Genomic DNA, 144179 nt, shown 5'->3' with positions numbered 1-144179 from the left:
AGTGTTAGTGTTAGTGTTAGTGTGTGTGTGTGTGTGTTAGTGTTAGTCTGTGTGTTAGTGTTAGTGTGTGTGTTTTTGTGTGTGTAATCTGTTTTCTATATGTTTCGGTTACTCCTATCAAATGAAGCGACAAAACCATTTCCTAATTCATAAAAAATCTCAACTGGAAGCAGATTCCATGTACGATTCCGACAAAATAACAAGAATGTGTTTATGAATCACTATCAAATAGTAATGACACCAGGTGTTCGCGGAAAGGAAAGTGTATCAAACTGTGAAAGCAGGAGCCTTTTCACAACACATTTGTCTTAGGAAAGCCAGCATGCCCAGCGAACAATATAATATTTTGGGTGAAACATGACAAATGATTTCTTTCCGCTTTTTTGTGTGGCCCATGTTTTTCAAAATAATGCCTATCCCTCCCTTTCACCCTCGACATACACACCTTAGCAAATATCAAATAAGTAACTAAATCCATGCTGAGAGATGTAACTTTCTGGTCAGTTTCGTATGACTTTAACGCCTTGAAAAAATATTCTTATATAAACTGATCCTTTGAACTCATGACATGCGGGAGTGGATTTTGAAATATCACTTTGATTTATAACATGTAATTGAAACGTCTATTGGGTGGTCAGTTTCATGTTCCCTTCTGATGATCCAGCATCACGATGAAACGAGGCCACTTTCAAAGGTTGCGTGACATAAATGATGGCTTTAATTTCTAATTGTCAGTTTTCGTTTCATGTCAAGCACCATTCCTTCCACAACAACGCCAGATGTCCACACGTTAAATTCTTTAGAGATACGTAAAGTCGATTTTTTTTCATGGCAGATCTTAAAACGACCTGAGTTTCTTGGACAAGAGTTGTTTGATCTGAAGATACATGAGGAGGCTTTGACACTTCAAAGTTTTTTAGAACTATTGCTTTTGAGGTTTTGCTTTAGTAAATGTCATCCCGAGATTTGGAATATAGTGTCAGGTGAGCAGACTTTATTGGAAAGGTTGCGTGACTTTTAATCCGCAAATTCAATGTCTAAATTGATGCGACAGCATACCGACCTAGCCCTGTGAACATCCGGGTTAAAATGTGTCTTCAGCAACCCATGCTTGTCGTAAGAGGCGACTAAGGGGATCGAATGGTCAGATTCGCTGACTTGGTTAATGCATGTCATCGTATCGTGTTTGCGTAGATCGATGCTCATGATATCAAGCACGGTATGTCCAGATTCGAATATTTACAAACCGCTGGAATATTGGTGAGTGTGGCATTAAACAACAAACAAACAAACGTACCAAATGACCTTTTCACTCTCATAATAAACACATGGTTAAGCAGGGATATGACACGAGTTAATCTATAGTGATGCTACTGCGTGCAATCTGTTTCTGTAATTATGTTTAATATTTCATCAAAGCTCAGCTGCATGTACAGAGAATTATATTCCGCGCGATTGCAAGAGCCCTCAATGGAATCTAGGTATATTGAGAACAAATATATCATAGGGTTATTTCTATGTACGTAGAATCTACATGTTTTCTATATCATGAAATTAATTCTTTAGCTGCGAAACGAAACCATCCAATTGGCTCCGATTCAACGTGCGATGTAAGACAACTTTACTTTAATCAAAAACATTGATTATCACTATTCTCTGCCTCACACTGTCATCACTCATGTTTTCAAGTATTTGATGAATTTGACAGTAGATATTCTATTTCCACCATCCGATGTCACTGACAAAACAATGGTACACATTTCTTGAAAGTTCAGTTAGGATGTCTCTAAATAGTAGTAATATTGATCAGTATTCCTTGTGTGATATCCACAAAAACACATCTACTTTGCTTATTGGTAATACTTTGAGATGGATCAAAGAGTAATACATTGTCATATGCTGAGTTGTTTTCGAGAGCCTCTGGCTGTGACATAACCAGAGACGTTGAAAGATGGTACGTTAAACCCCATTTCACCTCAACACTTCTTCACAAAACTTAGGTTAAGCATATTTTTCAGAGGGTGTGTTTCCAGACCCATAACACATATTATACCACGGCAAGATCAAAGGAAGCCAGTGTTAAAACAGTCCGTAGATAGTTCATGACTTCTCAGTGATTAAAAAGATGGGATTTATTGGTTTGTGAGATTGTCGAATGACTTGGAGTGACAATCATTGTTGCAAAAAATATTTTGATCATTTTTCTATGTTTAAAAAAAAGTAATCGCGTTTAGTTCTGTCCTAGGTTCCAGGCAAAACGTAATTTCCACTAAATTAAAGAACTGCGATGGTAAAGTATGCGTGTTCTGCAAAATAACATGTATTTTATGTTCCCCTCATTCTATATTTTATTAAAGCACTTTAGCTGAAATACTGAATGATGGCCTGTTTTTCCTGGGAGGGAGGGGGCCATCGGGTTTTACAACAAAAGCACTGGACCAAAGATGGTGAAAAGTGACCTGCTTGTTTCAAAGAAGAGGATCGAACCTGATTAAACCATTTATGACCATGAGTCATCTATCTTCGCTGGAAATGTAAATGTTTCCGGTGATATATAAAGTTTTATTTTCAAGAACGAACCATAAATCGTTAGAAAGCTAGATCTATGTGTGCACGGTCACTTGGTCATATTCATCTAAAAGAAAGTTTCTAGAAAACATCGGAAAGTAGCCATCTCGTTAAAAGTTCAAAACATGAAAGCATTGAATGAGTAGTATCTAGTTGTCATATGATTATTACAATTTTAAAGGTTTTGCTCATCTGCTCCAAGGTATAGCCCTTACTGAAATGTTGCTTGATCAGGGTTACAACATTCAAGATTTGCGTAACGCTTTCAAGAGGTTTTATGGCAGACAGACATGTAGAGGACAAATTTGATGTATCGGTGACAATTATGATGTCCAGTGCAATTCCGTATTTTGACTTGTACCATAAGTTCCCGTATCAGGTAAACAATTGACTCTATCAATGTGTGACGGTTGCCACCGGTGGGGCAGGATACGTTAACCTTTTCGGAAACGACTGGCATCATCATCATACATACATGCTTATGATTTAGTCCGAAACATACAATGGACTCTGGCGTTTTGTAAAGTTTTATTATGATTTTAGGAAATGTTTTTTGTAACTTGTATTTACATTATGCTGAACCTGTGGTAAAAGGGGCCCTTATCATACCGTGTTCTTTATACAGGAAACGATCAGCCAAAGCAGCACTTACTTCAAACGTATCTCATGAACAAGAAATGCGGTCAGCATGTTGTCATGGGATGCCAAAGGAACCGCGATGAACTTCACCTGACCATCATTCTTATATTTCTCATTATCTTGATATTACCAGCCTGCTGGTGGTGTTGACATGGCTGCACCATTGTCTGAGACTCTGACATCGAAACCTTGACAGCTCTTGGGACACACGTGAAAGGTCGAGGTCATGATGGCGTCATTGGAACCTGAAGGCTTGACGTGTCTGGTTTCAAAGGGTTTTGTCGCTTTTTTTAAGACGCTCGTTTGTCATATTATTTTATTTCAAGAGTAAATACTAACCGTAAGACATCCTCGGTTATCCAGGCTATTACACTACTGGGCAAAATAAAGTACACACTCATGCCTGATGATGGCTAAAATGAAGCAAACAGAATATGATGTATTTGATTCGGGTATCATAGCTGTATTTTGGCTCTTAAATTGCAGTGTTTCGGGGACTGTTTTCTGCCCAACGTTTGTAATTTGTTCTCGAATCAAATTTTCAGTTAAATACTTTCTTTTGCCCGGCAGTGGATCCATTCTATTATGACGAATACTCTAGACCCATTTGCCAGCAAAGCTTTGATTTGAAATTGACGTCACCACCTCTTTTCACTGACCTGGTAGAGAATTTCCCTAGGTCATGCATATATAGAATGTCACACAAAAACATTTGACGTATCGGTGACAAATATGATGTCCAATGCATTTCCATATTTTGACTTGTATCATATGTTCCCGCGTCGGGTAAACAATTGACTCCTTCAATGTGTGACGGTTGCCGCCGGTGGGGCAGGATACGTTCACCTATTCGCGACAGACTGGCATCATCATAAATACATGCTTATGATTTAATCTGAAACGTACAATGGACTCTGTCATTTTGTAAAGTTTTATTATGATTTTAGGAAATGGTTAGAATATCACACAAAGGGAATCAGTATACATGATGTCATTTCCTTATTCTTTCACGTGTAATGTATAACTGAATCACGGCTACGTGTATTTAGTGCTGAATTACTTCTTACTTTTGTTCAAAATTACAAAAAGTAGTACAATGCATATAATAGAATTTCATAACTCATTTGTAACACTGACACATTGTTACTCAAGCATTCCTCTGTTGCAAGCTTTATTCATGATCATATGTATGGGTTCGTCCTATCATGAGTCATATGAAAAAGGTATTAAACATAAAAGTCAAAGTCAGAGAATACTCAGTCTTGATTATCTGTCGAAACAGATTCCATTTGGTGCAAAAGGCAAACTGGTTTTGAAAATTACCCGAATGGATCTCTGCAAATCAGTGATGACACCAGGTGTTCTCGCAAAGGGTAATCATGTCCTGCTCTGTCGGTACCGCCCGCCACCTACACAGTTTGCATAAAACAAGCAAATGTTCATTTGTTGCTTAACGCAACACAGCAGGAACAAAGGTTCCTGTGACATTGAATAAGATAAGATAAGATAAGAAAAGTTATGTTTTTTATCAAATCTGAAACAATTTCGTTTTGCAACAAGTAAACGACTCCTGTAAGTGTTCAAATGGTTTAATTTGCCATACTGCCTTCAGAAAATGCGTGATTTCATAAAAAAAACCCATAAACATGCCAATATGTCAATTTACAAATCAATAGCGTGTGTGTCCACCACTGGTTGCGATGCAAGCAACACATCTTCGACTCATGGAATGGCTAGGCGTCGCACAAAGTCCTGTGGGATATCTGCTGGAGCATGTTTTGATGTTCCTTGAGTGTTTGTGGAACACGTGGTTGCCAATTCATCTCATCCCACATGTGCTCGATTGGTGAGAGATCAGGGGAGCGAGCCGGTCAGGGGATGACATTCACGTTGCTTTGTTGAAAAGAATCCTGAACAAGTGGAGGAATACGAGGCCGGGCGTTATCATGTTGAAAGGTGATGCCTGGGTCATTACGACGCAAAAACGGTTAAACAACATGGTCGTTGATCTCGTCGCGGTCGCGCGGTCCATCGAGATTTCCCTCAACCACTGTCAAACGGGTCCTCTGTCTTTCTGTAATCCCACCCCATACCATAACGCTGCCGCCATAACCGATCTTCTTCCATGACACAAAGATTGACGTTACGTTCACCTCGACGTCGGTACACTCGAATCCGTCCATCGCTGTGGCTGAGGTGAAAACGAGACTCGTCAGTGAATAGAACTTGTCCCCACTGCATGGCCGTCCAGCATTAGACGCTGTCTTCACCACTTTAGACGTGCTTGACGGTGGTTTCCTGTCAAAATGGGACGTCTGGCAGGTATTCTGGCGACAATCCCTGCACATCTGAGGCGACGACATACGGTTTGTAAAGATATTCGTCGAAGGCCAGGTATGCTTCTTGCAGTCACTGTTGCTGGTTGGAATCGATTTCGTAGGTGTGTTGCTCGAATCCAGTTGTCTTGTTGATTATAGGTTACGCGTGGCCTGCCACTCCGAGGATGGTCTCTGACTGCATTCGTCTGTTGCCAACTTTGCCATAAACACCAAATGGTGTTTCTGTGGACGTTAAATTGTCTTGCAAAATCACGTTGACTCGATCCTGCTTCAAGAAATACCAATGGCTCGCAGACGCTCATTAAACAATGCATATGGAATCCCGTTAAATCACGTGTTTTTATACCCATTCTTAGGTAGTGAAATGCATGGGGCTTGCATAAAAGTCAACTTTTGCATGGAATGCATGCGTTTCTGTAGCAGTTGCGTTTTTGTGACTTGATTCCATACATGTACTACAATACTGAAAACCGAACTTTACGTGTTTGAAAAGTACACTAAAATATTGGTGTCACAGGAACATTTGTTGTTGAGTATATCATTTTACAATAAAGGGAGTAGGGAGATAACGATTCACCGAACATTCGGTGCATTGCAGTACACCACAATACAAATAACGTCTTGGAAAGTTATCAAACTCAGAACAATTTATTCACTCAGAGCATATAATCCGTCATTCCTAATAGGTCGGATAACAAAATAGTCAGTGTGTTGACTACAGCTGCAGAAATTAAAGCATTGTAGTTTTAAGAAGTTGAATTGCATGTAACCGTCATGTGTCAGTTAATTAGGTCGATGATTAAACATAAAATGTGCTTCTCCGCGTGGCCAACATAGCATACAAAATGCATGAAATCATTGTTTCATAGATTTGAAGCAATCCAACGCACTGATTGAGATTTTCTGTGATATTGTACGCGTCTCTACCTTAATTTAAAGGTATCGATAATCAACATCCTCTGCCTCGTAATATGAACTGAAATTGATTTTCTCACAAGTCAGTTTATGCTTCATCCTGTTCATCCTTGATCATAGAAATGAAAATATATCTATGTCCACCATCCTAACTTGAATTCGGAGAGACAACGTGAAAATGGACTGCAAGGGTGTCCGTTATTGATCGATAACCCTGGTTTAAAACCTAAATATTGATATTTACCCATATTAATTGGGGCCAAGACGTTTACTTAAGCCCCAGGTATATCGATAATTAGTTATCGTTCAACAACCATCAAATACCCAACTCCCTTCCTATGATTTACCCACCTGAACAAGAAATAAAAGAGGCCCATGAAGTGGCTCATCTTTGTCAAACAGTTCTCCACAAGACTGTATGATCATGACAAGAGTGACGTATGGGGCTTGTATTGGGATTAGATATGTGTCCAGATGCAGCTGCAAAGCCAGATATTCTGTTAATTCAAACTGTGAATCTAAACATTAAAAAAACTAAAACTAAAACAGCTTGATATGTATTTTTTCTTGTAATACATGCTAGTGCGTCTGAATTGTTATAACGTTTACACAATCTCTGGTCTTGACCCACAATGTTCCCAGAATATTCTAATATCTCTGGTTATATCATAGTCACATGACCCTTGAAAAACAGCTCATTATTACAGGTGGACGTCTTCTGTTGAAATTAGACAAGTAAATACAATTCAACAAACCGTGCAAAGCAACAGACGAAAGATTTATCATTACTTAGGAACAAATACATTTCTACTGGTATCTTTTATGTATGGTTTTGAAATATGCACAGTACAGTATTCATGATCATACACAATAAAGAGTTCAGGGATCTAAGAACTTTTTTCTAGCAAACACCACCACACACCATGGATTTTACAGTTTAATGTCACTATGTATGTGCAATAATCTTGAACGCGACGTTTGGCAGGCTCAGATAAGATACTTGAAATCGAGTGAGTATGCATGCTCTCAGTCTTGCATTAAGTGTAAACACAGCGGCATCGTAAAGGTTGGGAGCATCACTAATAAACGAATTTTCAATCTTGTCGCAGCATTGATCATCACAGCTTCTACTGTTATACATTCCTTAGATACCGAATCATATTCTTAATTGTTTACCAGAGTATTGGTATTGGTTAAAATATGTTCATGAACAGTGTTTCTTTCTCCTGGCCAATCGAAATCTTAAAGTCGACTCGTGCTTAAGCACCATACGTTCGGATCCTTTATCTGTTTGTAATGTACTATGTGGAAAAAGAAACATGTTTCCATGTTACAAACTACAGAGGTAAAATCTATTCCCTTAGAAAAAGAGAAACATTTCCTAAATATATCAGCGTTTTGTTATAAATTCTTTGTGAAATGACATCCAGACGAAATGTCATCGATATCTGTATCAGACTGCTTAAATGACAAATTGACCAAACAAGCATGAACCAGACATCCATAAAACTAACAACTGTGTTTGAAAACAAATGATTTGTCAATAAACAGACGTTTTTGTTCACTGACAATCCTCATCACCATTCCTACTGAATCGTCTCCAAATGAGGCGACATAGCGTTAAAGAGTACCAAGAAGTGGCGGTATGTTCATGGCAGACATCGTTCATGTTATCTAGGAGTGGTACAATACAAAGATGGGAAATGGCTGAGGGGTCACTCATTGCTCTGGAACAACATCCATGTAATCACTTGGAGCCCAATCCTAAAAATCATTTATCCTGTCTGTGCAAGCTTTATCAACTAACACGAGGCCATGTTTATCTTCAAGAGAGTGTTTTCCAACAGGGTCCATCTGTAAACCCCTACTCTGGCCCTCCTCCTTCTCCCTCCTCCTTCACGCATTGATCTCCAGCGTCAGGACACATGCCTCACTAGGATCACTCTAGCCACTCAACAGAACCTTCTTTGGAGGACATTTACCTTCCGCATCATAGACCATCAGATATTGATCCAGAATCTGCTTAGATAACGTTGTGTTTTGGGTGAACGATAACAATCAAGATCTATAGAAACTATGTCGATGAACTGAATTTAAGTTGGCACGTAGTTGCGGAATTGAGATGTGAAGACCAACAGAAGAACTTCACTATCATCGAAGTATTTGATCCAGAGTATCTCAGGGGCTGTTTCGGAAGTGTACAAAAGCATATGTTTAACATCCGTCTGAATATATTTCTGAACAATTTGCTGTGAAGTGATGTGTACCTTGGAAACCTATGGTTGTTGGTTCGAATCCCAGATTAGTCCTGATTATGTTCCTGTGTTTATCGCCATCATGCCCGTTCTCGTGGTTTCACTAAAGTCGTAAGACCTGCATCACTTCAGGCCTTCCTCCGAAATCAAGTTGAAACGCCGTGATGTGACTGAATTCTTGTTGAAAGTGGCACTTAACACACTCACTCACTACAAAGCAAAGTTAGGGGAAGATCGGGCGAGGGAGTGAGTATGGTCTGTTTATAGTCTTATCTGAATCAAACAAACCAGTGATTAAAACCATGAGAAACCATCACGCCATCGGGACGTTTTGACACGCAGTCAGCCAGTAAAATGCATCCAATCAGTTTTAGTCGTTGGATATTCCTAAGGTAATGGGGACCTTTTCTTCACCGAAAACCTCAAATATAGAATTGTTTACATTATATGATGAACAAATTAAACTAAAATCAACTCAACTATGATGTCACAATTATAATATTTTGCGAGGGCGGTTCAATATTTATTTTTACAAATTGCCTTAGTGAAAATTTAAGTCATTTTGCACAGCAGATACATATGTACATGAGTGGACTACAGTAACTGTTAGAAATTCAGTCTTACGTTGTGTGAATATTGTTGGTTGAATAATTCCAGGCTATTCTAAATGTCAATATGCATGAGCTAGACTTCCATATGGTTTGGCAATCAGAGGAATAAAAAATCGTTTTTTGCATACAGTGTAACAGATAAAATAAAAACAACACAAAATGGAAAAGCGTTCTGGGGAAGGTAAACGAAATATGACATACTGAAAGGAGCATATTTGATCTGTTCTTCTTCATACAACTTCTCCCTGTGGGGATTCCGGGTTTAGGATAAGTCCCCAGCAACCTATGCTGGCCGCAATAGATCGGGTGGACAGGCTCGGTGACTTGATTGATAGTGGGTCATCGTCTGCTCACAATATCAATCATAGGGTTTGGTAGTCATGGCTCGATCATATTGCTGGAATTCTGATGAGGAAGGCGTTAAACAAAAAAGAAAAGAAAAACAACACAAATGAAGTACATGTCATCAACTACAATCATGCGTCAACTTAAAACTTGTCGCACGAGGCAACAACGGAAACATCGACTTACATGACAGAAGCCGTCTCGGAATTAGGGTCCGAATAGATCCCCAGTACAGATGCTTGTCTAGAGCTGACTTAATTAGGATCGGGTGGCCAGGATCTTTGTCTTGGCTGAGTTTCCTGTCATCATCCCCTTAATAATACCAGTTTCAATGTGTGATCGTGATCACTCGCAGATAGTGTGACCTTTGCCAGACGGCCTTGGTGGTTGTTCATGCTGTCAATCATTGGTTTGCCTGACACACACTCGGGCATTTCCAGGCAGCTGTGATGTAGCTGGACTACTGCTGACTTCGGCGTTGATCAACATTCAGTCTCTCTTTCAAGGTTTTTCCTGGACTTCAGTAGGAAGTCCTTTTTTTATTAAACACCTGGTATCATCACTGTAAATATGCACTTTTTCGTTTTTGAAGATACCTGTGAAGTCGTTGCTTGTCATTTCTTGCCACGCGAATGACACATAACGTTCCAGTATGAATATAATGTAATTTATAAAGCGCCTGAATAGCAGCTCAGCGGCGCAACAAATTATTATCACCACGGTTAACGGATCAGCGTACACTCGAATTTCATTCTCAGCTCCCTGGGTGGGGATTATACAACCCACAAAACCTGTAAGGCTTTGGAAGGTTAACATGCACATTACTATCTCATACTACCCTTAATGATGCCTGATGTGATTGTCTAATGATTGGGCAATTCCTTTGGGGGTGTTCTAAAAACATTTTTATACCTATGGCCGACATGAAGCGATGACGCCAAGAATCGTAAACGTCAAATCGTTAAGGATATTACTAAAATTTAATGTCACTGCACGTTTGAAATTGAGGGAAATATGTTAATGCACACGTTTTCCTTTAAATTATTTACAAAATAATTGTCCATTATTGTTATAGGTTTAACAGTTAGATACTATTACTTTGGCAAAACTGCGTTATTAGTGGTTCATATTGGGAAAGGGAGGACACTCTAATTTCAAACGGGAGCTATCTCCGTTTTTTCGTATTTGCGAGAAATGGCGCCACCCATGCTGTACGTTGTTGGTCCAGCTATTAAATGCACAGCCTATCCCTAAGGTAAAACGTGTTCTTAATTAAATGTTTGAATGCATTATATATTTATGTTTCAATCCGTACATAATCTAAGATTGTTTTAGTGATGATAACCATTTTCTAAAATGTGGGCTGACATTTTCCCCGTCATCTCTGGTGATCGAAACAAGTGGGCCCACATTTGTATATCTCCTAGCTTTATTAGATTTTTTCGTTAGTTCTGATAATCAATTCCTAAATGTGGGCAGACGTTCTTCCATCATATTGATTGCAACAGGAGGGACCACATTATTAATCTCGAAATTCTTCTTAAAGATTGATAATCATTTCTCACATGTGGGACCAAAATTGTTCCCGTCATATATGGTGATCGAAACAAGTGGGTAGACGTTCTTCCGTCATTGTGATTGCAACAAGAGGGACCTCATTTATAAATCGCTAAGTTTCATTAGCTTGGCTTACTTATAACCATTTTCTAAAATGTGGGCTGACATTGTTCCCGTCTTATAGTGATCGAAACAGGTGGGCCCACATTTGTAAATCGCTGGGCTTCATTGGGATGACTTAATCATTTAGGCTACTGGGCTCACATTTGTCATTACTTTGCATGAATATGTGGTAGCCTAGTGGTTAAAGCGTTCGCTCGTCACGCCGAAAACCCGGGTTCGATTCCCGACATGGGCACAATGTGTGAAGCCCATTTCTGGTGTCCCCAGCCGTGATTTTGCTGGAATATTGCCAAAAGCGACGTAAAACCATACTCACTCACTCACTCACTCATTTTGTAATATTGATGGGAAATATCTTTATAAATTATTTAGTGTGACGTTAATTCCACGAAAGGCACACAAAGTCTTTGAAGTTTGAATAACGTCATCATAGCTGACCACACTAGTTTTGAAAAAATAGTTACAAAGCAAGAAAATTAGATCTACTTCAAATTAAACTTACGGAGGCAATACCACTCATTCTACTTTTTCCAGTATAAAAGATCAATCCAATCATAGGTTTTGGTGGCGATATAAGCCTGAAAATATGTCTACACTAGAATTGATCTCGGACATGAAACAAGCCTCAAACCTGTCCGAGAACGTGTTCCATAAAAGAAATAACTCATGAAAAATAATGACCCCACAACCTAGTTTGGCGATGTTCGTAGAAGTGAGTTCTGCTGTATTGTCATCGCTTTTGTACATTCTAATCCAATTATAAGTCATAATACTTATTTCAAATAGACAAATAGCAGCTTGTAATGCGTGTTTGTTTACGTAGTACATATTCTCAACAACAAGTGCGTTTAGTTTCGAATGTGGGCGCACCTCGAACTTTCGATTACACAAACGGAGTTAGCTCCCTCCTCGAACCACCGATAATGTGGTTTCGCCATTACTCTTACTGTTATTCGCTACAGTGCAGGAAGCACGATTTCACTAATATGCCGTTGTAATAGATTGTGAATATGGCGCGATAGTGATCAACACAGTAAAATTCACTTCTGTTTTCTCTTGAAGAGTTAGATTATATTTTAATTCATTTCGTAATAAACATCTAGTAAGAGTTACACTACACATCATCAACAACTCGTTATCGCTCATTGGGGACAGCCCCAAAATTTCCATACAAATGCCAATACAACTGTGTATCTCGAATTGTGTAAGTTAAATCACGCCTCAAGTGGAAATGCATATGCTTCTTGTCATAACACGCGTCGCCAATGAATCACTGGGGCATAACGTCATTTGATTTTCGATTCGCGGATCCATCTGGTACCCGTGAACTGTCCCGCACTCGTGTGTATCCAATTTAGTGCCAAGACAATCTGCCACTCCCCAGAAATATAGCGGTTATATAAGACACATGGTACTGATGGTCGATTGGCGCCAAATAAATGTCATTACTTACAAAAGAAAAACACTTCACGTTTACCGTTAGGTGCAATTTCCCAGCCGTCTCGCGGCGTGGCCAGTTTCAAGTTGATTAACGCTCAACAAGTGTAGTTGTTTCACAGAATATCGATACCATAACGCCGTTTTGATTGTTGACATGTCTTTGATATTCGGAACAGTGTGTGTGTGTTAGTGTTAGTGTTAGTGTTAGTGTTAGTGTGTGTGTGTGTGTGTGTGTGTTAGTGTTAGTGTTAGTCTGTGTGTTAGTGTTAGTGTGTGTGTTTTTGTGTGTGTAATCTGTTTTCTATATGTTTCGGTTACTCCTATCAAATATATTTAATGGCAGTACAACATTATACATGTACAACTAAAAGATTTGTGTAAAGAACTGTTCATTCAACAATGTCTCTCTCTCACTCTCTCTCTCTCTCTCTCTCTCTCTCTCTCTCTCTCTCTTTCTCTCTCTCATCTATAGTGTTTTATGTTTTATGCATATATATTGAATTTGAAATTGTGAATATTTTGTAAATACCAGGGAGAGGGCATTCTAAGTTGGAAAAACTTGTCCCCCAATCCCGTTCACTCCTTGTGAATAAATATGTTTAAATCAAATCAATCCTATCAAATGAAGCGACAAAACCATTTCCTAAATCATAAAAAATCTCAACTGGAAGCAGAATCCATGTACGATTCCGACAAAATAACAAGAATGTGTTTATGAATCACTATCAAGTAGTAATGACACCAGGTGTTCGCGGAAAGGAAAGTGTATCAAACTGTGAAAGCAGGAGCCTTTTCACAATACATTTGTGTTAGGAAAGCCAGCATGCCCAGCGAACAATATAATATTTTGGGTGAAACATGACAAATGATTTCTTTCCCCTTTTTTGTGTGGCCCATGTTTTTCAAAATAATGCCTATCCCTCCCTTCACCCTCGACATACACACCTTAGCAAATATCAAATAAGTAACTAAATCCATGCTGAGAGATGTAACTTTCTGGTCAGTTTCGTATGACTTTAACGCCTTGAAAAAATATTCTTATATAAACTGATCCTTTGAACTCATGACATGCGGGAGTGGATTTTGAAATATCACTTTGATTTATAACATGTAATTGGAACGTCTATTGGGTGGTCAGTTTCATGTTCCCTTCTGATGATCCAGCATCACGATGAAACGAAGCCACTTTCAAAGGTTGCGTGACATAAATGATGGCTTTAATTTCTAATTGTCAGTTTTCGTTTCATGTCAAGCACCATTCCTTCCACAACAACGCCAGATGTCCACACGTTAAATTCTTTAGAGATACGTAAAGTCGATTTTTTTTTCATGGCAGATCTTAAAACGACCTGAGTTTCTTGGACAAGAGTTGTTTGATCTGAAGATAGATGAGGAGGCTTTGACACTTCAAAGTTTTTTGGAACTATTGCTTTTGAGGTTTTACTTCAGTAAATGTCATCCCGAGATTTGGAATATAGTGTCAGGTGAGCAGACTTTATTGGAAAGGTTGCGTGACTTTTAATCCGCACATTCAATGCCTAAATTGATGCGACAGCATACCGACCTAGCCCTGTGAACATCCGGGTTAAAATGTGTCTTCAGCAACCCATGCTTGTCGTAAGAGGCGACTAACGGGATCGATTGGTCAGATTCGCTGACTTGGTTAATGCATGTCATCGTATCCTGTTGCGTAGATCGATGCTCATGATATCAAAGCACGGTATGTCCAGATTCGAATATTTACAAACCGCTGGAATATTGGTGAATGTGGCATTAAACAACAAACAAACAAACGGACCAAATGACCTTTTCACTCTCAAAATAAAGCAGGGATATGACACGAGTTAATCTATAGTGATGCTACTGCGTGCAATCTGTTTCTGTAATTACGTTTAATATTTTATCAAAGCTCAGCTGCATGTACAGAGAATTATATTCCGCGCGATTGCAAGAGCCCTCAATGGAATCTAGGTATGTTGAGAACAAATATAGCATAGGTATATATCTATGTACGTAGAATCTACATGTTTTCTATATCATGAAATTAATTCTTTAGCTGCGAAACGAAACCATCCAATTGGCTCCGATTCAACGTGCAATGTAAGACAACTTTACTGTAATCAAAAACATTGATTATCACTATTCTCTGCCTCACACTGTCATCACTCATGTTTTCAAGTATTTGATGAATTTGACAGTAGATATTCTATTTCCACCATCCGATGTCACTGACAAAACAATGGTACACATTTCTTGAAAGTTCAGTTAGGATGTCTCTAAATAGTAGTAATATTGATCAGTATTCCTTGTGTGATATCCACAAAAACACATCTACTTTGCTTATTGGTAATACTTTGAGATGGATCAAAGAGTAATACATTGGCATATGCTGAGTTGTTTTCGAGAGCTTCTGGCTGTGACATAACCAGAGACGTTGAAAGATGGTACGTTAATCCCCATTTCACCTCAACACTTCTTCTCAAAACTTAGGTTAACCATATTTTTCAGAGGGTGTGTTGCCAGACACATTACACATATTATACAACGACAAGATCAAAGGACGCCAGTGTTAAAACAGTCCGTAGATAGTTCATGACTTCTCAGTGATTAAAAAAATGGGATTTATTGGTTTGTGAGATTGTCGAATGACTCAGAGTGACAATCATTGTTGCAAAAAATATTTTGATAATTTTTCTATGTAAAAAAACTAATCGCGTTTAGTTCTGTCCTAGGTCACAGGCAAAACGTAAATTCCACTAAATTAAAGAACTGCGATGGTAAAGTATGCGTGTTCTGCAAAATAACATTTATTTTATGTTCCCCTCATTCTATATTTTACTTAAGCACTTTAGCTGAAATACTGAATGATTGCCTGTTTTTCCTGGGAGGGAGTCGGCCATCGGGTTTTACAACAAAAGCACTGGACCAAAGATGGTGAAAAGTGACCTGCTTGTTTCAAAGAAGAGGATCGAATCCGATTAAACCATTTATGACCATTAGTCATCTATCTTCGTTGGAAATGTAAATGTTTCCCGTGATATATAAAGTTTTATTTTCAAGAACGAACCATAAACCGTTAGAAAGCTGGATCTATGTGTGCACGGTAATAACTGTAGTCGAAGAATCGTGATACCTGCTTAACTTTAGATTTACTTAGAATCTGTTGAACCAAATAGGGTGCATCTCAGCTCGGCTCTTTGTCCCTCCCCCACCAAATTTACCTTTTGGACCAACACTTGGTCATATTCATCTAAAACAAAGTTTCTAGAGAACCTCGGAAAGTAGCCATCTCGTTAAAAGTCCAAAAAATGAAAGCATTGAATGAGTAGTATCTAGTTGTCATATGATTATTACAATTTTAAAGGTTTTGCTCATCTGCTCCAAGGTATAGATAGCCCTTACTGAAATGTTGCTTGATCAGGGTTACAACATTCAAGACTTGCGTAACGCTTTCAAGAGGTTTTATGGCAGACAGACATGTAGAGGACAAATTTGATGTATCGGAGACAATTATGATGTCCAATGCAATTCCGTATTTTGACTTGTACCATATGTTCCCGTGTCAGGTAAACAATTGACTCCTTCAATGTGTGACGGTTGCTACCGGTGGGGCAGGGTACGTTCATCTTATCGCAGACGACTGGCATCATCATCATACATACATGCTTATGATCTAGTCCGAAACGTACAGTGGACTCTGGCGTTTTGTAAAGTTTTATTATGATTTTAGGAAATGGTTTTTGTAACTTGTATTTACATTATGCTAACCCTGTGGTAAAAAGGGCCCTTATCATACCTTATTTATTATACAGGAAACGATCAGCCAAAGCAGCACTTACTTCAAACGTATTTCATAAACAAACCTATTTCATGCAGTCAGCATGTTGTCATGGGGTGCTAAAGGAACCGTGATGGACTTCACCTGACCATCATTCGTATATTTCTCATTATCTTGATATTACCAGCCTGCTCGGGGTGTTGACATGGCTGCCGTGACAGCTCTTGGGACACACGTGAAAGGTCGAAGTCATGATGACGTCATTGGAGCCTGAAGGCTTGACGTGTCTGGTTTGAAAGGGTTTTGTCGCTTTTTTTTAAGACGCTCGTTTGTCATATTATTTTATTTCAAGAGTAAATACTAACCTAACACATCCTCGGTTATCCAGGCTATTACACTACTGGGCAAAATAAAGTACACACTCATGCTTGATGATGGCTAAAAAGAAGCAAGCAGAATATGATGTATTTGATTCGGGTATCATAGTTGTATTTTGGCTCTTAAATTGCAGTGTTTCGGCTACTGTTTTCTGCCCAACGTCTTTAATTTGTTCTCCAATCAAATTTTCAGTTAAATACTTTCTTTTGCCCGGCAGTGGATCCATTCTATTATGACGAATACTCTAGACCCATTTGCCAGCAAAGCTTCGATTTGGAATTGACGTCACCACCTCTTTTCACTGACCTGGTAGAGAATTTCCCTAGGTCATGCATATAAAGAATGTCACACAAAAACATTTGACGTATCGGTGACAAATATGATGTGCAATGCATTTCCGTATTTTGACTTGTATCATATGTTCCCGTGTCGGGTAAACAATTGACTCCTTCAATGTGTGACGGTTGCCACCGGTGGGGCAGGATACGTTCACCTATTCGCGACAGACTGGCATCATCATAAATACATGCTTATGATTTAGTCTGAAACGTACAATGGACTCTGTCATTTTGTAAAGTTTTATTATGATTTTAGGAAATGGTTAGAATATCACACAAAGGAAATGAGTATACATGATGTCATTTCCTTATTCTTTCACGTGTAATGTATAACTGAATCACGGCTACGTGTATTTAGTGCTGAATTACTTCTTACTTCTGTTCAAAATTACAAAAAGTAGTACAATGCATATAATAGAATTTCATAACTTATTTGTAACACTGACACATTGTTACTCAAGCATTCCTCTGTTGCAAGCTTTATTCATGATCATATGTATGGGTTCGTCCTATCATGAGTCATATGAAAAAGGTATTAAACATAAAAGTCAGAGAATACTCATTCTCTATTATGTGTCGAAACAGATACCATTTGGTGCAAAAGGCAAACTGGTTTTGAAAATTACCCGAATGGATCTCTGCAAATCAGTGATGACACCAGGTGTTCTCGCAAAGGGTAATCATGTCCTGCTCTTTCGGTACCGCCCGCCACCTACACAGTTTGCATAAAACAAGCAAATGTTCATTTGTTGCTTAACGCAACACAGCAGGAACAAAGGTTCCTGTGACATTGAATAAGATAAGATAAGATAAGAAAAGTTATGTTTTTTATCAAATCTGAAACAATTTCGGTTTGCAACAAGTAAACGACTCCTGTAAGTGTTCAAATGGTTTAATTTGCCATACTGCCTTCAGAAAATGCGTGATTTCATAAAAAAAAACATGAACATGCCAAGATGTCAATTTACAAATCAATAGCGTGTGTGTCCACCACTGGTTGCGATGCAAGCAACACATCTTCGACTCATGGAATGGCTAGGCGTCGCACAAAGTCCTGTGGGATATCTGTCCATATCTGCTGGAGCATGTTTTGATGTTCCTGGAGTGTTTGTGGAACACGTGGTTGCCAATTCATTACATCCCACATGTGCTCGATTGGTGAGAGATCAGGGGAGCGAGCCGGTCAGGGGATGACATTCACGTTGCTTTGTTGAAAAGAATCCTGAACAAGTGGATGAATACGAGGCCGGGCGTTATCATGTTGAAAGGTAATGCCTGGGTCATTACGACGCAAAAACGGTTAAACAACAGGGTCGTTGATCTCGTCGCGGTCGCGCGGTCCATCGAGATTTCCCTCAACCACTGTCAAACGGGTCCTCTGTCTTTCTGTAATCCCACCCCATACCATAACGCTGCCGCCCCCGAACCGATCTTCTTCCATGACACAAAGATTGACGTTACGTTCACCTCGACGTCGGTACACTCGAATCCGTCCATCGCTGTGGCTGAGGTGAAAACGAGACTCGTCAGTGAATAGAACTTGTCCCCACTGCATGGCCGTCCAGCATTAGACGCTGTCTGCACCACTTTAGACGTGCTTGACGGTGGTTTCCTGTCAAAATGGGACGTCTGGCGGGTATTCTGGCGACAATCCCTGCACATCTGAGGCGACGACATACGGTTTGTAAAGATATTCGTCGAAGGCCAGGGATGCTTCTTGCAGTCACTGTTGCTGGTTGGAATCGATTTCGTAGGTGTGTTGTTCGAATCCAGTTGTCTTGTTGATTATAGGTTACGCGTGGCCTGCCACTCCGAGGATGGTCTCTGACTGCATTCGTCTGTTGCCAACTTTGCCATAAACACCAAATGGTGTTTCTGTGGACGTTAAATTGTCTTGCAAAATCACGTTGACTCGATCCTGCTTCAAGAAATACCAATGGCTCGCAGACGCTCATTAAACAATGCATATGGAATCCCGTTAAGCACGTGTTTTTATACCCATTCTTGGGTAGTGAAATGCATGGGGCTTGCATAAAAGTCAACTTTTACATGGAATGCATGCGTTTCTGTAGCAGTTGCGTTTTTGTGACTTGATTCCATACATGTACTACAATACTGAAAACCGAACTTTACGTGTTTGAAAAGTACACTAAAATATTGGTGTCACAGGAACTTTTGTTGTTGAGTATATCATTTTACAATAAAGGGAGTAGGGAGATAACGATTCACCGAACATTCGGTGCATTGCAGTACACCACAATACAAATAACGTCTTGGAAAGTTATCAAACTCAGAACAATTTATTCACTCAGAGCATATAATCCGTCATTCCTAATAGGTCGGATAACAAAATAGTCAGTGTGTTGACTGCAGCTGCAGAAATTAAAGCATTGTAGTTTTAAGAAGTTGAATTGCATGTAACCGTCATGTGTCAGTTAATTAGGTCGATGATTAAACATAAAATGTGCTTCTCCGCGTGGCCAACATAGCATACAAAATGCATGAAATCATTGTTTCATAGATTTGAAGCAATCCAACGCACTGGTTGAGATTTTCTGTGATATTGTACGCGTCTTTACCTTAATTTAAAGGTATCGATAATCAACATCCTCTGCCTCGTAATATGAACTGAAATTGATTTTGTCACAAGTCAGTTTATGCTTCATCCTGTTCATCCTTGATCATAGAAATGAAAATATATCTATGTCCACCATCCTAACTTGAATTCGGAGAGGCAACGTGAAAATTGACTGCAAGGGTGTCCGTTATTGATCGATAACCCTGGTTTAAAACCTAAATATTGATATTTACCCATATTAATTGGGGTCAAGACGTTTATTTAAGCCCCAGGTATATCGATAATTAGTTATCGTTCAACAACCATCAAATACCCAACTCCCTTCCTATGATTTACCCACCTGAACAAGTAATAAAAGAGACCCATGAAGTGGCTCATCTTTGTCAAACAGTTCTCCACAAGACTGTATGATCATGACAAGAGTGACGTATGGGGCTTGTATTGGGATTAGATATGTGTCCAGATGCAGCTGCAAAGCCAGATATTCTGTTAATTCAAACTGTGAATCTAAACATTAAAAAAACTAAAACTAAAACAGCTTGATATGTATTTTTTCATGCCAGACATTTTATTTTATTGTTTTTACAGTCTGAAGCAGAATTGTTTTCCAGAATATGTTCTGAGACAATGTACGCCCCTCCCTTCACCCCAGATATAAAGCGGTCGGTCTCTAATATTGACCAGTACAGTAATAATAAAAATATTATAATCTTATGGTCTTATAATCTTATTCCTGACTAAAAAGTTTGTCAAAAACTGAGAATCAATGGCACTGACAATGTCAAAATATCTTGTAATACATGCTAGTGCGTCTGAATTGTTATAACGTTTACACAATCTCTGGTCTTGACCCACAATGTTCCCAGAATATTCTAATATCTCTGGTTATATCATAGTCACGTGACCCTTGAAAAACAGCTCATTATTACAGGTGGACGTCTTCTGTTGAAATTAGACAAGTAAATACAATTCAACTAAACCGTGCAAAGCAACAGACGAAAGATTTATCATTACTTAGGAACAAATACATTTTTACTGGTATCTTTTATGTATGGTTTTGAAATATGCACAGTACAGTATTCATGATCATACACAATAAAGAGTTCAGGGATCTAAGAACTTTTTTCTAGCAAACACCACCACACACCATGGATTTTACAGTTTAATGTCACTATGTATGTGCAATAATCTTGAACGCGACGTTTGGCAGGGCTCAGATAAGAAACTTGTAATCGAGAGAGTATGCATGCTCTCAGTCTTGCATTAAGTGTAAACACTGCGGCATCGTAAAGGTTGGTTGCATCAGTAATAAACGAATTTTCAATCTTGTCGCAGCATTGATCATCACAGCTTCTACTGTTATACATTCCTTAGATACCGAATCATATTCTTAATTGTTTACCAGAGTATTGGTATTGGTTAAAATATGTTCATGAACAGTGTTTCTATCTCCTGGCCAATAGAAATCTTAAAGTCGACTCGTGCTTAAGCACCATACGTTCGGATCCTTTATCTGTTTGTAATGTACTATGTGGAAAAAGAAACATGTTTCCATGTTACAAACTACAGACGTGAAATCTATTCCCTTAGAAAAAGAGAAACATTTCCTAAATATATCAGCGTTTTGTTATAAATTCTATGTGAAATGACATCTAGACGAAATGTCATCGATATCTGTATCAGACTGCTTAAGTGACAAATTGACCAAACAAGCATGAACCAGACATCCATAAAACTAACAACTGTGTTTGAAAACAAATGATTTGTCAATAAACAGACGTTTTTGTTCACTGACAATCCTCATCACTATTCCTACTGAGTCGTCTCCAAATGAGGCGACATAGCGTTAAAGAGTACCAAGAAGTGGCGGTATGTTAATGGCGGACATCGTTCATGTTATCTAGGAGTGGTACAATACAAAGATGGGAAATGGCTGAGGGGTCACTCATTGCTCTGGAACAACATCCATGTAATCACTTGGAGCCCAATCCTAAAAATAATTTATCCTGTCTGTGAAAGCTTTATCAACTAACACGAGGCCACGTTTATCTTCAAGCGAGTGTTTTCCAACAGGGTCCATCTGAAAGCCCCTACTCTGGCCCTCCTCCTTCTCCCTCCCCCTTCACGCATTGATCTCCAGCGTCAGGACACATGCCCCACCGGGATCACTCTAGCTACTCAACAGAACATTCTTTGGAGGACATTTACCTTCCGCATCATAGACCATCAGATATTGATCCAGAATCTGCTTAGATAACGTTGTGTTTTGGGTGAACGATAACAAACAAGATCTATAGAAACTATGTCGATGAACTGAATTTAAGTTGTGGTATTGGCACGTAGTTGAGGAATTGAGATGTGAAGCAAACTCAGACCAACAGATGAACTTCACTATCATCGAAGTATTTGATTGAGAGTATCTCAGGGGCTGTTTCGGAAGTGTACAAAAGCATATGTTTAACATCCGTCTGAATATATTTCTGAACAATTTGCTGTGAAGTGATGTGTCCCTTGGAAACATTTGGTTGTTGGTTCGAATCCCAGATTAGTCCTGATTATGTTCCTGTGTTTATCGCCATCATGCCCGTTCTCGTGGTTTCACTAAAGTCGTAAGACCTGCATCACTTCAGGCCTTCCTCCGAAATCAAGTTGAAACGCTGTGATGTGACTGGACTCTTGTTGAAAGTGGCACTTAACACACTCACTCACTACAAAGCAAAGTTGGGGGTAGATCGGGCGAGGGAGTGAGTATGGTCTGTTGATAGTCTTATCTGAATCAAACAAACCAGTGACTGAAACCATGAGAAACCATCACGCCATCGGGACGTTTTGACACGCAGTCAGCCAGTAAAATGCATCCAATCAGTTTTAGTCGTTGGATATTCCTGAGGTGATGGGGACCTTTTCTTCACCGAAAACCTCAAATATAGAATTGTTTACATTATATGATGAACAAATTAAACTAAAATCGACTCAACTATGATGTCACAATTATAATATTTGCGAAGGAGACCGAGTTGTTCAAGTGTCAATTAATGAGAATGTGAATGGGACTTTTAGGGGTGTTGAAATTAACAAAAACATGTTTGTAATTCGTTATCATTATAAAGTGAATGAACTCATTTTCAGTCAGTTTGCGAAAATGATTGAAAAATATTTATTTTTCATTTATAAATTGCCTTTGTGAAAATCTAAGACATTTTGCACAGAATTCTGCAGCAGATACATAAGTACATGAGGGGACTACAGTAACTGTTAGAAATTCAATCTTACGTTGTGTGAATATTGTTGGTTGAATAATTCTAGGCTATTCTAAATGTCAATATGCATGAGATAGACTTCCATATGGTTTGGCAATCAGAGGAATAAAAAATCGTGTTTTGCATTCAGTGTAACAGATAAAATAAAAACAACAACACAAAATGGAAAAGCGTTCTGTGGAAGGTAAACGGAATATGACATACTGAAAGGAGCATATTTGATCTGTTCTTCTTCATACAACTTCTCCTTGTGGGGAATCCGGGTTAAGGATAGGTCCCCAGCAACCTATTCTGGCCGCAATAGATCGGGTGGACATGATCGGTGACTTGATTGATAGTGGGTCATCGTCCCAAGACGACATGGGTCGTTGCTCACAATGTCAATAATAGGGTTTGGTAGTCATGGCTCGATCATATAGCTGGAATTCTGATGAGGACGGCGTTAAACAAAAAAGAAAAGAAAAAAGACAAGACAAATGAAGTACATGTCATCAACTACAATCATGCGTCAACTTAAAACTTGTCGCACGAGGCAACAACGGAAACATGGACTTACATGACAGAAGCCGTCTCGGAATTAGGGTCCGAATAGATCCCCAGTACAGAAGCTTGTCTAGAGCTGACTTAATTAGGATCGGGTGGCCACGATCTTTGTCTTGGCTGAGTTTCCTGTCATCATCCCCTTAATAATACCAGTTTCAATGTGTGATCGTTATCACTCGCAGATAGTGTGACCTTTGCCAGACGGCCTTGATGGTTGTTCATGCTGTCAATCATTGGTTTGCCTGACACACACTGGGGCCTTTCCAGGCAGCTGTGATGTAGCTGGACTACTGCTGACTTCGGCGTTGATCAACATTCAGTCTCTCTTTCAAGGTTTTTCCTGGACTTCAGTAGGAAGTCCTTTTTTTATCAAACACCTGGTATCATCACTGTAAATATGCACTTTTTCGTTTTTGAAGATACCTGTGAAGTCGTTGCTTGTCATTTCTTGCCACGCGAATGACACATAACGTTCCAGTATGAATATAATGTAATTTATAAAGCGCCTGAATAGCAGCTCAGCGGCGCTACAAATTATTATCACCACGGTTAACGGATCAGCGTACACTCGAATTTCATTCTCAGCTCCCTTGGGATTATACAACCCACAAAACCTGTAAGGCTTTGGAAGGTTAACATGCACATTACTATCTCATACTACCCTTAATGATGCCTGATGTGATTGTCTAATGATTGGGCAATTCCTTTGGGGGTGTTCTAAAAACATTTTTATACCTATGGCCGTCATGAAGCGATGACGCCAACATTCGTAAACGTCAAATCGTTAAGGATATTACTAAAATTTAATGTCACTGCACGTTTGAAATTGAGGGAAATATGTTAATGCGCACGTTTTCCTTTAAATTATTTGCAAAATAATTGTCCATTATTGTTATAGGTTTAACAGTTAGATACTATTACTTTGGCAAAACTGCGTTATTAGTGGTTCATATTGGAAAAGGGAGGACACTCTAATTTCAAACGGGAGCTATCTCGGTTTTTTCGTATTTGCGAGAAATGGCGCCACCCACGCTGTACGTTGTTGGTCCAGCTATTAAATGCACAGCCTATCCCTAAGGTAAAACGTATTCTTAATTGAATGTTTGAATGCATTATATATTTATGTTTCAATCCGTACATAATCTAAGATTGTTTTAGTGCTGATAACCATTTTCTAAAATGTGGGCTGACATTTTCCCCGTCATCTCTGGTGATCGAAACAAGTGGGCCCACATTTGAATATCGCCTAGCTTTATTAGATTGTTTCATTAGTTCTGATAATTAATTCCTAAATGTGGCCAGACGTTCTTCCATCATATTGATTGCAACAGGAGGGACCACATTATTAATCTCGAAATTCTTCTTAAAGATTGATAATCATTTCTCACATGTGGGACCAAAATTGTTCCCGTCATATATGGTGATCGAAACAAGGGGGTAGACGTTCTTCCGTCATTGTGATTGCAACAAGAGGGACCTCATATATAAATCGCTGAGTTTCATTAGCTTGGCTTACTTATAACCATTTTCTAAAATGTGGGCTCACATTGTTCCCGTCTTATAGTGATCGAAACAGGTGGGCCCACATTTGTAAATCGCTGGGCTTCATTTGGATGACTTAATCATTTAGGCTACTGGGTTCACATTTGTCATTACTTTGCATGAATATGTGGTAGCCTAGTGGTTAAAGCGTTCGCTCGTCACGCCGAAAACCCGGGTTCGATTCCCCACATGGGTACAATGTGTGAAGCCCATTTCTGGTGTCCCCAGCCGTGATTTTACTGGAATATTGCTAAAAGCGACGTAAAACCATACTCACTCACTCACTCACTCATTTTGTAATATTAATGGGAAATATCTTTATAAATTATTTAGTGTGACGTTAATTCCACGAAAGGCACACAAAGTCTTTGATGTTTGAATAACGTCATCATAGCTGACCACACTAGTTTTGAAAAAATAGTTACAAAGCAAGAAAATTAGATCTACTTCAAATTAAACTTACGGAGGCAATACCACTCATTCTACTTTTTCCAGTATAAAACATCAATCCAATCATAGGTTTTGGTGGCGATATAAGCCTGAAAATATGTCTACACTAGAATTGATCTCGGACATGAAACAAGCCTCAAACCTGTCCGAGAACGTGTTCCATAAAAGAAATAACTCATGAATAATAATGACCCCACAACCTAGTTTGGCGATGTTCGTAGAAGTGAGTTCTGCTGTATTGTCATCGCATTTGTACATTCTAATCCAATTATAAGTCATAATACTTATTTTAAATAGACAAAATAGCAGCTTGTAATGCGTGTTTCTTTACGTAGTACATATTCTCAACAACAAGTGCGTTTAGTTTCGAATGTGGGCCCACCTCGAACTTTCGATTACACAAACGGAGTTAGCTCCCTCCTCGAACCACCGATAATGCGGTTTCGCCATTACTCTTACTGTTATTCGCTCCTATGCAGGAAGCGTGATTTCACTAATATGCCGTTGTAATAGATTGTGAATATGCCGCGATAGTGATCAACACAATAAAATTCACTTCTGTTTTCTCTTGAAGAGTTAGATTATATTTTAATTCTTTTCGTAATAAACATCTAGTAAGAGTTACACTACACATCATCAAGAACTCGTTATGGCTCATTGGGGAGAGCCCCAAAATTTCCATACAAATGCCAATACAACTGTGTATCGTGTAATCGTGTAAGTTAAATCACGCCTCAAGTGGAAATGCATATGCTTCTTGTCATAACACGCGTCGCCAATGAATCACTGGGGCATAACGTCATTTGATTTTCGATTCGCGGATCCATCTGGTACCCGTGAACTGTCACGCACTCCTGTGTATCCAATTTAGTGCCAAGACAATCTGCCACTCCCCAGAAATATAGCGGTTATATAAGACACATGGTACTGCTGGTCGATTGGCGCCAAATAAATGTCATTACTTACAAAAGAAAAACACTTCACGTTTACCGTTAGGTGCAATTTCCCAGCCGTCTCGCGGCGTGGCCAGTTTCAAGTTGATTAACGCTCAACAAGTGTAGTCGTTTCACAGAATATCGATACCATAACGCCGTTTTGATTGTTGACATGTCTTTGATATTCGGAACAGTGTGTTAGTGTTAGTGTTAGTGTGTGTGTGTGTGTGTGTGTGTGTGTGTGTGTGTGTGTGTGTGTGTGTGTGTGTGTGTGTGTGTGTGTGTGTTAGTGTTAGTGTTAGTCTGTGTGTTAGTGTTAGTGTGTGTGTTTTTGTGTGTGTAATCTGTTTTCTATATGTTTCGGTTACTCCTATCAAATATATTTAATGGCAGTACAACATTATAGATGTACAACTAAAAGATTTGTGTAAAGAACTGTTCATTCAACAATGTCTCTCTCTCTCTCTCTCTCTCTCTCTCTCTCTCTCTCTCTCTCTCTCTCATCTATAGTGTTTTATGTTTTATGCATATATATTGAATTTGAAATTGTGAATATTTTGTAAATACCAGGGAGAGGGCATTCTAAGTTGGAAGAACTTGTCCCCCAATCCCGTTCACTCCTTGTGAATAAATATGTTTAAATCAAATCAATCCTATCAAATGAAGCGACAAAACCATTTCCTAAATCATAAAAAATCTCAACTGGAAGCAGAATCCATGTACGATTCCGACAAAATAACAAGAATGTGTTTATGAATCACTATCAAGTAGTAATGACACCAGGTGTTCACGGAAAGGAAAGTGTATCAAACTGTGAAAGCAGGAGCCTTTTCACAATACATTTGTGTTAGGAAAGCCAGCATGCCCAGCGAACAATATAATATTTTGGGTGAAACATGACAAATGATTTCTTTCCCCTTTTTTGTGTGGCCCATGTTTTTCAAAATAATGCCTATCCCTCCCTTCACCCTCGACATACACACCTTAGCAAATATCAAATAAGTAACTAAATCCATGCTGAGAGATGTAACTTTCTGGTCAGTTTCGTATGACTTTAACGCCTTGAAAAAATATTCTTATATAAACTGATCCTTTGAACTCATGACATGCGGGAGTGGATTTTGAAATATCACTTTGATTTATAACATGTAATTGAAACGTCTATTGGGTGGTCAGTTTCATGTTCCCTTCTGATGATCCAGCATCACGATGAAACGAAGCCACTTTCAAAGGTTGCGTGACATAAATGATGGCTTTAATTTCTAATTGTCAGTTTTCGTTTCATGTCAAGCACCATTCCTTCCACAACAACGCCAGATGTCCACACGTTAAATTCTTTAGAGATACATAAAGTCGATTTTTTTTCATGGCAGATCTTAAAACGACCTGAGTTTCTTGGACAAGAGTTGTTTGATCTGAAGATAGATGAGGAGGCTTTGACACTTCAAAGTTTTTTGGAACTATTGCTTTTGAGGTTTTACTTTAGTAAATGTCATCCCGAGATTTGGAATATAGTGTCAGGTGAGCAGACTTTATTGGAAAGGTTGCGTGACTTTTAATCCGCACATTCAATGCCTAAATTGATGCGACAGCATACCGACCTAGCCCTGTGAACATCCGGGTTAAAATGTGTCTTCAGCAACCCATGCTTGTCGTAAGAGGCGACTAACGGGATCGAATGGTCAGATTCGCTGACTTGGTTAATGCATGTCATCGTATCCTGTTGCGTAGATCGATGCTCATGATATCAAGCACGGTATGTCCAGATTCGAATATTTACAAACCGCTGGAATATTGGTGAATGTGGCATTAAACAACAAACAAACAAACGGACCAAATGACCTTTTCACTCTCAAAATAAAGCAGGGATATGACACGAGTTAATCTATAGTGATGCTACTGCGTGCAATCTGTTTCTGTAATTACGTTTAATATTTCATCAAAGCTCAGCTGCATGTACAGAGAATTATATTCCGCGCGATTGCAAGAGCCCTCAATGGAATCTAGGTATGTTGAGAACAAATATAGCATAGGTATATATCTATGTACGTAGAATCTACATGTTTTCTATATCATGAAATTAATTCTTTAGCTGCGAAACGAAACCATCCAATTGGCTCCGATTCAACGTGCGATGTAAGACAACTTTACTTTAATCAAAAACATTGATTATCACTATTCTCTGCCTCACACTGTCATCACTCATGTTTTCAAGTATTTGATGAATTTGACAGTAGATATTCTATTTCCACCATCCGATGTCACTGACAAAACAATGGTACACATTTCTTGAAAGTTCAGTTAGGATGTCTCTAAATAGTAGTAATATTGATCAGTATACCTTGTGTGATATCCACAAAAAGACATCTACTTTGCTTATTGGTAATACTTTGAGATGGATCAAAGAGTAATACATTGTCATATGCTGAGTTGTTTTCGAGAGCTTCTGGCTGTGACATAACCAGAGACGTTGAAAGATGGTACGTTAATCCCCATTTCACCTCAACATTTCTTCACAAAACTTAGGTTAAGCATATTTTTCAGAGGGTGTGTTGCCAGACACATTACACATATTATACAACGACAAGATCAAAGGACGCCAGTGTTAAAACAGTCCGTAGATAGTTCATGACTTCTCAGTGATTAAAAAAATGGGATTTATTGGTTTGTGAGATTGTCGAATGACTCAGAGTGACAATCATTGTTGCAAAAAATATTTTGATCATTTTTCTATGTAAAAAAACTAATCGCGTTTAGTTCTGTCCTAGGTCACAGGCAAAACGTAAATTCCACTAAATTAAAGAACTGCGATGGTAAAGTATGCGTGTTCTGCAAAATAACATTTATTTTATGTTCCCCTCATTCTATATTTTACTTAAGCACTTTAGCTGAAATACTGAATGATTGCCTGTTTTTCCTGGGAGGGAGTCGGCCATCGGGTTTTACAACAAAAGCACTGGACCAAAGATGGTGAAAAGTGACCTGCTTGTTTCAAAGAAGAGGATCGAATCCGATTAAACCATTTATGACCATTAGTCATCTATCTTCGTTGGAAATGGAAATGTTTCCCGTGATATATAAAGTTTTATTTTCAAGATCGAACCATAAACCGTTAGAAAGCTGGATCTATGTGTGCACGGTAATAACTGTAGTCGAAGAATCGTGATAGCTGCTTAACTTTAGATTTACTTAGAATCTGTTGAACCAAATAGGGTGAATCTCAGCTCGGCTCTTTGTCCCTCCCCCACCAAATTTACCTTTTGGACCAACACTTGGTCATATTCATCTAAAACAAAGTTTCTAGAAAACATTGGAAAGTAGCCATCTCATTAAAAGTTCAAAACATGAAAGCATTGAATGAGTAGTATCTAGTTGTCATATGATTATTACAATTTTAAAGGTTTTGCTCATTTGCTGCAAGGCATAGCCCCTACTAAAATGTTGCTTGATCAGGGTTACAACATTCAAGACTTGCGTTACGCTTTCAAGAGATTTTATGGCAGACAGACATGTAGAGGACAAATTTGATGTATCGGAGACAAATATGATATCCAATGCATTTCCGTATTTTGACTTGTATAATATGTTCCCGGGTCAGATAAACAAATGACTCCTTCAATGTGTGACAGTTGCCACCGGTGGGGCAGAGTACGTTCATCTTATCGCAAACGACTGGCATCATCATCATACATACATGCTTATGATCTAGTCCGAAACGTACAGTGGACTCTGGCGTTTTGTAAAGTTTTATTATGATTTTAGGAAATGTTTTTTGTAACTTGTATTTACATTATGCTGAACCTGTGGTAAAAGGGGCCCTTATCATACCGTGTTCTTTATACAGGAAACGATCAGCCAAAGCAGCACTTACTTCAAACGTATCTCATGAACAAGAAATGCGGTCAGCATGTTGTCATGGGATGCCAAAGGAACCGCGATGAACTTCACCTGACCATCATTCTTATATTTCTCATTATCTTGATATTACCAGCCTGCTGGTGGTGTTGACATGGCTGCGCCATTGTCTGAGACTCTGACATCGAAACCTTGACAGCTCTTGGGACACACGTAAAAGGTCGAGGTCATGATGGCGTCATTGGAACCTGAAGGCTTGACGTGTCTGGTTTCAAAGTGTTTGGTCACTTTTTTTAAAGACGCTCGTTTGTCATATTATTTTATTTCAAGAGTAAATACTAACCGTAAGACATCCTCGGTTATCCAGGCTATTACACTACTGGGCAAAATAAAGTACACACTCATGCCTGATGATGGCTAAAATGAAGCAAACAGAATATGATGTATTTGATTCGGGTATCATAGTTGTATTTTGGCTCTTGAATTGCAGTGTTTCGGGGACTGTTTTCTGCCCAACGTTTGTAATTTGTTCTCGAATCCAATTTTCAGTTAAATACTTTCTTTTGCCCGGCAGTGGATCCATTCTATTATGACGAATACTCTGGACCCATTTGCCAGCAAAGCTTCGATTTGAAATTGACGTCACCACCTCTTTTCACTGACCTGGTAGAGAATTTCCCTAGGTCATGCATATAAAGAATGTCACACAAAAACATTTGACGTATCGGTGACAAATATGATGTGCAATGCATTTCCGTATTTTGACTTGTATCATATGTTCCCGTGTCGGGTAAACAATTGACTCCTTCAGTGTGTGACGGTTGCCGCCGGTGGGGCAGGATACGTTCACCTATTCGCGACAGACTGGCATCATCATAAATACATGCTTATGATTTAGTCTGAAACGTACAATGGACTCTGTCATTTTGTAAAGTTTTATTATGATTTTAGGAAATGGTTAGAATATCACACAAAGGGAATCAGTATACATGATGTCATTTCCTTATTCTTTCACGTGTAATGTATAACTGAATCACGGCTACGAGTATTTAGTGCTGAATTACTTCTTACTTCTGTTCAAAATTACAAAAAGTAGTACAATGCATATAATAGAATTTCATAACTCATTTGTAACACTGACACATTGTTACTCAAGCATTCCTCTGTTGCAAGCTTTATTCATGATCATATGTATGGGTTCGTCCTATCATGAGTCATATGAAAAAGGTATTAAACATAAAAGTCAGAGAATACTCATTCTCTATTATGTGTCGAAACAGATACCATTTGGTGCAAAAGGCAAACTGGTTTTGAAAATTACCCGAATGGATCTCTGCAAATCAGTGATGACACCAGGTGTTCTCGCAAAGGGTAATCATGTCCTGCTCTTTCGGTACCGCCCGCCACCTACACAGTTTGCATAAAACAAGCAAATGTTCATTTGTTGCTTAACGCAACACAGCAGGAACAAAGGTTCCTGTGACATTGAATAAGATAAGATAAGATAAGAAAAGTTATGTATTTTATCAAATCTGAAACAATTTCGATTTGCAACAAGTAAACGACTCCTGTAAGTGTTCAAATGGTTTAATTTGCCATACTGCCTTCAGAAAATGCGTGATTTCTTAAAAAAAACATGAACATGCCAAGATGTCAATTTACAAATCAATAGCGTGTGTGTCCACCACTGGTTGCGATGCAAGCAACACATCTTCGACTCATGGAATGGGCTAGGCGTCGCACAAAGTCCTGTGGGATATCTGTCCATATCTGCTGGAGCATGTTTTTGATGTTCCTGGAGTGTTTGTGGAACACGTGGTTGCCAATTCATCTCATCCCACATGTGCTCGATTGGTGAGAGATCAGGGGAGCGAGCCGGCCAGGGGATGACATTCACGTTGCTTTGTTGAAAAGAATCCTGAACAAGTGGAGGAATACGAGGCCGGCGTTATCATGTTGAACGGTAATGCCTGGGTCATGACGACGCAAAAACGGTTAAACAACAGGGTCGTTGATCTCGTCGCGGTCGCGCGGTCCATCGAGATTTCCCTCAACCACTGTCAAACGGGTCCTCTGTCTTTCTGTAATCCCACCCCATACCATAACGCTGCCGCCCCCGAACCGATCTTCTTCCATGACACAATGATTGACGTTACGTTCACCTCGACGTCGGTACACTCGAATCCGTCCATCGCTGTGGCTGAGGTGAAAACGAGACTCGTCAGTGAATAGAACTTGTCCCCAGTGCATGGCCGTCCAGCATTAGACGCTGTCTGCACCACTTTAGACGTGCTTGACGGTGGTTTCCTGTCAAAATGGGACGTCTGGCGGGTCTTCTGGCGACAATCCCTGCACATCTGAGGCGACGACATACGGTTTGTAAAGATATTCGTCGAAGGCCAGGGATGCTTCTTGCTGTTGCTGGTTGGAATCGATTTCGTAGGTGTGTTGTTCGAATCCAGTTGTCTTGTTGATTATTGGTTACGCGTGGCCTGCCACTGCGAGGATAGTCTCTGACTGCATTCGTCTGTTGCCAACTTTGCCATAAACACCAAATGGTGTTTCTGTGGACGTTAAATTGTCTTGCAAAATCACGTTGACTCGATCCTGCTTCAAGCATGCCAATGGCTCGCAGACGCTCATTAAACAATGCATATGGAATCCCGTTAAGCACGTGTTTTTATACCCATTCTTGGGTAGTGAAATGCATGGGGCTTGCATAAAAGTCAACTTTTACATGGAATGCATGCGTTTCTGTAGCAGTTGCGTTTTTGTGACTTGATTCCATACATGTACTACAATACTGAAAACCGAACTTTACGTGTTTGAAAAGTACACTAAAATATTGGTGTCACAGGAACTTTTGTTGTTGAGTATATGATTTTACAATAAAGGGAGTAGGGAGATAACGATTCACCGAACATTCGGTGCATTGCAGTACACCACAATACAAATAACGTCTTGGAAAGTTATCAAACTCAGAACAATTTATTCACTCAGAGCATATAATCCGTCATTCCTAATAGGTTGGATAACAAAATAGTCAGTGTGTTGACTGCAGCTGCAGAAATTAAAGCATTGTAGTTTTAAGAAGTTGAATTGCATGTAACCGTCATGTGTCAGTTAATTAGGTCGATGATTAAACATAAAATGTGCTTCTCCGCGTGGCCAACATAGCATACAAAATGCATGAAATCATTGTTTCATAGATTTGAAGCAATCCAACGCACTGGTTGAGATTTTCTGTGATATTGTACGCGTCTTTACCTTAATTTAAAAGTATCGATAATCAACATCCTCTGCCTCGTAATATGAACTGAAATTGATTTTGTCACAAGTCAGTTTATGCTTCATCCTGTTCATCCTTGATCATAGAAATGAAAATATATCTATGTCCACCATCCTAACTTGAATTCGGAGAGACAACGTGAAAATGGACTGCAAGGGTGTCCGTTATTGATCGATAACCCTGGTTTAAAACCTAAATATTGATATTTACCCATATTAATTGGGGCCAAGACGTTTATTTAAGCCCCAGGTATATCGATAATTAGTTATCGTTCAACAACCATCAAATACCCAACTCCCTTCCTATGATTTACCCACCTGAACAAGTAATAAAAGAGACCCATGAAGTGGCTCATCTTTGTCAAACAGTTCTCCACAAGACTGTATGATCATGACAAGAGTGACATATGGGGCTTGTATTGGGATTAGATATGTGTCCAGATGCAGCTGCAAAGCCAGATATTCTGTTAATTCAAACTGTGAATCTAAACATTAAAAAAACTAAAACTAAAACAGCTTGCAATGTATTTTTTCATGCCAGACATTTTATTTTATTGTTTCTACAGTCTGAAGCAGAATTGTTTTCCAGAATATTTTCTGAGACAATGTACGCCCCTCCCTTCACCCCAGATATAAAGCGGTCGGTCTCTAATATTGACCAGTACAGTAATAATAAAAATATTATAATCTTATGGTCTTATAATGTTATTCCTGTCTAAAAATATGTCAGAAACTGAGAATCAATAGCACTGACAATGTCAAAATATCTTGTAATACATGCTAGTGCGTCTGAATCGTTATAACGTTTACACAATCTCTGGTCTTGACCCACAATGTTCCCAGAATATTCTAATATCTCTGGTTATATCATAGTCACATGACACTTGAAAAACAGCTCATTATTACAGGTGGACGTCTTCTGTTGAAATTAGACAAGTAAATACAATTCAACTAAACCGTGCAAAGCAGCAGACGAAAGATTTATCATTACTTAACAAGAAATACATTTTTACTGGTATCTTTTATGTATGATTTTGAAATATGCACAGTAAAGTATTCATGATCATACACAGTAAAGGGTTCAGGGATCTAAGAACTTTTTTCAAGCAAACACCACCACACACCATGGATTTAACAGTTTAATGTCACTATGTATGTGCAATAATCTTGAACGCGACGTTTGGCAAGGCTCAGATCAGATACTTGAAATCGAGAGAGTATGCATGCTCTCAGTCTTGCATTAAGTGTAAACACTGCGGCATCGTTAAGGTTGGGTGCATCAGTAATAAACCAATTTTCAATCTTGTTACAGCATTGATCATCACATTGATCTACTGTTATACATTCTTTAGATACCGAATCATATTCTCAATTGTTTACCAGAGTTTAGTACCGGTTAAAATATGTTCATGAACAGTGTTTCTTTCTCCTCGCGAATCGAAATCTTACAGTTTCCATTTCAACACTGATTAATGAGTCCACTCGTGCTTAAGAACCGTACGTTCGGATCCCTTATCTGTTGGTAATGTACTATGTGGAAAAGGAAACTTTAATATTGTTTCCATGTTACAAACTAAAGACGTAAAATCTATTCTCTTTGAAAAAGAGAAACATGTCCTAAATATGTCAGTGTTTTGTTATAAAATGACACCATCTAGACTAAATGACATCGATATCTGTATCAGACTGCTTAAATGACAAATTGACCAAACAAGCAAGAACCAGACATCCATAAAACTAACAAGTGTGGTTGAAAACAAATGATTTGTCAATAAACAGACTGACAATCCTCATCACCATTCCTACTGAATCGTCTCCAAATGAGGCGACATAGCGTTAAAGAGTACCAAGAAGTGGCGGTATGTTCATGGCGGACATCGTTCATGTTATCTAGGAGTGGTACAATACAAAGATGGGAAATGGCCGAGGGGTCAATCATTGCCCTGAAACAACATCCATGTAATCACTTGGAGCCCAATCCTAAAAATCATTTATCTTGTCTGTTAAAGCTTTATCAACTAACACTGGGCCATGTTTATCTTCAAGCCAGTGTTTTCCAACAGGATCCATCTGAAAGCCCCTACTCTGGCCCTCCTCCTTCTCCCTCCTCCTTCACGCATTGATCTCCAGCGTCAGGACACATGCCTCACTGGGATCACTCTAGCCACTCAACAGAACCTTCTTTGGAGGACATTTACCTTCCGCATCATAGACCATCAGATATTGATCCAGAATCTGGTTAGATAACATTGTTTGAGGTGAACGATAACAATCAAGATCTATAGAAAATATGTCGATGAACCGAATTTAAGTTGTGGTATTGGCACGTTGTTGGGGAATTGGGGTGTGAATCAATCTCAAACCAACAGAAGAACTTCCCTATCATCGAAGTATTGGATCCAGAGAATCTCAGGGGCAGTCTTGGGAGTGAAGTGTAGATATAGTTTAACATTTCGTCTGAATATATTTCTGAACAATTTGCTGTGAAGTGTTGTATCCCTTGGAAACCTATGGTTGTGGGTTCGAATCCCAGATTAGTCCTGATTATGTTCCCGTGTTTATCCCCACCATGCCCGTGCTCGTAGGTTCCACCAAAGTCGTAAGACCTGCATCACTTCAGACTTTCCTCCGAAATCAAGATAAATGATGTAACTAGAATCTTGTTGAAAAGTAGCAATAAACAAAACTCACTCACTTACTACAAAGCGAAGGTGGAAGAAGGATTGGAACGTCAAAGTAACCGGGACCCCTTTCGGGTGAGTGAGTGAGTGAGTGAGTGAGTGAGTGAGAGTGTGAGTGAGTGTGGCCCATTGATAGTCTTATCTGAATCAAACAAACCAGAGACTGAAATCATGAGCAGCGATCCACCCATCCAGATGTGGTGACATGTCGTCAGTCAGTTCAATCAACCAAGCCCAACCATTTAATCAGCTTTCCCCGAAGGTGTTGGGGACCTATTTCGCCGAAAACCACAGTGGGTTCCAGATCATAGAAAGTATTACATTATATCATAAACAAATTATACTAATTTCGAATCAGCTATGATTTCACAATTATGATACGTGGCGAAGGAGCCAAGTTGTTTAAGTGTCATCACGTCCCCCTGAAAACCAGGTTCGATTCTCTCCATGGGTACAGATACTTAATCAGAGTCGTATCCTTGAACATACGCCACCAGCAGATACTGACATAGGTATTTACTCATGTGGATGTGTTGTTTTGGTCATATTTCCACATTTTCACAAGTTTTCTCATGTATAACCCTACCACTCACTTCCCATCGTCTCATATAAGGCGCAGAAATTCGCTGTGCATAGTTGCATCCCTTGGGCACGTCAGAAACCCGTGGTCGTGGGTTCGAATCCCGATTCGCTCCAATTACGTTTCTGGGTTTGTCAGCACCAGACCCGTGCTTGAGGGTTTTGTCAAAGTGCTAAACGCCTAAGAACTGTATCACTTCGGGCTTTCCTCCTACATTAAGCAGACACGCCGTGATATAACTGGAATACTGTTAAAATCGGCGTTAAACCCAACCCTCCTAGCCTAGGTTGTAAGTGTTCGCTCGTCATGCCAAATACTTGGGTTTGATTCCCCAAATGAATACAGTGTTTGAAGCCTTTTCTGTGTGGTACGCTATATCTAATTTTCCTCGGTTAGCTAAATGGTCGAGCTCTGTCTGTTCTGTCCGACATACCAGTACTCGGCGACATGGTATTCGAGCAAATATTTAAACTGGTTATGGTATTAGTTTTTAACTCGCTTAAAGCAGAAGAGTTATGGCGTCACACTACTCGTATCATTGATACGAAGACAGTGAGAGAGTGGGTTGGGTTCGTGCAGTTCGTAGACGTTGACAACTTTGGTTAAACTCCCGAGCATGGGACTGAACGTGGGATTCGAACCCTTGATCATAGGTTTCTGGTATGCCTAAGGGACACAACTCTGCTTCGCCAATTGGGGCGGCTTTGACGCTGGGTGTTCCGTAGCCTCCAACATGATACTGTTTTGTCACCGTCTACGATCATAGGCTTCTGGTACGCCTAAGGAACACAACTCTGCTTAACCAAATGGGGCGGCTAAGTCGCTGGGTGACCCGTAACATCCAACGTGATACTGCTTTGTCACCGAATCAGTTATTTTTTATGAAAAATGATATGTGCATTTGTAAAATTAATAATACAAATCAACATAAAACGTCCTCTGGTATAACCTCGTTTGGTATGACACATGATTAGAGTCTCTCACTAGATAATGTTTTCCTCACATGATTAATACATGCGTGAGTTCAGCATGTTAAATGTCAACACGTCCAATTTTATACCATGGTCTAGTGGTAGAGCGTCCGCCCGGAGCCCCGGCCGCTTCATACCAAGAGACGTTAAAAGATGGTACTTGCAATTGTTGTTACCCTGTCTGGCGCTCGGCATTAAGGGGCTAAAACAAGGACTGGTCGGCTCGGAGTCAGTATACTGTGTCTGAGTGGGGTATTCATGTTAAACTGCGGCATGGTATCTCAGTAAGCTAGCACTATAAATCGGCATCAGTCCGGACTAGTACAAGCAGCCTCACAAACACATACACGTACATGCACGTCGCTATATATATGCAATAATCTTGGACGCGACGTTAAACCCAATTTCACCTCACCTCACCTCATACCATTAGACAGTTGATTGTTTCTATTACCGTGGATCGGGGGCACGGGTGGCCTAGTCGTCTAAGACGCCGCGTTTCGCTGTGCAGAGTTGCGTCCCTTGGACACGCCAGTAACCTATGATTGTGCGTTCGAATCCCGTTTCGCCCCGATTATTATTTCACCTAAGTGGTAAATGTCAGAGACCTGCATCACTTCGGGCTTTCCTCCCACATTAAGCTGAGACGCCGTGATATAACTGTAATACTGTTAAAAGCGGCGTTAAACCCAACTCACTCACTATTACCGTGGATCAAATAACATTCATTGACGCAGTCGGAAACAAGACGTAATATCTTCTGCAAATTGTGTGGCGGGTGCGACACCCTGCTATAGGGTTGAACATATACTGAACCAAATTGAAAACTTCACAATCCTAAAATTTTAACATTTTGACCAGTTATCATTGTGGGCCATTATTGTGTATTTAAACAGTATATGGCCACTTATTGTCTTCAGATAACACCCGTTTTTGTGCAGGTGAATCGATCAAAATCATGTGCACAGCACTATAGTGGCAAAAGTAGTTTTTCACGTGCAACTGGTCATGTGGCCATAATACCGCACGTGTTTTCAGCCATACTTGTTAGCAGTCATTAACAAAAAAAGAAAAACACAAGAAAACAAAACGGCCATTTGTCATGCCACGCCTTCCAAATGTGCAACGTGAACGTGCCCTCGGCATGTTGCAGACGGGAACGTCCGTAGCTGAAGTCGCAAGGACGATGGGTTGTAGTCGACGGACTGCTTATGATTTACAGACGCGTCTACAGCAAACGGGTACCACCGCTGATCGCCCTCGTCCAGGTCGACCATGTGTGACGTCACATGCAGAGGATCGTCAGATTGTCTTACGTCACCTCCGTAACCGATTTTTGAAGGCTACGTCAACCAGAAATGAACTGTTTAGGGGTAGACTTAGTGCGCAAACTGTTCGAAACCGTCTGAGAACTGCTCACCTTCAAGCACGACGGCCATAGTGCGGGCCGATTCTGACTCAATTTTTATTCTGACTCAATTACACAGACGTCAACGTCAATTGTGGGCACAGCGACACTTATGATGGACTCAAGTCGTCTTCAGTGATGAATCCCGATTTAATCTTCGATTTGCCGATGGCATGGCGAGGGTGTGGAGGCGCCGTCATAAACGTTATAATATTACGCCCAGTGTTGTGTACAGGAAGTTGAGAGATTTCGAGGCGGAAGTGTCATGGTGTGGGGTGCTTTCTGTTGGCAATGCACATTCTAGGCTTCTTGTCATCCGTGGCAACCTCAACGCTGCTGCTTACTGCGACCAGGTACTGGCACCAGAACATCTGCCTTTTATGGCAGCACATGGACCCGGTATTTCCTTCAGAATGTAGGAGTCAATGTCATGGACTGGCCGTCAAGGTCTCCCGACCTCAATCCCATCGAACACGTCTGGGATGCTCTTGGCAGAAGTCTGTGCACTCTCCAGAACCAACCACAGAATTTGCAAGATCTTGGTACCATTTTGCAGCAACAATGGCGTCGTCTTCCCAATCATGTGTTCACAAGCATCTCAAGGTCCATGCGGAGGTGTTACGTGGCAGTTGTCAACGCACATAGTGGCCATACACGCTACTGAACTTGTGTGCCATCAGATTCTCGTGCTTGATTTAAACTGTTGATGTTATTACCGAATACCGTAGGTGCTTGGAACAAATTATGGTTACCACCGTTAATTAAAATCCTTCTTTGGACATTAAGGATTAAAAATTACCTTCTCTAAAACATTTGTCCGTTTGTATATCATATATGGGATTACTTATAAAAATGTGAAGTTTTTAATTTGACTCAGTATACTTTTCGGTGAACCATCGATACAATTTCACAACTATTTTGTCTTTTGTGCCAGCAATATTCCAACTAAATGACGTCGGTCTGTAGGTAATCGAATCTGGACCAGACAATCCTATGATTGACATCAGGAGCATCGACCTACACACATGAGATATGATGGCATGCTTCAACCACGTCAACGAGGTTGACCACCTGATCCCGTTAGTCGCCTCTTACAAACGGTACGTCGCGCACGTGGCTTCGGGTTAACGATGTTCATCATTATAACTGAAGCACTGTTCAATCCAAATTCACTAGCTTGTTATTGATTGTAATCTAGCTTTATCTTCCCTCCAGCTATAAACAGCACATATGGAGTTTATACTTCGGTAGAAGAGACGAAAACAAAATATATTATTTGGCTCTAACTAACGGTTCTGTCGCCGACAACAATGCGAAGCGTAGCCGATCGTGTTTTCGTGATTGTCAATCTTTATCATTCTTCAATGAGCCAAATATCACATATTGCACGGTGCACGTGCAGCATCGTGAGAGAATGGTTTGAAGGTTTCTTTCCGTCATAATTCAGTCTGTACTGCACATAATCTTATGAAGATCTCACAGCCAATAGCTGATTTCCCATGATGTACGACCAACTCCTTATATAACGAACTCTAAGCTGTCTTTCAACTACTGACTTCAAATCTACTATTTGATAGTGATTCATAAACACATGCTCGTGCCATAGTCGGAATCGTACAATCGACTCTGCTTTATCTAAAGATTTCTATTGAAAATGGAAAGGGTTTTGTCGTTTATTTGATTAATTATATCTGCTCGTTCAACTGCTAAAGCTCCGTCAAACGACGTAAAGTTGGCCAAAAATAACTTATGCTTTAGCTCCAACTGCAATGGATCGAGTGGGCATTTCTGGATGGAGCCAGATTAGAATGATTATTGGTTTACTTAATAATGCTGTCTGTGACATTAAACAACATTCACTTATACCACAGTTTGAATATAAGATGTCGCCATGTACCGCGACTATGTTATATCCGATTTCGATTTTCGAAAATGACTTTTACACAAATTAAAGGGAAAAACAATTATAACAGTCTGGAAACCCATTTCTCGAGAAACTCCGCGTTGTGGACGGTCTCGGTCAAAGGTATTATCCACATGCTATTTTCATGGGTAGATGCTAAGATGTAAGGACAATTAAAAACCGTTTTTCGAACAAATTTTAAACCATGTTTACAAACGAACACATTTTAAACCATGGGCCAGCTAATGACCCTCTACTTGAATGTCGATTCCTTTGCATCATGACACATACCTCAGCTGATTTTTTCCTTAACTTAACTCTTTTTTATCCGTTATCTCAACATTTGCCCACGGGCCAGCAATTCATCCTTTGCTCACACCATACTCAAAATTTACAAATTTTCAGTTTCAACAAAATCAGTAAACGCGCTATCGTGTCACTGGATTGTCTGGTCCATCACTTGATTATCTGCTCAAGACTCGACTGTTAACAGGCCACCCTCGTGTGGTAGGATAACTTCTGTGCGCCACAAGCAAGAAACACTTATAATGCAAATCGTGTGTTTGGTGGTTTCTCTCGGCAGGACAGGGTATGCTTACCCTTTTCGCGAACACCTGGTGTCATAGCCGATTTTCAGTGATCCATATTATTGTCGCCACTGTTAGCCTTTTACGCCCAAAGAAATTTGTTTTTACAGATAATGGAGTCTGATTATTCTCTGACGTTGATTTGTTATGATAAATTACAAATGTTATGAATATAAAAAGGAGAGAAAACATTTCAACAATCATAAGAACTCATAAAACAACTTATCGGGTGGTCACGACTTCTCATTATCTGCACGGAATCTATTGTCCAGTTCTGGAAGCGTATATACAAGTCCTCTGTGAACGTTAACAGCTGGTATCTAATTAATTATTCTCAGTAAACCAACACGCCGTACTTACACACCAAAACTAAGCACATCAAACCGAAGTGTGATCAGGGAAGCCTTTCCTGCTGAAATAGAGACTAACAGATCGGCGTGGTTCTATTGGTAGCGAGATGCTTAAGCAATCGATAGCACCTGGTCCAAAGGCACACGCCAGCAATAGTGAGAACATTGGCACTAACAGTCACCACTAGTCGGCCAGCATCAGGCCAAGACCATATCCCCTGGGTAGTTGCTGTCATCGACCCCACCCAGCCTCGCGGAACCTTGTCAGTGTGTCGTGGACCGTCATCGGATGAGCATCCTACTGACCACAGAGTTCTTACTTCATGTAGTAATGTACTAGGCTCTACGGACATTGATTTTACTGTTGGGGACTTTGCAAACAAGTTCATACAAAGCAAGTTGAAGTTTGTATCCATAAATACAGTAATAGGAACTGCCTGGGGTAATCTTCGTTTGTGTAAGTTCTCAGGAAAGCGCCAGTGACTTCGAAAGCAACACAGTAAGTATATTCTATTTTAATTTTATTTGTAAATTTACCAATTTTCTAAAATTCATTTGTGTCGAATCATAGGGCGAACATACGAATATTTGTTTATGTGACACAATCAGTGTGCGTCAATGATATTCAGTATCCAATGTCGGTGGTGTTAAATTCTTCCTTTTTAACTTCAGTTGGGACGGTGGGGATAGGGATCAAGTTATTAAATTGAGTGTGGAGTGTGATGTTTGGGGCCAGAGGACCCATGCCCCCCAACCCCCTACCTCCATGTGCCACACACAAACACACCCATTCCGGACCCGCCGCCTCTGTCAATAATGCATCTTGTTGACCGGAACGCAGTTGTCATCTGTACATAAGTGCTCCCTCAAATCAATTCCAGATAAATATTTGACATGACAGAACTAACAGCAATGTGCCTGCCATACATAAAGCGTGATGGCTGAAACAGTCCGAAACGATTTCAAACATACAAAGATATTGTCATGACAAACATAGCTATCTGCTTCTTTGTCCAGCGTGGATTGCATCTGGAGATTGATAGTCGTTTAAAGGCACGTCATCTCGTTCATCAGAATACACGCAACAGATCACCCATGTCATATACCCTATCAGTACTCCACGTGATCTAATGGCTACGAAATGAAGTGTCCTTTGTTTCTTGCTGCAGTGACTATCAGATCAATCGTTCATTGATTTTTCTTGTAATGCAGAAAGGCACCATGAAAGCTATTTTAAGTGCTTCACAACTGTGCAATTACCTATCTTGATTTGACCACATTAAACCCACCGTGTGTCTAATGACGTGTAGGAAGCATGATAACCACATATTGGTTAAAAGGACTCTTCCCGGTAGTCTCCTACCATTGTGAATAGTTGATTACATGTAGTTTAAAGACTTTTTTCAGTTTGAATTGAAATGTACGACGTGCCCTGTGGAAACGATATCGTTACATTGTTATCTATAGGAATATGAGTTTGTTTCAGAGGTAATTTATGTATCTTACATTGTACCGTCATCGTAATGGGAAATGCATAATGCAAGTTATATGCATGTGAGTATCATTCAACGTAGGTGACTAATTCTGTGTCTAATGTTTGCGTTATTAGATTCCAGGGGATATGAATACATTCGATCGATACAATCGGTCCCAAGTGTGTGTGTGTGTGTGTAAATATACACACACATTGACATGCAAGCACCTTGAAAATAATATATTCCAATTGATCTAAACCTCAAAGTTGTCAATAGATCAATTGGAATATATCATTATATCAAATTGACATGCAAGCACCTTGAAAATAATATATTCCAATTGATCTATTGACAACTTTGAGGTTTTCCCAATGTCTTTTAATTTTACACTAACTATATATATATATATATATACACACACATTGACATGCAAGCACCTATATTATTTTCAAGGTGCCTGCATGTCAATGTATATATATATATATATATATATATATGTATATATATATATATATATATATATATATATATATATATATATATATAGTTAGTGTAAAATTAAAAGACATTGGGAAAACCTCAAAGTTGTCAATAGATCAATTGGAATATATTATTTTCAAGGTGCTTGCATGTCAATTTGGCAAATCATGAATATCCTTTTTGGTGAATTTCTTTATCAGTGATATTAATCGTTTATTAAGGTTATGTGGATTGAAGATGAAGCATGTATTCATTATTTTCATATCATCGGTGCTTTTTCGATATGACCTACGGTTCGCCACGATTATGTTTCTTGGGTTGTCAGCACCACACCCGTGCTCGTGGGTTTCAGCTAGGTCTGAGAACTGCATCACTTCGGGCTTTCCTTCCACATTAAACTGACACTCCTTGATACAACTGGAATACTGTTCGAAGCGGCGTTAAACCCAACTCACTCATCTGTCATCGGCGTATTTGTGCATGTGTTATAAAGCAATCTCATTGAAATCAGACCTAAGTTCTCGCTGCCGCTAAGCAAACATCTGAAGACATCCCATTACTGGTCACGTCAGAACGACCCTTCGCGAACTTTGACCGACCACTGAAACTACTAACAAGAAGTCGACATCAACCAATTAGAAAGCACCTTTCACGAGTTTTACGGCACTCGTTTCAACCTGGCAACTTCCAGTTCAGACTATGCTTGAAAAATATGTTGACAGAGTTCTCGATTAATTTGTTTTTAAAAAACTGAACAAACGAACATTCCGGAATGTCTAATATATGGTTGCGATTGTATGGCAGTGCTTCCCACGTACTGTCCAACGCCTCCTCCGTTCAAATGTTTATCCCACGGAAACGAGAGAAAGACGATAATTTTGACGGAATCAGTCGTACGGGCCGTAAATGTCGTTGGAGTACCCCGTGTTAACGTTTTCGAGGTTGCATGATTAGAAAACACATTCCGACTGTCACTTTCATGATCTGGTAAGCGACGCTTTGAATGGTCGGATGAAAGGTCGTTCTAACGTGACCCTTAATGGGATGTCCTCAGATCTTTGTATAGCGATAGCGAGAACTAAGATCTGATTTTAATGAGATTGGTTATAAAGTTTCTCGCGAATATGATCAAACTGGGAGTGTTAGGTTTAGCATTGTATAAATATTGAGCTTTTGAACTTGATAAAAACAGTGAATCGCAGTCGGATAATATTCGTGAATATTCGTAGAAAAACATGGCGTAATCGTTTCATGTTCAGACAGGATCTGCCAATGTAAGACAATTACGACATCAAACAGATTTGTTGTTATCTCAATTTGATAGTTAGTCATAATCACATGTTCATAATACAGTCGGAATCGTACAATCGATGTCTTGTGGTTTTGTCGCTTTTATGTCTATTGTTACCTTAACATTAACATTTACGTATGACAGTAGTCTGGCTGTTGTCACGCTACATAAAAACAGCTCCCTTCTGTATAGGACTGATCTGTTTACAGTGGTCAGGGTCTCAAGGCTAGCGGCGATCCATTATTACTTCAGTTGCCAATCGGTTTGTGAGTAGCCCAAAGGAGATTGACTGCGACTCGAAATTCCACAGGTTATTATGCTTGAGCAGTTTGGGGAATTACCGAGATGTATACACATGGTGTTATTTTGTTGATATCCTGATGTTGATGCGCTGCGATTCGCTGTGCAGAGTTGTGTCCTTTGGGCAAGCCAGAAACCTATGATTGTGGGTTCGAATCCCGGTTCGCCCCGATTATGTTTCTAGGTTTGTCAGCACCATACCCGTGTTCGTGGGTTTCACCGAAGTGGTAAACGTCTGACCTGCATCACTTCGGGCTTTCCTCCCACATTAAGCTGACACGCTGCGATATAACTGGAATACTGTTAAAAGCGGCGTTAAACCCAACTCAGTCATTATAGCCCGATTACAAATATAATTAGTCTTTTGAGTGCATGACCTATTGATAACCGCAGTCAGAAAATTACATATAATGTGTTCTTTAGAGCAAGTGGTACTATTTACCCTCAAAACTCATTCCGTATCATTCACCGAAGTGGTAAACGTCTGAGACCTGCATCACTTCGGGCTTTCCTGACACGCCGCGATATAACTATAATACTGTTAAAATCGGCGTTAAACCCAACTCACTCACTCACTCATTCCGTATCAAGCTACCATCAATGATAGATAGATAGATATTCTTTATTTCCTCCAGATATTGAAGATACATATCATATATGATATTATGTATAATTACAGAGCTGTACAGTAGTACAATTGAACAATATTATTAGAAATGATAACTACAAAATGCATGACAATCAAGCATTCTTATAACTGTTTTGTAACAGATACAGCCATTTCCTACAGTATCTTGACACAATAACCATAAGGTCACCCCATAGACTTTGAGATAAAGAGCTAACACACTCAGGAATACCGCCAAGTAGTACAGACAGGATTATATCATCGTCCTCACTACATAGTCTTGCAAATGTAGGGACAGCTATCACATCACAAATGATTTCAAATAGTTCATTTCTGTCATTCATATTCAATGTACAAAACAAAAAGACATGCTTAATAATATCATGAGCTACAATTCTACATCGACATTCCCTAGATTCTATATTTAGGCATCCCAGCCGTACAAGATGAGACAGGTTTGGGAACTGTTCAGGACGTTCAAGTGCAAGTAGCCAGAGTCTGTGTATCATTACGTAGCGAAACATATCTATTTAAGTTAAGTCTAGATAGCAGCTTAGAGCATACAGCTTCCTGGTCTGCAAAAATAATCCTTTCCTTAACAATATCAGACCATGCCTTTTTACATGGGAAGCTACATTTAATTAGATAATCTTCTATTTCTGCATTAAGATTGTTTTTTTTGACAAGTCGAAGCATGTTATATACAGGTGACAAAGCACATCGTTTTCTGAAGTTATCCAACGCTATTTCGTATCTAAACTGCCCAAGGCGAGTAATGAATACTTTTAAAACATAGCTGTAACTGGATCGGCATAGTTTTCCAAGTAGTAACCCAACTCACTCACTCACATCATCCTCTTCCTCGTCGCCGTCGTTGTTATCGTCATCGTCATGATAATGATCATCATCACCATCATTTTGTACATGATAATCACAATCGCCTTCGTGGTGTAATGGAACGCCTGGCCACTTCTTACCAAAAAGACGTTGAAAGATGGTACTTGTTGTTACCCTGCCTGGCGCTCGACATTACAATTCAGGGGATAAAACAAGGACTCGACACCGCGGAGTCAATATACTGTGTGGTATTCATGTTACACACACACACACACACACACACACACACACACACACACACACACACACACACACACACACACACACACACACACACGTGCAAACACTAATCTTGACCACGACGTTAAGCCCCATTTCACCTCCCCTATGTAAGTGAAATAATCTTGAAAGCAACGTTAAACACCATTTCACAGCCACATTCAAATCCGTGTTTATCGAATTCAAATATTTTTCAACAGCAACATGTCCACTAACCATTTTATTGCCAGTCAGTCATAATATACACAATCACCTTTTTCTTCTCTCTCAACACGGGGACACGTATACAATGTGTCAGGATACAACCGACGAGGTTCGAATCCTAGATTGTGATCCTTGTTCAGTGAGCACGATACCCGATATTCCACCACCGAAATACTACAGTTGGCGTTCCAGGACCTGCTTATCTTTTACGCGAACACCTGGTGTCATCAATAATTCCCGGTATTCCATTCATGTATGTTCGCCTAAAATTATGACCTGTGGAATCTGTTGGGTTGGTGAGTGAGTGAGTGAGTGAGTTTGGTTTAACGCCGTTTTTAACAGTATTCCAGCCATATCACGGCGTGTCAGCTGAATGTGGGAGGAAAGCCCGAAGTGATGCAGGTCTCAGACGTTTACCACTTCGGTGAAACCCACGAGCACGGGTATGGTGCTGACAAACCTAGAAACATAATCGGGGCGAACCGGAATTCGATCCCACAATCATAGGTTTCTGGCGTGCCTAAGGGACGCAACTCTGCACAGCGAATCGCGGCACCTTAGACGACTGGGCCACCCGTCCCCCACCCGTAGGGTTGTGTTATATGTGCACATAAACTCCCTGAAGTAGATTCAGCATCAGATGAGATATGGTTATCAGTCGTAATACGTTAGGTGATACGAAATATGTGATAAGATGATACGAAATATGCCATTACATCAAACTGTGCAATAAAACCTTCAAAACCTTGGAATAAAAGCGACAAAAACCCTTTCCATAGTGAACGCAGAATCGATTGTACTTTGTTATAAGCATGCGTTTATGAATCACTATGAAATAGCGATGATACCAGGTTTTCGCGTAAAGGTGAGCGTATCCTGCCCCACTGGTTGAACCCGTCACAAACACATGCAAAGACAAGTCAATTGGACTTCTAAAAAAGAAAACAAAATTGAATAAATTGTGATTGCATCGGACATGCGTCAACCAATTTCTAATCTAAGTCTCACAATAAACTTGCAAAGCGCACCCAAATGAACTACTGAAACAGGTGGTATTACCCAAAGCCAAACTTTGATCGAAGGTAACAGTATCAATATGCCAAGCGGACGTATTGCCAGAGTCGGTTTGTGTACGTTTCGCCAGCTATTGATTCTGTTTCGCGCCAAGGCCAGGTCATGAATGAGTCTGAGAGTTCCCTTCATCACGAACCTTGATGTATCGTAAATTCGTGACACTGTGCACAGAAACAGGCCCAAAGGGCATATTTACCAGACGATGGAAAATCAGAATCTTGACGCCTTAGCATATGCAAGCGACGCGCCGTAACTCGTGATGAAATGAAGGTTTCAATGACCGATTTATTCGCACCACAACTCTATATATAACTGAAGCTCATTTTTCATGGGAGAAAGACAGACATTTCCCATTTCCCACTGTTTTCTTTACCTATTTCCGCTGACTTTACTATTATCATTTTATGAAATGCCTCAATATAAAACGAGTAATATAGATGTAAAAAGTGATCTGAACCATTCCTCGAGTTTATCCGTGTTTTGTATGAGACACTGTGTCTGAGACGTCGATGAGAAACCAACATGCGTGGCATCCTCTTCTCGCAGCTGCTGATGCAAGTGTTGCGAAAAAAATAAATACCAATAATTTTTATAGACGCCTCAGTTCCATAAACAAACGTGGCGAGAATATTCACGACAAATCAATTTGCAAAGAATTTTTACTTGTTTTTCTCGTCATTTTATCTGAAAAAGGAAAGTTTGATTATTGAGGATTCTATATGATGTGCAACATGTTCGCATGCATAGCTTTTGAGAATTCCTTTTTACATCGTACTTGTTGTAATGATTTATTTAATTTTTATTTGAACGAAAGTTTAATTAAAACTAAATTGTAGTTTTTTTGTAAATGTTTTGGCAAACCTAGAACAGAACATATTGAATGCAAAGATCAATTCAAATGATACACTTTATATTATAACAATAGCTTGCACTAATTGATTGGTCACATCAAGAGTCATTGAAATCTTGATGTAGAATTATGTTAACTATTGTTCCAAAACATAATTCAGAACAAAGCCGGGGTCATAATCAGACAAATAAGAAATATCCCACCTGACAATTGTACCATCTTGATCGGTTATGCGTACCAGTTGTGGAGGCACGCAGACTCAAAGATGTTCATTTTACGTCAGCTCTCTTGAACCTACCAAAAAATCCATCTAATTCCATGGACATAAAACAGGCCAGTTTCTGTTTTGAAATAATAAATTGAATAAAACCCGGAAGAAAGTTTTACACGTTGTATTTAAGATGTCATCAGGACAATGGTTCGATCACAAATGACTCGTGCAACTGGTTAGGCTGAAAAAACTACAACTAAAAAACAACAACAAAAAAACAAACCAAAAAACAAACTGGTTAGGTTGTTATGGACGTCAAGTCTCAGACTCATTCATATTCATGTAACATTTATATAGAACTTAAAATTGAACCATGTTCAAGTTAAATTTTCACAAACAAGTACAACTTACGTAGGCGTGTATTCGATTGGATAGTTCAAAGGGGTTTTGATGCCTTTGGAACCAGTTTCTCCTTACATAAAACTCCAGACGAAAGCTTTGAACGATGTCACGCCATATTAGGTCATCTACGGTAACGACATCTGTATCCTCAACTTCAGCCTGGGAACCCCGACATCAGATAGGACCGACGCTGTGAAGTGCGCAGACAAAATTGATCCTGATATGGAAAAAAAGGAAGCTCCATTTAATGAAATCTCGAAATGCTTCCGGGAAGGTATAGGGCCCGATGACCCTAAGCTTGCCCTACGAGCCGCTTCGCAGGATCGGATGGTCAGGTACGGTGCCATCGTGACCCAGAGGCGTTGTTTTTTGCTCATTCTTTCAGTCACTGGTTTGTCTTTTCGAGACTCGAATACTAAGAGGTAGCCTTGATGAAATATTACTGACCTCCGCTATAAACGTGAACGTCAACACCACATACAATAAAGGACATTTACTCAAGATTTAGCCCAGAGATAAACATCTCCGACAATTCTTGTGTTTTTATAAGGTAGTTTAGAGTTCCATATAATGACAAAATCGTTGGTTGTTAAACTTCTTCACAATTATTTGTAGAAGGAAGTTCATGGAGTGCAGAAAAAGGAACGTTAGAAACGTCAAGTTCAGAACACGCAATCATAGATCTTTACCACCGTGAAAAATTGTATTCGTGAATGAAAAAATTATATTAAGTGCATTGTTTGTGACAGTAGACGATTAACAACGAAGCCTGTTTCTTTTGGAGCATCACAAAGAGGGGTTTATTTGATCTGAGATCAAAATTTCCATGATATATTTGTCAAGTACATAACATCCATGTTCATAATTTTGGCTTGTAATGATATTACATTTAGAGTACACGGCAGTCCCATTAGCTTGCATATTGAATTGGACATACATGGGTAGCGTCACGCCAGATCTAGACACGCAGTCTCATTTATGGTACTTGATGTGATGGACGAACTGTATGTTCTGAAACCAATATGGTACTGGGACTGTGAGACAGACTCTGTGTGTGTGTGTGTGTGTGTGTGTGTGTGTGTGTGTGTGTGTGTGTGTGTGTGTGTGTGTGTGTGTGTTTGTAAGTGGGTGGGTGGGATTGTTGGACATAACATACAGTTAATTCATCTTGAGTTGGGATGGGGGGGGGGGGGGGGGGGGGCACGGGCTTGTTTATTGATTGTAATCTAGCTCTATCTTTTCTCCAGCTATAAACAGCATATATGGAGTTTATACTTCGGTAGAAGGAGACGAAAACAATAATATATTATTGGGCTCTAACTAACGGTTCTGTCGCTGCTGACAGGGGGCACGGGTGGCCCAGTCGTTGAAGGCGCCGCGATTCGCTGTGCAGAGTTGCGTCCTTTGGGCACGCCAGAAACCTATGATTGTGGGCTCGAATCCCAGTTTGCCCAAATTATGTTTCTAGGTTTGTTAGCACCATAGCCGTACTCGTGGGTTTCACCGAAGTGGTAAACGTCTCAGACCTAGATCACTTCGGGCTTTCCTCTCACATTATGCTGAAACGCCTTGATATAACTGTAATACTGTTAAAAGCGGCGTTAAACCAAACTCACTCACTCATCTTGAGTTGGATGGTACTTGGAGGTGGATAAGCATGTTTACAACGATTCTCTTAAGGTAACAACTGCCGCACATGAATAAATTATTGGTATTCCCATTCAGGCCTTTTCGTCACCAGGAAGATCCTCAGGGGGAATTAAATGAGGTTTTGGTGCACACAAAGAGAGACCTGGTAGATTGTGTCATTAAACCGGACAGCGTTGGTCTTTGACTGTGGCGTGAACACGCTCATTGATTACCTGTATTGGGAAATGAATGTGCATTCTCATTGTTATTGATGAACACATAACATTTTTTGATAGAATTAAAAAAGTGACATAAGTAATACAGCTTTATGTGAGCAGTAGCTCTATTGGAATGATATGAAACTACTATTTTTAATGTACGCACACGTGCTCCCCCTCATTAAACCAGATAAAACCAGTTATAGTTTGCAGATGTGTTGAAGTTTAACGTTCCACCAAATCGATTGAGGCTGTAGAGAGAAGCGTGTTCCTCGCTATTTACGAACAGCTTCTGATAATGCCATGACTCGGGGCGGTCGGGTAGCCTAGTGGTTAAAGCGTTGGCTCGTCACGCCGAAGACCCGGGTTCGATTCCCAACATTGGTACAATGTGTGAAGCCCATTTCTGGTGTCCCCCGCCGTGATATTGCTGGAATATTGCTAAAAGCGGCGTAAAACCATACTCACTCACTCACTCATGACATGACTCGTGTATGAATGTCGTCCAAAACACCGCAGTCAGATTAATGTTTGCGTACTAGTCAGATAGACTAACATATAGTCTCTGAAATGAACATATCGTACAGAAAAAACAGTTGTTCAGTTATCTTAATAAAAATATAATAAAAAGGGAGCCCAGTGATTCTCTTCATTTCCTGATACTGCAGTAATTTAGACTTGCCAAACATTATAGACTTGCATGGGCTGTAGTTGATATATTTGTATCAGGGTCTGTAAGACAGACTAACTATTCAGATTGTAAACGTGTATTTCGTGAACGTTATTATTCTGGCTTCCTTCTGGCGAGCCGTCCGAACATATGTAGCTGTATTTACGTCGTTTTCGCAACCATATGTAGGCTTACTCGACTTTACCCATGCAATGTGTATATATGACAAGACGGTTAATAAGATATCGAGCATAATTGATAAGAGATACTAATAATTGTGTATACGTGTTATTCCTTTACTGCAAAAGGAAATTGAAATTGAATTGCCTCTTTTCCGTATTAATATTCAAATTCAATATTTGTATCAGCAATACTGTCGAGTAAGCGTTATTTTACGAAATATGTCTGTTACATTTGAGTTTCTGAAGTCATAGTTTTTTATGATCCATCACATGTTTGCACTAGTTCTTGATATACCCTTGTGTTTGGGTGTTTCAGTTGTTTACGTTACTGCTCTTGATATTGTCATTTTTCCTACTCGTCACGATATGGCTGAATACGGCCGATGTGACGTTAAATAAAAAACTCACTCACTCACTCACTCATTTTTCCTGACGTAAACGTGAATACACTGTCGTGCGGGATGCAATAATTTCGTCACACTACCGAATGACTATATAGCACACAATAAGCATTTGGATCCCTGTGCGGCCGCCACACTAGCCATAGAATAAACACCATCGGTTCGGAATGTGATAAGTAATCTGTTTACAATTACATAACATTTTCGACAACCTTATAACATTACCAGATCACTGAATAAGGTTTGAGGTAAGTGTCATGTTCAATTGAGAAAGAGGAATCCTGGGTCAATGTACTCAGGTTACATGCCAATTAGAGGGTGAAATTACCTTCAAATTATTAATAAACATAATTTATTCCAAACAATATCAGAAACCATTATCTGTATATATTATCTGGCAATATATACCAAGGACCCCCTTTGCAAAGATAAATTTTGAAATCGGCAAAGCCCTTCAAGATACCTGTTTAAATATGATTTATAAACAATTATAGTTTTTAATTTATAGTTTACTGTAAATCTCCTTTGACGTGTTATACGGACAGACTATTAAAAATGAACAGTCGTGTGTAGGAGTATTCTAACTGCACATTTTCAGTCAATGACTCGCCGATGTGAAAGGATCTATCCGAGAATCAGATTCAAAATGCCAAACTTACGGTTTAAATATATATATATATATATATATATATATATATATATATATATATATATATATATATATATATATATATATATATATATAAAATAATAAAGTCCACGTTAGTCCATCATCTTCTTTATATCAGTTTCATACACTTTATTCCCATTTTGCTACAAGTCGCGTATTGATAACGACAAAGGGTAATGCGAGTAGCGCTGCAACCTTCCATAAACTATATCTCAATGTATTGTAACCTCGTCTATGTTGAGGAATGTCGTATGTATACAGTGAGATCATAGCCCAATTCATGCGTGAAGATAACACACCAAACATCTTTGTTCGGTTTAAGATTTGAATATACATGTACCTATAGAGCTGAACATATCTAGCATGTATTTAATACCATATATATGTTGATTACCCCTTTCGCGAACGACCGCCTCAGTGGTCTAGTGGTAGAGCGTCCGAGGGGGTCCGGGGTTCGATCCCCGGCCGCGTCATACCAAAAGACGTTAAAAGATGGTACTTGTTGCTACCCTGTCTGGCGCTTGGCATTAAGGGGCTAAAACAAGGACTGGTCGGCTCGGAGTCAGTATACTGTGTCTGAGTGGGATATTCATGTTAAACTGAGGCATGGTGAGCTAGCACTATAAATCGGCATCAGTCCGGACTAGTACAAGCAGCCACACAAACACACACATGTACATGCACGTCGCTATATGAGTGCATAACTTGGACGCGACGTTACACCTCAGTTCACCTCACCTCACCTTCCGCGAACACCTGGTGTCATCACTGGGTTTCGATGTCCGTTCTTATGGTTTTAGCCGCTGCGTTGCTTGTTCTCCCAATAGATTCTGTGACGGCGAATGATCAAGACAAGTTTCTGGCGTGGACATTTTATATGTACAGTGCATTGAGGTATTTTCCTTAATGCCTTTTTAGTAAAATGAATTTGGCGCTATAGTCAATAAGCTGGGCTGCGGCAATTGAACGCCGAGTAATCACGTTCTTGGTTCACTTGTCATTAAGTCTGAATCAATTTAATTAAAAATGCCTATCTCCGAAAACGTTAATTACTATTGACACAAGCGGACATCATTAAGATGGAAAACTTCTCAAAGACCGACGACGGGGATCCATTTGACTGAGAATTTTGTGCCAGACCCGAGGTCTCCTGCTAAAAACGGTTTGGTTGAGTACATGGTTGATTCAGTAAATACAATCTTATCCCAAATGAACTGCATAGATTAATCGATTATACATCGATGATAACAATATCTGAAATGGTACTTGAGCCATACATTATTACCTCATTAACTCGATGTCTTTGGGACATAAAAAATATCTCGATTTATCCGCGGTTCGAGACAAACGGAGTATCAAAGCTAGACCAAGTCATCGATAATGTTTCTATTGCGACATTGCGCTACATTCACGGCGATCAGTATCAATGAAGTTCGAGGTGAAAAAGGTTACACGAAAATAAATACCAGTGACAATACAGGGCGGTGGTATAGCCTTGTTGATAAAGCTCTCGCTCGTCAAGGCCCGGGTTCGATTCCAACATGGGTACACTGTGTGAAGTCATTAGTGTCCCCTGTCGTAATATGACTGGAATATTGCTAAATACGGCGTAAAATAATACTCACTCCAAATGCATAACGAACTGTATGTAGGGATTTAGGAGGTAGAATTGGTACCCCCTATCATGTGTCGGAAAAGGCAACACATGAAGTGGTCATGCTCGGTGACGTGGTTAGTTGCGTGTCATCTCAGCTCCATGGGAAGTGTCATGGATCATGCTTTCAGTCACTGGTTGCCTGGTTACGATTTTGTTTGTTTTTGTTGTTTAACGTTGCACTCGCTGTATGGGGGCGGTCTGTAAATAATCGAGTCTGTTTTGACTGACATCACGAACATCGATCCAGCAATTGGGATACGATGACATGCATCAACCAAGACAGCGAGCCTAACAACCCGATCCCGTTAGTCGCCCGGGTAGAAGACGTATTCTGTACCAGATCTTCGAGGGTCGCCTGTGTACGAGTAGATCGGCAATCGTGGTTTTGAGTGAGTGAGTGAGTGAGTAAGTATGGTTTTAGGCCGCTTTTAGCAATATTCCAGCAATATCACGGCGGGGGACACCAGAAATGGGCATCACGCATTGTACCCATGTCGGGAATCGAGCCCGGGTCTTCGGCGTGACAAGCTTTAACCACTGTTATTGAGGGAATAATACTGCTCCCGTGTAAATCAAAGTCACGAATTCTCCCCCCCACCCCCCCACCCCCCGGAATACACGCAAAACCCACATCTTTTCGCATGCGGTAATGCTAACTATCTCGTCAATAACAACACAAATTTGACACTTTATCAGTTTACTGTTAAAAATAAGAGAAAATATAAGTACACAAACAGGAATATTGTGATTTATTTTTTCCATGACTTATTTGTTGTTAACGTTGTACTCATCAATATTTCATCTTTATGACGACCGCCTGTAAATAATCGTGTCTAATCCAAACACTCCAGTGACTGAGATAGTGAGCAACGATCCACACCTCACACCGTCGGGGCACATTGACACGCCATCAACCACGATACAGAGTCTAACCTCAAGATCCGTCGTCTATTACGACCAGCATTAACTGCAGGGGACCAATTCTATCCCATGGGGCGAACCCAAATCACCGACTTAGCCACTATTTCAACTTTTGACAAATTACAGAAAATAACCGGATTTACGGAACTTGACATAGAGTAAGCTTTATCGACAACAAAAATAGTTTTTCTTGTGATAAAAAATAGAGTGCATCTCTTGTCACGAGGATTTCCCGACAATATGAGTGGTTAAAAATACCAGCTTGACATTCACAGAACGCAAGATATTAACTGTCGTGTTTTGACCTTTTTTAAAAACAAGAAGAAGAGCAATTTTCATTGATGTCCTTGTGTAGAAAACCGATGTATGCCAAATATAATTGAATAGTAATCTGTTCTTCGACAAGCAGTCAGCGTTCTTATAATGTTGGCATGCCCAGAGGATAGGTAAGTGAGCGAGTAGGGATTTATGTCCGTTTTTATATTTTTACAGCTTCATCACTGCCATATTGCAACTGTATTAAACCTATTTCACAGTGTAACAAGCTATGTGTTTCCATATTTCACATGACAATCATATTATTGGTATTTTACATCATTACGACATTCATATTATACCCACAAAATTGCCCACATCCATATTTCATTTTAATACCTTTGTCATTCCGTATATATGCGTGAATATTTCAGTTATACCACATTGTAATTTAACGATACAATCAGTAACTCGTCGACACAGATAATTAAAACCCCAATTAAGAAATATTCCTTTCTGTGACTTGGAAAGGAACAAAATAGAAAAATGTCCCACAAATTTCAAGTGATTGCAGCGGGTATATGAGAATGAGAATCAATACAACTGCTATTTTACCTCATCGCGACATTCATATTTTACCCACAAAATTATCCACATCCATATTTTATTTTAATACCTTTGTCATTCCCCATATGCGTGTATACTTCAGTTTTACCACATTGTAAGTTAACGATACAATCAGTAACTCGTCGACACAGATAATTAAAACTCCAATTAAGAAATATTCCTTTCTGTGACTTGGAAAGGAACAAAAAAGAAAAAAAAGTCCCACAGATTTCAAGTGATTGCAGAGGGTATATGAGAATGAGAATCAATACTGCTCAAATTAACAAACTGAACGTCTGCAGTTGACTTATCTATAGTTTGTCACAATAATATAGGCACGCTATCCAGCTTTGTTTGGCGGTCTACGACAAAAGATCGAATCTGAGTCAAGCGAACCAGTGGTTGACATTATGATGTTAAATAAAAGCGTCAAAACCCTTTTGATATTCATACGATACCCATTATAGATACCGACTATATTATAGGAATGTGTTTATTAAACACTATTAAACAGGAGTTTACCACAAACACATGCAAAGGCAAGTCAATTGTTCACCCGAACAAACATGTGGACAAACGGTACGAGTCAAAATAGAGATTTGCAGCAGACATCATTTTTGTCACTGACAGGTCAAATTTGGAAATGTCCTCCACATGGCTCCCATAGAAGCTTTTCCTGGGGCCTTGAACGTTGTTACCTTGATCCAATAAATTTTGAGCAAGAGTTTGACGCTCATTGAAATCTTTTTGAAAACTATTGGAAAGTTGAAAGTCTTGTGAAAAGTTCTTCGCCACTCTGATTCTTTATGCATAGATCTATACATGAAACAGATGAAGCGGTTTCACGTATGCACAATATCATGTTCATCACACAATCAAATCAGCGAACCTGAACTCCAGATCCTGTTCAGTCTTCTCGTACAAGCAATAGAGTTCTTGTCACCTGAACTATCCCGATCCACTATCCCGATAATCTAACTGTCAGTAACGTCTGTAAATAACATGGTGTATTCGTTCGTAATATCGAAATGAAGATTTTTATAAATGAAATTAAGGGTGTGGTGAAATGGGATTTAATGTCGCGTTCGCGATGACGTCACTTCAATAGAGTCGTGCAAGCAGGTGGGTGTGTAGCTGCTTGTACTAGAGGAGCGTCGGGTAGCCTAGTGGTTAAAGCGTTCGCTCGTCACGCCGAAGACCCGGGTTCGATTCCAGACATGGGTACAATGTGTGAAGCCCATTTCTGGTGCCCCCGTCGTGCTATTCCTGGAATATAAGCGGCGTAAAACTATACTTGTTCAGTTTCATGGTGCTAGTCCTCTGAGATACCATGCCACAGTTTAACATGGATACCCCCTCTCAGACGCATTACACTGACTCCAAGGCGGCCAGTCCTTGTTCATCCCCTTAATGCCGACCGCCAGGCAGGGTAAGTACAAGTAACATCATTTGCTCTTTCGAACCAACGACCTTCTCTCCGGACAGACCTTGTATCCTCTGCAGGCGGTAATGCCATTAATAATATGGGAGTATTTTGTCCTTGCGACGTCACGGCTGTCAGTTCAGCACTCGATTCATCTCAGCCCAACGGTCGCATCTGTCAGCTTTAGTAGGAAACCACATTTGACTAATATCAGTTCGATTCACATACAAGTAACTATCACATAACAAAACACACCGTAAACCATCCTGGCACTGTGGGAAATATTACGAGTTTTTCTTGGGGCGTTTTTTCGCCGAATGAAGTTTTATTATCAATTATATCAAGTTGGTTCTATTCAACATATTGGACGTCATGTCAGAGGTTCTGCATGCGGCGTGATCGGGCTGTCACAGTCAATATTTTGTTATGATGCTGTATAAGCACTCCCCTGTTGGCTGATGGCGGATGACATGACTGGTAAGATAAAAGAAGTTTAAGATGATCATCTCACGAGGATTTTGCTGATGATACGAATGTTGTGAAAAGGTGGCTTGTTGTCTCATACTATATTGTCTGTCCCTTAATGAAAGTGGGGCGGTCGGGTAGCCTAGTGGTTAACGCGTTCGCTCGTCACGCCGAAGACCCGGGTTCGATTCCCGACAAGGGTACAATGTGTGAAGCCCATTTCTGGTGTCCCCCGCCGTGATAATGCTGGAATATTGCTAAAAGCGGGGTAAAACCTCACTCACTCACTTAATGAAAGTTGTATTAGTTGCAGGTGTTACCGGCAAGGCAAGACATGCATACCCTTTTCGCGAACACCTGGTGTCATCACTGATATTTAGTGATCCATTTACAGTATTTCCAGTATTTATTGTGGAATCTGTTTCGATAAACATTCTAACTGATCATTGCGTGACGTTGACATATGCTTTTATCTTTTACCATAATGTGGGTCTTTGACCAAAAAAATACTTTGAAATCCTGCATGCGATTCATGAAGGACACAATGCAGAACTGTTATAGAACATTACTGTATAGTGAGTGAGTTGAAATTTAACGTCGCATCGGCATTATTTCAGCCATATAGCGACGAGAAAAATGTATAGAAGGTAATGGTATATAATATTATGTTATGCGTAGTGGCGTTTGATTTCTGAAAGGTAACAATTTCGAATATCTTCAACGAATTTGAAAAGCTGAAACTAATATTATGATTCATTTATCCCAAGACATCTATTCCATTGAGGGCAAGAGAAGATAATTATTCCGAACATTTATTTAAGAGCATATTATGAACTTAAATGTTTAATTACTGTGCTTGTTTCAACATACAAGCAAGGTATCAATGCCTGTCATTCCTCTGCATCGTGAGTCCACCCTTTAGATCTTATATTTTACGTTGTTATACCTCTTAATAATTGATTAGGAGTTTTCTTGTAGCAAATTATAATGATAACATACATAATAACGTTGTATAATTTGTAAGTCTTCTTTAACTACCCTATTAATTTGAGCATGAGCTTTGAACATCGCTTACAATATTCATGACCTGAACGGAGTGGCTATTTACGACTTTTATGTGTGTGAGACAGTGACGATCTAAGGCAGTTTATTCCTAATTCGCAAGGGTACTTTCCGATTGATTGGTAATCGTCATATAGGATACGGTATTGTGAGAATTAATGTGACAGCTTAGCTATTAAGGAGGTTACATTAAACCCGTTGGTTAATCTACAAACGCATTCTCAGGCTGACGTTCCTCAGTCTCTTCGTGAATTGTTAATACAGTATTAGTTTTTGAAAACGATTTAGTACATTTAGATCGAAAGGCAGACTTGCTTGTGGAACGTGCCTGTTGTGTCTTGATTTAATTTGTACAGGGAAAAGTGCTAAACTGGGTTTGGAATTTATTTCATAATATTTTTATCATGGCATGTGAGTACAAAATGCATCAAAACCCAACGTTTACCAGTCAGCGTTTACCAGTTCACTGAAACCAAGAACGTATGGTGCTGATAAACCAAGGAAAGGAACAAATCCTGGGTTCAAACCCACTGTCAGCGGATCATAGCAGGGAAGGTACGCAACTCTTCCTCATCATTACGATAAAACGGGTTCGATGTATCCATGCCTGGTGTCCCATTGAGATTCAGCTCTCTTCCATCCTCCTTTAAGGTATAATGTTGGTCTGCACAGTTTATATTGTACTGAGGCTGCGAAACTATTAAGTTGCACCACGCCGCGATATGACTGGAATAATGTTAAAAGCGGCGTTAAACCCAACTCACTCACCATTATGTTGAACCATACTTTTTCGTACTTAAGGTAACAAAAATGGAATATGACCTTTAAGATACAAAACATTAATTCTGAAAGAAGAAGTCTAACAATTATAGATATATCTCTGATTTTGCCTCTGTGACATATTTTATACACGCAATCGTAACGCTTATAGTATGCTTAATATCAGTTAACGCTTTTGAAATATATCTAATCCATGCTTCTGTTTAGGTATATATATGTACTTTCACCTGAACATGTTATTACAGAGCCGGGTTAGAAGTGGTCTTCAGCAACCCATGCTTGCCGTGAGAGGCGACTAACGGGATTGGGTGGTCAGGCTCCCTGACTTGGTTTATGCATGTGAATATATCCCTATTGCGTGGATCGAAGCTCATGATATCAATCTCTTAATTGTCTTTTCCTGACTCGCTTATTTACAAGCTGCCGTCATTAACAGGAATATTGCTGAGTGGGACGTTAAACAACAAACAAACAAACATACGTATAATTACAATGATCATAATAAGAACGTTGTTGGATGTTCCCCCAGGGACGTAGGATATTGGTCCAAACATATTTTTGAAATTTTGTTAATATCATTTCATATTTCTCCTTATATTATTGATAAATGCAGCTTTGACTTAATGTTTTAGCTTTGCTGAACGAGGAGATGAAAGACATTGTCCTCTTTTGCAGCTAAATATGTTATTATTTTATTCAAAGTCATCGCAAATTCCTAATCACAAACGAACATAAAAATGATAAAAGCAACAGATTAACTATGAACAAATAATTACTTAGATGTGGCCTGTTTTATAGACCCCGAGTATTCTATTATATCTATCATGTACCTATTGACCCCACCTTAACGCTCAATAACATTAATTATAATGATTGTTATATCATTAAGGATCCAATTAACGTGGGTCCCGTTTCAAATATATGCAAACTGCTTCAGCAATGGTCTCTTTATGGCACAAGTTGCTTTATTGTACCTCAAACAGAAGTCTGGACAAACAAGACGAAAGTGTTACTGACAGTTTGGTCAGAATTAGACGAAAGTGGTGAGAATACATTCACCTTTCACTAACAGCACTCAGAAACTGAAGTGGGATCTTATCGGTTTTACTCGTTCATTAAGGTCATAATCTTAAGTGTAATCTGTTAGGAGTTATGACTGGCAAAATGGACGTTAAAGATGAAGAGGTCCAATCGCTAGGATGGAACCCGTCGCCTGGTGCCAATAATGGCAGCAGCGAGAAATCACATTACATTACCGCACTGCAAAATTGTGTAAGCGCTGGCAATTCAATTATTCATGTTGAGTGGGAAAATCGATTGTTGTGATACACTGATTGTAATCTACAGTGATTGAGGTTGATATGGAGGGTTATTTCCCGGCGGGAGCCATTTGGAAGGAGAGAATATGGGAGGGGGTGACGTTCCCCACTCGTCCCAGTGCCAGCCTACACATATACTAACTAAAGGAAAAGAATTGATAGATATCAACTTCTTTGTTATGAGGAACACAACGTTTCTGAGTATACATGTATGCTTACTCCTTCATCCAGTGAATTAGATAACAAAGGTGGAAACTTAACAAGGGGGAGCCAATAGACACAACGACAACGCCAGAGAATGATCAATCTCGAATATGTATGTCACGTTATGGAATACTGAACTTGGTCAACTACTCAATGTCTCGGTAGTGGACAGCTAGTTTACTATAGGACTTGGCTGATTGCAGGTCATTGTCCTCGGATGGCGTTTATCGTCGCTCATGTTTTCATATCCTTGTGGATCCTGGGTTAGAAATATTTCGGATTCGAACCCATGGTCATAGGATCCTGCTACGTCTGAGGTACGCAACTCTGCGAAACGCATTGAAAGGCGACGTGGCCATCATCCCCCTGTCCTAAAATACCTGTCATGGACACAATGATGGAACGACTTAACCAGTCAATTTCGAGTATCCAGTGTATTATGTCTTCAATGAATGTATAACACACTAGACCTTTGATGATGACTAGACTACAGCTGTCGAAACAATGCATAATTGTTAACTACCAAAACATAAATATTCAGATGATTTGTCATGGATGAATAATTATTCGGTGAGTTAAAATCTGAAGTCACATCGGCATTATTTAAGCCATGATATAAAAACAAAAATTCAGCAGTACTCACTTGCTACCATTAGGACTCTAATGCATGATGTTCTTAAGGGCGTCTTCGAGTAATGATTCTGCGCAATACTCACCGTCATGTGGCATTTAACGACATATCTAATCAACACATCTCTGGTCAATTTATCGATTATATGAAGCAGTTCAACTTGCAATCATAGACCACTTGGCACGTTGTCAAAGAAACGTTCTTATGTATAAAAAACCCAAAGTGAATCAGTTCCCATTTTGGTATTTTGATATAAGATATTACCGTTATCCACCTGTTGTGTGTAATGGTATCCTTGTGTAGATTCGTATCCCGAGGCACTCACACTGGTTTCGGGGATTTGCATTTGCGAAACTCTCGAGCTGGTTTGTTAGTTAAAACCAAGCGGCTAGGGCGCGCCATGATCCTAAGCTCGTTGGTTCGAGTCGAACCCTAGATTAGCGACGATAATTGTCATTGGTTCGTCATCATGCCTGTGTCCATGGGTTTCTAAGACCTGAATAACTGTAATCTTTCATCCCAAAAACCAAACTCGCTCACACGATCACTTACTCTCTCGCCCAAAATCACCTTAAGCTCACTCACTCACGCACGCAAATGTCTGAAGGCCCTCACTCGGGCATCGAGCTTATACATAACCGATTCTCCTTTGTATCCATACATGTATGCATCACCTGTAACGAAAAAAACCACAGTATAAAGATAAAAAAATCTGACCGAGATTTAACACAATTTATTGTTCTTCGCAATATCCAGGAAGTGTCCAGTCTAGACCCCCAAGGGTATCCATGTTGGTTTTAATGACCTCCTAGTTTTTCAGGTAAAGTGGGGCTGACTGAAGTATGCGAAAGTAATGACAGCATTGTACCCCAGTATGTAATTGTTTCCTGCTGTATATCGTAATTGGATCTAAAGTAAAAGACTATCCTTTTACGACATGAATGTAAGTGTGTTATATTGCCGCGGAAAAGTAGGCATCAAATGAACCAAAGAAAACAAAGTGGAAGCAATGATAATTTATGGCTGATATCGGTTTTTGTTTGAGAACAAAGCATGTACAGTGGGGGTTAAATTCAAGATGAGAAGCACAATAGATGATTAGGATGGAAAAAGGAATCTCTTTGTTACCTTTCAATAGATATCAAGGCTTAATATGGGAGGGAAGCCAGAACTGTGTCAGAACACGGGGATTGTAATTAACAGTGACAAGATACATTTTCCATAATCATAAGAAATATCTGCGAGAAGCAGAGTCCATTTCACGATGCTGACACATTTGGAAATGTCCTCCACATGCCTACCATAAAACCTTTTGAAAGCTTTGCTGAGGCCTTGAATGTTGTAACTTTGATTAAACTATATTTGAGCAAGAGTTGTGTAACGCTCTTTGAAATTTTCGTAGACATTTTCTGATGCCTGTCTACGGGAAATCTGAGGACATTTCCGTATAAGGCAGCGTCAGGTGGACTATCTACTCAGCCAATCAGTGTTGAGGCTTCTAAGGTCTCGATACGAGTGAGCAATGCATTCAGACAAGAATATCTGATTTCTGTAATTGATTGGCAAAGAAAATATTATTGTAGAGCTGATCAGAGAATTGTACACGTGGATACAAATCCTGAGCGAATTACCGAAATAACATATGGACGCAGACTATGGTGGCCACGGGATCTTGGGTATTTATCAATATAAAATGGAGATATAATATACTGGATAACGAGGACAATGCCGTATCTGTATCTATTAAGCACTGTAACCATCCACTTTATAACGCCAAATTGAACAAAGAATGCCAGGACAGGATGGATGCCATCAGATTGCATGTGATGTATCTGGTAATAATCAAGCAATACATCACGGCGTGAGAGTATCATATTATCATACCTCGGTGTTATCTTATAGTTGTTGCACCAGACATTATATTGACATTCGAAACAAGCTGCTGACGTTCGAAACACTTTTCTTTCAAATATGTTTCTTTATTGGTTAAAATGATCTCATCATGGCAGCTAATGTTTGCACCTGCATCGCTAGAGAATGGATGGCAAAACGTTTATGGCCATATATTAAACTATATGCCAAGGGCAGGCGAAGAAAAGTCTAAATCAATAATATTTGATCAGTTTCTTTGATACCGACATTGTCATGAAGACTACCGGGCAAAAGAATGTGTACACCCATGTGTGATGATGGATAGGAATGAAAGAAACAAGAAATGATAGATGTTGGTGATGTGTTTGATTCAGGTATTCCAGACCTCACGTGTCCAGTGTTTTGGCGACTGTTTTCAGCCTACTAATATTTTGGATAACGATGGTGTCACACAGCTACGTGTAAACGTTTACAAAATGTAAATACAGATTTACAAAATTTTTAAGCATAAAGAACATAAAGTTAGAAGGTAAATCATCAAAGTAGAGCCTTATCGTGTAGCACAGTTGGAGCACTAACGTCACATAATGAGGGTAACAGCTTGACCTATCCGTCCTTTGTGACGTTGTCCTGCATTTGTAATTAAGGATGGCTGATTGGTGTGTGTGTTGTTTAACGCTGCACTCAGCAATATTCCAGCTATATGACGGCGGTCTGTAAATAATCGAGTCTGGACCAGACAGTCCAGTGATTGATATTATGAGCATCAATCCACGCAATTGGGATTGGTGACATGCATGAACTCAGTCAGCGAGCCTGACCACCCGATCCCTTTAGTCGCCTCTTACGACAAGCATGATGGCTGATTGACGCACCAAACGACATGCCACCTGTCATACATGTTGAGTCTCAGCTTCATTATTGGTAGATAAGGAACAATTTCAGTCTTGTAAAGTCAATTTATTCATGTTCATTCTAATGAAATTTTATACTATTAAATGCATAATATGTCCAATCAGAATGTGGTACGGAAAGAAAAAGAGACACAGCGGTGGGTATCGACACACGGGACACGGGACTCACGGTCACTACTACTACTACTACTACTTCTACTACTACTACTACTACTACTACTACTACCACCACCACCACCATTACTACTACTACTACTACTACTTCTACTACTACTACTACTACTACTACTACTTCTATCACTACTTCTACTACTACTACTACTACTACTACTACTACTACTACTACTTCTATCACTACTACTACTACTACCACTACTACTATGTCCCCTCGCCGTTAAATATTTGGAATCCTGCTAAAATCGGCGTTAAATCAAACTCACTCACTCACTCACTACTACTACTATTTCTACTACTACTACTACTACTACTTCTATTGCTACTACTACGTCTACTACTACTACTACTAATACTACTTCTACTGCTACTACTACTTCTATTACTACTACTACTACTACTTCTACTGCTACTTCTACTTCTACTACTACTACTTCTACTGCTATTACAACTACTACTACTACTACTACTTCTACTACTACTACTATTTGCTGACATTTGAATAAAGTATTAATATCGCCCTCTGCATGTTCATGTTCCCAGGCAGCAAAAGCCGATATATCAACCATTTCGTGCAGTCTCAGTCCCATAGTAATTTATGATATATTCCTCTTGCTGTGTTTGTTTATACGATGCTATGCATCGAAAGTCGGGATTCCAGATTAAAGGGGTTATCTGGACATCTTTTGCGATTCTGCATTAACGTCATAATCAATTTTGAGTTGTGTCCTCATCCAAAGAAATGGCTTATTTCTGGGATTGTTATTCATTAACAATTATGGTAGGTTGTGTGATGTCGTCAAAACGAGTCTGTCCAATGTGATCAGGATCTGGCTGTGACAGATATGTGCAGTCAACGCCTATCACATACACGGGAATTAACTGGAACTAAGGAACTAAGCTTCGTCGTTCAAGCTTCGGTTGTATTTAGCAAAGTTAATTTCGGACACACAATCTATCAACTCCTGGCAACAGATACATAACGTTTCAAATTGTCTTGATTCATGAAATGATACGCCACATGAGGGGACAACAGAAGAGTTTTTCTCAGATCTTTAATTATATTTGATACAACAAGGAAGAGTATCAATAACTTTGTTTACGTGAAACAGTAAGTATACAGCAATCAATGTTCTATCCGCTTACTGGGGAGTTCACATTAACTTGTAACAATTTAGAACGTCAACGCCAGAGAACAAGAAAGGTTTTGATGCGATTATCAACACGGCGGCAAAGTCTTTGTCAAACTGTATTTAAAGTATAATAATACCTCCAAAATATTTAATCAGCTGGGCATGTTCAAACCAGAATGAACAATATTGGTTTCAATTCATTTTCTGTTTTCTAGCAGATCCAGCCTTTGGTGTTTACATTTCCCAACTGTTAAGATACAATCAAGCATGTTCTTTCAGTCAAGATTTCAATTAGCGTCATACGACTCTTGCTCAGAAGTTGTTTGATCAAGGTTACAACATTCAAGGCCTCAGTAAAGCCTTTAAACAGCTTTACGGTAGACATGTGGAAGACGCAACAGTGACAAAAATGATGTCCGATGCAATTCCCTATGTTGACTTGTACCATATGTTCCTGTGCTTTTTCAGGTGAACAATTGACTTGCCTTTGCCTGTGTTTGTGGCGGGTGCCACCACGGGTGCAGGATACGTTCATCTTTTCGCGAACACCTGGTGTCATCACTTGTTTATAGTGATTCATAAACACATGCTCATGATGTAGTCGGAATCGTAAAAGCGACTCTGCTTTATGCAGATATATCTATTGGATATGGAAAGTGTTTTGTCGCTTTATTTATTCATATTTCAAACCATGTTTTTTACCATTATGCGATTACCTACCTTACATACTGATAAACAATGTTAGGAACTTATTTACCAAATGTAAAAACACAATGAGTTATAAAATGGCATGACATGTTTCCATTGCAAAAGTAAGTGCCAGTCGGTAAGGCGGTATGAACACTCCATGGAATGGCCGTGTCATTTGATAGCGCATCATTTTGATAAGCGACGTATTTAGTAAATTAGTAAATTAGTATTTAGTAAATTCATTAGAATGCCTATCATACATTCTCGTTCGTAAAGAGACCAGTCGTCGTTCTTATGAGGGCACACTTGATGGTCAGGAGTGTCCTGATCATGAAGGCCTGTAGTTTGTATTATAAGCCACCGAAGACGTCCTTTTCTTTGTGCGAGAACCCTGTGATTTAAATAAAAATATAATTAATAGTAATGATTTCCAGGATGATATTTCACTCTGATACTCTTTTCAAACCATTGTTGTCTGATAAAACGTCGAGGATGACGACTTTGCTAGAGCTTCACATGCTGAAGTGGGCGCTTCTCTTTCACACAAAAGTGTTTCTTTCATGTTTTGACAATAAATCAGAATTCCTTTTTGGATATGAGTCTGCAAAACGAAATACAAAATACATCAACTGGAAGGTCGTATCATCTTCTGACATCAGTAATGTGTGTTATTGTATACTCATTACCGCTGAAGAATAACGTGTTTAGCTGTCCTATTGTGAAATATTTTAAGTATTACAACGATACATCAATCTCAGATTATTTTTAGTTTAAAACAAAAGCCCCACGACGAGTGGTGGTCAGGTGTATTAAAAACACTGTCATTCATTCTTCAGATATTGGATGCCAAACAAACTGCATCGAATTAGAAAATATTAATTATTTTCACTTTAGGTATTGGGGTTTTAATGCCTTATACATTGGTGCAAGTTATTAATTATTACATAATTGACACCTTAGCAAAGCAGATCAGGGAACGGTGTAGTTGATATGCCTTTGCGTCCTGTATACATGACATTATTTTCATGACGACTGTCTACATTTTGCCCAATTGTATCCTTCTGTTCTGAAGTGCTGCTCCCGACCAGAAACCGCTTTAATCCAAACAATAAATATACCGAATTGATAAAATAAAGGATAGCATGACGAGTGATTAGGAACGGTATTTTATTCAATGATAATACAACTTCTTGGCGGAGATTTCCGGCATGCTTTGTCACCCTTGCAATCACCTCGCAAGTCTGAGAAGAATAGGGAAGTGTTATTCTGTAACGTAGTCAGCATGGCCATACATGACATGACAGTAACAGACATTGGCATGCAATAGGCATGTTTATGTCGGGGACTCGGTGCGACAGATTGGTAATGATCTAAACAAATCAATTAGTCGGATACTGAAGGTTATGGAATTTGTTTAGGCAACCTGGAGATGTGGAAATGGAACATGGTCGTGGTAGTTACATAGAAAGAGAGGTCATCAAGACTGTCATGAGACTTATGCCATAACGTAGAGAATGAGATCATTTGTAAGAATATATTTTTTGGACCATGAAGTCTTGAATATCAGATCTTTTTTTCCCATAAGGTACCAGAGTATGTTTTGCAATTTACATGCAGAAAATGCCAAAATAGGTGTAAAGACATTAATCGTCCGGAAGGTTTCTATATTTTGACCCAAAATTATTGAGAATAACAACATTGTACATTCGAGATTTATTAAGTCCTTGACCAAGAAATCAGTTTGCTCAACAAACACTGCTTACCTAAAGCCATAAAACAGCAAATTGTTCAATATTTAGTCAGTCCACCTCATGTTTCAATCTGGCGAGGCTTACTGCCTATCTAGGAAATAATGAGTCACTCTGTCCAAATATCTCACCACCTCTGGTTTCATATCCCTTATTGTTTACATTGTTTTGACTGATATTGTCTTTCATGGAGATGGTTCAGGTTCAAAGAATGCTTCGCTCTATGTTACGGATCATTGTTTTGCTGTAATTCCCACCCGTCACCATACAAATGTTGGAAAGAGATGTCCCTGTAGAATATTAGTGTACACTGCACTTGTCATGTTACCTTCAAATATACATAATGATGTGGCACCCAACGCAGACACCCTACCCCACACATGAAATTTAGGACTGTACTTTGGACGCTGGTTAACTGGATTTTTCGGTACCTTTAGTCTACATTTTTATGCCGTTTGGATATAGCCACACTGAACTCATATGAGAATACATAGCTACGCGCTAAATCTCAACGAATAAGGATGAAAAGTTTATTTCACCATAAGACATTGTTCTATCATGACGGCATTTCTGGTTATTCGAACATATGCTTGATGACGTCGTAAAATGGACGACGTTATTTTTGAGAGAGAAGTGTCTTGTGAGTTGTTCCCCATAGATGTAGCTGGACAGAGCCGATGAACGCAATGGCCGAATGATCGCACTCAAAAGTTAGGGAGATATAACAATCGGTATTGGGAGAAAAGGTACAGAAAATCGACGTCAAAATTGTGAAAATATGCGGGAAAGACCAAATTGAACCCCCGTGTTCATAAATTGGACCTGTCCGACATTGCCGCGGTCGGATTCTATTCAGAGAGCCATCATTATTTAAAAAGGTTAAATCAATTGCATGCATTGTATTGTCTCTTTAGAAACATAAGTGTTCCGCTACTAATCATTTCGTGGCTAATACGTTCTATGCCCATGTGTCCGTTTTTAGACTTCGACTTCTGTCACCAACAGTTTTTGGCCTACCTCTCCTTTTTTGTGCTCAATTTCATCTCCACTTTAAACACTTTTAACGGTTGATAGTGGAATGTCTGTTCCCTCTGCAATGACCTGTCCTTATCTGATTTCTTAATGGTACAGTTCCGAAATAATCTTTCTTTTTTTCTATGGCTGCCATATCCAGTGTGGTTTTGTTTGCCGTCTGCTGGCTTGTTTACCAAGGGGGACAACTCTGGTGATACTTTACAAATATGACACGCGGAGTTATCTCCCTTTACGCAAAGTCAATTTAAGTTCTACATGCACCTTTGATATGGAAAATATTGATGGCCAGAAATCTTAATAACTTTATACCTGAGTTTACTATGCATCCACAACCAGGTCTATCATCATGACGCATCATTTGTTTCAGACAAGGCTTGGCCATTCCGCTCTGCGACATGGGAACTTGTAATATAAGACGGTGCGACTCACTCCTGGAGTAAATAAGTTGCCAGTTATCTTCACATACATGGTTGGGAGTACCTGAATACCTAAGTACCTGCGTACTCAATAACAGCCAAGATAAATGGTAAGTGCAATCTTATGGAAAATTGTAAAGATAATGTATCAATCAGTTTTTTCTGATGGTACCTGTTTAAGCGTACCGTAATATATACAGAACCACAGTGGTGTTGTTTGCCGTAAATTATTATATAAATGCCATGCATTTCTTTTATTTACTTCAGTTCTTTTTGTTCTTTTAATTAGAAATATATCTAATATGTACGTGACTTTATGCTTCCACATGTTTACTTTTTTACTGCAGCAATAGTTCATTATTAACGGGTGAGGTGAAATTGAGTTTAACGTCACGTTCGAGATTATTTACTTATAGCGACGTTAATGGACTTGTTTGAGTGGCTGCTTGTAATAGCCCGGACTTTTGCCGGTTACATACGGCTAGCCCACTGAGATACCATGCCGCAGTTTAACATGGATTACCATCTCATATCCAATATACTGACTCCAGGCCGACCAGTCCTTGTTTATGACCTTAAGCCTAGCTCCTGGTAGGGTAACGACAATGGGATCGAACCACCGCTTTCCGGGCAGACGCTCTATCCACTAGACCACGGAAGCTGTCTATGGTTATAGAAGCTATGAACCATGTGTATAAATGTGTTTGTGCTAAACATGGAAGTTGACAATTAAAGGGAAGTGAAGTCCATAAAAGTATGGATAACCAATAGGGTTTATTTCAAACTTTACATTGACTTTGTAACGTATGTGGCGACTAACGGGATCGAGTGGTCAGGCTCGCTGACGTGGCTGATGCATGTCATCGTATCCCAGTTGCGTAGATCGATGCTCATGATGTCAATCACTGGATTGTCTGGTCCAGAGTCGATTATTTACAGACCGCCGTCATGTAGCTAGAATATTGCTGAGTGTGGCGTTAAAAAACCCCAAAAAACAACGACCTTTAGTCAGAGGCCTTCTTATTCCATCGTCTCTATGAATTTCATGGACAGAAAACAAAGCCTTAACAATGGGATATTTTGTCAAGGGGGTAATGTGTGAAAGATTCGATAATAAAATGATTCAATATGCTCATGAAGACGTCTCGGTGAAAAGCTTTTCCTCTGGGTCATCATGGCCTTCTAGTAAGCGTGGCGCTGTCGTTTAATTTCTAGAGTGCTGTCCCAGAATCATTTCATCGTGGGTTAGAATCTGATTCACCGAATTGTTTCTTGGCTTCTTGGTCAGCATCATACAAGTGCTCGTGCGTTTCATCTGCTAACAACTGCATCACTTCGGATTTTCCGGATACCAATTCATAATTGTTTTAGGACCGCCTTCTCGATCTTCATTTATTTTGTGGCCCTGTTAACCCGAAAACCTCACATTCAGGGCAGTTAATGACGGGAAAGTTTACATATACGCAAAGTGACATTTTTCTGCAGCCACGGTTCGTTAATCCGTATACTTGTTATCCAGAACGACCTTAGTGGAAACACTTCTGTCCGAATTAACCAGGCTTCACAGTAAACAGTAAATTGGGCGAGGTGGTCCTGATGCTGGCCTTTGGGTAGTGTTCATGAAAAAAGAGAGGTACAATGGACCTCCGATAGTCTGGACCCCTTTAATCCGAAAACCCAGCTTTACGGACGTTTTCTGTTTGGTGCCCTCGGATGATTATGTCCCCGTGGTGTCTGTGTTTGAAGTGAGTGAGTGAGTGAGTATGGTTTTACGCAGCTTTTAGCAATATTCCAGCAATATCAAAGCGGGGGACACCAGAAATGCGCTTCGCACATTGTACCCATGTCGGGAATTGAACCCGGGTCTTCGGCGTGACGAGCGAACGCTTTAACCACTAGGCTACCCGACCGCCCAATGTGTTTGAAGACCCTGGTGACATTGTAACTATCTAACCTTAAGTTTAGTCAATTCTTTCCACAAACATAAGCTGTTCTTGGTACATGGTCTGTGCAGGAGTCCCTACCTGGAATTCCCCTAAGACAAAACGTCGAAGGGATCTACTATTTGATAGATTCGGTGGTCAGAAATTATTGGAAACAAAATTCAGAGAAATGATATGGTATGTTTTGAAGCAGTGACCGAAACATTTCTCTTGCTGACAAAAACGCGAGACCTGCAACCCCACACATTATCAAATAAATATCACCACTGTACCATAAGATTTGTATTTTGATTTCATCATGTCCGATGCAACTCACTTTTTTGACTTGTGTCATATGTTACTGTGTTTTTTAAGGGGAACCCAACTGACTTGCCTTTGCATGTGTTTATGATGGTGATTCATCAGTACCCGCTTATGATGCAGTCTGAATCTTACAGTGAACTAAAATATGTTTTGGTTGTTAGCATAATGGGGAGGGTTTTGCCGCTTTTATCATTTAGAAAATTCACAATGTATTTGCCTCTGAAATGGAAAGTAAGCGGATAAAGGTGTATTTAGGCAAACCAGCTCTCTGATGTTCATTTAGGGTTGTAAACATCAGATTGTGGACTAACATCGTGGTACGTGCGTGGTACGATGGCGTGTTGGTAATAACTGCCAAAGCAGATGTGTGTAGCGATGACAATAGATTTCAAAATTATTTGTTGAATACTCACGATTCCTATAAACTAGCGGGCCAAAGAAACGCCAACAAATAAATAATGGTCGTCTGTTTTCAACAAATTTGCCAAACAGCACGAAACCAGTTTGGAACACATAGCTGGAATGCAACCTACCTATTCCTTGTGAACACGTGCACGTGCTTTACGTGATATGCGAGAAAAGTGATTTTAATCACTAAAAAATGCAAAATGTGCACAAAGTTGCCCGTATGGTGCAAAACATGAGCAGGATTGTACTCACTCATCACATGAAACCGTTTAAAACAACGAACACGCCTCGACTAATATAAGCGCAGAGAAGAGGGAGAGAGCCATGGGTATGTTGCAAATAGGAGCGACGCAGGAGTACGTTGCCAATATAATGGACTGCTTCAAGTGCACCATCGCTAGACTTGTCACACGTCACAGGCAACCAGACAGTACTGCAGACAGGCCGAGGGGTGGATGACCCAAGGTCACGATACCACAGGAAGACCGGTATTTACGGGTGCTTCAGTAAACGTCCAGATGCATAGCCGTGACGTCATCATCCACAAATAGCCTTGGACATCCAGTCAGCAGAGGGGCCGTTGCTAAACGACTCCGCCTGTATGGTCTCCTTGCCTTTCAAGGGCATGACGTTAACGTTTCTACACCGTCGTCACAGGCTGAGAAGGGACAGGACCGTACAGCAGTGGCAGCAGAGAAATTGGCGACGACCAGCTCTTCAAGACTGATGGACGGGCGCGAATCTACCTACCACGTGGTGAACGGACGGCACGTTGTCTCGCTCAAGAAGTCGAGCCTTATGGAGGTGGTAGTGTCATGGTCTAGGATGGCATCTGCGTGGACCAGAAGACAGATCTAGTAATCATCGTCGGAAATCTCACTGCACGTCGTTACGTTGATGAGGTTTTGCGGCCTGTGGTACTGCCTTTCCTGCAACGACACCCAAGGACGAGGGATGCCTTGGCAATTGCCCTGCAGGAAGAGTGGTGTGGGATCCCTAATCAAGATGTCAGGAGACTCGTGTACTCAGTTCGACGTCGTGTTAGGGCCATGCGTGTGGCACGGAACTTTAAAAGAGATCAACGTCGGTTGTGCGTGTGTGATCGAATACACCCAGCATGATAAAGGTGTGTCTGCAGAACTCTAAGTACATCGTTTTTGACCTTTTTCAAATACGGTTTTGGTATAATTGGTTTTTTTATGATAAAAAATCAACCGTTACTAAATTTTGCGTTTGTTTTGTTTTAGACCAGAAAATGGTTTGGTGGCGGTTTCTTTTGCCCGTTAGTTTATTAGGATTGTTACGGTGGAAATTGTTCCATCAAATCCTTCATTATTTCTGGACATTTTTCGAAATGGGAACGTCTTCCCCAAATTTCAATTTTCTTCACTCACATATAATATTGAGCTCGCTTTTCCAACATCTCGACTTAATTGTTTCTGCAGGAATGTTTGACATCAAATAATCACCTTATCGAAAAATTATATTTCGTTTGTCACATTACTTTCACAGCGAAGAAATATGTACGAAATGAGGTATCCAAAATAATTAAAAACAAATACGAGAACCAATTGATATTTTTATGAACGACATAGTCTTACTGATGTGTCCAGTGTATTGCATCGTTGGAAAAGTTTTTAGAAAACTTTTAGCAAGTTTAGATATATGAATTTTCGAACCTTGAACTTGAAAAAAAAACCCGAGGAAGCTGAACCGGCGAGCACAGTCTTGTACATCTGGATGTACAAATACAGTTTATCTTCTGAGTGAGAACATTTTATAATGTTAATGATAATAATAATAATAATAATAATAATAAGTGCGTTTGTATTGCGCCAGATTCAATTCACCGAGTGGATGCGGGGCAGAGTTGCAGAGTTGCGTCCCTTGGGCACGCCAGAAACCTATGATTGTGGGTTCGAATCCCGGTTCGCCCCGATTATGTTTCTAGGTTTGTCAGCACCATACCCGTGCTCGTGGGTTTCACCGAAGTGGTAAACGTCTAAGACCTGCATCACTTGGGGCTTTCCTCCCACATTAAGCTGACACGCCGTGATATAACTGGAATACTGTTAAAAGCGGCGTTAAACCCAACTCACCTCACCTCACCTCACCGAGTGGATGCTCATAGCGCTACACTATTATTACCCCGGTCAATGGATCAGTGAGCACTCGATTTTCATTCTCAGCACCCTAGGGAGTATACAACCCAAGCTGCCTGTGAGGCGCTAGAAGGTTTACAACCACATTACCATCTCAACCTACCGGGTACCCACTCACTGCTGGATGAACAGAGGCACATTTCAAACAAAGTCACTTGCTTAAGGAGATACCACATATGGTTCATGTGCTTCAGTGTGGGGCAGGACCAAAGCCCTAGAAACTCTCAAACAAGTTATACAAATTAACATGATAACACAGATCTCAAACAAATGATATAAGTTAACACAGACCATGAATATAGACAGAGCAATTGCGTGATGAACAGAGCATCCCTCAAACAAGTGATATAAGTTAACACAGACCATGAATATAGAAAGAGCAGGTGCTTAATGAACAGAACATTTCAAACATTTATACAAAGTAACACGTTAACACAGTCCGTGGAGATATAGAGGACAGGGCTGTGATGAAAGTACCATTTCAAACAATTTATACATATTAAGACGATAACACAGACCGCGGAGATTGACAGAGCAGATGCGCGATGAACAGAACATCTCAAGGTCCACACTATTCTTCTGACCGCCTCCAGCCCAAACCACTATGACATAAAACACGATTCATGGCTTTTATCGACTTTTTTCATTCGTTTTCTACGGAATAACAAAGTTGTTCACACAATGAGTTTTTTGTCTCATTATGAACACACATTACGTACAGAAGGGGATTGCTTGTATTGGAGTTTGGCAGTAAATGCGGAAATTGTCGCTTGGGATGACAAACTGTTAACCTGAAGTTCTGCTCACGGCTTCAACGTGGAAGACGGAATTTACATTGATGAAGAAAAAATGGCAAAATGGCTTTAAGTGTTATGAGGCAAAATGGGAAAACGGGACATAAAGCACATCTCCAATATCCTGATGCAGCACTGCCATGTGCCCCATCTTCTTAGGTTGGGGAAAATGATTTATGGCAGGAATACTGCTGTGCGGCGCCAGGCAACAAACATATATTTTTTTATGCAAATTGTGTAGTGGTGGGTGCTACCGGTAAGGCAGGACATGCTTACCCTTTTCGCGAACGCCTAGTGTCATCACTGATCTGGAATGATCGATTCACATAATTTTTACCACTATTTTGGTTTTTACTCCTAATGGAATCTGTTTCAGCGGATAATCGAGACTGGTTAGACTCTGGCGTTGAAGTTAATAATAATAATAATAATAATAATAATAATAATAATAATAATAATAAAAAATAAATAAAATAAAATAATAATGATAATAATAATAATAGGTAATTTACATTGCGGATATTTCCACACCACACAGGGACATGCACAAAGCGCTATTATTACCCCGGTCACTGGATCAGTGTGCACTCAACAATCCTTCTCAGCTCCCTGGGGAGTATACAACCCAAGCTGCCTGTAAGTTATCCTGTTCACTGCTGGGAGAACAGAAGCACATTTCGAGCAAAGTCATTGCCAAAGGAGACACCACATGTGGTGCATGTGCTTCAGTGTAGGGCAGGACCGAAGCCCTAGAAACTCTCAGGAGCCAATCTGCCCAAACGCGGTCTACCATCCAACTTCACCTGATTTGTGGCCCGTGCGCTGTGCACAGGACCACGTGCCACCACGTAGGATAGGTAAAGAGAATGTCATGTCAAGAAAAAGGACCCTTTTTTTAAAAGATACACGGCATAAGACACATGGGTTCCAAAGGTAGCGAATTGGTTATGATTTATTTTCAATTTCAATTTTATTTCACCTTCCAATGAGTGAATGAGTTTGGCTCAAAAGCCACTTTGAACTTTGTACTTTAGTTCCATCACCGCTTGGTAGCTTGATGCGCTTTGTCACTCTGGATAAACTCACGGGCGTGGTGCTGACAAATCTAGAATTATAATCAGGGCGGATTCGAACCCACGACCATCGGTTTCTGGTACACCTAAGGGATGCTACTCTGCATAGCGAATTGTGGCGCCTTAAGCGACTGGACCACTGGTGTCGCAACTTGGGCAGAAGTACCCCATGTTTGTAGAACTACTGAATATGGAAAGGGTTTTGTCGCATTTATCTACTTTAAGAATTTGAGATATTGAGATGGGAGTGAGCGAGTAAATGAGCGAGTGAGTTGTGTTTTACGACGCTTTTAACGGTGGTCAGTCATATCACGCCGTATTATTATGATGTATGAACTCAATGAATTTGATATTTGATATTTTTTCAAACATTAATGTCTCGCGCAATTGTCTTCTGTCGGCTTTACCCACATTCGTGACCACTCGTATTATTTCGGGCAAGCCAAATAGCCCCTCTCGATGCAATGTTATCAACTTATTTCCGTCTTCGCGCAAAGGGATACAGCAACAAAAAGTCCCAAATCGGCATCCTCTTTGTAGTGAGTGAGTGAGTGGGTGAGTGAGTATGGTTTTACGCCGCTTTTATCAATATTCTAGCAACACCACAAATGGACTTCACACATTGTACCCATGTCGGGAATCGAACCCGGGTCTTCGGTTTGACCCTTTAACCATTAGGCTACCCGACCGCCTCATTCTCTTTGTAAGACTATTTAGTTCATGTGGCTGTATTCTCACAATTTAGTGATAACCAAAGTTTGGAAGACCTAAAGTAACACATGAACTTGGAATTCCCTTTGTACAAAATTCACCAGTAATAGCTGATTAAGCAGCGCTTGAAATGAGCACGTATGCAATGAATAAACGTATGCCGTAAATCAGCGCCTAGTTTTTTCACGTGAACAATTGACTTGCCTGTGCATGTATGTGTGACGGGTGCTGGCTACGCTCGCCTTTTCTCGAACCGTTGGTATCATCATTGTTTGATGGTGACTCATGATCATAAACACGTGCTTATGATATCATAGGAAACAGAAATTTCTTTTGATTATGGAAATAGTTTTGTCACTTCTATTTTTTTTAATAAACACCAGGTCAAATAAACAACGAAAGAAAGATATCCCACGTTTAACACGTACCTGAGGCAGCATTGATTAAACGCCTCGTCATTCGTCAGACTCGATGCAATTTCGAGGAGCATCTGAAATAACTTGTTGAAAACGCATCTATGAAAAAATGAACATCTGGCTCGAATAAACGAACGCATGTCTGGAATAAACACCAGCTCTAAGGACCTTCCGAAATAATATACATATATACCGTACTTATTAAATATTAAGGTATATGTAATGCTTGCATTTGATCCTTTGTGAGAACAGTGAGTGAGTGAGTTGGGTTTAACGCCGCTTTTAACAGTATTCCAGTCATATCACGGCGTGTCAGCTTAATATGAGAGGAAAGCCGAAGTGATGCAGGTCTCAGACGTTTACCACTTCGGTGAAACCCACGAGCACGGGTATGGTGCTGACAAACCTAGAAACATAATCGGGGCTAACCGGGATTCGAACCCACAATCATAGGTTTCTGGCGTGCCCAAGGGACGCAACTCTGCACAGCGAATCGCGGCGCCTTAGACGACTGGGCCACCCGTGCCCCCTTTGTGAGAACAGTTAGCTATAGACAATGCACAGGTACGTTCCATGTATGACTTAATGCATAGATGTTATTGATAAAGTTTCACAATTTAAACCGCCCTTGGCTGATTAAGTCATTAAACTTTTTTTGAAAACTGACTGACTTGAAGATGAAAGTGCATAACACGTCTGTGCCTGTTCAAAGCAGTTGTTCCTATGATTTTACTATATTGTCCTCAGAAACGTCCATGAATTAGTCATCTGTATTTTCGGAAAACATGTTCACTGTTGTCTTTTGAAATATTACGCAATTATCTAAAAAAGAGATTCACAAATATGAGTAATTTTGCTGCAATGTTGAAACATGGATTAGCTATCAAGTGTCCCAAATTGTTTGAATGCCATGGTTTCCCTCGGGAGTTTTCTCTGTAGTAATGGTCAACATGTAGTGTTAACATATTAGTGTCAGATTAAGCTCTGACGGATAACGTGAACAAAGATGGTTAAACACAATCTCCACACATTTGGTGAAGGATATTAAATATAAATAGATTACAAACAGTCCATGTTTTACACAAACAGCACGGTTTAAATTTACATTAACTAACTTTATGGCTGTTGTTCTTAAAAACATATTATTTTCATATCAGTTTAATTCGAGATTGTAATTTATTTTCGATACTAATTACTATTCCAGGAAGGTTAAGGTCATAAATTAGATACTTCCAAAGGGTTGTTTGGTAAATCCATCATATATTCACCGGCTTTATTTACAATGTATCTACCTTCTTAGTGCAGTGGACCCGCGAAGATACGGGGAAGAATAGGTCTTCAACAACCCATACTTGCCGTAAAAGGCGACTATGCTTGAAGCTATCAACCATGTTTACATGTATAAATGTGTATGTGCTGAGCAAGGCAGTTGACAGTAAACGGGAAGTGAAGTCAATAAAAGTATGGATAACCAATAGGGTTTCATTTCAGATTTTACATCGACTTTATAACGAATAACTAACGGGGTCGGGTGGTCAGGCTCACTGACTTGGTTGATGCATGTCATCGCTCCCAATTGCGCGGATCGATGCTCATGATATCAATCACTGGATTGTCTGGTCCAGACTCGTCAAGGACACCTGGTTCACTGATATACTTTCGTACCTTTGTTTACAATATTGTTTATTTATTTATTTTGTTGTAGGCAGCAAAATTTACATACAATTGCAAGGAAATCTCGTTCATTTGCTAACATAGACAAATACGCGTGAAATCATCACCGAACAGAAATAACATGATTTTGTCAATCCTTTCTTTCACGAACACTCTTCCTGACCTTAGGCCACTAGAAACACGACCATTAAAACTAAATGACAATTGAACATAGATACCTACCAATGTATTTGATAATAATAACACAAAAAAAGATGCGCTTTTGATAATGGTATCATTAAACGTGATAATTATCATTATGGAAATAGTTGTGTCGCTGTCTTCAGAAGAACCATCTTGTTTTCAGTGCCATGGTACAAATACGACGTTGTGAATGGCTTTGTTTGAAGTTTCAAGCACGCCGATAGTCCTTTGGCGTTGTTAATAATAATAATAATAATAATATAGTTTATTACATTGTCATGTGTTACAAAGCAATACAACATTTAGCACATACTTAAATTACAAACACCCCTCAGAGGGCCGAAATGACACCTTAAGATATTAATCCCGTGTAGGCGACGCATTCCCAAACGGATCACAAATACTGCATTGAAGCAAGAGTCGAGAGCTTGCGTGTTACTGTGGATTATGCAAATCAACCATATCATTGGTTCAGAGCGATTTGACGACTTTTCCCTGAAGTGTCAAGATCAAGAATGACCCCTTACCCACGTACTTGGAGGAATTCCATGGTCAATGCAGTTTCAGGTGTGCTGTGGCGTGAGATCTTGGTTACGAAACCATCCTGTCATTGGTAGACATGTGTGTTGATTTTTCTTCTGACCGATCTTAACATTCATATTTCATGATCCGTTACTATTTTGGGAGAGTATATATGCATGCACATCAGCATCAATTAATTACCTACGCCAAGCACGTCAGTACCAATTTACAATAATAGATATCTATCCAATGCAATAACAAGGGATAAATCTAATTTGTGTAGTGGGAACTTCAGTTTGTATCAACACAGCTTTCTTTTGATTTGGATTCAGTAATTAATCCCCATGTTTGACGGAAGATAATTGCATGTCTGGTAGAACTAGGAATCAACCATTTCCGGACAGAAGGCCAGAAAATTGGCCCATTCCGTGAACAACCTACTTTGCTGAGTGCATTGTTGATTAAAGGTCATCAATGCGGCATAATTATTGGAAACTCGCAATTTACACATTGTTTCATCTTTAACCATTTGGACATTTCTAACTGGTTCAGTGCCATCAGTGGTAGCGGACATAACCTATGCGTGAAGCGCATTAATTCACAATTCAACGGACACACCTAACTCCACGGACAGAAAGAATCATGTTTGTAAAATGTATTTATTTGCAAGTAATCATAAAATTAAAAGAAAAATAAATCGTCAACGCCAGAGAATATTCCATAGGGATTAAAAGGCAATATAACGATGAAATGTTTGTAAATAGATAACTGAAATTCATTGATGACACCAGGTGTTCGCGAATAGGGTGAGCATGCCATGGCTTACCAGTAGCACCGGAAACTCCACGCTTGCCTTTAAGGAATTATATGTTGGTGAGGTTTGATTTTCACTGCACAGCTCCAAATGTCGTTTTTCCGGAGTCCTTTAACGCTATACTGAAAGTTAATCTGTTTCAAATATGACGTGATGCAATCGAGTATCAAGGACGGAAAAATCAAATCGTCAAAGATGCGACGTGATATGCCATACAAGAAGTGAATTAATTCCCAGTTTGCAACAGATTGCGTATTACTCTCTGGAAATGTGAATTGGAAAATTTCGGCAACCGTTCTTCAGTTCACTTCTACTGATGTAGCCACCTGGGCTAACAGAAACTAAAGTTAAATACTTATGCTGGGCGATAGTAGGTTTCTCCACTATAATAAAGTCTGAATTGGCGCGGTGGTTAATAAGTGCGCCTACAGCAATTGAACGCTCAATACCCTCCCTCTCATTTCAAACTGAACGTTAATTTAAAGTAAATACGTTTTGAAAATACCCATCATAGCTAAGTTTGAAAACTCCGAATACAGACCAATGGACTCCTTAATGTTCACACAAAATCCAGTATGAAATCCTGCTTAATTAAACAAAATCAATATCTATGTATGTATTTGTAACTAAAAGCGCCACAACCCTTTCCATATTCATAAGAAATCTCGATTGTGTCCAGCGCTCCGAAATTCGATGTGCAGAGTTGCGTCCCTTATGCTTGCCAGTATCCTATGACCACACTTAAAAAGACTCGACTATTCTTATGATATGAATATATGAGGTACTAAAGATGCTGAGAAGGCGGGCGGTGCACTTGTGCCCAGTCTGTTTGTCTTTATGGACAAGAAAATATGTTTAATATAAAGATGCTGACAGGGTACTTCTCGCAAGGAACAAAATAGTACGCTCGGTCAATTAGAAAGAAACACGATTACTACAACACAAAGCGACATTACAAGTGAGATGAGTATCAACACAATACGCTTGTGCTACAACATATGTTTCTGGGAACGTTTACAGTTGTTGTAACTTCGCGTATGCACTCTAGTACAGTACAGGACAAAAACATCTCCACCAAAAGACTTCACAGAACGATTCCGACTCTTCAATAAGCATGTTTTTTTATCACTATCAATTATTTATGATACCCGGTGTTCGCGAGAAGGTGAGGGTACCTTATCTATCGGCTGCACCCGTCAAAACACTTGCAAAGGCGAGTCAAATGTTCATCCTAAAAACACGAGGACATGTGGTTTAAGTCAAAATAGGAAATTTATGTATCGGACATTAAGTTTGTCACTGATGCGTCAAATTTAGAAATGTCTTCTCCGTGTCTACTATAAAACGCTTTGAAAGCGTTGCTAAGCACCTTAATGTTGTAACCTTGATAAAACAACTTTTGACGCTCTTTGAAATTTTAGTAGAAAGAGCATGCTCGATTATACCTCAAAAGTTGTGAACTGTAAACACCAAAGAATGGACCTCCTGGAATATAGCTCGACATAAAGGAACAGTTAAAAGTCTTGTGGAGCTTTTTGTCACTCTGAATTTATGCATAGATCTAAACTTGAGGTGAGGTGAAATGGTATTTGACGTCGCGTTCAAGATTATTGCACTTATATAGCGACTGCATGTACGTGTGTTTGTGTAGCTGCTTGTACTAGTCCGGACTGATGCCGATTCATAGTGCTAGCTCACTGAGATACCATGCCGCAGTTTAACATGAATACCCCACTCAGACACAATATACTGACTCCCAGCCGACCAGTCCTTGTTTTAGCCCCTTAATGCCGAGCGTCAGACAGGGTAACAACAAGTACCATTTTTTAACGTGGTAGATCTAAATATGAAGCAAATTAGGCAGTTCTACTGTTATCTTTTATTTCTAGTTCAGGTGGGTAGATCAGTGTAAGGGAATTGGCTATTTGACCGTTATTAACGATATCAGATCATCGACTTGTGAAGTTTAAGTTAAAAATGTCCTCCACATGTCTAACATAAAACGATATGAGTGAGTGAGTGAGTCAGTGAGTTGGGTTTTACGTCGCTTTTAACAGTATTCCAGTTATATCGCGGCGTGTCAGCTTAATGTGGGAGGAAAGCCCCAAGTGATGCAGGTCTCAGACGTTTACCACTTCGGTGAAACCCACGAGCACGGGTATGGTGCTGACAAACCTAGAAACATAATCGGGGCGAACCGGGATTCGAACCCACAATCATAGGTTTCTGGCGTGCCCAAGGGACGCAACTCTGCACAGCGAATCGCGGCGCCTTAGACGACTGGGCCACCCGTGCCCCCCTAAAACGATATGAAGGCTTTACTGAGGCCTTGAATGTCGTGATCAAGAGTCGTATAACGCTGTTTGAAATCTTCGTATTTTGATACATAATTACCTTGAGGGATGATATTTCAATGTATCATTTACCGAAATGATAACAAAGCACTCGTTTGGATTTTTTGGGGGATTGAGGGTTTCATCTGACCCTCACAGAAGCATGTTGTAATAAGGAGTTGATTGTGACAGCGGATGTTGCCACGGGGCGAATGTGTCTTTGAATAGAGTCTGGATAATTGTCAGTGGGGAAAGAGATGCTATGTAATTGCTGGGAAGGATGCGGTGAACTTGAACGATGTTTGAACTGGTGTAATCATGGCCTGGTACTTGTGTGTCATTGGAGGAATATCACTCTGCCAGAGAGTGGCGTGTACTAAAGCCAGGGAATTGTGTCATATATCAGAGCCTTGTTTATATAATAGGTGGGGGTAGAGGTAGGGGTGAGGCGGGTGGTGTGTGTGTGTGTGTGTGTGTGTGTGTGTGTGTGTGTGTGTGTGTGTGTGTGTGTGTGTGTGTGTGTGTGTGTGTGTGTGTGTGTGTGTTGAGGAGTGTTGATAACTTGCATCACTGCTTCTTAACTTTTACCTGTGCACGGAGCTGGACAGGTACATATTTTTCAAAACACATTTTGTCGGACATTCATTAGTGTGGAAGCTTCAGTGGCTGAGTGGGTGAGATTGCTGACTTTGCGTGCTGGTGATTAGGTCCCTCACTCCGGGAGTATGGTCTCGTATCATCTTCCCAAGCCAAGGGAGTTGACTGACTGTAAAGCCGAACGTGGCTTGTATTTATGGAGTTATATTTTGGCTGGACTCACGAGTCTATGCATAGTCCAATCAGAATCACGTAACGAAATCGACATCCGCTACAACTGCCATGTAGATTTCGGTCGATTGCAGGATTTGCAAAGCATGTGCACCGTCAACTCGGCGTCAACAGACATTTCCCAAATCGTCTTCGGGCAAAGGGATACAGAAATAAATAGTCCCAAATCGGCATTCTCTTTGTAGTGAGTGAGTGAGTGAGTGAGTGAGTGAGTGAGTATGGTTTTACGCGGTTTTTAGCAATATTTCGGGGGACACCATAAAGGGCTTCACTCAATGTACCCAGGTGGGGAATCGAACTCGGGTCTTCGGCGTGGCGAGCGAATGTTTTGATCACAAGGCTACCTCACCGCCCTAGTCCAAAGAAGAAAGGGTACAGTCAATTCCAAGTGTACAATAATGAAATATGGGTTGAAGTTCAATCTAATCAGGTTAACCGACTGACCATTTGTGAAAAATAATGGGTTGTTTAAACCATACAGTTTTAAGCGTGTGTAAGAGTATTGTTGACAGGCCTGCCATATTCCTGAATAATGAATAATGAAATAAGTAACATATTCTTGTACGGATCTAGACAGTCATGTGAATTACATCTTTGTGAGAGGTTAAGATGTCGACCATGTTGGAGGACATTTGTTTTGAAAAAACCCCGCAACACTCTATATACGTTGCTATATCAAATTAATATTCACGAATAACTCAGTTTTAAGCAATTAACTGTGATGACATCCAATAAGCACCCCTAGTTACGGGCATGCGTTACAAACCGGGTGAGGTGAGGTGAGGTGAGGTGAGGTGAGGTGAGGTGAAGGGGGTTTAACATCGCGTCCAAGATTATTGCATCAATATTGCGACGTGCATGCACGTGTGTGTATATGTGGCTGCTTGTACTCGTCCGTACTAATGCCAAGTCAACGCGAAAGAATAACCGGTCTCTATATCATCATTTGAAACAGATTTCCTTGGGCGTAAAAGGCAAACTAGAGGTGAATGGATCACTGAAAATCAGTGATGACAGCATATGTTCGCGAAAAGGATACGCCTGTCCTACCCTATTGTTATCACCCGCCATTCACACAATTTGCATAAACAATCCAGTGTTTGTTTGTTGCATGGCGTCTCGCAACGGTACTCCTGACATGCGACAACGGCCTGTTAAGAAATCAAATAAAGTAGTTACTGATAAATTTCCACGCTTAAAGTGGATTCGAAATAAATGTACCCTTCAGTTGTCAACGAACCCAAGATTTAGAGTGGGGCTTTGTAACGTAAGCCTTTAATTATGTTGCATAATCAGAGGTTTGTGATTTGAATGCACAAACAAATGCATCCACAATTTCCTTTGAGTTTGGTGAAATAACATGAGATGTTTCTTTCTTCCAGTACGGCCAGATTCATTGTGTGGTTCGAGAATTGCTGCAGGAGAAATTTAGCACAGAAATATGGCAGAAAGTTCTGTAAGTACAAAGTGTTATGCACTTTATTTGCACTTTTTGATCTACCATCTGGCAGAGTAAAGCATATAGTTCATACCCTGGACTCAAAAATAGTTGCTTGATGATTTGTTGTGTGTTATGGTTGTGTTGATTTGCGGAAGCATTCTGTGCCTTCAGACAGGTAAAATATATACTCTCCAGGCAGATGAGAATGCACATTTAATGCAGCCGAATCCCTTGATCCGTTAAAACATATCATGTACATTAAGTACCCTTTCTGTGTTGAGTGCATGATAGTGATGATGAGGATTATGATGACAATAATGGTGATGAATATGTCAGAAGTATCATCATTATCATCATGATCAGTATCACCTTGTGAAGCATGTCAAGACAAGGCATTCACAGTTTTCTAAAACGAGCCAAGGATGAGATGACAAGGTGTTGAATATGCAGAGGGCGTCATGGAAAATTATAAATACAAAATCCTTTGGAATAGGCCCGTACGAAGCCTCAGACATATTCAGGCCAACAAACCTGATCTTGTCCTTTTTGATAAATCCAATGAAATCATTTATATCATTGAATTTTCTGTCCCTTTTGACATTAATATGATTGACAAGATTCAGGAAAAACATGGCAAATATGCAGACCTCGCTTTTGAAATGTCACGCTTGCATCCCAAGTACCAAGTTGTCCGACTCCCCATTGTTCACGGTGCCTTAGGTTTGGTACCTCCCAATCTGTTGACTGACATCGGGAGAGCTACCAGGAATACAGCCCTTCTGCCAATCTGGGTAATGCAGAAGGCTGCAGTTTTGGGGAGTCTTCACATTCTCCGAAAAGTTCTGGGTAGGTTTGACTAGGCAGCGCTTCCTGGGAGAAGTCCCATTCGCTGTCTGGGCTGCTTGTAGAGGAGGCAAGGGCCCTGAGCTGATGATAGGCCTAACCAGCCTCACTGTGCCAGGATCACCCAAACCCTCTTTCCTGCATTATATATTTTAATCTGTAAATTATAATAATAATAATAATAATAATAATAATGGCACCATCATTTATTGCTGCATAATAACAACTCAACATAAGTGTGAACAATGTATGTTGAATGAATGATGACTGATGGTGGTATTTTCGAGTATTCCATTATTTACAAATAAATTGTATCATGTATCAATATCACTTAAAATCAGTTCTCAGCAGCTGGATTCGCAAACTGCCGCGGTAGTGCACGAGAAGATGTATCTGTCTTGCTCATCTAAGAAAAGTTAATCAAAAGGTTTGTAACAGCGTAATGTATAAATGACAAGCTATAGACTAGCGATTAACGTCAACACTGTTACGTTAACACGACACAAAGTATATATCATTTGACATATTTCTTTAAGATGTATTGAATATGGATGCTTCAGAAGGCTACGCCGTCACAGAGGCTAGCCATGCGGCCAATAATCCATTAGCTTTCACCGTCTTATCTCGTATTAATCACTCACTATCAGACGAACACGCTTTTGATATTGACCGAGACGCAAGAATTACACATGATGGTACGCCAGAACCAGCCCTTAAAAGAAACCACTTGACTCCGGAAGCACTAATAGATTATTCTTCGTTTATCTTCCTCTTGTTCTGTGTATATCTATAAATCTTGCACAAATCATGTTACATGGAATAAAGAAGCGATGGAGCGTTCTTGTAAACCTCATTAGGTCAGCGAAGGAAAAAGCATGTTGTTACAGGCGTGAAATTGTCTACTTTCTTTGAATACGATATAACGGTAATTTGCTGCCCCAATATTGACTACTTATGGCACAAGGGCCATTCGTGTTGGCACTTTGGGTGTTTGGAACCACACTGTCCATTTGTTTGTGTCATTGACTCTTCACGACATTTCAATTGAGCCGTAATATGGCAGCATAGTGTCAATTTCTGTGATGGCCGTTGTTCCTGATTATCCACTCTCTCAATGAAGTCAATACCGCGGTACTGATGTATACCTGGTGCATCGATTCAGTCACCTTGGACAGGGGTCATGAAGGAGCCACACAACAAGGGGAAGCAAACACTCATTAGCTTCCTTGTTACTTCCGTTATCCCGCACGTCCTTGTTTCTTGTAAACATTTCTACATATGACCATATGTTTCCCCCGATGGTCGCAAGTACTGATTCATATCGTATGATGCAAGCAAGCTGGGGAATCAATTAAAGGGGTAGTCGAACTACTACTTCCCTGGAACACTTAAGCAAATGCGTCTGGAAACACTGTTAAAACTGGCCCGTTTACATGGAAATATGCCATTTGAATTATGTATTCTGTATAAGAGCATCTCACTTTATACATAAAACCAAAAGCGTGTCGTTTTTCACGGAAATATTAGTAAGCCTGTTTCGAGGCGCATGGATGTAGAGTCATTATGGTTCCATTGTTTCATTTTCTATACACTCAGTAGTTTCGCTGTTTTACCTGCATTTCCTGAGGGGCCTATTTTCAAACGTCATTGTTTCAAAAATAGAATTTAAAAAGTCACTTCAAGCTCAGGTTCCATACGTTCAAACCAAAATGAATGATAAAAGTAGTCGAAATACCACTTCTTTGCAAAGACCCAGGTACAGGATTACTTCGATTTGAACAGATGGGACCTGAGCCTTAAACTGCGTTCTTTATTCTGCCTTGAAACAATGGCTTTTCAAAATTGGCCCTTGATTAAATTCTCGAGCACCTGAAACAAAGAATACATTAGACATTTGTAAAAAATCACCATGCAATCACGACAAAACATGAATGGCATCCTTTGGACTAGCGCTAAACCCAAAAGTACATATCTTGAGTAACGGCTGTGCATACATACTCATCGAAAAAGCTATCCACAACTAACTCATATTTCCATGTAAACGGGCCAGTTTTAACAGTGTTTCCAGACGCATTTGCTTAAGTGTTCCATGGAAGTAGTAGTTTGACTACACGTTTTACTGATTCCTCCGCTTGTTTGCATCATACGATATGAACCCCACACTTCTTAGCCACTTTTATGAACTCTATTGTTTGTGGCTGCACATGGTCCTGTGACCGCCTCCGTGGTCTAGTGGTAGAGCGTCCGCCCGCAGGTCCTGATATTGATCACTTGCCTCGTCATACCAAACAAGTTGAAAGATGGTACTTGTTGTTACCCTGTCTGCCCTTGGCATTAAGGGGCTAAAACAAGGACCGGTCGGCTCGGAGTCAGTATGCTGTGTGGAGTATCATGTTAAACTGAGGCATGGTATATCAATGTGCTAGCACTATAAAATCGGCATTAGCCCGAGCTAGTGCAAGCAGCCATACACACACGTGCATGCAAGTCACTATATAGGTGCAATGATCTTAGACGCGACGTTGATCTTAGACGCGACGTTAAACACATTTTCACCTCACCTTACATGGTCCTGTGCACAGTGATTTAGTGATCAAATGTTTACTTCCGCAGTTTCCGAGGGTCGTGTTGAAGGAACAACATAAATATACACCACAGAATAGCCTATCTCGATTACCCGCTGAAACAGAATCAATTTGACGCAAAGCAAAACAGTGGTGAAGACCACATGAATGGACCACCGAACACCAGTGACAAGGCGCCAACACAGAATGTGGCAACATCTATTCTGAACGGCAAGTGTTGTATCACATGAGTGAATAAGATTATAAATCAACCCATATTTGTTCCAGGGAGGAGTCGGGTCTTGATGAACACGATCATTTCCTAGTCTTCTATCGCTACGAAGACAAGCTCACCTTCCAACTCATTGGGGCAGTGTCTACGGTTTTAGGTGAGACTCCAGTAGAAGGCTTGACCCACATAATGCGCCATTAGCGTAACATCACGACCACGGCAAGACCTCTTGCATAAATGAACAGGGTCATCAAGGAACCGATTTGTCCGTTATAACTGTTATATCTTATTACATAGACATCATTAAATTATGACCAACATGCTTCGTGAGGTTCCATGAACACAAATCAATGTGATAAATAAAACATTTATGTGAATATTTAGTAGTTTCTGGATGATCCATATACACAATCCAATGAAATGGATGATTAAATATTCATGTTACAAATCTTACAGCTTCGCAATTTTACATAAACACAAACGAATGTGATGAATTTTTAATATATGTTAATAATCAGTAGCTTCTTGATGAGATGGATGATGAAATATTCACGTTATATAATCAGCGTGATGAATAATCAAATACATGTAGGTTATACATCTAGCAGCTTCGCGATGAGACACCTACAGAGGCAGTTATTTGAGTGAGTGAGTTGGGTTAAAACGGTGAAAACGGTTGGGTGAAAGTATTTCAGTTATTTCACGGTGTGTCAGCTTAATGTGGTTTGTTTGTTGTGTAACGCCGCAGTCATCATTATTCCAGCTATATGACCGCTGTCTGGGCCGGACAATCAGTGATTAACATCATGAGCGCCAACCTACACAATTGAGATATGATGACATGCATCAACCAAGACAGCGAGACTGATGGGTTGCTGAGGATCAATTCTTACGCGGATCTTTATGGGTAGCTTAATGTAGTAGGAACTTTCAAAATGCAGGTCTTAGACGCTTACCATTTTTGTGAACCTCCAAGCACCACTCTGATGCTGAGCGATCTAAAACTTGGGCTAATCTGGGATTCGAACCCACCATCAAAGGTTTTTGGCACGACTAGGGGAAACAATTCTGCGGCTTAAGCGGAAGGGCCAGCCATGTACCCAGACAGTAGCTTGAATTTCATCAACCCGATATGTGTTTAAGACAATGTACCCGGTACGTGGTCTTGACAAGGTATCCCACAATGGCCGTATATCCTTATTCCGCTCATCTCGAGTAATGTATAACTCGATATATCGTTGATGATACCTCGGGTTTCGAGTGACCCACGTCCATCGATTGTTTCTGTCTGTCATTTGGACCTCGATATGTTTACATGTTCATCAGTATTTTGTCATACAAATCGTGTTTATAAACGCCCCAAAATTGTTCTAAAGTTGCTAATGATATCTTTAAGTAGCATTTTGTAACTGTAGCAATGAAGACAGGAATGATTCATGGATTTCAACTTTCAATCCAGTCCAATTACCAGTACCGCTGTTAAGAATGAGTGTTTGTTTTTTACACAGCTTTTGCAATATTCCAGCAACATCATGACAAAGGACCTTGACCACGAGCTGAACCACAAGACTACCCACCGCCCCTTTATCTAGAATCTCAGTGATATAGGTACCTGCAATTGAAACGAAATGTAAACACAGAAAAAATGAAGTATACGCAAAGCCACAAAAATCCCCACAAACCATAAAAAAATATAGAAAAGTATGTACGTTAAGAAGAGATGTTAAATATGTACCAATTAATGACAAAACTAACAATCGGTGAAGTGTTACCAAAGAGTGTCTTTACTCTTGTCACGATATGATGCACGTAATTTCTAAACTTTACACGCTAATCCCGAAAAAGACAAATGGTGCATCTCGATTCAGAATCCGTGACGTCACATGAGCATCGGGACACACAACATACCAGTATGTTCGTTTGTGCATCGATCCAATCTAATATCTCTTGCATATGAGTAAGTCTTCAGATATCAACCAACATGTATAGTATTCGCTTTTATTTTGGCGGAGAGTATAATTGCAGTTCCATGTCAATTGTTGCTAATGGGAGTTCTGTCTTCTAAAGCGCCACGATTCGCTGTGCAGAGCTGCGTTCCGTTGGCACGCCAGAAACCTATGATTGTGGGTTCGAATTCCGATTCGCCCGATTGTTTCAAGGTTTGTCAGCACCATATCTGTGCTCGTGGGTTTCACCGAAGTGGTAAACGTCTGAGACCTGCATCAGACACTGATACACCATGATATAACTGGGACACTGTTCAAAGCGGCGTTAAACTCAACTCACTCAGTCATTGTTGATAATGCGTTCTAATACGTTTTCAATGAGCCACCCTTCTGATTCTATCATCATTTTCCCCTTCACATCTTCCCGTTCAAACAAAGCACTCATTGTCATTGTTTTGTACACAATTACACCACCATACCATTGACCCCATACATCAACCACGATCCCTGTCACACAGACATCGCGGAGAAATGCATAAGGATCGATTTACACAAGACTCTCTCCCAAAAGAAAGGACAGGACTGTGACATGACTTATAATAGGGAATAGGGAAAGATGTCAGTGTCCGATATATACATAGTCATTATCTTGGTGGGGGTCTTCGCCCCGTGGGTTGATTGGGATGGGATATAGAGACCCGTGTATGACTGATGCATCTTTGTAGTGCTCTGGTGGAGTAGGGCTTGTACACTTGATCCAATGTCGCTCTGACCCTTGGGGGAAGCATGCTCCTGAATAATAATGAACGTGATTGATAAAGACAATATAGACGCCATCAACCACATTCCGTCTCTGTTGATTAAACGGCGACTTATATATACGTTGCCTGCTTCAGTAAATATTCATAATCCGGCTTGTGTATTCATAAGATAAGCTGGCTTGTTAATTTTCTTGGGTTAAATGGAGCAAATGTTTGATATATATCAGTATGCATTGATTGACGTAGTAAGAGTATATGTGCACAGTCGTGGATAATGGAATGATGATATTAGTATTTGCACTGCCATCAAAAACTGGCCAAAGTCGACTGTTAGTCCTGATTGCTGTAGATGTAGTTAGGGTACAACCTTGTGCCAATATGGTACCATTGGCCCTAAGCCCTTCTTTCTGGACTCGAGTTAGAACATGTCGCCGTATATCAACCAGTCAGCTGTGTCAATGTACTTTTCCAACCAGTTCAACATCCATCTCGAATAGACCGCATCCGTGGTCTAGTGGTAGAGCGAAGGTCCGGGGTTCGATCCCCGGCCGCGTCATACCAAAAGATGTTAAAAGATGGTACTAACTGTTACCCTGTCTGAAGCTCGGCATTTAGGGGCTAAAACAAGGACTGGTCGGCTCTGAGTCAGTATACTGTGTCTGAGTGGGGCATTCATGTTAAACTGCGGCATGGTATCTCAGTGAGCTAGCACTATAAATCGGCATCAGTCCGTACTAGTACAAGCAGCCACACACACGTACATGCACGTCGCTATATAAGTGCAATAATCTTGGAAGCGACGTTAAACCCAATTTCACCCCATCTCACCCCCATCTCGAATATGTGGTCAAGCTTTTACACAATATTAAACTATGCTTGATCAGTCGTATCATCAATATGATTTCATCTGTGATCAAACGTGTGTTCGAACTAATGCCCTGAAAAACAGCGTTACCATTATAATAGCTAAAATGGATGGAATTTGTTATCAAATAAAAAGAAACAACAGTATCGGTTTTGAAACATTTACTGCAATCAACACGAATGTCCCTGACCCACTTTTACAAATATGGATACGTCATAGAAAAAAACAGATGACGTCACTATTGAAAATGACGTCACCTATTCCTATCCTATGACGTTCATTTCTGATAACATGCGGGCGGTTTAATGATCATTCTATCCATTTTAGCTATAAGACATAATATAAAACTATGCTTGATCAGTCTCATCATCAATATGATTTCATGTATGATCAAACGTGTGTTCGAACTTGTGCCTCATATGTAGAGACGTCAATAAAACAAACACTGAAATAAATATGAACACATACAAGAGTAGATGACCCTACTGATGAAAGGGGACACTTTAAGGAATTAACTGTTATATCTATTTTCTGAATATCTGTTCATTTCTTTTATTCTTGTTAAAAGGAAAAAGATACGTTTGTAATTGTTTTTACTTCAAAGCTGATTTTCCAGTCTTGAATAAGATGCATCAGCCTTGTTTTCTGTAAAAGATCGGCTTTGGAAAACAAACAAGTGATCACTATTATTAACATTATCAACATTATTATCAGCCCCCTGTATTCACATACATTCTCTTACGTACTCTGGACACGTTGCAAGCTGCAATCCTTGCACTGTAGTGCATATAGTAGTAGTAGTAGTAGTAGTGGTGGTGGTGGTTGTGGTGGTGGTAGTAGTAGTAGTAGTAGTAGTGGTGGTGGTGGTGGTGGTGGTAGTCAGTAGTAGTAGTAGTGGTGGTGGTGGTAGTAGTAGTAGTGGTGGTGGTGGTGGTGGTGGTCAGTAGTAGTAGTAGTAGTAGTGGTGGTGGTGGTGGTAGTAGTAGTAGTAGTTGTAGTGGTAGAAGTAGTAGTAGTAGTAGTTGTAGTGGTGGTGGTGGTGGTAGTAGTATAATGGCTTTGCGCAGAAACTTGGACCTGGAGAAATTCATCCCAACATGACTTCCTCTGTCTCTCAGATCTGTCTTTGGAAGCGGTATTGGAGGTGTTTGGCGATTACTTCGTCATCTACTGCCTTCGTCATGGCTACGACAAGATGCTAAAGACACTGGGAGGGGACATGAAAAGCTTCATCCAGAACCTTGACTCACTCCATTCCCTACTGGCTCTCAGCTACAAGAACATAGAAGCACCATCCTTTAGGTGAGTAAGTCTTTGGCTGCTGCACTTCGGGGTTTAAAATATAACATATATCAGCAGTAGCTGGTTGGCAGATATCGACATGTGAAACGTCATCATAAATCATCTTTGCCACGTACTTGCTCAATATGTACTGCAGTTACTTAAATAAACTTCATAGAGATTCTTTAACCGTTGGTAAGTATCTAATACATCATTCTTCAAAGCTCGATAACCATGTAATACAGCGTTCATTAAATGTTGGCAAGTATCTATATCTAACGAATTGACCATCAGAATTGGCGAAGAGTATATTTCATTCATACGGAGAAGTATGTTTGACCAAAGGTCTCCACGTTGAGGCTTAAAAGGTCAAGTTACTAATATTGTGCTAAAAATACATGCATCCATTGATAAAAAAAATAATGTCATTTGAAAATATTCCATTCAATTCCCACGCTCAAATAATTAACACACAAGTGACAACAATGAGTATATGTATCTTAAATACCAACTTTAAACATATTTTGCTATATAGTTCATATCATTGTACGCATTTGTATGTGTCAAACCCATTCCTAAATGTTTTTAAAGAGGGGCTATTGGCTTAAAATGTGACATAACCTCAGTTTAATTACAGTAATCATAAACAGATGCACATCATACATTCAAACGAGGTGACAAAGAGGTGTTTCAAATTCGTGAATCTTATATTTGCTATTTGCATGTGACTAGGTATTTTCTGTTGATGAAAAGTGACAATATTGGCCACTGTGCTGTCACCAGGTATGACACCAAGTATAACCTGGAGTTAAAATTAGAGGATGAAGTTTCTTCCCTTGTCAGTGTTAAGAGGAGGACAGCAATTATCCAGAGGGGAAGAGGAAGCTTCGAAGATCATCCAAGATTTCGAAGACCTTCAGTTGCCACCACGAAGGAAAACGTTGATGAAAAATTGATTGACTATGGATGATCGAAGACACACCACATGTCTCATAGCCAATATAAAAGGCATCTCTCATGAACATGAGAGATTTGAGAAATGAACTCGGCATGACGAATGTTTCAGCACGCTGTGTCCCATGCCTTCTGAGTTCTGATGCTCCGGTTTATCAAACCAGCTGGGTTTGTTGAACAATGTGTGGCAATGAACTCATTAAACACCCTCCGTATTCACTAGGTTTGGCTCCCCTGAAATGTTCACCTGTTCCCAAAACTGGAAGAAAGAACTGTCTGACAGGCAAATGATGATGACGTCATGGTCATTTTTGTTGTGTTGGGAGGACCAAAGGGAACACCAGTGGGGTCTAGACACTCCAGCATCGTTGACAAAAGTGTTTGGACCTCGGAAGGGGTTAATAATAAGAAAACCAATCAACTCAATCCATCAAAGTAGGCTAACAATCTGTCAGTCATTCCTTATAGTAAGAACACTTGTGTACTTAGATATCCCTTGTGTATTCAATGCGCTACACATTTTCATATCATTGATTTCAGATGTGAATCTCACCCTGATGGCTCTCTCATGTTGCATTATTATACAATACGACCTGGACTCTACCCCATTGTTATAGGTAAGTGGTTCATATGTAGGATTTAATAAATATCTGATCCATTGTAGGATTGCTTCCTTTTAATCCGCCAGTTTTTACTTTGGTCTAGCATTGTGTGCAACCACTGATGGCTGAAGTGTTATTGTAAATCCTGCACGAAACAGAAGTCCCCATAGTCCCCAATAACGTGGTCTAACTGTGTTTGTTGGTGGTCTATAGTTGGATTTTAATAGTAATAACTAAAGGTGTTGACATAGTATGTGTTATAACTTCGAATTTGTTATATATTCAATATATGATATTTACTCACTCACTCTAAACCAAGTTCCACTGATATGCTTAATCGTATTGATTACTTTAATAGGATTTACAGCATCCAAGATACAGATTTAAGTAAATGACACACGTGTGTTCGTCGTTGTAAAATTCCATTATTCCGGATAGATTCCAGTGCACAGTGTACATTTCGTTCATCTTAAGCAGATAAAAATAACCCGAAACAACAATAATTCTCCAATTTGGAATGCCACAATGCCAGATCAGAGAAATATGCCTGTTGGCAAAAAATGCAAGTATGGAAAACCCCCACAAAAAATAATTTGTCCAGAGCAAAGAACCCATGTCAGCATTTGCAAATGTTAGTGTGCAGATTGAGAACCCTTGTTGGTTATGTACACAGATGCGCTCTAACATGGAGATAATTATCATGCTCACCTATCTCATCTCGCTGGAACTTGGCTCAGCATTTACTTGAAGGATACTGATTAGCAAGATCGGAATACCTCCGTGTCTTTGTTCAGCTACGTCCCTCGGGACATCTTGAAAGTTCATCTCGAAAATGTCAGTAGTTTGCCACACAGTGACGGGTTACCATCGTAACAACAGGCAGTACAACCATTCAACGGCTCTTTGATTTCCAACCGATTGCCTTCTTTAGGTTTCATTGCAACGAGTGATCAAGCTTATCAATCTGACTATCTTTGTATAAACACATATCGACCCTCAAATAATGACCCTGTATTGTCTTTAGAATCGAGCAATAAAGACAAAGCTCAGCGATGCCGTCGTAAATAAGGATAAAGTAAATATAAACTCAACAAACACCGACGAAGCTGCATCTGTTAAACCTAATCATGCTTATTTCTGGTATGGATGAGCCCCACGGCCAGTTTTATATGATCTTGGTTGAAGTTATGTATTTAGTAGTGATGAATCTGCACTAAATTGATCGGATGGTTAGGCTTGGACGATAAATAGAGATTAGTACACGAACATGTGTGTCATACTGATTTTACAAAACGAGTGTCAGAATTCTTCTATTCCCCGAGCAAAAGCGAGGTCAGTGCATGGGTGAGTGAGTGAGTTGGGTTTAACGCCGCTTTTAACAGTATTTCAGTTACATAGCGGCGTGTCAGCTTAATTTGGGAGGAAAGCCCGAAGTGATGCAGGTCTCAGACGTTTACCACTTCGGTGAAACCCACGAGCACGGGTATGGTGCTGAGACCTAGAAACATAATCGGGGCGAACCGGGATTCGAACCCACAATCATAGGTTTCTGGCGTGCCCAAGGGACGCAACTCTGCACAGCGAATCGCGGCGCCTTAGACGACTGGGCCAGCCGTGCCCCCAGGTCAGTGCATGGATTCTAACACGAGCTTCGTAAAATCAGTATGACACAGTTACGAGTGTAATTATAATAATTTCTTTAGTACTCATTATTTCATACTCCGTTTGAGCTCCCCTTTAGAAAAAATGATCACGATCGGCGTGTTTGAAAGCAACAATAGTTGAATGACATCTCCAGCTATGACGTCGTTTCTAGTGTGACGTCATTCCTTACGTCACAATAAGATTCGAATGACGTCGACAATGCCGTCCGGTTGACGAAAACAATACACTGGTAAGCGTGAGTGAGTGAGTTGGGTCTAAGTTGAGTGAGTTTACCAGTATTCCAGTTATATCACGGCGTGTCAGCTTAATGTGGGAGGAAAGACCGAAGTGATGCAGGTCTCAGACGTTTAACACTTCGGTGAAAGCCACGAGCGAGGGTATGGTGTTGACAAACCCAGAAACATAATTGGGGCGAACCGGAATTCGAACCCACAAACATAGGTTTCTGGCCTGCCCAAGGGGTGCAACTCTGCACAACGAATTACGGCGCCTTAGACGACTGGGCCACCCGTGTCACCGGTACGCGTGAAAGGATATGTTCATGTGTGTTTATAAAATCAGTTATTTCTAACCGAATCTGTAATAACTTGTCTTATAACCTACGAGGGCAAACATATCGGGATTCATAAAATTCGCATGTGCCCTAGGGTCATATCACGTCACGAGTGAATTGTTTCCGTCATCCGGACGGCAATTTCGACCTCATTCGAATCTTATTGTGACGCGAGGTCGGAATGACGTCATACTAGAAACGCCGTCATAGCTGAAGATTGTTGACGTCATTCGACAAAGTGTGGTTCCGCTGCTGTTGCGACTTGTTGTCCTTCTTGGTTGACACTAAATTTCGTCTCTGTATGTACATCTTCTTCAGGTATTAAATAGAAAATTATATTCGTGTTCATGGCGTACTATGTTTACGACACTCGTGCCTACATTCTCGTGTCGTAAACATAGTATGACACGAACACACATATAACATCTTCTTTTACCTAAACAGACGGCGTGGATTATGGATCTGAATAATAAACCATAGGCTTGTCTGGTCCAGATTCGGTTATTTACAAGCCACAGTCATTTAGCTTGAAAGTAAACAGTGTTAAATGAACAATGAAAAAAGCTACGTGGTGAACACATATGACGCAAAGCATGATCGGAAGCCGTAGAGACAACGTCGCTACCTTCAACTTGTCACCATACGCTGGAAACCCCCCAAGTTACCAGCACGAGAGCAGGGAGTTAGGTTGTTAATGTACATTTCAGAATCTGTATGGCTGCTATTTGTTTTTATTCAGCGGGGGCTGTTTCATTACAGCGGCCAGTCTGTCTATATAGTGGAATCTTGGAATCTGTTGAAACAAGGTCACTGTGGGACCGAACATTTCGTCAGGTTGAAAAGGAGGTTCGGATTAGCGAGGTTATAGCAGGAGATGCAGAAATATGAATAATGATAGGATTCATTGACATGTCAATTGCAGTACATTCCGGACGTACTTGGGCCCAGTATGGACAGCAATCCGGATTAGTCAGAGTCCGGTTTCAACAGATTCCTTAGTATTACTATAAACTGTGACAGATGTCGAGTACAATACGTTGAGAATGACACCCTTTACAATGTCCTTACAATTCTCTCTACAATAGCAAAACAGTAAAATTTAACCGTGAACTTATGAGAGGGTACGGCAACCGGAGCTCTACGGTACGACAGTGCTGTCTCCGGTCCCCGTGGTTGTTAGACTGCTTTCAATCACCCAAGGCTTAAAGCATACACACTGGTGACCATACTCAAATTTCCTCCAATTACTCGAGTTGGAACAATTTCATTTATTTAGAAGGTCGTACACTGGTGTCTGTTTCAACGGTGCCGGTTGTCCACACGTAAGTATCGAGGTCCTTTGCCTCCATTGTGACTTAACTGTAAGTAGGAATATTCAACGGATTTGACGTGACAAATTATCTGTTGTTAAAGCTGGGTTGTGCGACATGGTTGACATACGCGTAGAGGTGTGTGATCTGTGTGTGTAGAATATTAAATTTCCTTTCAGAGGGTGAAAAAGAATTTGCAAATAAAATATTGGTTTCAAAAGCAGACAGTGATAAATGTTATCCGAAATTTTGTTACGCGTAAAATAACCCTGGAATCGTACACCGATAAAAGTAATGTGCGATGAAAGTTGTTTTATTAGACAGCTTTATGGAAGCTGCAATAGCGGTTAACATGGGAAAAAAGTAGACAAAACGAGAGGAGTAATTTTTTAGAATCCCTTCTGCAAATGTGTGCATATATATTCAACAAACATGGAAAACGTTTTGTTGATGTCAATATATAACTAAAAGTTTTAGTTATAAGATAAAATGAAAGGAATTTACCTATAATAACCTATAGTTATAATATGAAATTTCAATATTGATACATTTTGTAGTTACATTTGGATTTCATCTTCTAAAGGTATAAAATATGGTATCCGTCACGTAATTGGTCAATTTCTTGTGTAAATAATGTTCTAAGAGGAGATTATCACTTTGACATTGTTTTATCCTATCTCTAGGTAAGATATGATATTGAACATAAATACATATCCATACTGTAATTCACTGCGTAAAATATATCAAAATATAGGCAAAGTATATATCATAATTGCAAATGTTAACAGCAGGATAGAATGACCGTTTGTACTTTTCCCCTCAAGGCCTTCGCCTCAAAGAAAAGGGGGCACGGATGGCCCAGTCGTCTAAGATGTCGCGATTCGCTGTGCAGAGCTGCGTCCCTTGGGCACACCAGAAACCTATGATTGTGGGTTCGAATCAAGGTTCGCCCCAATTATGTTTCTAGGTTTGTCAGCACCATACCCGTGCTCGTGGGTTTCACCGAAGTGTTAAACGTCTGAGACCTGCATCACTTTGGGCTTTCCTCTCACATTAAGCTGACACGCCGTGATATAACTGGAATACAGTTAAAACCCAACTCACTCACTCACTCATTCAAAGAAAATACCAAATAAGTAAGTGAGTTTAGTAATCGCCGCCTTTAGCAATATTCCATCAATATCACAGCGGGACCAAACATGTGCCGATGACTGATTCTTATGATCAGTGACAGCCATACGTGGGATATTCAGGGGCATGGCTGATTCAGCGATCCTGTTTACACAAATGTGTCGTGTAGGTAAATACGTATACCGTCGACGTTGTGCGTGATTTTGCGTCAGTTATGGCGTCAATGTCCATTTCTATTGAATATACCAAATTCTGTTGAATTTACCATTTTAACTAACTACGATAACATTCACATCATATTCTCATTTATGTTAGGTAATGTATGATACGTATAGATGAATGGATCTATCAAATTAAGAGAAAATGCCATATAGTGTAAAATCTAAGCCCGTACAGTTTCAGAGCACAGAGTTTGTTTTCACGCCTAATATATTTCTCTTAATTTGCTCCAGACGTCTCATAACTGGGACACGTGAAACGTGATTTTGTCAACACAAGGCAATAAGGCGGAACGTTCACTACGGTGGTCGTGTTTGCCGATTTTCTAACACATGCTAAACGAGTCTAGGATTATTGGTGAGTGAGTGAGTTTGATTTTACGCCGCTTTTAGCAATATTCCAGCAATATCACGGCGGGGGACACCAGAAATGGGCTTCACACATTGTATCCATGTCGGGAATCGAACCCGGGTCTTTGGCGTGACGAGCGAACGCTTTAACCACTAGGCTACCCGACCGCCCAGGATTATTGGTGACGTAACTGAATGAGTAATAGTGCTTTGATAAATCACAGAGAGCTAATTAGCTAGTTTTGTCAATTTAATCATTGAAGTAATTATCTAATAATTAAATTTCGGACCATACGTGAAATGACGATGGTAATGTTGTAAAATGAAGAAGTAGAGACATTTACAATGTAACTAATTTTCAGTAAGATTGCTTTGCCTAAACTGACACCGGGTGATGTAGAAAAGAACATTTCTCACAGAATACAATCTGTGAAGTTCATTTGCTTGCGTGATGTACTTTGAATTTACTCAACTTCAAACTTTGGGTTGAAGAGCATTGACATATATGTCCCTGTGGCATCCAGAGGTTAACACTGAGCAATACACTAACTGGAATTTTCCCGTCACTGTTAGTGTTACACAAACATGCACGGACAAAATCTTTCAGGAAATGTCAATTTTGTTGAGAATTTCAGATTACGTGATCAGGCGTGATTTGCGGCTTTTGCCCCTACATTAATGTTGTTGAAAAACGTCAATTTCAAGCACCGATTTCGATGAGGTCAATTCAGGGACGAGATGCTGGTTGTGGGACTGCGTGGCCTTGGAGCATCTAAAAGATGTCTGCTGGTGTAATCGAGTTTGTGTTCACTGCGCAACTCGAACTAACGTGTATCGGGGTAGGTCCCCTTCACGACATGTTTCAAATAAATCTATCTCCAAAACAAAGAGATTTAGGCGAGAATCATAGATCATAGCATATCGTCATGAATGGGGCCGTTTATATAATCAAACGTTAGTTATTCCATTTTACGACAAGTCGGGTATTGCGTACGGCAGAAGTCAAAGAGAGTTCTTTGAACAATGGGGTCATTCATTTGTTTACTCCTTTCGTGACGCCATAACTCTGTATGACGCCATCAATGGAATGCCATTGCAAGGTAGATATTGTGGGAAATAAGTCAACACGCACGTTTTTGAATATTTGCCAAAAGATAAGTGTGCCATATAGAAATGATTGTTTTCTTATATAGATAAACCTTTCATGTATAAGTAGTTATATTATTTACAAATTTAATATACTTTTATGCAAAACTGTTAAGACGGTGAGTGAATTCTCTGTACCGGCATCTGTTGTAAAACTTCTTTTCGGCGCGGTAGTTAATACGTGCGTCCAGCTCAACAAAAGGATCACGAACTTCCACTTTTTCCAATTGGATAGTTACCATCTACTTTTTTTTAGGAATACATGTATAGGGGCGGTCGGGTAGCCTAGAGGTTAAAGCGTTCGCTCGTCACGCCGAAGACCCAGGCTCTGTTCCCGACATTGGTACAATGTCTGAAGCCTATTTCTGGTGTCCCCGACGTGATATTGCTGGAATATAGCTAAAAGCGGTGTAAAACCATACTCACCAGACCAGCGGACACCTTAAAGCGAGGAACATCAGAATTTGGTTGGTTGGTTGGTTTGTTGTTTAACGCTGCACTCAGCAATATTCCAGCTATAGGAGGGTGGTCTGTAAATAATCGAGTCTGGACCAGACAATCCAGTGATTGACATCATGAGCATCGATCCACGCAATTGGGATCGATGACATGCTTCAACCAAGTCAGCGAGCCTGACCACCCGATCCCGTTAGTCGCATCTTATATTTACGACAAATGTAGTCGTTTTTTACGTCAAGCATGGGTTGCTGAAGACCTATTCTACCTCGGATCTTCACGGGTCTCAGAAGTAGGCTAGAATGGCGGAATGAGGAAACCCATGTAGGACATGAGTAAGATATGAGTGAGTGAGTGAGTGAATGAGTTTGGTTTAACGCCGCTTTGAATAGTTTTATGGTTGTATTATCACATCGAGTCAGCTTCTGTGGTAGAAAAGTTCACCACTTGGACGTAGCTTATCACTTTGGTGAAACCCACAAACAAAGATATGATGTGACAACCTCGAAACATAATCAGGGTGAAACAGGATACGAGCCCTTTATCATATGTTTCTAGCAGGTAAGGGACGCAACTCTGCACAGCTAATTGCGGCGCCTTGCACAACTTGTCAATCGTGCCGCCAGCTGCTTGGGCGTTTGTTGTACAAATGGTTTTCCGCGGCGGGGTGAATGTTCCTTGTTTTGAGGGGAGCCAGTGCAAAGATAGATAAAATCGGTACAAATTATGTCGTGAAGCAATGATTTGTATGGAAAGAGGGGTGATGTATTGAATAGAAGTGCTTTGTAGAAGGAGCGGCCGTGGAGTTATCTATTTCATTGAATGAATGAGGTATCGTATTTTGCATTAGTGAAGATCTTTGCCGCCTCTGCTATGTAGGACGCGTGGTGATTACGCCAGCTTTACGTATAAGAGGGTTTCGGAATGGCCACGTACAATCGAAAGTTCCTATTGTGTTTCAGCAAAATGTATTGATCCCAGTCACGAAGTCTTTGCGCTAATTAACAGTTCCATGTGTTATCAGGGAATTTACATTATACATTACATGGAGCCATATTGCCCACAGTAACACGTGTTCTCGAATTACCATTTCCCGAGTTAAAAGTACTCATCCATTATGTTTAGTAACGCTCATTGTGAAAATGGATCGACGCGTAACACGTTTCACTGCATCAGCTGTAGGAACCCTTGTGTTCGTGCTGCGATGTCAGAATCATATTTAATGTAGCAAGAATGTCCCATAAAGTCCAAGCAGCTAAAGACCAACCTCGACTTTCAGATTTGCGGTTGTTTTTGAGTATTTGATGCCCTGAAAATTCAGTTGGAATCGGCGATGTGTGTCACAGGTTTCAAATGTCAAAATGTCAGCATATCGAAAACTCAATTACACCTGAAATCAAATGCTTTCGACATTCTAAAAATATTTGTTATTTTTATCCCACGGCATATAATGCGGGGGAATATAGCGATCATCCAGTCTGTCTGTCCGTCCGTCCGTCTGTCCGTCCGTAATCATTTCCTTTTCCGGGGCAGAACTCGAAAACAATTCAGTGTATTTGATCGAAACTTGGCATATCTATCAGTCACATACTGAAGTTGTGCCTTTTGCTATTTAGGAATTTTAGAAATTATTATTTTTTACGTTTCCATGGTAACACGTTGGATTTAAGTTTTCATATAAGGTGGGTTCATTTATGGATTATAACAAATAATCTGTTAAATATTTCCTTGCCAAACATTGCATGTACACACTGAACTGGTGCCATTTGATATTAACCCCCTGGATGCCAGAGGGACATATATGTCCTTCCTCTACAGCCCTCACTTTGAAGTCGAATAAAATTCAAAATACATCACCCACACAAATACACTTCACAGTTTTGAATAAGGTGGGAAATTCCCTGTTCTGTGTTATCATCCACAGCCATTTTAGGCCAAGCAAAATTATTGAAAATGACCTCTGAAAATTAGGTACATCGTAAATGTCGCCATTTTTTACACATTACAAAATCACCACTCACGGCGTTATTTACAGCATGTTTTGAAATCTAAATTTAGGATATTTACTCGGAGAAATGAATTTCAAAAATAGTATATCAGTGATCACGGGTATCTGTCTTTTATGAAATCACCAATGATCATTCCAAAACGTCTCCGATAACCCGAGAATCGTTTCGAATCTTTTGGAAAAGACGCAAACACGAACGCCGAAGTGAACTTTCCGCCATATTGGCTAGTGTTTACAAAATCACGTTTCAGGTACACGGGTTATGAGGCGCCTGTAACATCGCGTATATTTCAAACTTTGCTGCCATACACACATCCTTGAATTCCTCATACATTTTAGAATCAAATGACCAATGGTCTTTGTCACCAATACAAAGTGGCTGGATGAAATCAAGCAAAATATGTTAGGTGTGAAAACGAACGCTGTGCTCGAAAAACTGCACTTGTTTGAAATGTAAACAAAGCAAAATACAGATTTTACACAGTGTAGCATTTTCTCCTATTTTGAGCTATCCATTCGTCTAATCTTTCAAGACATTGGCTCAACATTTCCAGAATATGCACTGGAAGAGACAAGTAGGAAAAATTAGGGTATTCAAAATAGATACATTGCAATGATTTGATATTTTCAACAGAAATTGTCAAAGTTACCGTCCTGTGTGACGCCATGACTGACGCAAAATCACGCACAACGACAACGGTATTTATCGGAATTTCTGCCCATTTCGGTTCTTTTCAATGAAGATTATAACAAAAAATAACAGTACATAGATTGTCAGAATGTTTCTGACTACTTACATGTCACATTTATGTATATACGTTCCCTGAATCAACGAAAGTCCCCTCGTAAAATCCCGTGTACTGTTGACAGTGAACACGCCATTTTGTAAAAGTCGGTCACAGGTAGTGATGTCATACGTCAACATTGTTGTACTTTTTTGGTAATTTCTTTGAGGTGAAGGTCCTTGAATGAGAGTGCACACGATCATTGTATCATGTTGTTTACAGTTTCAGTTATGATGTAGATTTTGCATATGTTTTATACATTTTTTCACACAATTAATCTCCCTTTGGATATTTGTCAATGTTCAAAATGATATCATACGCAAATATAAGCCACAACATGTATGAACGAACCTTTGGTAATCTCCTGTTTGTTTGAACATTGTTTACATAACAATTGATAGGTTTTTAGTGTCGAATACGATATTTCTTTCCTTTGGACAAGTGTTACAAGATGAAGCGTAAAGGTAACTGCAGCATGTACGTATTTCTTGGGATGTGTAATAGTCAATATCATAAGTTCATATAACCAATGTCTTTGAAAAGCTGTTTCATTTTATTTTATAACTAAAACTGAATAGATCTATGTTACTTTAACGAAATGGATAATATTTTTCGTAAAAAGACATGCACACATTTCTGAAAGAATTGTCTTGGTCTTGGAATTGTTTTTTTTGGTTTTTTTTGTCGTTTGATACACAGAGCCAGGTGCGTGTTAGCCACAAACAATTTACGAATTATTCCTCTTGTTTTGCATTATATAATCAATGGGTTCATTCTTTTTTCAATATTGTGATCACAGGATATTAAACTGTTCACTTTATTTCTCAAGGAATTGTAAAATGTATAAAATTAAACCCATGCCAAGTACCCTAGCTGTTGGTTCAACCGTATACGATTATCCTGATAATTCTATACCAATAGAGCTTTCTGTCGATGGTACACGCGTACAAACCTAATGCAACTACTGAAAACATCAACATAACTTCTACAATGATGCCAGCAATACCTTTTTGCATTTGGGTTAACCGCTTATGGATACGATGTGTTGTAAAGTTCGATTTCGATCTGTTTTTCCTTTCATTGAAACTGTGATAATGGCGCTGTGATTGGTTTGCTGAAATAGTATTTTCCATGTGTCTAATGTACATGGTACATGCTGTGATTGTAGGAGATAATTGATAACCAATTGTGTATGCATATATATCATCAAATACACATTACTAATCTCTTCAGAAAATGGAATATATTATAGCTCGTTTTCAAACATTCTGCCATGGATATTAGATCAAAAATTAATATTAGATTTACAAATTATTTATGTACACTGTACTCTCGATTAACGTATGATAATCAATTGCAAGTCTTCAACTCTTATTTGATATGTCATCGGAAATGTCAGCAATGATTAAAATTTATTTTATTTCGTTACAATCTGCAATTTTATTCAAATAGGCTAATAGACGGTCGGTGATTTCCCGCCGCTGTGAATTTGTCGTCTGGACAGGTGCGCGTGATTTGACCTCGCGTGTTGTGACGTGGATGACGTCACATGAAACAGCTGATCTAATGTTGTGGTAGTATAATGGATACACGTGGTTTCATTTTCCAAATAACAATATTCTCTTTGACTGAACTAGACAGCATATCTAGAACATCACGATTGGAAAATGTCTACGGCGACCGAGTGAATGAGACCGCATATCATTTGACGAACAGTGTTCGAATATTTGGTGCAGTTTTCTAATTTTGGTATGTTGACATGTGCTTTTCATATCTGTTTGAATGCTTGATATTCCAAAAATATAATGTGCATTTAGTTGAGTACAGTGAGAAAGCTGTCAAAATGGATCCAATATTAAACAACCTAGATTTTTAACATTTTAGCTTCATCTATTGGAATCTCGAATGGTTAAATTTATAACATAAACAGTAAAAGTAATTAGATCTACTCACAATATTTAGATAATCAATTTCTGAAAGACAAAAAGTTTTCAGTGTAAATGTGATTTCGTTTTGATGTTTTATATAGTTATATTTATGTCTTTTTTTTCACTTTGCATTATCTAAATTACCAAATACTTCGACCGGTGACATAGTAGTAATTAGATTCCACTTTGTTTTGTATCCTAAGTATGAAATAGATAAAAAAAATTACATAAATATTTGTCTAAGAGCAAAATCAATGCATTCTTGTGGGGTTTTTTTTCACCATTTTAATTTGTATAAAATTCCCTCCAAGCTGTAATTTAGCTAGGCCAAAATTAATAATAAACCATTTTTATTAAAGATTTTGCTGGTTAAATTTTCGAAGTTCAATACCAAGAATATATTTTTCCTTTTATGACAAATAATTCCATTACTTTCATTGACCTACGATCGATCATTATCTATTTCAAACTTTTCCTTTAGTAGAATGGGATGGAATGGGAAACTAGTGGAAATAAACTATCACGTATGTCCTTAAATGTACATGTACATATATACCTGGCTAGGTGTAAATACACTTCTAAAGTCGTATTTATAAATCAAATGAATAAATGAAAGAAAAAGTGGTATTTCATGGACTGGCCATACAAGTATATTTTGAACAAAGGTCAAAGTTAGGCAGCCAAGTGCGAAATACGAGCTGATACGAGGATGTATGTTTTCTGGTGGCCATAGTGAAACAATGACATATGGCGCCTGAGTTGCGAGTGATCGAAAATAGTTTTGTTGAATAGATTTGCTGCCCATGAAAACGTTTCAACAATTTTGATTGAATCTACATGTACTTACTCTTGGGTTGTGTAACGTTAGTATAATCTTGTTAATTATTAAGAAATAATAATGATGCCCGATATTGAGCGATGTCAATTTGAGTATTGTTAGGGCTGTTTAGCGATCTTTCACATTTTGTCCTTTGAAAATGTACGATGTCAGTTACCCCGAAGTTGTTTTTATAACTAATATAAGAGCACGGTCACTGAAACATACATGGACGTAACCGGGATTTCTTCAAGATATACATTCCAAACTGTCATTCGTTTTGGGACATAATCTTTGAAACAGTCTGCGTATGATCATTAATTACGACCACTTCCGTCAATTTTGTTTTTACGTCAAAAACACGCACAATTTCATCGGGATTTATTATCGGTAAATATAACTCACGGAAAATTCTCAGTGAATGTGTACTTCAACATAAATATCATATGTCTATCACTGTTAGGACATGTACTTGCCAAAGATATGAATTATTGGTCATTTAGATTTCAAACAAGGGCGCTTACTTGACTTTGCTTGCCATATTCGGGTGCGTCCATATTACGATTATGTGGAAAATTAGGAAACTTATAATACCAGCACTTTTATCGATGGCTGGGCAGTGCATAGATCTTTTGGATTTGGTGACTTTAGATACTGTTGGAAAGACAATCAACTCGAGTTGCATGTTATACAATTTGGTAACACTGTGTGAAGAAATAAAGACGTTGCAACACTTTTAATACAATGTATACGTTTTTGTAACCGCGACGTCAGCACAGTGCGGCACTGAGCGGTTTGCAGGCTGACTGACGTCCAGGCACCATGAGGGTTAAGTGTGTAATTCTGACAGGAGATGAAGAGAAATAATAACAATATCAGGAGTTTTAGAAATGTTTATTTTAGAATTTCCATTGCAGCTATTTTGACATGGGCTAACAGAAATGTTACCTGGTTTGGGACCATAACGTGTTAAAATGAGCAATGTGTGATATAGATGACTTCGTTGACTATACGCTTGTTTAGTTATTGTTTCTTGTAATTTGTCATTTGTTTGCATAAAAAATCCCACAGAAACACACATGGTTTACTTTCCATTTCATATGGATGCAACCATGGTGGATCTTTTGTTGGTAAACAATGTATGCTTCTTAAAGAACACTCAACTCTTGACTCTTAACACTGCAAACACGAAAACGTCGTTTTTTTCCGTATATGGTCATTGGACGGAAAAACGACTAAAAATTCATTAAAATTGATTAATTGGTCAGCGTCTAGAAAGTGTCCAGAAAAGGGTCGAGTTTTTCAAGCGTAAAATGGACGGAAAAACGATGCTTTTTGCTCCGCCTTGTACAACTGTTAACGGCCAATCAGATGGCGCTGGTCCCCCGACGCACGTGATGTCCAAGGCTTCCTTTCGGAAGCTTTAGGTTTCGTATTTCTGGCATGCCTTGCTCTAGTATCTCTCGCGCGCAGTGCAGCGAGATTTGCTGATAAGTTAGTTTTAGGATATGTTACATGTTAATGGAATTCAGACACGCGCCAAGAAGTCAAACCAAACAATGTTACTAAGTTTATTGTGGTAACGGCTATGTACAGTTACCCCTATCGGATAATGGGTTGTGTTTCATTTGGTTATAACAATGACTAATTTTTTAATGTGAAGTTTACAAGATATACGACTTGGACGCGAGGTCGGTCACATGACGTTCTTCACGTGACTGTATTCTTGAAAAGCCGTAAACACTGACTGCTTCCACATTCCTGGGGAAAACCCTTGGAATTCCCTGGTACGAATTCATACAGAAGCGTGGTTGCAAGCCCATTTAAGGATACCCTCGCTACAACCCATCCCAGAGAGAAAAAAAACACGAAAAAAAATCCAAACTGTCGCAGTGACAATTTACAGAAATCTATGAATTTACCTTAGTATCTATTTGACACATCTTCACAATCACCTTTCAATGATCGGCCAATTGATCAGTGATGACAAAGGCTTGAAATAGCCACAGGTTAATTAACAACTTCGAAAATATCTCCCGTCACGTTTATCGTGTCGGCCATTTTGACGTATTGTACTTGATGTAAATGTATTACGACGCTGTCATTGTAATTGACTTACTGAGGTAATTCTGTAAAAGATCTTCTCATCTTATGAGGATATTGTTTGGAATATATTTCTTGTAAGCATACTAAAACATATGTTCCTCGCTTTGGGGGGAACTATTTTATTCCGGGGTGGCCCATTAAATCTAGTAGTAAGTCAAGGCACCATGCGTGATCTGTTATTTTATGTGTTTAAATTACGATTTGGGGCGTTAATAAAATACACTGACGCAAGTATATTCTATTCAAATCAATTGGATAATTGAATATGCTTTCTTTTACATATTACATAACATCACTGCACAAAATATGAACAGTTGCAGTAACACACTACGGTAATCGAATTAAACATTATTTTCAACTGTACAGTATTTCAGTATTTCAGTTATATCATGGTGTATCAGAATGCTGTGGGATAAAAATCCGAAATGGTTCAGGTCATCCAATGGGTGTTCGGGAAAAGGTGAGCGTATCCTGCCACACAAGTGGCACCCGTCACAAACACATGCAAGGACAAGTCAATTGTTCACCTGAACAAAGCACGGAAACACACAATGATGCCCGTCCTCAGTTTTACCGAGCATGTAAATTATTTTGTCCGTCAAAAACATGGACGAGTATAAACAATATGTTCATTCACGTAATACATGTCATACATTTGACAAAATGTATTGACTCGGAGCATTATTGTTAATCACAGAGTATGCAGTTGAACTCATCACCCATCCCATTATTGATAACCCCTTCTTGAAGATCTATGAAATCAGAAGCTGCAACACTCTATCTTTTAACTGGCATGTCAGACTTCTATTTCATTACTCAGTTTTATTTGCACGGATTACTATGGAAGGGACATTGTCTCGTTGTCGCATTGTCGCATTGACGCCTTTACAACAACAAGCAAAACCTGTCAAAATTAACAAAAGCGCGACAATTGGCCATTTGTCGCATTGTCGCGTGTTCGCATTGTCGCTCTTTGATAATCCTTTTCTTTATTTTACAAAAGGGCGACGATGCCGTAACGCGACATTTTCAAGGTCAAAATATGTCTCGTTGTCGCATTGTCGCCCCATCACAAATGTGTATAAAAGGCGTAAAGTTCAGTTATTGTTACAGTTAGGAAGTTCAACCTGATAAATGTACGTCTTGAAATGAAAACACAAGTCCGTCCGCGAGTCCATAACGTTTTATTATGAGCTCTTCTCTAAAAGTGCTTAGTGTTCAACTCCCAGTTCCAAACACGTAGTACCTCCTCAATAACCCACTTACCTCCAGTGCAGTGGTCTTCCGGAAGATCTTACTCTTGACCGTATTAGACAACTGACGAGTGCACGCCTGACCTGTGACCTCGTTGCAACCCTCATGAGGTGTTTGCCGAAGGGAGAGGTGTAGGAAATGTGTGCTCCAGCCCAGCGCAGAGCTCGCGACACACTGTATACTGATGTATACAGTATATTGCAGTTGATATACTGTATACTGCATGTGATACTTATTTGCGGAAATGTTACAACTTTCAAGATTCAAGATTCAATTTGCATATATTTCATATACAACAGACCGCCGTCATATATTACTGGAATACTGCTGAGAGCGGCGTTAAAACAAATTGTTTTCATAATGGAGCGCTGCAGTCATTTAAAATAGAACCGTATACATATGTACATGTAGTACCAACTCACTCTATTTGTTTCGAATATTCAGCAGAAAATATATTATTAACCAGGTCTTTGGGAAAAGATATCAGATTTTCACAAGCAGCCACATAGGGATGATAAAGGACCCCTCGCTGATTAGGTTCTTGTTTACTTAAGAGCAGAGTTGGCCATGTTAGATGATATAACCAAAATCCGGGAGCTCCGGCGGGGGGCAAGCTGGTCTTGTTAGTGTATGGTATGAGCTGTGACGTTGACCCAAGAGAATAATGTAAAACATGAGACCAACTCAAGTCTATAATGATTGGGAAAGTCTAGATTTCCACAGCTCTAGCCTGAAATTAAGGATTGTTCTATGCTCCATTTTAATTGTATTATTTTCATTTTGTAGACATGGATGGACCAACCAGGAAAGATATTGATGGAATATTAATATCACATGTTACCACTGATCCAGTTAAATTCATCACACAATAATAAATTAGTATTTGACATTACGGCATTTGATTATTAGGGCATGATCATGTACATGTTCACTGTAGTAATGTACACACCAGTCAACTTGATTATAATTTTTATCAAAGTGTAGCGCGGCATCAACGATTACTTTATGATATCCTCACTTGTCATCGATGTATTGACATCGAACAATGGACGGCAATTCGAAATTCTTATGGATAGCTTCAATAGGGACAGCGCCGGTGTCAGTACAATTTTCCTAGTTAAAATAAGTATCTACAAAATATAATCTGAAGCAGACAAGAACAATATTTTTTTATTAATGCTTACTTTCATGGATAGAATTAAGGCAATCTAGGCTTGCCAAATCGTTCTAGACTTGAGCTGGATTCCTTTTAAATTTATTCTGTATGGTCTGGGAGACGAACAGGCGTCAGTATCGCATGGAGAACTGGGACAGCCTTAATCAGTGTAATCAGATATGTTGTGGAGTTTCGGTTTTGGGCTGTTTGCTGAATATATAGAATTGCGAGTTATGTATACTCTGTATTCTTTCGTCATGGAAGTCCATATTTCAAGGCATGTATTTGATATTCATAATAACTCCACAAAAGCTACACAATGGCAACAAAACGGTACCAGCATCACAGATACCAATAATACATGAGATACATATAATTACTTTAAAGTTAAAACATGTATCTAAATAGAAAATTAGAAGGATACACTTCCGACATTTTTCGTATTTTGTTTTCGTTTGGAGAGAGAAGTTGTGATTGGTATCTGATGGGTGCAAACAGGTGTTCCCTTCCGCCCAGGCCTTGCGGCAATGCTATTGCCCAAAATGAAACAAGCCTTGTTCAACAGGTTCAGACTCAAATTTCTATCCCACTTGGGCTCCTTTTAAATTTAAATATAATTTCTCGTGTCGATATGTGTCAGAAGAAATGAAATATTACAGCACTGGTGAATAGGTTATATGCGCGTCAGCGTCGATCCTATAATATCCTTTTATGCAAAATACATATATACTGATGAATTAAGGTAGCAATACTACGCAAATATGTGTCCAGATGCATACATCAGTATCATCTCGTGATCTTAATTCGTGCTTTGAGCCCTTTTTCTACCGGAGATTCTGGGGTGTTACATCACACCAGAAAGCCAGGTCCAAATTCAAGTCATAATTTCATGGTCCGTCTTGTATGTTGGAAACCAATATCGCAGTATGGCTAAATATTGCTGAACGTGGTATTAACCCGATTACTCACATAATTATTCCATTGTCTACAGTCATCTACGAACACTGTACTATCTTTAAGGAGGTATATCTGTATCATCCAAATGTCCATACATATATGTCCACATTTATATGTATAAAGCAAGTCGTCCTGCACTCTTCCCTAAAAGATAAATGTTAAGCATTTCCTCTGTATGAATTTATATAATGTAATATCGTTTTAATGTAATGCTGATGCAGTAAACGTACCACAGACCTGATGCTAGAATAACATCTAATTTCTGAAATGAACATATTTTACAGAAAAAAACAGTTGTTTAAACAATACTTATAAAATATAATACAAGGAGCCAAGAGCCAAATATTGGGCTGTGTTGGACATATTTGTTTCGGGGTCTTATGACAGACAATCCTGATGCCTTTAAGTATAAAGATAAGTAAGTATAGATGTTGTACATATTCAAATATGTTCGTGATTAACCCAACCTTGAAAAATATTGAAAGATGAGTGGTAACTATTTATGCCATTATTTCAAATTAGAATGAGAGCACATCAGGAAAGCATGGTTCTTTAATATACGTATCCTGTTAACCCTTGTTATTCTTTTTTAAGTAAGAGCAGCATGTATATCGAGAGTATAGGTTTGGTGCGTGACTTATCACACAGTACTTTCAGAAAGTGTGCATATTCTGTTTATCGGCAATAAATAACATAAGACGATTCATACGGGTAAATACGATTTACTTCAGAACTAGTAGAGATTATTTAAGGTTAGGGGGAAATGTATGTAATTAATTAAACTTTGGCCCGGTTTGATGGATTTGGGTCCTGGCTTGGGTTTTGTGTTGGACGTGTAGACGGCATTTCCAGGTTTGACGTATCAATGACAAAAATGATGTCAGATGCAATTCTCTGCCTTTTCGGGTGAACAATTGGCTTGCCTTTGGATGTGTTTGTGGCGGGTGCCACTAGTGGATCGGAATGAGCTCGCGTTTTTGCGAGCATCCAATGTCATCATTTATTATGGTGAATCATGAAACATGCTCCTGATGTTGTCGCAATGGTGCAGTTGGCGCTACTTTTGGCAAGAGTTTCTCATGATAATGGAAATGCTTATGTCGCCTTTGTTGACCGATAAACATGAAAAGATATAAAGTTAGTGTATATGGTCATGTAATTAAGAAACAAACGACGAGTGGGAGTTGTTTATTGTACGATAAACAACGATCGAGACTCGTTTATTTCTATATGAGATATCAACATTACGTACAGCCTCTTTTAGGGTGTTAAATTAGGAAAAAATACACGCTTTACAATATTTACCCGTACTTAAATAACGATGATTCCTTGAATAGAATCCGACAGCGGCCATGCTAGATAAATCTATTTTAGGATTTGAGTTTGGTCCCGCATATTCTCACAATTTTCTCGTCAATCATCTGTACCTTTTCTCCCAATACCGATTGTCATATCACTCTCACTTTCGGATTCTCCAGCAACATTTATTGGGAACAACTCACTAGACACATACCTCTCAAAAATAAGGTCAAATTTACAAATTTTACTTTTCAAGTTGCGAGTGCATGTTCGAATCTCAATAAATGACGTCATGATAGAACAATTTTTATCGTGAAATAAATATCGCTTCCTTCTTTGTTCTTTGTGATTTATCGCGTAGCTATCTTATATCATCAAATGCCAATTTCTAATTGCTTTATCATGACGTATCCGTGTCATGTAGCAATAACATACACAAATATCGTTGACTTCGACGTTGAATAGTGTCATGAAATATGATTATCCTCTTGTGTGCAATATTTCTGGTTGATAAATCTAACATATTCTTACTTCAAGAATAGCGACTATACATTATTATATATCCCTTATCAGGTCTCTGTAACATTTGCAAAATGATACAAATATAAAAATACAACTGAACCTAAATGTAATGTTTTAATATCCTTACGTTGCTGAGTGCAGCATTTAACAACAAACAAACAAAACATAATATCTTTAAGAATTATGTTAACAATTCCGATGCTAAAAATAATCTCACAATCTCCATACCTCTTTCTCTCTATGAAAACATAATAACTTTTTTTTAATAATCTGAAGGAATAATAATGGCAATACTATCATAATTATCATCATTATTTATGTTACTTATCCTCAAGCGAAGTAGTCCTCCACATTATACATTCAGTGTAGAAGCCCATGAACATATGAACTATGTAACATACATTCATGGAAATTAGATGAACAGTTGAAGTTAGCAAATGATATTATTCGGTCGAACGTCTATCAGCCATCTATTCTATTCGTGAAGAACATTTCACGTGGGACCAACAGAGGGAATTATGACTATCGACTTGCTAATTATTTTTTATATTCATGCCAGCTCAAACGATCTATTGGCTTGATTTATTGTTATGGTATCCACAAAATAAGTAGGATCCGATTTTTTCCGTTTTTGTTGAAATAAAACTGAATAATATTTGCTGTTTACATATCAAAGTTTGCCAAATTGTTACAAAATGTTTGCCCACAGCAAGGCTACGTATCCCCAACATATTGTGCTAGGAACAGTATCACTGGACTGAGGGAGGGCGGTATTCCTCCTTGTGGGTCACCTGCTTGGCAATATGGGACGGGAAAACTGCAGGGGGTGAGGGCAGTTAAGTTGATGGTACAGACAGATAAGAGAGATCATTTTACAAATGTGAAACCTCAGTCCACAAAGGAAGAGGCGAAAGCTGAAACTTGGTGAGGTTTACAGAACAAAGGCAGTCATTTCTAGTTTCTTACTGACTCTCGAAGATACATTTAATAAAACAATTAATGCGTGTGTGTGTGTGTGTGTGTGTGTGTGTGTGTGTGTGTGTGTGTGTGTGTGTGTGTGTGTGTGTGTGAGAGAGAGAGGTAGAAGAAGAATTGTACACCATAAAAATGGCTACGTATGTAGTTGGGGTAGATATGTTGAATGCCCGGCCAGTATGACCTTTGAGTCACTACAGTTTCAGTCATTAAAATGCGTAAAACAGTATTTAAGTGAAAGAAAACACTATAAGTGAGTGAAACAAAAGACCTCAGTACAGGCACACCCAGTCCCCCAACCCCAAGTCTGCATGTACGAATACTCATACCCGCCACATCCTCAACCACTTAACTTACTCACACAATCATCTGACAACATGTTCGCCAACCCTCGTATCACAACGCATGCACACACACACACACACACACACACACACACACACACACACACACACACACACACACACACACACACACACACACACACACACACATCACATTCTTCTTTACCCACCATTATGTCTACGTCAGCCATCATGGATCCATGCGCATGCTTTCATACATAATCCATCCTCCCACCATTCCCCAACATCCATCGAACTATAACTATATCCGCCCTCATGTATCGGTATTCGTGCTTTCATACATACATACACCCCCCTACCATTCCCCTACATCCATCGCAGTATAACTATGACTATAACCGCCTTCGTGCATCCGCACTTATGTTCACACTGCCTTGCATATGCATCGAATTACACGTTTAAAATATCGTAAATATTTTACAACATGTACATATTATATATCAGCATACAGAGATTATTATAACGCAATAGATTTCATCCGTCAAAACATCACAGAAAGAGGGGCAACCTGGAATTTTACAATGGCATCTGAATGCACTAAGACGTTCAACTGGTCAGGAGGTGAGAGTTGCGGAAGATTACGGTAAACTTCAGTTACAGATCTCCATTACGAATATCTAAAGTATGAATAAAGATCACAGCTTGCTATGGCGTGTACTTCATGCCTGCAGAATTAGCAATGTCCTTAGCTTTAAATTGTATGTCTAAATGCTTATGTAGACAAAGACCCAAATGTATATAGGCATGACCATATTATATTCTATGCAAATATCACCACATTTAAAAAAAAAGCTAGATTGAGTCTTTGAAGGGCATTAAGAACTGATACACACAAGGAAAAATATTTATGGATGTCAACGGAGGAACACTGCGTTTCGGAATATATACTTTCTCCTTCATCAGGTGCATACTATTAAATGCTATGAGGCAGAGAACATATATTTATACCTGTAAGAACAACAAAAGTAAAAAGATATCAAAGATGGGAACGCAACAAGGGAAGCCAACAGATAACTGGCATGGCGCTGATTACCCCGCCTCCCGTTTGCCCATTGTCCATTTCCCATTACCAATCATTCATAAGTTAAGTTTTGGCTTGAATTTGTCCATTGATAATCAACCATCAACGTCTATTATCTCCACCCTAAAAATATGTAGTTTACTGAGAAAGTGGTATCCAAATATAATGTGTGTTATTGTTGACCACTTTCTTAAAGGCATTGTTGGTTCAAAGCTTTCGGTCATAGAAGCCGTGCCATTTTTCTCTTGTCAGAGGAGTACACAAAGTATACGTCATCTGGAATAACATTTTTGGTTCGGTGGCTGGGTTAGATCGCCAACATTGTGTTCTGGCGATTGGGTGCCTCACTCACCGTGTGGGTTCAAATCCCGGACGGGACTCAACCAAAGAAAGTACGAGAATCTGTACTTTACTCAGAAAGTGTTATCCCAATTATAACATTTGTTGTCAAGAAAACACAATAAATGTATATTCGGCTTTGGATGGGTAATGATATCACAGACATATACGGATATTGATGATGACTTGGAGGAGCTTCGTAACGCATGTCTTCTCAATTCAGGGATTGGTAAATCCAAATATGTGTGTGCGCGTGCGTGCGTGCGTGCGTAAATGTGGGCCTGTTGGATGTTACATAAAACATTCATCTTGAGCGGGATGGTAGTTCGAGTTGGATTAGCATGTTAACTATATGATCTTCTTTAAGCAGAGAATGCCGCGCATGGATGTATTGATGAAATTCCTAGGTAAATGGGACCTTTTCGTCCCCAGGAATACCCACAGTGGAGACTTCAATGGGGATAGGGTGTACACAATGTGCTACCTGGTAGATTGTGTGTCATCAGACCGGACAACGTTGGTCTTTGACTGATTGTGGCGTAAAACACACTAATGTCTTATTCATTTACTAATATCGGAAATTGAATGTTCATCTTAATTGTTATTGTTGAACATGTAATATATTTTTAAAGAAATAAAACAGTGACATAATAACTACAACTTTATGTGAGCGCGAGTAGCTTTTTTGGAATGAGATAAAGTTGTAAGCTTCACAACCGTGTAACTATGAATTGACTTTATTGGGTAATCAAAAAAGAGATAAGACCTAAAATAGCCAAATTTCATACGATTTCACTTGTCCACCATCGTGGATGCAAGGCGAAAACATTTCAGCGCGTTTGAAGCCACTGAGAATGCCCCCTGCAGAGTTGGACGGACATTCTGCGGTGGCGCGGCTGAGTTGACCAGAGGCTATCAGCAGTATTTCCTGTCCAGGTTATTTAGGTCAGTTGTTTGTGTGTGTGTGTGTGTGTGTGTGTGTGAGTGTGTGTGTGTGTGTGTGCGTGTGCGTGTGTGCGTGTGCGTGCGTGCGTGCGGGGGGGGTGAGATTGTGGGGATAGATGATAGATTCAGCAACAAGTAAGGTCATCTTGAGTGGGAGGGTATTCGCAGATGGATTAGCATATGAACTATGATTCTCTTTAGGCAAAAAATGAGGATCCACGATGTTCGACCTGGTGGAAGTGTGTTATCAAACCTCACAGCATTGGTTTTTTGACTGACTGTAGCGTCAAAACAAACTCATTCATTTACTTGAACTGAATGTTCATCTTAATTGTTATGGATAGTCACGGAGCCATGATCCAGAGTACAGGGTGTCATTAGATAGAAATAAACTAAGTAATAATAGGATTACCAGAAAAACGGGGTTTTACACACAAGCCAATAAACTTCGCTCATTAACACCAGAGTAAGTCAGTGCAAGATTGAAAACTGCCCCATAATTATATATGACATGCTTGTCGGGTATTGCTACATATATATGTGAAAACAAAGTTATTAAAATGAAGAGCAAAACTGATGAAAGTTAACAATAAACGTGTATACGTGTTATATCGTCACTGCAAAAATAATGATTGTTTGTCTTTAGTATTAACATTCAAATACGTTATATCTGTATTAGCGATATTGTCTTTGTTCCACCGGTGAGTCACGCGTTAGCCGTACTATCTCGTAGTATAATTGTATTTCTGAAGACATCACGATACAGTTTTACGATGCATCACGTCTGCACTAGCGCTTGATAACAGCCTTGTGTTTGGGTGTTTCAGTGGTTTAAATCGCTGCTCTTGATATTGTTGATTAAACTTTGATACTATGAACAATATAATGTTATGTGAGAGGATGACTTTAGAACGGTAACATACTAATAGTATATAGGATGACATAAACAGAACAATGAGAAGTTCGTCCAGATTAGTGTATAGGCAACATTTAATAATTAAAAAAATTACATTCAACAACTCCCCTTTTAAGTCCATTTTCCTGACTTATAAGTAAATGCAAGAACAATCGGCCGGAATACAATGTATAGTTCTTGTCCACTTCCATATGACTATATAGCATACAATAAGCTATCGGGTCCCGTTTAGATCGGTTTGGGTGGCAGCCTAGATAGCCATAGAATAGTTTCATCTTGGAATCTCCCATATCACTGGGGATACTCTTCAATTTAAATGGAGTTACTCGTTACGATTCCGAACCTTCACGTGACTGTGTTTATGAACCATTGTAAAAATAGTGGTGACATTAATTCTAGGAAACAATACGCGAAATCGCGCATGCACAGAACGGAAAATTTGGTCAAGGCATTAAGTAATCCGCATGCGCAGAACGATTGATTTCATTACTTCCGCTAAGCGCTTCGAGTGCAGCGTCAAACGCGGGCCTGTAATCTAACACGCGGGGACTGACCAATGAAAACTGAGAAGTAGAAATACCGGTAGACGCTGTTGCTTGATTGACAGTGTCAATCAAGAAAGGGAGGAGCTTAACGCTATCGTTCTCTCCCAGTAAATTCCGATGTCAAATAACGACGTTATTTGGACGGAAAAACGATGGTTTGAAAACGTCCAAATAACGTCGTTTTTCCGTCCAATGACCATATACGGAAAAAAACGACGTTTTCGTGTTTGCAGTGTAAATACAGAATTGCACATTTACTCGTGGTTACTTTACAGACAGCTGCCGGGGGATATGTCATCTTTCTGAGGACTCTTGTTCCGTTTGACTTTGCTTGCCTCCACCTAAACTGGTAGACAGGTGATTGCGACACTAAGCACAGCATTCATTGGTACTTGGTGTCAAATAAAAATAAATAGGGAACAACATGAAGTAAAAGTGCGTTCGCCAAAATAACCTTTAGGAGAGCGGTTTATTAAAATAACTGTATTAAATACACTCTACACGATATGACGTCATGATACAATGGTGACGTCATATGCTTCCTTGACAACTAAACATTCCGAATACTGCGAAAAATCACGTGATTTTGAAAATGTGGGACATGTTACAAAATAGCATTCAATGGCCAGATATCAGAAATCCACTGAACAACGTTCTTGACCAAATAAGCTAGCGGCACACAATTCCATTCGTTTTACAATGTAGTGTTATTGCCGTTAAACTCCTCACGTCAGAGCTTCGGAGAGCCAGTCCACGTGGCAATGTACAGTGCCATGTAAAATCGTGGACAATTAACATGAATAAATGATGTAAAAAAAAAGAACTTCGGAGCGCGGGTTAAACAATTCCGAGGTGCCATAGCTTGGAAACCTAACGTAACATTAAATAACGTACATGCATGGCCTCTTGTTGACAAAACAGTGTCCAATGACATAATGGGCGCAGACTAACATCAGGCAATTCTCCGCGTCTGTCATGGCACCACTGCCGTTATTCCTGGTATTTAAAGAATCTGTCACGACTGTGTTTATTGACGCCGCTACATGTCGCAGGGATATGGGTTTGTTTATAAATCTGCTTTGACTTGACGTTTGAATCTAAACAGCGTATGGCTTGGATAACTCACATTGACACATTGGAGTGGATTCAAAGGTTTGGAGCAAGCTTTCAAAAAAATTTGAAGAATTATGTCCAAAGTCCCTGTTACAGATAAAGAAATAACGCTGTCCATGAGTCTTGTTAACGTTAATTGTGGCCATTGACATTTAACCAAGACATTATGTGTTCATTACTTGGAAAAAATTACACTAATCAAATCGGCGACTTTCGTTATCGTAAGTGAGGTAGTGAGTGCGTGCGTGCGTGCGTGCGTGCGCGTTTGGTGGTTGAGTGAGTGAGTGAGTTGGGTTTAACGCCGCTTTTAACAGTATTCCAGTTATATCACGGCGTGTCAGCTTAATGTGGGAGGAAAACCCGAAGTGATGCAGGTCTTAGACGTTTAACACTTCGGTGAAACCCACGAGCATGGTGCTGACAAACCTAGAAACATAATCGGGGCGAGCCGGGATTTGAACCCACAATCATAGGTTTCTGGCGTGCCCAAGGGACGCAACTCTGCCTAGCGAATCGCGGCGCCTTAGACGACTGGGTCACCCGTGCCCCTTGGTGGTTGAGAGTGTGGGGGAGTGAGTGGTTGAGCGAGTAAGGAAGAGAGTGGTTGAGTGAGGGAGTACCGTTTAACTTCGCCTTAAGCGATGTTCATTTACGGCCAGGGACAACAAAACTCACACATTGTACTTTGTGGGCAATCGAACATAAGCATTCTCCTTGACGCTATAACCACAAGGATGTCCCACCATCGTGTCGGTGTAGGGTATATATTGTGTCAATTCGGTTCATTCTGATGCAACAGAGACACGAGTATCTGGCTGTCACCCGGGTTCTGCTGTTTCACCATTTCCATAAATAATATGTATTAATTAAGCATAAGTAATTGTACGCTTATCGGAAATGATAGACTTCCACATTGATAATATGTAGGTACATTTTGGGGCTAAGACAATTAGGGAAGAAGTAGGCATCCCCATCGGCACCAATTGTGCTCCCCTTCTTGCTGATCTGTTTATTTATGCATATGAATCGGAATTTCTGTTCGGATTGGCAAAGTCAAAACAAGGTAACTTGGCCAAGAAGTTGAACTTTTTAGCTTCAGGTATATCGATGATCTCATATTGTTAAATAACAATCCAATAGCCTATTCCCTTCCAATGATTTGCCAACTAGGGCCCTGCTACACAAAGCGATTTTAGCACTGAGATGATCATAACTCCTATACATTAACCTATGCTTACGACGGTCGTACTGTCGGCCCTGAACTAGAAATAATTGGGACTAGTGAGACCGCCTCCTCTGTTTCATCTTTAGATCTATGCATAAAGATTCAGAGTGACATACAACTCTCCAAAAGACTGTATGACAAGAGGGATGAATTCGACTTTCCAAAGGACAACTTTACCTCTATGTCGAACAATATTCTTGCAGCTCCAGCCCTCGGTATCTACATTTCACACCTTTTGAGGTATAATCGAGCATACTCTTTTTATCAAGAAGCAGTGCGTGTCATTCGAGTCTTGCATCAAAGTTCTTTGATCAAGGTGACAACATTCAAAGTCTCAGTAAAGCTTAAAAAAGTGTTATGCTGGACATGTGGAGGCATTTCCAAATTTGCATTTCTTTTACCTTTATGTCGAACAATTTTCTTGCAGCTCCAGCCCTTTGTGTCTACATTTCACAACTTTTGAGGTACAGTCGAGCATGCTCTTTTTACCAAGAGCGTCATACGAATACAGCTCAGAAGTTGTTTGATCAAGGTTACAACATTCAAGGTCTCAGTCAAGCCTTCAAAAAGATTTATAGTAGACATGTGGAGAACATTTCCACATCCCGTGTATTTTCCTGTGAAAAATTGACTTGCCTTTGCATGTGTTAGTGACGGGTGCCCCCGGCGGGGCAGTATACTCTCACCTTTTTGTGAACACCTGGTATCATCACCACTTGATAGTAATTCATAAACGTAGTCGGAATCGTAAAGCTGACTCTGCTTTCGGCAGAAATTAATTTCTTATAAATATGTAAAGGCATACATGTCACACACCGGGTGCAGAAAAGCAACGTTGGTCACGGAGACAAGGAGGATGGCTACTGCTAAACCTTGATCTGAGGATACCCCACTATATTTACGGGTCATGCCAGAACGACCTTTCATCCAACAATCAGAGAGTCGCTAAACAGGTCAGGAATGTGACAATCGGAATGTGTTTTCTAATCATGCAACCTCGGAAATGTTAACACGGAGGAGTATTCCGAACGACAGTTACCGAATGTACGACATAAACCGTCCAAATCATCGTCTATCTCTTGCGTCAATGGCCTAAACATTTGAACGGAAAATACTTCCATATAAGCTAGGTCTTCTATAAGACATTTCAGAATGTTCTTTTGTTCAGTTTTCAAATTTTGTATCGAGAACTATGTTTAACTATTTTTCAAAGCGTGTTCTGGAATGGAGGTCGCCAGTTTAAAACTTGTACCGGATAGCACGAGAAAGCTGCTTTCTGATTGGCTAACGTCGTATGTAAGTTAAACATTTCAAAGGTCGGTCAAAGTTCGCGAAATGTCGTTCTGGCGTGATCTGTAATGGGATGTCCACAGATCTTTCTTTATCGGCGGCAGTGAGAATTAACATCAGATTGAGGCGGATGGGGGATAATGTTCATCTGGCTTGACTCCTGAGAGTGTCTGGGGGTCTGTCCTGCCCAGCACTGAAACACATGTTACACGTGGAGCCAACTAAAGCACGTGCCTTTGTTCGATTAATGCCTCTGTTCACCCAGAGTGAATGATTATGGGATGGTAATGTGACTGTTATCTTCTAGCACCATAAGGCAGCTTTGGTTGTGTACTCCCCAGGGAAATGAGAAGAAATCCAAGTGCATACTAATACTGGTAAAAATATAGGGCTGAGGGTAGTCTTCAATTTGGCACTATACGTATACCCATTATTATAGTAAAGTCAAATTTCAGTTTCAATTTTGTGTGAAGACCTTTGGCCCATATATAAGAGTGAGTGAGTGAGTATGGTTTTACGCCGCTTTTAGCAATATTCCATTAATATCACGGTGGGCACACCAGAAATAGGCTTCACACATTGTACCCATGTCGGGAATCGAACCTGGGTCTTCGGCGTGACGAGCGAAAGCTTTAACAACAAGGCTACCTGACCGCCCCTGGTCGTAAGAGGTGGCTTAATGCAACGAGTGGCGAGTTTGCCGTGATATTGCTGGAATATAGCTAAAAGCGGCGTAAAACAATACTCACTCACTCACACTTACGACCAGCTATAGGTTAGTGGGGACAAATTGTAACCCAGAATTCCCACTTGGGAAACTGTAGTGACATAATTTTGTTTGCTATATCCCAGGGTCCGTACGAGCCGTTGGCCGAGACATCTTCAAGCAGAAGGTGGATATCACGGTACAAGAGCAATCAAGGGAGGTAATCGATGGCGGTAAGACCCAGGAGCACACAGTCTTCAAGGTCATTTTGCACAAAGGGCTGGACAATGAACGCGGGAGTCCCGAAGGTCAAGAGGAACGTTTGTCCCTCGAAAACATGGAGGTTGCTGTGCCTACAAACATTTCAGCTTTTCATTTGAATGCTGGTCAATTCTGTTCTGCATTCCCGTATCATATCATATTCGACGATTTATTGAAAATTCGACAGTGTGGAGTGATGATTCACAAACTGTGCCCTGTTCCTATCCGAGAAGGCATGGCGGTTACGTCCTTGTTCCGGATAATCCACCCTAAAATGAATCTGTCCATCGCGAACATTCAGAAATTCATCAACGCAGTGTTTCTCCTGACTGTGTCCCCGGAGGAGTCAGAGAAGGAGGGTGACATCAAGGCTTTGGTCCTGAAAGGTAGGCGAACTCATGCTGACCTGAACATTTACACAGGCGGTTTTCTCGTAGACAGCCATTAGGTTACATTAAATACATTAAAGTATAGCCTTCACTGGTCTTAGGTAATGAGGTGAGGTGAAATGGGGTATAACGTCGCGTCCAAGATTATTGCACTTATATAGCGACGTGCATTTCCAGACTCGATTATTTACAGACCGCCATCATATAGCTGGAATATTGCTGAGTGCGGCGTTAAACAACAAACCAACCAACCAACATTAATCCACACCGTCGGGTACAATGACACACAATAACCGAGGTCACACACAGTTGTATCACTGTTGCAGTGGCTTATTTCAAGTATTGATTTCTTGGAATCTTGACTGTCATCGGGGTCCGTCAGATGGACCATATTTGATTTTAATAAATATCCCCAAAAGCAAATCAATAGCAATCTCTTATCGTTGAGATGTCGCCCAGACCCATCACTGCACTGGGGTCTGTGCATCTTGAACATGGTTGTTTTTATTGCAGGACAGATGATTTGGTTGGAAGCGTCTCATCATATGATCTTTATTGGATCCCCTCGCCTCACAAGCCTCAACGAACTTATGGAAATGAATGTCTACCTAGCAGATATCCCCCTTTATGACGTCACGCGCGAGCTTGTGCTGCTTAATCAACAGAGGATAGCTGAGATAGATATAGCGTGAGTAAATAATTAAAATAAATGTTTGTTTGTTAGATAATAATTGAGTCCGATCAGACAATCCAGTGATTGGCACCAGGAGCATCCATTCTGGCAATGCGGATACCATGACGAGCAATCTACCAAGTCACGGAGTCTGAGCACCCGATCCATTCAGTCGCCTCTTACGCCAACATGGGTTGCTCGGGACCTACATTCTTACCCGGAATTCCCACGGGAGATTAAATGATGATGATGATGATGATGATGAGAAGAAGAAGTCACACACCCATGACAACAAAAACAGTATCGTCAATATGAGTTTGTATACACGACGTTCCTCCATTACCCGTGGCTTAGACCCGTGACAATTCCGGGGTAGAATAGGTCTTCAGCAACCCATGCTTGTCGTAAAAGGCGACTAACGGGATCGGGTGGTTAGGCTCGCAGACTTAGTTGGTATATGTCATCGATCCCAATTGCGAGGATCGATGCTCATGAGATCAATCACTGGATTGTCTGGTCCAGGCTCAATTATTTACAGACCGCCGTCATATAACTGGAATATTGCTGAGTGCGGCGTTAAACAACCAACCAACCAGCCAACCAACCCGTGGATGACTGGGCCGATATACTGTGTCTATCTGTTTAATCAGGCCGTGTATAACTCACGGAGGACAAATGAACTCTGTGCATGAATTTCGTGAGAACCCTACCATTGCCTGATGCTGAAGCAATGTGTCGAGTTGGAGCCGCAAGGATTTTGCACATGTAGCATGAGAAATATTGGTGATATAATCTGAGCACCATCTGACTTTATGCATCTGGATCTACTCATAAAGGTTCAGAGTGACAAAACACTCTCCACAAGACTGTATGACAAGAGGGATGACTTCAACTTTCCAATAGTCAACTTTCCCTTCATGTCGAATAATATTCCTGCAGCTCCAGCCCTCGGTATCTACATTTCACACCTTTTGAGGTTTAATCGAGCATACGCTTTTTATCAAGAAGCAGTGCGTGTCATTCGACTCTTGCATCAAAGTTCTTTGATCAAGGTGACAACATTCAAAGTCTCAGTAAAGCTTCAAAAAGTGTGGAAGCATTTCCAAATTTGCAACGAATTTGCATCAACAACAAAAGTGATTTCCTATTCTGACTTGTACCACATGTTCCTGTGTTGTTTCAAGTGGATAATTAACTTGCCTGTGCATGTGTTTGTGACGGTGCCACTGGTGTAGAAGGATACGTTCATCTCATTGCAAACACCTGGCATCATCACTTTTTGATAGGGATTCGTAAACACATGTTCATGATGTAGTCGGAGTCGTACAATTAACTCTGCTTTTGGCAGAGATTTCTTATAAATCGGGAACGGTATTGTCGCTTTTATTTCCCCTTGCTTGAAACAGGCAGTTTCTTCAGTCGCTGGTTACAAATAGCGACTTCATAGTCGTATGTACTCACGGATGATGGAGGAACGAGACGATGAAATAACAAAGACAACTTAACATGACAACAAAAAGAGAGTACTAAGTATTTGAATCATATAATGGATGGTGTCATCGTTGTGATAAACCAATCATATGTCCAATAAATTTTGTATCACGATCCGAAAAATATGAGAGGAGGCCACCAACCACAAAATACTTTTAAAGACCTCCACACATGGAATAGAGAAACTATTGATCATTAAAACTGAAGATATATGTTTCCCTGGGTCACAGTACGCATGTACACAAACATGGCTTCATGTTGCTAAATAATATATGCGCCATGTCTTCAAATTCAATTACTTTCAGAATGTCGTATGATAAAGACCGCATTATCCTCTTCTTTCCCTATCGTTAATGTAATATGCATTTGTATGAGGAATAAATAACATGTACTATGCTCGCCAATTAATTATTTTGTATTCTTATATTATATGCTATAAATCATACGAACACACTCGCCAAAGTATCTCTTTTTGATCGTAATTAACATGAACGCCAAATTCTGGCATGATACATTTGTTCATTCCAAATGTTTGACTTTTACGGTACGGAAACAAACTCGTCTAAAAAATCTCTATATATTGCTTCGACACAGCAAGAAGTTGGACGAAACAACAGCAGCGTTGAAGCGGACGTCCCAGGCGTTGGAGGTAGAGAAGCAGAAGACGGATGTGTTGCTGTATCAGATGCTGCCACAGAAGGTTGCGCATCAGCTGAAGAACGGCAGGCAGGTGGAGGCTGGTGAGACACAACAATAATGCAAAGGGACTTCCTGATGGAGATTTAACGGGCGCTGTAAAGCTCTTTTTACCCCGCTTTTAGCAACATTCAAGCAATACCACGACAACGAACACAATGATTTAAACACAAGCAACCCAATTGTCCCAGGTTCCTACAGGTAACGTTTAGTATAAATACTTAATTGGTAAAAACCATTCCCCAATATTCCATATTGTCCCATGGAAAGAAGAGCCATTAACAGCCATTTGGTGAATGGAATTAGTCGCATTGTGAATGGACTTAATCAACCACAGCTATGATGGCCGATATATGTGGTCCTATCTGTCGAAACAAGTCCATTAATGCTTCCCATGGCTTGGATAGATTGCGGCATGCATGGCGCATGACTTCCACATTGAATCGCTGAAGGGAATTATAGATAAGAACCTTGTTGAGACCAACTAGTTTGGCCTGCATTCATCAGCAGGTCTACATCACGTTAATCCCATTTGGTCCTCGCTTCTGGTAATTATCAGCGCTTGAAGGCCCATGTATTAAATTACTTTCACTTGCCTTGAAAAGGGTAAAATCCATAGAATTTAAAATAATGAGGTAAGTAGGCTACGTTTAACGTTTGAGGTCAGTAGGCGCCACATCCAGCCAGACTTATGTATTATAGCGGAAGGATCGATCACACTCGCGCATGTGCCAAAAGTGTGGAAGGTGTTTGAAACAGGCTAATGACACTAAGTTATCTCCGCCAGAGGGACGCAATAAGCTGTCATTCTTTCAAGGAGAACATTTTCAGTCGTAGTTGACGGTTTCTGGCTTGGTTCAAAGACGTCCTCTGAAAGACTCTGAAAGGCTAAACTTGCCATTTTGAAATCAGAAACACTTTCAATCATTTAAGTATGAAATAGGCTAATTCGGCCATTGACGATCGTGCAACCTCAAATACAAGGCATTATTACATTACGACGCAGCGTCTTTCAACGCACGGAAGTTGTCCATCTCAATTACAGGCGCCATCGGCCATGCGTTTGTTGACGGCATTTGATATAATCGAACGTGGCATGACATCATTTCTCCTGGTTTCTGTTTGGACGTGGTATTGACCGACGTCATGCATTTCGTATAGTTTATTTCAAATGTATAACATCTCACAGACGGTTATGACCGAACGCTTTTGCATTTGATTTGATATATTGCAACTGTATACGATGTCATAGACTTATAGAAGTATTTTATTGCAAAGCTTTGATCTTGATATTGAGAAAGTTTGTTGACACTAACCGGCTGTGACGATAAACAAGCTAAGAATGTCATCCCTTGACAAATGTAACATCGACTTCATTATTGAAATCCTACATGTTAAACTGATTTGCCGGTGCTCATTCAAAGTTAGTTAAAAATATACCTTTTCGCTAAAAATTCAAAATACCCGCTGTAAGGAAGTATTGCCACAGTGAAAATCTTTTTGTAATAAAATGGTCGCTATGCCAGGTATTTCAATTTTGACTTCCACTTGGCGAATGTACCAGTTTTCATACAGAAACTTAACCATACCTGAATAATGAATATGGCATATAATAGGCAATATGAAAGTCAAAGTCATTCATGATAAAACATTAATCTATTGACCACTTTCACTTGGGATTTGAGGATAAACACCTCATATGACATCTTAGGTCGCGCTAAAGGTACTTATCGTCCAAACCTGGCTCCCACAGGAGATATCGCTTGGGTGAGATCGAACAATATCTACACTGTCAAATGACATCACTAATGGCTCTGCTACTAAAGCTGTTAGCAGTACGTTTTTTTCACTTGGACGCTGCTTATTACTGTCTACAAACTGAAAATACTTGAAGAATGATGTGAGGTGAGGTGAAATGGTGTTTAACGTCGCGTCCAAGATTATTGCACTTATATAGCGACGTGCATGCAGGTGTGTGTGTGGCTGCTTGTACTAGTCCGGACTGATGCCGATTTACAGTGCTAGCCCACTGAGATACCATGCCGCAGTCTAACATGAATACCCCACTCAGACACAGTATACTGACTCCAAGCCGACCAGTCCTTGTTTTAGCCCTTATCGAGCGCCAGATAGGGTAACAACAAGTACCATCTTTTAACGTCTTTTGGTATGACGCGGCCGGGTGGAAGAATGATGACAAGAAGGATGAGAAGAATGATGACAAGAAGGATGACAAATAAAATCTCACCCACGTGTCTTTTGATATCAAATATATCAACATTCGTTGATAAAAGTGGAAAAAACACCACGACAAGCCTCGGAGTTTTGCCACTTTTATCAACTCGCGTTGATATATTTGATATCAAAAGACACTCGGGTGAGATTCTCTTCTTCTCAAATATATATATTTTTTTAAAATGAGGAGAGTTTTAAAAAACATTGGTGTTAGCCCACTCGGGCTGTGGTACTTGTGGAACTGTTCTGGTGTATGTTGGTCAGGATGACGATCCAACTCTTCAGATGTTGTGTCGGGTTCATGTCTGGCGATTTGGAGCAGCAAAATGATAAAATTACCAAATCCAAATATGTCTCCTGTATGCTGTTTGCTGCTGAACGTTTATGGCGATGCCGGTTACCCCTCAGCTAGATGCAGTATAAATCTCCAATCAAAGAACCAAATTCTCTATCGGTTTTGAAGGTATTTTCCACGTGCTTGCCATTGCAGTTGACGACATTGATACGTCACACGTCCGGACTGTTGCCGATTTATAGTGCTCGCTCACTGAGATACCATGCCGCAGTTAAACATGAATACCCGACTCAGACATAGCCGACCAGTCCTTGTTTTAGCCCCTCAATGCCGAGTGTCAGACAGGGTAACAACAATTTTGGTATGACACGGCCGGGGTTCGAAACCCGGACCTTCCGCTCTCCGGGCGGACGCTCTTCCACTACACCACGCAGGCAGTCATAATTAACAGAGGAAGTGTGCCTTTCTAAATCATAATCAGTGCAAACACAGACAAATAAGATGAACTTTACCTTTGACTTTAAGATACAAGCTATATTAAATCGTTTCGATTTTAAAGAATATTCTCAGCCGAAAGATGAAAGACTTCTGCCTGTACCCAATACTCGTGTCACGAACATCACCCTGTACGTCGTAATCAGTGTGATGGCCGACGGGGTTTTCAGGAAATTAAGTCCATGTTTTTCTTCAGAAGTCAGCTTCATAATACGTCTTTGATGCCATAATATCCCCAGCCAATCCCACAAAACGCCGAACAACTACAGACACAAACGTTTTAGACGATGAGGTCGAGACCGGGTCTTTGATGCTAGCATTTCGCCTTGGTCGTTTGTGGTATATTGTAGTTTTTGCGTTGTTTGGCAACCATTTTTATAGACTTTAGAATGTCTGAGATAGTCGACGACCGAACGATGGCGATATATAGATGACTGTATTTCACGAGGAGTTGACATGTGATTATGTGAGAGAAATTGATTGATGAGGAAAATGAGATCTTGTGAATATCAGAGTTAATTATAATTTCGTTCTTCAGCAACCCATGTTTGTCAGAAGCGCCTTAAGGGATCGGGTGGTCAGGAAGGCTGATTTGGTTCATGCATGTCATCGTATTCCATTTGAGTGGATCGATGCTCATGATGTCAATCCTGGGTTGTCTGGTCCAGAATCGATTATTTACCACCGTCATATAGCTGTCATATTGGAGTGCGGCGTAAAACAACAAATAAACAAACAACTTCTATAGATCATATACTGGTTCTCCAGCCACATGGACGCGTGCATACATGAATGTGTTTTAAAGTGGATGTACAGCTTGTATGTGCGTATATCTCTGTAAACGCTTGGTCGTTTGTTATGTGAAGCCGCAGTCAGAAATATTTATGCTATCTCACACCGGCCTATTAATAATCAAGCCTGGGAAAACACACCAGTTGCAACGTACCGAATTAACCAAGTGACCGGGCCTGATCACTGAATCCATTTTGTCGAATCTTACGTAAGACCCGTGAAGCGAGAAGAGAATAGGGACTCGACAACCCATGCCCGTAAAAGGCGACTATTCTTGTCGTTACAGGCGACTGAGGGAGAACGGGTGGTCAGGCTCGCTGACTTGGTTGATGCATGTCATCGTATCCCAGTTGTGTGGGTCGATGTTCATGATGTCATTCACTGGACTGTTTGGTCCAGACACGATTATCTACAGATTGCCGTCATATGGCTCGGATATAGCGTAGTGTGGCGTTAATCAAAACAGACATCCCCCCCCCCACCCCCCATCCACCCCCACCACCACCCCCACCACCACCCAAAATACCCAAGATACATAACTAAACAAAACAAACAAAAAACAAACCAAACCAAACATAGATTACTTGGGACCAATTCTAACCAAGGTTTCGAACAGGGTAAGTGTAATCGTATAATCCTGTGTTTGTTTATTGAAATATCTTCATAACATATGTCAGCATATGCGTATGTTTGTAAATACGTATGTTTGTGTGTGCGTCTACTTGTAAATACGTTTTCATGTTAATGTGAATGCTTGTGCCAGCGTTTGTTTGCATATGTGTTGCTGGTCAAAACGATGTTTGAACCAATATTTCATTTATATGGTTGGCAAAGCAAAACCCAATCCATTTAAGATAAGATCTTTTACAAGACACCTGCGTCAAAGTCAGAGGAGGTTTCTGATAGGCCAATCTGCGTCAAGGCTTCTAAATTCTCGAAACGAGTGAGAGAAGGGAAGTGCAAACGCACAAAAAAACGCTTTATTATTTAGATATTGCATCATATCGGTACTGGGCAGCATGGTATCCACATCCCAAAGGATGTGCTATGGATGGTTTATTTTGCGTTTTCTGTGGGTTTACTCGATGGAAATTTCCGAATCGAGCAGGAACAGTGAAGCCGACTCGTTTTGCAAATCTGAAATCTGACAGGATTAAGAACTGTCGCATGCTTGATTTAGATTGGGCAGTAAAGGATGGTTCATGGCTCATCAGAAGCGACATTTTGTGGAGGTGTTCTCAGAACGTGCCGAGGGGTGCCGTATCCGAGTCTCAGAGGTAATCTCGATGAGATTGTATAAAGCCCAAAGTGAACTTGTTTGACTTTAAGAAACAGTATCATCATGTAATGTCAATTGAAACAAATGATGTTATTTTCTCTTTTAGAAAAGTTCGACCAAGTGACAATTCTGTTCAGCGACATCGTGACCTTCACCAACATCGCTGCAGCCTGCACGCCCTTGGACATCGTCAACATGCTGAATAACCTCTACCACCGCTTCGACAAGAGCACCAATGACCATGATGTATACAAGGTAAGAAAAGCCGTTGCTTTTCATTGTTTCTAGAGAGTAAGTTGGTTCAGTTATTTCACGGCGTGTCAGCTTGGTGTGTATGGGGGTGTGGGGTGTGGTGTGTGTGTGTGTGTGTGTGTGTGTGTGTGTGTGTGTGTGTGGTGTGGTGGGTGGGTGGGGTGGGTGGGGTGTGGGGGGTGGGGTGGAAGCCCGAAGTGCGTGATGTAGGTCAACCCAGGATTACGGGTGCTGACACATCTCCGAACATTAAGTGGGCGAATCTGTGATTCTGCCTCCTGGATGGTTATGAAGGGATTCGTCCTGAGGTGTAAGGCGCATCCCACTAGTAGTGTATGGTGCTGACACATCTCCGAACATTAAGTGGGCGAATCTGTGATTCTGCCTTCTGGATGGTTATGAAGGGATTCTTCCTGATTCGCCGAATTTCGGGCTTTCCTCCAACTTGACCCGTTGAAATATATTTGAAATACTGTTTTCAAACAGGCGTCAATACCAACTCACCCACTCAAATTAAGGTGGATGGTAGCAAAGTTGTTGAAACGTGTTCTCATCACGCCGACGTAGACTTGGGTTTTATTCACCATATGGGAGCAATGTATGAAGCCAGTTCTTGTTGTTTTGGTACGGCAGGAATAACATATATCATAAAAGCGTCATTTAACTTTTATTGGAATACCATGAACTCGTCACCTGATGCGACTTCATAGATGAAATCGAAAAAAACATAAGTTCTTTTCATTTCGATATGGCCTGGCAGAATGACATTCAAACCTAGATTTAACAAGTCACACTCCCACACTGACATAAGATGACACTTAAATGGTGATTATGTTGAAAAATGATTTTCTAGAATTTCATCTCCCAATAAAGATGAACATTCTGCTATTACGATGATCAATCAAATGTGTCCAATTCTCAAAATGGGAATCCGTAATCTAATATAACAACAAATGCGTTCAAAAGGACTGGAGCTCGCTTTTAATGGGGAGTAAATTTGATTTGGTTGAAATTATGCTTGTGTTAGGGGACCATGGAATGACAGGATAACACAATCAGATCTTGTCAGGTTGCATTCCGCATTAATGTGTTGCAGTTGTGTTGGTAGTACGCCAGTCCAAATGGCACCTTTTTTCTAATTGAGGAAAATTATTCGTGCGGTGGGAATAATCCAGGAGATGCGCTTGGTTTGAATCCCCTTTGACACGTTTCTTGACCAAAGAGATTTCAGGACACACTTCGATTCGTTTAACATTAATCGTCAAAGATTGATATTTTACAATGGTATGCGGTTCGAATCCAAGATTGGTCTTTTTCGATTTTTGGTCTGCTAGAACAAAGGTTAATAGCAAGTTTCGCCTAAGCACGTGTATGATGTTGACAAACCCAGAGACATAATCAGTGCGAATCTGGGCGACGAACCCACGACCATTGGTTTGGTATATTTCTGCACAACGAGTTACAGCGCCTTTGATAACTCTCTCTCTCTCTCTCTCTCTCTCTCTCTCTCTCTCTCTCTCTCTCTCTCTCTCTCTCTCCCCGGTTATGGTAGGACTTAAATACAACTGGAAAGGGCGTAGAACACAAAAGTCAAACTCTACCATCTTATTATCCATGTTGTTGTTGTGTTTAGGTAGAAACCATTGGCGATGCCTACATGGTCGTGAGCGGAGTTCCGGAGCCGTCCACCAACCATGCCAAGTCCGTCGCCGACTTCGCCATGGACATGGTGCAGGAAGCCGCCACAGTCAACTCCCCTGCAACTGGGAAACCTCTACAGGTAGGAACGATGTCTCGTGTCTCATTTTGCGATTATTTTTTTTTAAATATATATTTTCAATTATAATTACTATGAGAAGAACCAACAACCACGGCTAAATACATACGTAAAATATTATTAAATTATTAAAATACAATGTCATTACGTGCTTACATCAGCAATACGCTCAACTGACACAACTTATTATACTGTAGCCGATAGAGATAATTTTAAGATACTTTTACAGGCAAATACGCGAAATAAAGAACCATTTGCGTTCATGGAAAACCTGTTTCAATATGTCATTTTTTAACGCGCCTAATATTCAACCTTGAAGTGATTGCTTAAAGCGTTACGCTCAAAGCGCCTGGCAATATGGCCCGGACAGCGGATCAGTATTCATCGAAATTTAATTCTCAGCTCCCTTTGGTGTATATAACCCAGGCAGCCTGGAAGGGGCTTGAAGGTTTTCATTCACATTATAGTAATCATTATCATCTCAGCACCCATGTGGCATTAGGTCCGACGTGGGGATTCCGGGTTTGAATTGGTCCCCAGCAACCAATGCTTGTAGTACAAGGCGACTTAATGAATCTGGTTGTCAGGTTCGGTGACTTGGTTGTTGGTGTGTGTCGTTGCTGAACTCATCAAATGGATGTGTCCCAGCACCAATTGCTAGTCGTAAGAGGCAACTAAGCTGGAAACCGTAGGAATTCAGGGTTAGACTCGGTCCCCAGCGATCTATTCTTGTCATGCGAGGCTAGGCGACTTAATGGATCGTGGTCAGCCTCGGTGACTCGGTGTCATCGTAATGGATCGGTGTCAGTCTCGGTGACTCGGTGTCATTGTAATGGATCGGTGTCAGGCTCGGTGACTCGGTGTCATTGTAATGGATCGTGGTCAGGCTCGGTGACTCGGTGTCATCATAATGGATCGTGGTCAGGCTCGGTGACTCGGTGTCATTGTAATGGATCGTGGTCAGGCTCGGTGACTCGGTGTCATCGTAATGGATCGTGGTCAGGCTCGGTGACTCGGTGTCATTGTAATGGATCGTGGTCAGGCTCAGTGACTCAGTGCCATCGTAATGGATCGTGGTCAGGCTTGGTGACTCGGTGCCATCGTAATGGATCGTGGTCAGGCTCGGTGACTCGGTGTCATTGTAATGGATCGTGGTCAGGCTCAGTGACTCAGTGCCATCGTAATGGATCGTGGTCAGGCTCGGTGACTCGGTGTCATTGTAATGGATCGTGGTCAGGCTCGGTGACTCGGTGTCATCGTAATGGATCGTGGTCAGGCTCGGTGACTCGGTGTCATTGTAATGGATCGTGGTCAGGCTCGGTGACTCGGTGTCATCGTAATGGATCGTGGTCAGGCTCGGTGACTCGGTGTCATTGTAATGGATCGTGGTCAGGCTCAGTGACTCAGTGCCATCGTAATGGATCGTGGTCAGGCTCGGTGACTCGGTGTCATTGTAATGGATCGTGGTCAGCCTCGGTGACTCGGTGTCATTGTAATGGATCAGGCTCGGTGACTCGGTGTCATTGTAATGGATCGTGGTCAGGCTCAGTGACTCAGTGCCATCGTAATGGATCGTGGTCAGGCTCGGTGACTCAGTGCCATCGTAATGGATCGTGGTCAGGCTCGGTGACTCGGTGTCATTGTAATGGATCGTGGTCAGGCTCGGTGACTCGGTGTCATTGTAATGGATCGTGGTCAGGCTCAGTGACTCGGTGTCATCGTAATGGATCGTGGTCAGGCTCGGTGACTCGGTGTCATTGTAATGGATCGTGGTCAGGCTCAGTGACTCAGTGCCATCGTAATGGATCGTGGTCAGGCTCGGTGACTCGGTGTCATTGTAATGGATCGTGGTCAGCCTCGGTGACTCGGTGTCATTGTAATGGATCGTGGTCAGGCTCGGTGACTCGGTGTCATCGTAATGGATCGTGGTCAGGCTCGGTGACTCGGTGTCATTGTAATGGATCGTGGTCAGGCTCGGTGACTCGGTGTCATCGTAATGGATCGTGGTCAGGCTCGGTGACTCGGTGTCATTGTAATGGATCGTGGTCAGGCTCAGTGACTCAGTGCCATCGTAATGGATCGTGGTCAGGCTCGGTGACTCGGTGTCATTGTAATGGATCGTGGTCAGCCTCGGTGACTCGGTGTCATTGTAATGGATCAGGCTCGGTGACTCGGTGTCATTGTAATGGATCGTGGTCAGGCTCAGTGACTCAGTGCCATCGTAATGGATCGTGGTCAGGCTCGGTGACTCAGTGCCATCGTAATGGATCGTGGTCAGGCTCGGTGACTCGGTGTCATTGTAATGGATCGTGGTCAGGCTCGGTGACTCGGTGTCATTGTAATGGATCGTGGTCAGGCTCAGTGACTCGGTGTCATCGTAATGGATCGTGGTCAGGCTCGGTGACTCGGTGTCATTGTAATGGATCGTGGTCAGGCTCAGTGACTCAGTGCCATCGTAATGGATCGTGGTCAGGCTCGGTGACTCGGTGTCATTGTAATGGATCGTGGTCAGCCTCGGTGACTCGGTGTCATTGTAATGGATCGTGGTCAGGCTCGGTGACTCGGTGTCATCGTAATGGATCGTGGTCAGGCTCGGTGACTCGGTGTCATTGTAATGGATCGTGGTCAGGCTCGGTGACTCGGTGTCATCGTAATGGATCGTGGTCAGGCTCGGTGACTCGGTGTCATTGTAATGGATCGTGGTCAGGCTCAGTGACTCAGTGCCATCGTAATGGATCGTGGTCAGGCTCGGTGACTCGGTGTCATTGTAATGGATCGTGGTCAGCCTCGGTGACTCGGTGTCATTGTAATGGATCAGGCTCGGTGACTCGGTGTCATTGTAATGGATCGTGGTCAGGCTCAGTGACTCAGTGCCATCGTAATGGATCGTGGTCAGGCTCGGTGACTCAGTGCCATCGTAATGGATCGTGGTCAGGCTCGGTGACTCGGTGTCATTGTAATGGATCGTGGTCAGGCTCGGTGACTCGGTGTCATTGTAATGGATCGTGGTCAGGCTCAGTGACTCGGTGTCATCGTAATGGATCGTGGTCAGGCTCGGTGACTCGGTGTCATTGTAATGGATCGTGGTCAGGCTCAGTGACTCAGTGCCATCGTAATGGATCGTGGTCAGGCTCGGTGACTCGGTGTCATTGTAATGGATCGTGGTCAGCCTCGGTGACTCGGTGTCATTGTAATGGATCAGGCTCGGTGACTCCGTGTCATTGTAATGGATCGTGGTCAGGCTCGGTGACTCCGTGTCATTGTGATGGATCGTGGTCAGGCTCTGTGAATCCTGTTCTACCCCGGATCTTCACGAGTTAATTTTTTTTCAATTCAATTCTTTATTCATGTACATGTGTAGGCCAGCGGCCCATGGTACTATATTTGGTTCATCATTAACATTTATAGCATTGTATTTAAAAGTTGCAACATTTCTAATAACAGTTTCATTGTTTACTGCCATAAACATATTGAACTTAGCAAGTGTAGGATGTACAAAATACTTCTGTGGTAAATGCTGAAGACGAAGTTCATCATAAGCGTATTGATAAAATGATATTCATTCTCGACATATCTTTGGTTGCAACTATTGCACAATCTCTGCTCTCGTTGAGTATTAACGTATCTACCAGTCTCAATGTGGAGTGTGTGGGAGCTACAGCGAAACTGGGCTAGTGCAACACGAAATTTGTTGATAGTGATAGCAGACAAATACAACTCTAGACTAAATGAATTTTTGAAAAGTGTATAATGGAACATTTTAGAACTATTTGCTAAAGACCAATTCCAATTCTGTTCGTAAGCAAATTTTAACCGATCGGTGTCATCGTAATGGATCGTGGTCAGGCTCGGTGACTCCTATTCTACCCCGGATCTTCACGAGTTGATTATTTACAGGCTATACATACCTTTAATATTGATAAGTTAAAAACCTAACAAGCTAAGGAAGTAACTCCCTTTTTGTCCTCCAGATCCGAGTGGGGGTCCATACAGGCCCAGTGGTGTCAGGGGTCGTCGGGATGAAGATGCCTCGCTATTGCCTGTTTGGGGACAGCGTCAACACGGCATCCAGGATGGAGAGTCATGGCGTCCCGGGCAGGATCCACGTCAGCCCCACCACATTCAGGTACCACGTGGTCGACATTTTTAATCTCCCTGTGGGAGGCGTGTCTATCTTTAGTTAATGTATGGTATTTTTCCAATTTGTTTTTAACTTTAAAAAAAGCAATTCAGCTTTTTCAAATGTTAGCTAACAACACTAGTGTGGAGTGAAAACAGCTGCTTGGAGTGTTATTGTATGAATAGTAGCATAGTGACGTCATTTCCAAAGTCGATCCGTTTTGGAAATATTTTCATGGTTTACGTTTAAGATGCGGGGACAAGAAACAAAAATTATCTTAATCAGAATTTCGATTGTGTCCTATATTTTGGGCATTTGTTAACGGATGACTTTGTGTTCTGAACAATCTAAACCTTAAGCTTCTCTTTAACGAGTCAAATAGGGACGGGTGCTCTGAGATATTGCATACAGTGTCAAAGTAATATGGCAGTACTTTTTAGATAATTCCGAGTTTTGTATATTATATAAGAGATAATCTCTTTATGTTACGAGGGGCGTTCAATAAGTTTTGCAACTTCAATATAAGACCAAGTCGCAGAATATCTTTTGCACTTTTTTTCAATATAATCTTCATTCACCTCAAAACACTTATTCCATTTGTCCTAAGTCTGGGCTGTACAGTTAAATCACCCACCCTACAGCCCAGATTTAGCCCCCAGTGACTATTTCCTGTTCCGGCAAATGAAATCTGCCCAACAATTGAAGACGCTTCCAGGATGACGAGGACATAAAGGCTGCCACAGAGGCGTCGTAGAGGGCCAATCTGCGGATTTCTATAAAAGTGGTTTCAATCATTGAAAAAACTAACGTATTAAGTCGAACTGGATAATATTTTAGGTAGCTATTTCTTCACTTCAGAATGAAAATATGGAAACCCCAAATGGTATGATATTAATTTTCAATATTGGATAAATCATAAAGAGTACATTTCCTCTCTGGCAAGAATAATTTCTTTCATCTCCGAACTTCAGGTGGCAAGAGTAAGGCTAAATGTAGAGCGAGCTCGATGATTTAATTTTCAATTAGGAGTTCGTTTTTGAATATACGGTAGGCAGCACCTTTCAGCAGTTTTAATCCCAAGGTCAATTTGTAAATAGTGCGGAGAAATCCTTAAAAAGAGTACATGAAGGTGTAAGGCCATATGATTTAGTTATTGATTTTGAGTTTTAAATATATGGTAAATAACACCTTTTGAGACATTTGAAATATCCGCCTCCCAATGTTGCCGATTGATATAATTTAGATTTGTATGCAGCGAATTTTCTAACTGGTCAGAAGAACTAAGATGTGTCTTAGCCACACAGAAGACATTCTAACCTTCACATTGTTAATGACTGACAAGATTGGATTTGTGGACAATAGGGCCGAATTGGGTTCGCGTGGTTCGACACGGAATTCGAATTACTTTGTACTCAGTCAAGTGTTGTATATTACTGAATCTTGGAAATGAATAGTCGAACATAGATGGTTCCAACGGAAAGACCAGTGACGTGTTTATGTCCTCTCTCTTCTAAGCGGACTCCGAGAGGCGAAACTACGACCACGATTCTACATGTTTGTTAGAGTATTGAAGAGACGAACGTGGTAACGCTAAGGTATTTTTGAGGCATAGAAACATTCAGAAGCTCTCTGAATGTGATTAAAATATGACAATACAAACATATATGAAGTATTAAATATATTAGTGGATACAGCCCCTAAGGCTTTATTTGATGTATTAGATTTAAGATTTGTTGTGAAGCTTCTGGTTTCTGTAATCGCTCTCGCTCTCATACTTTGCAATATTGAACGGTAAACGTCTAAGACCTGCATCATTTCGGGTTTTCCTCCCACATCAAGTTGACATAACTGATTTCTCAAAGCGGCGTCAATACAAACTCGCTCTCTTGGTTGGGAACGTTTGTCCCTAGATATGGGACATATACTTAAATTACAGCGGCGATGGCCCAGTGTTTTAACGTAAATTCGCATAAGAATTGTAGTAGTTATACCAGGATCCGGTACTCGTCGGTTTTAATTATAGAATCGTCCTGTTATAATCCTTGACTAATCAGCATCATAGCCGCGACTGTTAGTTTAACCAAGACGATAGACACCCTTAAGACAGGCCCGCTTCTCCCCCACCCCTATCCCTCACCCCACATCAAGCTAACACGCCGTGATATAACTGAAACACTGTTCAACCACTCACGTTACGTGTATCGCTCAATATCATACTGCCTTTATCTCATGGTTTTAGGGGGGCACGGGTGGCCCAGTCGTCTAAGGCGCGGGGCGGTCGGGTAGCCTAGTGGTTAAAGCGTTCGCTCGCCACGCCGAAGACCCGGGTTCGATTCCCGACATGGGTACAATGTGTGAAGCCCATTTCTGGTGTCCCCCGCCGTGATATTGCTGGAATATTGCTAAAAGCGGCGTAAAACCATACTCACTCACTCACGTCTAAGGCGCCGCGATTCGCTGTGCAGAGTTGCGTCCCTTGGGCACGCCAGAAACCTATGATTACGGGTTCGAACCTCGGTTCGCCCCAATTATGTTTCTAGGTTTGTCAGCACCATACCCGTGCTCGTGGGTTTCACCGAAGTGGTAAATGTCTTAGACCTGCATCACTTCGGGCTTTCCTCCCACATTAAGCTGACACGCCGTGATATAACTGGAATACTGTTAAAAGCGGCGTTAAACCCAACTCACACACTCACTCATGGTTTTAGTTTGGTATGTGTATTCCCGTAGCCAATTCATTCAAAGTATGAATTAATCAAGTGACCATTATTTCCAGATGTATACGAAACAACGGCTACCAGTTAAAGAAACGCGGACGGATTCAAGTTAAGGGTAAAGGTGAAATGACCACGTACTTCCTCGTTGGAGACGAGAACCGCAGAGTTGTAGAACCAGATGACGACTTCACCAGTCTCTCCGTTGACTCAGACTTCTGTTCGGATTGTGAAGAAGTGACGTCATCCGAAAAAGCTATGACGCCGAATTCTGACGTCAGTGAAAGGTCATTGAAGTCATCAAAGCCCGGATCGGGAAGTAAGAAGCGGGGCCATAGAAGCAGGACGTGTAATCTATTATAGCAGAACAGAATAGTGGAATGTTTCTTTCTTCAGGGAGGCAAGACATGGGATTTCACCTTGATGCTGGAACGATTTATTGCCGTACAGTGATTAACGGTTTTGTATACACAACGCTCCTTCAACGCATGTGAATCCATACCACCGCTTAGCAGTTCAGTCTCTATTTTTAACCAACCAATCAAACCACGGCCTGGTACCGGCGAGAAGGAAACCAGGGAGTGTACGGGCCAATGAGCGTTTAGCTTACATCGCACAAATTGTAACGTTTC

The 144179-nt window shown here is 40.2% G+C and overlaps 1 protein-coding gene across 1 annotated transcript; it reads left to right on the top strand.

Annotated features, from left to right (window-relative positions):
* The first annotated feature begins 71421 nt into the window (after nt 1-71421).
* LOC139445160 (guanylate cyclase soluble subunit beta-2-like) lies at nt 71422-143910 on the top strand. The gene is made up of 12 exons (XM_071226271.1): nt 71422-71433; nt 86870-86943; nt 90624-90724; nt 95258-95441; nt 96915-96991; nt 126225-126725; nt 127242-127416; nt 129487-129632; nt 134791-134939; nt 136570-136716; nt 140685-140839; nt 143610-143910. Exons 1-12 carry the CDS (start codon nt 71431-71433, stop codon nt 143908-143910), a joined length of 2013 nt encoding a protein of 670 aa, XP_071082372.1. The 5' UTR covers nt 71422-71430.
* The last annotated feature ends 269 nt before the right edge of the window (nt 143911-144179 follow it).

Source organism: Haliotis cracherodii, unplaced genomic scaffold (assembly GCF_022045235.1).
Source record: "Haliotis cracherodii isolate W230 unplaced genomic scaffold, xgHalCrac1.p SCAF_6, whole genome shotgun sequence".
Lineage (NCBI taxonomy): Eukaryota > Metazoa > Mollusca > Gastropoda > Lepetellida > Haliotidae > Haliotis > Haliotis cracherodii.
Note: the sequence above shows the minus strand (reverse complement) of the source record. Positions and strands in the feature narration are given on the sequence as shown.

What these genes read in the sequence shown, in the direction of transcription:
- LOC139445160 (XM_071226271.1), top strand. An exon ending in ATAGAAGCACCATCCTTTAG is followed by an intron (nt 95,442 to 96,914) that starts GTGAGTAAGTCT and finishes CATTGATTTCAG; the next exon opens with ATGTGAATCTCACCCTGATG. An exon ending in GTCAGCCCCACCACATTCAG is followed by an intron (nt 140,840 to 143,609) that starts GTACCACGTGGT and finishes CATTATTTCCAG; the next exon opens with ATGTATACGAAACAACGGCT.